Here is a 144,179-nt window from a genome sequence, read left to right on the forward strand (position 1 = left end):
CAAATATTATATAAAATATTACAACTTATGCTACATGTAACAGACTGGTCTCAATTTTTGTCTAATTTCTTGCATTGTATTTGTTATTGTCAGGTAAGTGTGTGTGTTTTTGTTTTTTGTTTACAAGACCCAGTGTTAAAAAGGATGCTGAAAATCTGTGGTGAAACATTAGAACAGATTTCACAAGAAAAAGATTACCAGGCTTGTCTTTTCATGGACATACTTCCATAATATCTTATAGTTGAAATACAAAGGTCTCCGTGTTTCCACTGTCACCATTATAGCGCATGGCATTGTTATTTAATATAATAATTTGAATAATATGTAGTTCAATATGTTAGCATCCGTATATTTCTGTGGATCTCCATGTTGTCTTTTATCAGTGCATAATGTTGTTAATCATCAATAATTTAAGGTTTTATTTTAGCAGACCAAAAGGAAATTACTAATTGTTAATTATGGTTTTCTAACAAATGTGACACACAGGTCTGTGAAGCCTGATAAATTCTTTGAATATCTCTGTCAGTATCAGGTTTTTACATTTTCTGTGGGTTTGTGTGGATTCATTAAGAATAATTAGTAACTCTAAAATGGCCTAGTATGATTGAGTGTGAAAATGTGTGCTGATTGACACATTTGCAAAACAAAGATGCTAATGGAGAGGTGCGAAGGAATTTAAGGTGGCCTGAGATTACATTTTCGTAGGCTTCAGGGATTCTAGTGTTAAAGTGACTGATATAAAATGTTAGTTTTTAAATACACAACAAATGTTGTAACTGTGCTTATCTGAATTACTGTTTCCACTAAAACATTTTGTTGTACCCTTACTGTAAGTGATTATTTATTACAGTCTTGCCAGTAAAGTATAGATACGGTACAGATACAGGTACCGACAATCCCAAGTGTTATATTGGCAGTTTTCATTTGCTACAGTGGGTATAGAAAAGAATCACCCCCTTTGAAATATTCCCATTTTTTTTGCTTTACAGCCTGAAATGAAAACACACAAACCTATATTTTTTCCAGCTTTACTTACGTAATGCAATCTGTGACATCCAAGTGAAAGATATCACAGCTGTAGAGTGATCAAAGTTTAAAAAGAAAATCAAAAGTAGATGATGTTACAGTAAAGAAGTGGGTACAACTGTTCTGGAACCTTGATTCACCTCCTGACCAAGCCAGTGTTGATATTGAATGTATATGCTTTCCCTATGTTAAGATGGATTTTCTGTGTGCATTGAAGATTCCGCCCTCATCCCAAAGATGTATGTATTAGGTTAATTGGTGATTCTAAACAGGCCACATGACTGATTTGTGAGTATGTCCTATGACAGACCGGAGCTCTGTTCCGAGCTGGTGCCTGTCTTATACCTAGTACTGCCATAATAGACTTCAACACTCCAGAGCTTTAAATTGAAAATGGAAGGATGGATTCATTTAAAAACCAGCAACAGTGATACTGATTTTATTACGTCTTGGCTTGATTATGGGATTGCCTCTGTCTGCCCTGTTGTACCTTCAATTGGTACAGAATGCAGCACCTAAAATCCTGTCCAGCACTAGCAGAAGAGAGCATATGTCACCTGTATTGGCCTCCCTACATTGGCTGCCAGGGAGATTTCAGATTGACTTCAAAGTTTTAATGTTTCTTTATAAGACCTTGCCCCTAAATTTATCTACAATCTCCTTCATCCTGTTTTGGGAATGAGAGTATTGAAGTCATCTGCTGAATTACTCCTTGTAGTTTCTAGTTCACAGCTGACGTTTAAGGGCGATAGGGCTTTTTCAGTTATTGGTGCAAGACTCTGGAATGATCTGCCATTCCATATTAGATCTTCTCCTTCGATTGTGTTTTTTTTTTAAGACTTGGTTAAAAACCCACTTTTTGTCCTTCGCCTTCTATAGTGAGTGAGGTCGTTGGGAGGGGGAGGGAGAGGATAGATATTAAATAGTTTTATCTGTTTTATAAAATTGGTTGTTTTATAGTAGCCTTACATGTTTCTTTGTACAGCACTTTGGTACAACTTCTCTTGTTTTTAAATGTGCTTTATAAATAAATTTGATCAATTGATTTTTCTCATGGCCCACTTTTGTGTCACCGAGCTGCCACTGGTTGGTAACAAGTTGCTATTTTTTACTTCCTCATATACAAAGTAGAGGGAAACTATTGTAATCGTCCAAAAATTCAATGTCGAGATTTTGATGAATCTCAACCTTTTAGACTTCCCTGAGTCCAAAAATATCATTTTTGGAATTATGTCTGTGTGTGTATGTCAACACGATAACTTGAGAATGCTTTCACTTAGGTCAACCAAATTTTTATATAGGTAGTGGGTCACAGTGAGTCGCCACTTTGACGATTGTGCCTGATCTCCAACCCCCATTCTATCTATCATCTTTGATTCTCCAACGGGGAACAACTATAAACCAATATTTTGATCTGATAATTGTACTCAGTTTGCCAGAGGGGACACCTTCTCACTCCTTGGTGGGTTGCAAAGACATTTATATGAGGAATACGTGGGTCACAATACCAGAAAGGTTGAGAAACACTGTTCTATTTCCTTTTATATTCCTACATTTCTGATCATTTTAATCTTCATTGATTGATGCAGGTCTTTGTGGAAACCCTTGATAAGTGCTTTGAAAATGTTTGCGAGCTGGACCTAATTTTTCATATGGATAAGGTAATACAAATTATTTTGATTAGAATGTAGTGCTACATAAAAACATATGACACTATTGCTCAAAATTAATTGCAAATTTTCAGTTTCTTTTAATTGTTTTAGGTTTTCAGCTACCTTCTTGTTGTCTGTTTTGTTTTACTTGTATTTTTCATTTACTTAATCATTCCTTTTTCAACTGCAATTTTTTTTCTTAGTTTTGCTGTTTTCAAAGCTTTATTTAACCATGGTTCTCTAACCTGGATTTCTTTAGGTTCATTATATTCTTCAGGAGGTTGTGATGGGGGGAATGGTTCTGGAAACAAATATGAATGAAATTGTGGGTCAAGTAGAAAATCAAAGCCGCCTGGAAAAATCTGAGGTTTGTATTTTTTGTTGAGCTTTTTATATTAAGTTTCAGAGAACTTCATTGGCTTTGAAGTTAGCATGGAGCTGTGACTCAAGTTACTTACTGGTTTGAAGTTACTTTCTGTACACACTTTCAACATCCTGATGCACATGTGATGTTCACATCAGAGATGAAAACCAGAAGTGTGTCTGTACGTAGTAAATACTGATTGATAAAAAGCATTTAAATTGTCTCAACCTTTAAAGAAATATCTCAATAGATATGTGTAGCATTCTGCACTGCACTGTGTGCATATATAAAACTTAAATCACTCAATCTAGAATTGTAATTTTATCCTGATGTAATGAATTCATTGTTTTAGCCACTGATTAACACTTTTCCAAATTTATGGTATATACTACTTCCAGTGGTGCTGTTGACACAACTAATGGATTTTGGGTCAATCAGTTTTGCTTACAGCTTGCATCAATTACAGTGTCTGCCTATATTTAATTAAGCTATTTCTTATACATTTTAATTATAAACACCCATAAGTAGAATTCCCACAGTTTAGTTCTACAGTTTTTAACTAAAGCCTTCTCATGAACGTACCTAAGAATCAACTGCCATTGCTCCATTAAATATCCTTTGTGTTTTGAGGATTCCAACCCGTTTTAAAAACAAAAGTGTTAAAATGAGGAGGTGGTGATGCGGCCAGAAAGTTAAATTCTTGCTACATCAGTAAGTTAAAGGCTAAATGAAAGTTGTTGAAGTGCTTAATGATTTTAAAAACAAATGTAAACAAACTGTACCTAACAATCTTGATAAAAGAAGAAATTTCACCTACAGTCAAGTAAGATGTTAGTTTTAATTGTGTTTTTTCATGAGTGTTATTAACCTCAATCCTCAAGCAAACATTAATATGATGTATTAAATCTGATAATTTATGCAGGACCTTTATGCATCAAATCTTGATATCTTGTGCTTAACAGAAATCTGAATAAAAATAGCTTCTTATGTACATTGGTTTACTATTAGTCAAGGCACTGAAGTGTAAAAAGCAAGGTTGCTTAGGTCTGTCTTCACCAGTGCCTTGCCCATTGACCCTGAGTGAACTGCTTAACCAGCCTGCACTCAAACTATAGAAATAAGTGAGCATTTATAATCTGAATTTATTTGTGAGGTAGTTTGTATCAACAAAATAAATATATATGAAATAATCCACAGTTTATCTATGGAAACCCAACACTGTATTATCAGTCTGTCGTTATGTATTTCATTTTGTTTTAGGGGGGCTTATCGGGAGCTCCAGCCAGGGCTGTCTCTGCTGTAAAGAATATGAACCTTCCAGAAATTCCCAGAAACATCAATATTGGCGACATCAACATCAAAGTTCCTAATCTTTCTCCTTTTGTTTAAAAAGCACCCTGGACACGTAGCAATAGTCCATATCATTTCCCTCAGCAAATAATCATTTACATTGCCCTTGTTATAAGAATGTATGTGTGTGTGTGTAACTTTAATTTACTACTGGTTGTTTATTTCATTTGTGTAAGTTTCTCTTTTGTCTTCCTCATTAAGAAGGAAAGAAAAGATCATAAAATAATATAAGGTATATCATGATGCACTATATGGCCAAAAATGTGTGGGCACCCATCCAAATTGTTGAGTTCAGGTGTTTCAGTCAGCCATTGTTAAAAGACATATATAATCAAGCACATAGCCATGCAATCACCATTGATAAACATGGCCAGTAGAATGGGTCATACTAAAGAGTTCAGTGACTTTAAATGTGGCACTGTTATAGAATGCCACCTTTGCCACAAGTCAGTACATTAAATTTCTGCTCTCCCAGATCTGTCCTAGTCAGCTGTATGTGTTATTATTGTGAAGTGGAAGCATCTAAGCACAACACCAGCTCAGCCATGAAGTTGCAGACCATGCAAACACATATAGCAGGACTGCCAAGTGCTGAAGCGCATTGTGGGTAAAAGTCACCAGTCATCTGCTGCATCACTCACAGTTCCAAAATGCCTGCAGTCTTCTCGTCCAACATTAGTTCCTCACATTACAAATTCTCTTTTGGCTGAATGGGCACGAACTCCCACAGACACATTCCAAAATCTTGTGGAAGCCTTCCCAGAATAGTGGAGACTGTTGTAGCCTCAAAGTGGGGGGAGCAACCCCATATTAATGCCCATGATTTTGGACTGGGATGCCCAACAAGCCCTTATAGGTGTGATAGATAGATATGATGATCAGGTGTCCTCAAGCATTTGGCCATGTAATGTATTTGTGTTGTTAATGGTGTGACCAATCCTGAGCCCACAGTAAAGAAGTGTCTTTTTAATGTTCGATTCTCATTAGAAACTTTACAATGGTTATTAAAAGGAAAAACAGAGTTATAATTAGGGGTCAAAGTGAAAATTGTGCTGTGTGCTAGTTATAATAATTTATGCAAAATATTTGTTTTATTGAAAATTGTATCAACAAATTATTTTAATTTCAGTTAGGATAATGCTAACTTAGTGATGCGCTCCTTTTCACAGGTGAGGCTTCAAATTGTTTTATGACCTATTTTATAAGTAAGGTGTTTTGCTACTGTATTCAGTCATTGAAGAACTCTTATTATTCCCTTTATATTAATGCAGTCACTTAATCGTTCATGTGAAGATAGATACTGTATAGTATGAAAATAACTTGAGGTTAAAATTGCAGTAATTTCCGGCAACTATTTATTCATGCTGACTTTAAAATTTCTTTTGCCATGGCTGCTGTAATTAGCCATTTACAGTGGGATGCAAAAGTTTGGGCAACCTTGTTAATAGTCATTATTTTCCTGTATAAAACGTTGGTTGTTACGATAAAAATTCCTGTATAAAACGTTGGTTGTTACGATAAAAAATGTCAGTTAAATATATCATATAGGAGACACACACAGTGATATTTGAGAAATGAAGTTTATTGGATTTACAGAAAGTGTGCAATAATTGTTCAAACAAAATCAGGCAGGTGCATAAATTTGGGCACCACAAAAAAGAAATGAAATCAATATTTAGTAGATCCGCCTTTTGCAGAAATTACAGCCTCTAAACGCTTCCTGTAGGTTCCAATGAGAGTCTGGATTGTGGTTGAAGGTATTTTGGACCATTCCTCTTTACAAAACATCTCTAGTTCATTCAGGTTTGATGGCTTCCGAGCATGGACAGCTCTCTTTAACTCACACCACAGATTTTCAATTATATTCAGGTCTGGGGACTGAGATGGCCATTCCAGAACGTTGTACTTGTTCTTCTGCATGAATGCCTTAGTGGATTTTGAGCAGTGTTTCGGGTCGTTGTCTTGTTGAAAGGTCCGGCCCCGCAGCTTCAGCTTTGTCACTGATTCCTGGACATTGGTCTCCAGAATCTGCTGATACTGAGTGGAATCCATGTGTCCCTCAACTTTGACAAGATTCCCAGTCCCTGCACTGGCCACACAGCCCCACAGCATGATGGAACCACCACCATATTTTACTGTAGGTAGCAGGTGTTTTCTTGGAATGCTGTGTTCTTTTTCCTCCATGCATAACGCCCTTGTTATGCCCAAATAACTCAATTTTAGTTTCATCAGTCCACAGCACCTTATTCCAAAATGAAGCTGGCTTGTCCAAATGTGCTTGAGCAGACCTCAAGCGGCTCTGTTTGTGCTGTGGGCGGAGAAAAGGCTTCCTCTGCATCACTCTCGCATACAGCATCTCCTTGTGTAAAGTGCTCCGAATGGTTGAACGATGCACAGTGACTCCATCTGCTGCAAGATGATGTTGTAGGTCTTTGGTGCTGGTCTGTGGGTTGACTCTGACTGTTCTCACCATTCGTCGCTTCTGTCTATCCAAATCTTTCTTGGTCTGCCACTTCGAGCCTTAACTTGAACTGAGCCTGTGGTCTTCCATTTCCTCAATATGTTCCTAACTGTGGAAACAGACAGCTTAAATATCTGGGACAGCTTTCTGTATCCTTCCCCTAAACCATGATGGTGAACAATCTTTGTCTTCGGGTCATTTGAGAGTTGTTTTGTGACCCTCATGTTGCTACTCTTCAGAGAAAATTAAAGGAGGAGGGAAACTTACAATTGACCCCCTTAAATACTCTTTCTCATTATAGGATTCACCTGTGTATGTAGGTCAGGGGTCACTGAGCTTCTCAAGCCAATTTGAGTTCCAATAATTAGTTCTAAAAGTTTTGGAATCAATAAAATGACAACGGTGCCCAAATTTATGCACCTGCCTGATTTTGTTTGAACAATTATTGCACACTTTCTGTAAATCCAATAAACTTCATTTCACTTCTCAAATATCACTGTGTGTGTATCCTATATGATATATTTAACTGACGTTTTTTATCATAACAACCAACGATTTATACAGGAAAATAATGACTATTAACAAGGTTGCCTAAACTTTTGCATCCCACTGTATAATGTGAAACATTGTCTTCTAGGTATGTAAATGATATTTATTTATCATATTATAAGAAAGTTTCAAATATATGCCACTCTTCTTTTTTTTTAATTCAATATTACAACAATACCAATATTTTTGTCTGTGGTGAATATAAAATTATAAATACAAATACCTTCTAGGTTTTGTAAAAGACAGCACTTAAAAAGTGCTTTGCACTACCAATATTTTTTGCCAACAGCAGATATTTAGATAGACTGACAAAATCAGTCAGTCTTTAGTTAATTTTAGTATTTTCACAGAGAGAACCATCACAAGGAGCCATATAAAGTACAGACGTGTGGTATGAAGTGACACACGTTAAAGATTTACAGTGGATTATTTAAATACAACACAGATGATGAGGAGATACGAGAGGTTTAGTGATAATGAAAAACTTGTCTGAAAGCTTCATCTTGAATGAAAATACCAAACTTCATGCAGAGATAGTCAAAGTGCGGTATAGCTTTCTCCTATAAGAAAATACACAACATAGTATACTGTAATATGTGACTTCATCATAGCCATAATGTATTTTCTATTTTGTGTTGGAGATTTCATTGTATCTAAAATGTTTTGATATAAAAAACACTAATAATCAAATTTTTGAATTTACTATGACATTATTTTAGCATTTTTGAAGCAATTAAACAATACTTGAATTTATTTTTTATTTTTGTTACCTTAAAAGTACCATGTTTTTTATCCTTTCTTTGTTTTAATATTTTTTTATTATGTTTTTATCTAAACGTTTTCTGTATTGACCAAATATTCTAAATGTGCACTACATTCAGTAGCATTTGTATGATGCCATTGTCTCTCTTTTTTTTTTTTGAACTACTGAATAATATGTAAGTACAGAGTTTCTTTGCTTTCATTTATTTGATTTTTGAAGATTTTCATTAAAGATAGATACAATTAGATTATTTTAGATGTGTTCATTTGTCTTTTTCATGGATTTTTCAACTGAAAATTGATTCAAATGGAAAACTGTAACAACAGATGATATGATATACCCATGATTACCCAAGTTTATGCAAGGTGGAAAATTGCTGCCCCAAATTAATTTGCTGCCGTTTGTGCACTTTTAAGCTTCATCAGGAGTAAGAATGTATTTCAGTGGAACATTTAGGTGAATAGGATTGGTAAGCTTGTTGAGTTGGATAGCCTGTTCTCTTCAAAATTATTCTGATGTTTTCATATCATCCACGACCTCTTCAACTACCTTTATGCCTTCATCCTCTCCACCACCCTCCCATTGCTTCTATTCAAACAGTCATCTGCATTTTGCTTTATTGGCGTCACATTGTATTTGCTTTGTCACATAACAGTATTGGATGTTGGGTTGTTGCTTTTACCAATAATAACAAACTAGAAATTGTGTGGTGTTGTGTTATTATCAAATATTATTTACTAAAAGTCTTGAATTTTAGTTTAGCTAAATCCATTATTTTGATGAAACATTTGACAGTGATTTAACTTTTAGTCATAATGTTTCTCCATGTTATTAAATCTGCTTTCTTTTGCTTTGAAGTTTTGCAAAATGAAGGTGGTTTCTCAATTTTCAGGGTTTTTAAAAAAACATTTATCTCAAGTAGAAGTGGCTACAATAGTGCTTTCACTTTCTGTTGTGTATACTTAATTCAACACACGGCATCAAGGACCATAATTAGAACTTAGAAGTATGACCATATAACTCCAGTTCTTAACTTAATTCACTCGCTTCCAGTTTAGAACCTATTTTGAAATCCTCCTTCTCACAAATTAACTTGTAAGTGGGCTTTGATCTCTGGCCCTTTTTTAACTGAGCTAGTCTTATAAAATCATACCTATGGGCCCTGGTATTCCCTTTTGACAGCATCACATAGATTTGCTTACAGCTCTAGGCCTACCTGGTCACCCAATTATTTGTTTATGCAGGTTTTCATTGTCTCTCTGCTTTTCTTTGGCTTGCTTGGGGTTTCCTTTTGCATGATCATTTGGTTGTAAATGGTCCCAATGAGGGGATGTGCCAAGGATGCCTTATGGTGGACTGGTGCCCTGTATGTATTGTGGTTTCGTTCTTGGTCCTGATGATGCCAAAATATGTACAGGCTCCCTACAGCCTTGAAATGGAATAAACGCTGACTTGATAACGAACTGAGAGATCTTTGGAAATATTAAAACTAAACTGAATTTGGCTACATGATCTGTTTTATTCCTCTCTTCTATGGGTTATAGCTTGGCAGCATTATCGGGTGTGGAGTTATTTTGATGTTTCTTTTCAACTAAGTATTTTCAAGATTTGTTCAGCTAACTTATTAAATTTCAGGGCTAAATCCTATTTTGATACAGTATATTCAAAAAAGGTGAAGTATCTAAACCAATTGTGCTATTTTCACTTTCAGATGAAATTGACTTCTGTAATTAATGGAATAATTACAATTTTTTTTTATACTCGTGGCGTGTGTGTGAATATCTCTTCTCTAGCAGCTCACTCTCGAGCACGTTCCTGTAAATTTGCTTCTAAGACTCTATCGTTATTTTCGAGATGCCCGTCCAGTTTTACCTGTCTTAGCCTACCTTGTATGTCTCACACTCGCACTTCCTCTTTCAATCGCGTCATAGCCACACTGACCAAATTGTTTATAGAACGTCCTGTCTAAATTTAACATTTATGAACAGATGACTAACATTTGATGAACAGATGACTAACTGCAGATCAAAAAAAGAGTATGGAAACCAAAGTAATGTTTGTGGTGACCGACAACATTCGATCTGACATGTTAGCAGAAGAATGTGAGGCCGTAGACAAGTTGAGCATTGTGATATTCGATCTTTCTGCACAGTAGCAGTCCCCTCTTCAAGGCACATTTTTAAAACAAATAAGCCAACATTAATGTCAGGGTTGGTTGTTCCCTTCTTCCCCTTTACTTCGGGTTTGGACAGGCGGTGAAGTGGAGACATATTGCAGCAGCCTGATTCAAGCGGATGATATACAAATCTGTCTAGTAGAAATGCAGCTGAACACTGAGAGAATAAGATATCTTGGCCCACTGGTAAACTATCAGCCACACTGCCCGTTTGGTGTTGCCAGAACTAAATTATATATTTGCTTTGCTTATATTTTCTTTCAGTAAGAAACATTTAGTATTTAATCGGATTGTGTTTAGTAAAGGCTGTGTCATGGCATTCTGTGAAATGTACTGTGGGCAATACTTCAAAATTTAGCAAAGGGATACATCTCCTAAGAAGATGATGGGGTGCATCGATTTAAGGTAGCTTGCTCTTGTGAGAGCCATTCCTTTACAACGTGCTGTTGTGCTGAAAGCCACTCTTGGTGTCAGTTTAATGTCTTTAAACAATTGGCTCCATCCACTCAGGCTTCATAACCCAAGCCTTCTGTTCTTTGTGGTGCTGAGGTGTCACCCGTTGCACGGCTGAACTTGGATCTCTGTCAGGGTGGTTTGCCGTGTGGTGGATGCGGCAACGCGCTGTAATCAGTGCATGCTGCCAACCTCCTCCTCCACCTGCTATCTTTTAAGCTTTGGATTATTAAGTGGACTCTTTGTGGCCTTAAGAGCAGTGCCCATCTCTGCACTAGCGTCATCCATCTTCTGCAGGTATACTTGAAGCACTGCGTCTCTTGTCCAGCCCTCAGGTTCAACTTTTCCATTTAATGCAATGACCTGCTAGCTTTTGTGGGATCCCTTTATTTCATCTGGGCTTAAACCCTACTATGGTGTTCATTTTAAAGGGAGCCCCCCTGTGTATGGTGATATGTAAAATGAAGGCCAATCTAATAGCCTTTTAAAGTTTTTCTTTTTGCAGTTTTTTGCAACAGTACATTAGAACATAAAAGGTTTTGAGAAGAGGCTGTTGAGCACAACCTATCTTGTCTACCATTATTCACCATCTTTGTAGTAAGGTGGAGCGCTGCAGTTATTTTGGTGGTGATTAGTAATTTCTTCTTCAGGTAGCACTGTAACTAGTCAAATTAATAAGTCTCAGAGAGGCCTAAAGCCGTGGTTGATTATTTTATGCCCAAGACTTCCAGTGCTTTTTTCAATTGTAGCCTTTTTTTCATTTTAATTTCAGCTGTCACTCTACTGTACAGTACATTGAAAATTGTGACAGTACATGTGTGTTTCTTGTCAAATATTATATACTAAATATTCAACCACATGGCAAACACACATTGCTAAACTAAGCATTGACAATTAAAAATCCCTAAATAACAGTTTTTAAAATCTGACATATACAGTACATGAAATGTGTGCCGGGCAATACAAGTAAGTCAGTAGCCCTGAAATGTGACATGCTTAGAAAACTGGGGTCATGTTTATTTTGCCAGGCTTTTTAACAAAAGGGTTTGTTTTCTCCTGACTTTCGTGCACCCATTCATCTTGTGACCCTTTGGTCCATCTGGGGAACCGGAATCTCAGCTGGCACAGCGACTGCATGGCAGGACCCCACCCTGGCGGGTCTCTAGTGTACTATGGGGGAAGGTAAAGCACTTGCGTGTGGCCAATTTATAGTTGAAGAGAGACGCACTGGAATGACGTGACATGGCCAGCCATTGAGCTGTGAGGCAGAACATATAATCACTGCACCATAAAAATTCACTGACCTAAAACTAGACTGTTCTTTTAAAAGCTAATCTGAATTCCGCAGTGAGAAGTTGTTAATTAACCTTTTAATAAAGCATTCACCACAAACAGTGACCGTAGAGCACATTTTAAACAGCACTGGTTATGTTTTCCCAAAGGGCCCTCTCTGACCTTAATACATTATCATTTATATATAAATAGAGCAAAGAACATAAAACATCAATATGTACAAGGTATAAAGGTGACAGCTCAGCATGAGGAGCTAGTCGGTCCTGTTCATCTCCTGCAGGGACTTCAGGATGAAGCAAGGTTTTTACATTAGCAAGGCTTTGACAGTCGCATGTGTCTTCTTGGCAGTCATTGGTATAGTTATCATAATCTCATTGGTAGTTGTCTACTCCGAGGAGAGAGCGAAGAATGAGGACAATACTGTCACCCCTATTCAGAGCAGCAGACCCAGCACATCCACTACCTTGTGGACTACAACTTCCACTGCCATGAGCACCTCTCAACCAAAAAAACCATGGAATTACATCAGACTCCCCAAGACTTTGATTCCGGAATTTTACAATGTGACACTTTGGCCAAGGCTTACCCAGCCCATCAATGGCATGTACATCTTCACTGGAAATTCTACTGTCAAGTTCACTTGTAAAGAAACAACCAACGTGATCCTGATTCATTGCAACATGTTGAATTTGACTGTGTTTAATGGCCACCGTGCAGTCCTCACCGCTGGAGATGGAGCAAACCCTCCAGCCATCATAAACAGCTGGTGGGAGAAAGATACTCAGTATCTGGTGCTGCAGCTACAGGGAGAACTGCAAGCTGGGAAGTCCTACAGCCTCTTCACAGAGTTTACTGGGGAGCTGGCGGATGACCTGACCGGCTTCTACCGCAGTGAATACACGGAAGATGGAGAAAAGAGGTAAACTAATATAAATGATCAGAAAGGGAGGGAGAGGATGATTTATGATAACTTAACACAATCCATCCCTCTTGCTTCTGTCTTCATTCACTCATCAGGAAATCCATTTATGGACCTTCTAAGGTGTGAATCATTGGATTTGGAGCCTCTCCCAACAGCATTGGGCACAAGTCAGGGACCAACCTTACAGAGGACACCAGTCTGTTAGAGAGTAAACTCGCTTACACATCCATACTGACTCAAAAGAGCATTAAGTAACGTTATAAAGCAACGTCGTTTATCCATTTTATGAAATCAAAATTTCATACATGTTGGGCACAACTTGCAATGGAAGTTCTATGTGGCTTTCTATTATAGTACCTTTCATATCTATCTATCTATCTATTATGTTGTGCTCTTCAGTTCTATCTATCTATCAGATAGTGTCTTTCCTATCTATCTATGTAATCTTTTCATTTCTATGAATTGTCATGCTAATTCCATTCCAATTCATGGCATTGTGTCAGAAAATGATTTTGGATAAAGTGAAACCGATCATTAGAATTGGGCAGATTACTGTGCTGTATGTCACAGCAACTAGGCTCTGCTTCTAAATTTCCTTCTCTTGAAGTTATTAATAATATATTTATATATGTATTTTACTAGCTATCCTACCTGTTTAAGTTGGGCTGAAATTGAACTAATCAACATAGCCCTCAGTGTTAAACATTTGCAGTGCAGGGTCTATTGGAATATATTTCGTAATGCATGTTGTAATAAAATGCATTACATTTGTCATTCCAACAGAAGACGCTTCACAAATGCATTACTACAGCTGTCTGTGATGTGCCATTTGTTGGCATTTTATTTCTACAAATCTTTGTGATATGTCTTCTGTTGGAATCATAGAGACATAGCAACAGATGGATATAAAGACACTTGGACACTCATCCAAATGTTATCATTATTGCACAGATTTTTTTTTTTACTTGAAGAACATTGGGAACATTGACATAACACCCCAAAGTACTTTTTTGTCATCAGGTCTGTGTTTTCGTCTGTCAGTGGGCTGATTTAATTGAAATTTAGCACACTCAAGTTCAGTTTTTGGTTGAGATATTTTGAATAAAATGCACTATGCAATTATTTTTACATTTCAAAAATACCCATTTTAAAAGCACCGGCGTTGTGAGCTGATCATTTTACTCTTCAAATTGTGTTCAGAATAATTACTGATAAATGGTTTGATATCACTTCAGTTTATTAATAATAATAATAATACATTTTATTTAGTTTTTATTGGTCTAGTACCTCCTTACTCACCTGCCTGAGAAAACCCTCACATATAACATACCATTCAACTCAGCTTGACGTTTAGTTATGCAAGACATCAAATTTTTTATTATTCCCCCAATTTTTGTCCCTCTAGACTCCATAAACTCATTTTCAGGTGATTTGTGAACCATGCTTTGTTTAGGAAATGACAACCTTATGATAAAATGTACCCAATAGGTGTCTTCAGCAAAAATGAGCAGAAGGCCACATCAACTGACCCCAGAGGTTCATCCCCTAATGGGATATGAGGGGTCAAAGTTACACCTTTTCACAAAACGTAAAAAAAAATATCTAGGGATTGGTAATCTAGGCATGCGAAGTGTCATTTTATGCTATTTTAAGGTTACTAATCATGAATATGATCGTATTTTTGATATTTGATTATTTATTGGTGGTCCTAACCCTATAAGAGCCAATCTGAGAAGGCTAAAAATTTCAAATATAAGCACGCAGAGTATCATTTCAGATTATTTCAAGGTCAGTGATTTTAGTTTTAATTTCTGATCCTTTCCTAGGGCTCTGGCCCTATATAGACCACTATCAGAGGGAGAAAAATGTCAAATTTCTATTAAAATTGAGAATACAAGGGGGGCCCCAAAAATAATGAGAATTTTTTTCTGGAAGCTGGAGGGGTGTCAGTTCCAACGTTAGCCGCTAAGTGCATGTACTAGATTGCCAAGGGGTGTCCTTGAAGTGCTCAAGCGATTGTGTGCTGCAGTGCGGAGAAAATGAGCCGAATTGTGCCAATCAGGCGAGTGGTTTCTGCATCACGACAACAATCCCGCTCTCACAGCATTGAGTGTGCGGCAGTTTCTCACAAAAAACGGGATGATAACGGTTTAAAGCCCCGACCACTCCCTGGATTTTTTTCTTATTTCCAAGAATGAGGAGGGACCTTAGAGGAAAGCATTTTCAGGATGGAGAAGTGGTCAAGAAGCAAACGCTGTCGCTTTGCAAGAGTTCCAGAACAGTTTTGAACAATTGAAAAAGTGGTGGGACAACTGTATTACGTCTCAGGGAGAGAAATTTGAGGGCGATTACATTTTGGAAAGTATACGACTTTAAAAAAAAAATTCTCATTATTTTTGGTTCCTCCCTCATATTTAGACTCATTAAATTTAAGACCACATTTCAATATTTCAGATATTTGATACAACTATTCTTCTTTACTATTGTAACGTGGACAAGACACAGTCATAGGCAGGTCAGGGCGCCAGCAGAAGCAGGAGGAGGTTAGGAACACTCCCTGGTACAGCGCATTGGCGCACCCACCACATGTTAAACCATCTCAGGATCCCAAATTAGAACTCAAGTGCAGCCATGTGATGGGTGACGCCTCCGCACCACACTAGTTCAGATGAAATGAAACAGTGTGAGGTTTTTTATGGTGGCTGGAGTGCCAAATCTGCCACCAACCGCCAGCGTTTTCCTGCAGGTTGGAGGGCCTACATGCAGATTAATGTTATACCTAGGACGGAGCAATTGCAGGTTAAGGGCCCTGCTCAGGGTCCCCCATTTCATATCAACAGCCACAGGAAAATGAAGAAAAAAGAAAAAAAGTTGCTCTGGTTAGCCTCTTTCTCCTACGAGATCTTGTGGCTTGGGATTCAGATGCTCTGTCCTCCTCTTTCACCGGTCAAGGCCTGATGCCTGGCTCCCTTGTTATCTGGTTTTTATAGCACTGGTGCAGGAAGGGGTGGGGTGTTCCTGGGGGCATGGGGCGGAGCTACACATCTTCCTTCAACAACATTTAGATGGTACTGAGAAAAGAGATGATACTGTTAGCGCCAGCACCCCCTCTCATCCTGGGGTGGAATTGCTTACCTCACCAGAGCCAGGAAGGTGATCCCCAGGCACACATGCATGACACTATGTGCCTCTACCTCAGTAAATGAATTGGACTATTATGAACACCTTGAGGGCGACCTTTGCTAATTCAGACTTTGTCTGCCTTTAAAGAGGTTATTTCAACTTGCATATTATCTTCATTTACATGTCTGCTTCTGTCACCAAAATTCATCCCAATTACAAATTGTTGGAATTGTGAACACAGCCAGCAACTTACCGTCATGTCAGCTGCTTACTTCACATACGTTTTAACTCTGGATCGGGTATGTCTTTCAGATTATTATGTTTAAAAAACATGAATTAAATTAGCCATGGACGAGGAGTTGGCGTCTGCTGGATGTCAAAGCTGCTTCAGCTACTCCAAACCTATATGGGCTCAGTATTTACTTGCATCCTTATATATAATATATAATTTGATACTATCCGTATGTATGGTGTTCACGTCAATACCTTGACTCAATACAAGTTAGAACCATGCAATGGGACTCTGCCTCTATAGTCAGAACATAACGTGGCAAACGCGGACGCAGTATTGCATGATTGGTTAAGAATGTTCGTATGCTTAGTGACGCCGCTGGACGGCCGAGTACAGTAAGTCGGTGTTGGTTCGAGCAGATAACAGTAAGTTCGGTTGGTTTTTGGAACGTTGTTTTGGTGGGACGTACTTTCCAGGACTAACATTGTCAACTGACTTAATCTCTTCGACAGCTCCGGAACCGTAAGTAATTTAGAACGTATCACCATTTGCTTGGTACGTCGAAATTTATCTTTGGGCAGTTCGGTTTTGGCATTCGTCCTCCTGACATCAATTGGCAAACTGAGTAATGGCGGCTGGGTATTAACAACGGTCATTGTTTAAATTTTAGCCGATCTCAGATCTAAAATGACCACACCAACATAATTATTACTCCGACTCTGATTAGAGTCGTAAAATACGGTTTGTTTTGAAAATTTGTTTGCCGGAAAAAATCAAATGAAGTGCGCTGAAGAGCTGAGTTCACGTCTCGCAGCCCCATTTAAACAGGAAGTTCTTCATTACATCGGCCGAAAAGGTCTATTTTAAGCAGAAATCAGTGCCATGATAACAAAATCATTTCAAGGACTTAAAAAAGTATGAGTAAGAGAAAGTATGGATTTCACAAACGTAGAATTTGTAGCCCAATTCGATCGGGCTCCCAGTCACTAGTGATATTATAAAATAATGTTAAAAACATGCATTTTATTTACTCTAAAATATGCAATTACATTTAATTTTCATTGTTATTTCTTAAAATGACTTATTGTTGCAAAACAAGTTTTAATATATATGTTGACATAAATAAAAAATTTAAATACGCTTACCTGAGAGCCAATTGAATATTACACCATTCTTACGTTTTCTGTCATGCTCTTGTTGCGCATTTCCCAGGAGACGAACTGGAGTTGGCTCAGTGATTTCTCTATGGCTTCTGCATGTTCTCTTCATGTTCATGTTGGATTTGTTCTGCTGGTCACAGATATGCTGCTAGGTGGATTGACAACTGTGAATAAGAGCATCTGTCAGTGGGCTCTACAATGACCTGGCATGCTGTTTCTCGCTGCTGGACCCAAATATGGTGCTGTTTGGCCCACTACTGGTGAAGTGAATTCAGAAAAATTTTAAGAATAAATGAATGAATGGGATTATCGCAAGATTCTTCATCCAGGAAGCAATTTAAGAAATTAACGTACCACAATAAGAGGTGTCCAAAGTAAAGTCAGAAGTTTTGTTTAAAGCTGAAGCCTTCAGACATTTTTTTAAAAAAACATTTGGGTGGGTTATTGGAATAATTTAGCTAACCAAACAAGCTCTATGGACTGGATGGCCCATCATCTTCTGTTCTTCGGTAGGTAACCATTGACTAATGATAAGTAGTAGTAAAAAAAAGTAGACATGGGACTGACAAGACTGAGCAGCTACAGTACTGATTGTTCATAAACAATTACAGCTCCTTCAATAGTGAAAGTTTCAAATTTTAGAGATAAAATGGCCAGAGCCTTGAAAAAGGTTAACATGGCAACATGCAGTCATGATACCACCTCAGAACAAAGTGCGTCTCCATCTGGCTTGGGCTCTTGACGTTTTCCTTCTTTTCTTTGTGTGATGCCAAAGAGGCCCAAAATGTTTTATCACAGAGAATGTCAACACAGAAGACATGATGTGGAAAGTCCATCCATCCATTCATTATCCAACCCACTATATCCTAACTACAGGGTCACGATGGTCTGCTGGAGCCAATACCAGCCAACACAGGCAGGAATCAAACCCCAGGCCGGGTGCCAGCCCACCGCAGGCCACACACACCAGAGACAATTTAAAATCGCCAATGCACCTAACCTGCATGTCTTTGGATCGTGGGAGGAAACCGGAGTACCCGGAGGAAACCCATGCAGACACGGGAAGAACATGCAAACTCCAGGCAGGGAGGACCTGGGAAGCAAACCCGGGTATCCTAACTGCGAGGCAGCAGTACTACCCACTTGCGCCACCGTGACTTTCCATGTGGAAAGTCACTTTAAGAAATTAGTGAATGAATAATGGCCTGAAGGAGGTCCACACTAGGCTAATGCACAGTGTGTTCTTTGCACTGAATTACAAGTCCATGACAGTCTAATCAACAGGTAACTCTAACAGAACTCCAGTCTCATTAGTGAATGAGACCTTTGACTCTTGTGGGATTGTGGTTCAATGTTCACAACATCACAGTCCTTTTGTATTCAGCATTTATTTCAATGCATGTCCAGAACTTTGATACACACAAATTACCGATATTGTGCATGGACTGCACAATAAATGTTTCTTTATGTTGTGAATGCCATGGAGCACAAACGAGCATCCCAGCTGGACGATGACATGCCTCCTACCAAGATGGAAGGTGCCAGGAATGAATGAGTAGAAGCCGGAGGCCAAGAGCAGTTCCATCCCCCATACGTTAGAGGGCAGTAGTCCTTTGGAGGCGTCCCAGCTTGGACGCCCACAGGGGTTCAATGGAAGTGGAGTCCAGAAGTGCAACCCTGTTGGGGTCCCTGGGTGCAACAAAAGGGTGCCATTGGGGGAGGACTGCCCTAGTTCACAAACAACGGGGAAGTGATCCCCGTAAATAATGGCAGGTCACTGGAAGCCATTCCAGGTCTAGCATAAAGGAGCCTGACGCTCAACTGGAAGAGGATGGAGAGGCAAAAGTTTAATTGTTTTGTGTGATCATTTGTTGTGTACATTTTAGAAAGTCCACAGCTAAGGCACAATATTACACTGAATTAATCAATAAAAATGTTCACAGACCTAAAATGGTATTCAGCACAATTATCTCCATCTTAAATCCTCCTGCTGCTACTGCTGCTGTTGCCTTTTTGTTCTACTACTGAAACCTGTGAGAAGTTTTGAATTTCTTCATTGATAAAGTTAACAACATAAAATCTAGCATTTCACCCCCAGACGCAGACCCCTTAGAGACGCGTCATCCAATCAGCTACCTCCAGTAATGTCTACCCAGCTCTCTGAGGTGGCCTCACAAATGAATGCCACTTACTGCCCCTTAGACATCATACCTTCACATCTTTTTAAAGAAGTTTGTATTACCATCTGCCCCCTTATTTTGGCTATAATTAATAGCTCATTAACCAGTGGAGTCGTACCTTCCAGTTTTAAACATGCAATCGTGCAACTTCTATTAAAGAAACCTAGTCTAGACCCCAATGACCATAAAGGCTACAGGCCAATCTCCAAGCTACCATTTATTTCCAAGATATTGAAAAAAATTGTATTCTCCCAGATCTCCTCCTCCTTGAACAAGTTTAAATAACATCTTTGACAAATTCCAGTCTGGCTTTTGAGCCCTGCATAGCCCAGAATCTGCCTTGCTGAAGGTACAGAGTGACGTTCTTCTCACTGTTGATTCTGCTTCATGTGCAGTTTTAGCACTGCTTGATCTTAGCGCTGCTTTTGATATCATGATATTCTTTTAAAATGCTTGGAGATGGAAGTTGGTTTGCAGGGCCAAGTGTTAAAATGGTTTATCTCATACAGTATCTTCTCTGTCAGAACAGGTAAACTGTTTCTCATCCTCCACTCCCATTAAATGAGGCATTTCCCAAGGTTCAATTTTAGAGCCTATTTTATTCTCACTATACACACTACCCCTTGGCTCTTTTTTTGAAAAATACAATGTTTTATATCATTGTTACGCAGGTGACACTCAGTTACAGCTGATAGCACCAACTCTCTGAAGAACCTTTTTAATTGCTTAGATTATTATTAAATGCTGGATGGCAAGGAACTTCCTTCAACTAAATGAAAACAAAACTGAAGTAATTATATTTGCTCTCCCCCCGAACTCAGTCACTGGCCTGTGCAGCACACTTGGTCCACTATCTGTAAATCTGCATAATGAGGTTAAAAACCTTGGTGTGTTTTTAAAAATAATAATACATTTTATTCATTTGTAGGTGCGTTTCTAAACACTCAAGGACACCGAACAATAGACAAAACACAGATTATAAGCAAAAGTTAAAATCAGACAGAGCAATTGTAATCATAGAGAAATTTGAAATGTGAAAATGATTCAATATTTCTAAGCTCAGGTGGTAGTAACTAATTAAATTTAACTTTAATTAATAAAGTATCTATCTATCTATCATATAGTGCCTTTCATATCTATCTATCTATGTATCATATAGTGCCTTTCATATCTATCTATCTATCTATCATATAGTATAATCTATCTATCTATCTATCTATCTATCTATCTATCTATCTAGTGAGTTCCAAGGCTGGGGAGCAGAGCAACTGAATGCTCTGCTCCCCGTAGTGGTCAGACGGACGAAGGGGACAGTCAAGTGGATGGAGGAAGAGGATCTGAGGGTGCGGGAGGGAATGGCAACATGGAGGAGGTCAGACAGATATGGAGGGGCAAGGCTGTGGATAGCCTTAAAAGTTAGTAGTGAATTGAATTAGGAACTGAACTGGAAGCCAATGAAGCTGCTGCCAAACGGGAGTGATATGGTGAATAGAGAGGGTTCTAGTAATGATGCGGGCAGCTGAATTCTGGACCAATTGAAACTTATAAAGAGATTTGCGAGAAAGACCAAAGAAAAGGGAATTGCAATAATCCAGACGAGAAGTGACAAGGCTATGAAGAAGGATAGCAGTGGTGTGGGCAGTGAGGGAGGGGCGAATACGATTAATGTGGAAATATGCAGACCGGGAGATGTTATTGATGTGGGACTGAAAGGATAAAGTACTGTCAAGGATGTCACCCAGACTCTTAATCTGTGGGGAAGGGGAGACAGAGGAATTATCAATAAAAAATGAAAAACGATCAGTTTTGGATAATGTTGATTTTGTGCCAATGAGGAGAACCTCAGTTTTGTCACTAATTTAAGAAAATTTGAAGAAAACCACGATTTGATTTCTGCTATGCAATCAGTAAGGGAGGAGAGTGGAAAGGAAGCAGTAGGTTTGCTAGTGAGATAGAGCTGGGTGTCATCAGCATAACAGTGGAAGCTAATGTTATATTTACGAAAGATATTGCCAAGGGTAAGGAGGTAAATAATGAAAAGGAGGGGCCCCAGGACAGAGCCTGAAGTAACAGCAGTGGGTTGGGATGTGAAAGTTTCAAGCTGAACAAACAGAGTGCTGCCTGAGACGCAGGATCTGAACCAATCAAGTGGATTGTGGGTAATGCCAGTCGAAGATAACCTATTGAGATGAGTAGTGTGATAAATAGTGTCAAAGGCTGCACTCAGATCAAGGAGGATGAGAATAGTGATTAAACCAGAATCATCTGCCATAAGGAGGTCGTTAGTAATTTTTATAAGTGCCGTTTCTGTACTGTGGAGGGGACGAAAACCAGGCAGGAACTGTTCATACAGATTATTTTGAGATAAATAAGAATGAGGTTGAATAGCCGCTATTTTTTCAAGAATTTTGGAAATGAAGGGTAGATTAGAAATAGGACGAAAATTACTGAAATTAGTCAGATTGGCACCAGGTTTTTTCAGTATTGGGGTTATTGCAGCAGTTTCAGAAGATGAAGGAACAGTACCAGTAATGGATGCTTCATTGAATTTTAATAAACAAGTCGGCAATGTTGTAAAGGGCAGCTTTTATTATCTTAGAACTATAGCTAAGTTAAAGGCGATTTTATATCATAAGGACTTAGAAATAGTTATCTATGCTTTTATTACCTCTCGCCTTGACTACTGTAATTCCCTTTATATACTGTAGGGCTGTGCCGTTCCACACTTTCTAGACTTCAGGTGATTCAGAATGCAGCTGCTGGACTTTTAACTGGAATAAAGACAAGACAGCATGTCACTCCTGTTCTAGCACATTTGCACTGGTTAGCTGTGAAATACAGAGTTCGTTTTAAATTTTTGCTATTTGTTTTTAAAGCACTTAATGGATTAGCCCTTCATTACACTTCAGATCTGCTATTTCTGCATTCAGCCCCCCGATCACTTAGGTCATCCTCACAGCAGCTCCTCTCAGTATCTCATTCACGTCTCGAAACCAAAAGCGACCAGGCTTTCTCTGTTGCTGCTCCCACACTTTGAAATAGTCTTCCACTCAACATTAAGTTCGACGTACTATTGATGAGTTTAAATCTAAATTAAAGACCCACCTTTTTCCTCTTGCTTTCATTTCAGTTTGAGGTTCTTCTAGGACTTTTTTTAGTCCACTAATATGTTACATTTATCCATCCATCCATTTTCTAACCCACTGAATCCGAATACAGGGTCACAGGGGTCTGCTGGAGCCAATCCCAGCCAACACAGGGCACAAGGCAGGAACCAATCCTGGGCAGGGTGCCAACCCACCGCAGGACACACACAAACACACCCACACACCAAGCACACACTAGGGCCAATTTAGAATCGCCAATCCACCTAACCTGCATGTCTTTGGATTGTGGGAGGAAACCGGAGCGCCTGGAGGAAACCCACGCAGACACGGGGAGAACATGCAAACTCCACGCAGGGAGGACCCGGGTCTCCTAACTGCGAGGCAGCAGCGCTACCACTGCGTCACCGTGCCGCCCCATGTTACATTTAATCTCATTTTAATAACTCTTACCATCTTCTTCTTAATCCGTGGTTTATTGTATTACCTTTAATTTAATTTTAATTTAATTTTTATTTTCTTACATTTTTATGTATGTTTTCAGGTTATTTTATTTATATATCTCATATTATACTATGTGATTTGATTTATAAAGTTTTGCTATGTATGTAGTATTTATTTAATTCTTTTAAACTGGAAAGCACTTTGGGTCAGGTCCTGTTGTTTTAAAATGTGCTATATAAATAAATGACTTGACTTGACTATTTAAACCAATGACTGTGCTGGGAAATATTGTGTCTAGCATTTTTGTGCTTGGTGGTGCCCCCTACTGGTTACAGTATGTATTTTCTGATATTTTTGTTTGCAACTTTACATTTGAATTATGTGTTTTTGCTGCATGTTTTTTGTACTTTTTAAACTAAGTGTACTTTCCTTTCTGTGGGATTTGCAGATGGAAGTGTTGCCTGAGCATTCACGACTCTGATATTTTTCAGAATTATTGCAACCACCCAGATGCAACCTACAGATGCAAGGAAAGCGTTTCCCTGTTTTGATGAACCAGCCTTGAAAGCCCGGTTCTCATTCACAGTCATCCATGAGCCTCAGTTCCTTGCCTTGTCTAACAGTCCTTTGGCAGGTAAAAGTCCGAGGTTTGACGAGTGTATTTGAACACCTTAATGGCTAACTTACATTTATAGTAACAAACTGATTAAATACTAATGTTGTTAACATATTGTGACTCAGCAGATCAATGCTATTTTTTTGCATTTCATAAGTGCATCATAAAAACAAACCTTATCTGTCTTTTGTTTCACACCTCCTCTACCATCAACACTGGGTGTTTCTTTTTGTCACTCCACATCAGTGAGTGACATGGTCACGCCCATCACCATGCCCTTGGCCACGCCTTCTACATGCTGATAAGCTCTGGCCACACCCCTCATTGCTAGGCCACTACAGTACACTACAGGCCTGTTCATCTTAACTGTTGGGATTTAAAAGCAGACGTCTCACCTTTCTCACCTTCATCAGTCTTTTGTATTTCTTTCTTGATTTTTCTCTAGTCTTTATGTACATCATTTTTCCCCTTTTGGCTAAAGGTTTTCTTAATAAATTTGACATAAATTCGCTTTTTTCAATCTTGAATATTTTTCACTACATTCTTAAACCAAATAAGTTTCATGACCACATCAACTTGTCCTTATCAGTTTCATATTGTAAAGTAAGTCTGTAACAGTACTGTCTCTCATTACTTATCGAAGTTCCCAGTCTTATGCTTAAATGGCAGTTAACTGTGACTTCACAAGAGTGGATTGAAATCTGTTATGGTCTGGGTCCCTTGGGAAGCCTTTAAGCTCCCCCATGTAGGCACTGCTCCCTTAAATCCCATCCATTTTGAGGTTATATAGTACATTAGAGCGTTTTTCGGCAGATTTGGGTACAAGGCATGGATGATCCATGGATCGGTTGTCACTCCACAACAGGACACATGAACTCTTTGAATTTAGAGTTACTAACTTGGGTTTCCTCCCACATCCCAAAGATGTGTGTGTGTGTGTTTGTGTATAGCATAAAGAAACAAGTTATGTATCATCCACACTCCTAACAAGCAGTGCCAAACACAATTGTGTAAACTCTCAAATTTAACACATCTGACGCATGAAGTCACCATTTTGTCCTGTGATGATGCTGGGAGCATTCAAGATTTCTGCATTTTGGCAGGAGCAGCTCTGAGAATAAGCTCTTTAGCTGCATGCTTTGACTTTTCTTTGTAGCCTCTAATCATAAGTTTTGTAGGAGATGCAGAGTATTCTTCATGGTTTTCAGATAGATAGATAGATAGATAGAAAGTAGTCACTTGTTAAGTTTTTGAACTTACTGTACCTCATTCTTTCCAACAGAAACAAAGCAGCTCATCATAGAAGGCATTACATGGAACGTCAGTAAATTTGAAGAAACAGAAATCATGTCCACCTACCTCACGGCATTCATAGTCTGTGACTTTGCTAACGTAGAAGTTGTGGAGGAGAATATTTTGGTAATTTGCATTCATTTGATTCCCCCGTCTGGTTCCTTGTTTGCTGAAATGTTTCATGTTGTAGATGGCACTGGCCTAACTGATGTACCCAGTCCAGGACACCCAGTCTCCCCATTTGTGTTCTTTGAAAGCTTTGACCTTGTTAAAATTGAAATATTCACCACCCCACCACTACTCACTCACACAAAGTAAGTGGTGCAGTAGACAAGGCATTCACTTTGCTGTTTTGTTAATGCAGATTTCAAATTCCTAACAAAAATAACTGAAGAAAGCCCATGAAGCGTGAAACTTTTGTGATGGCTTCACCATCTTTTCCTTCAATAGAATATGTGGACGTTGTGGCAGTGGCAAAGAGTGGCACTCTTTGTAGTACTTCAGCAATCCACACTGTCCCTTTGTGTGTCTTCTTTTACAGTGTTGTCTTTCATAAACCCACTAGTCAGGCAAAAATACATTTTTCATAAATCGTATAGTAATCCAACTAAACATCAATTTACATTTTCTCTATTGGTTATCAGTAGAAAGATAGTCATCTTCTCCTCTCTTATAACAAATGACACCTTCCAACATACGTATAAACGTTGCAGCTGTGGTAATGTGCCTTACTGGCATTACCAATAATTAAATAAAATTAGTTAAGTGTCCTCTGCCATGTTAAGATAGAGGCATTTGTTTAGGACAAAAAGGTTTAAAGAAAGGAAACTTGCCTTTTTCTGTTATATAGTGCAGACAGACGTCTTCGCTGACGATATTAGCGCCTTTTGGGGAGTGTCGCGGTGGGTCTCATGTAGACTGGAGAGACAGCCTTGCCATTGAACGGCCGGGATGGCATTGTCGGTCCTCCACACCAGCACGCGTCTCCCGCGACGTCATAACTCAATATTAGTTAACCCGGGTTAGCATAGGGATCCCGTGTTCGTAGTTGTCTGAGCTGTAGCTCAGGGGAAGGAGGAAAAGAATGGAAAGTGCTTAAGTTCACTAAAAGCAAAAGCACAGTCCGCGTCTGAAAAGCCGGTGTTCTGACGATTTGTCCTACTTTGTCGAAGTATCCTACCGTAGTTTATTGTAAGTCGTAACATTAAACTTATAACGTTATACCATGTCATCATTTAACATGTTGTATTTAGAAGTCGTCTATCAAATTTATGGAAATGTTAACATTTCACAATTTATTCAATATGCATCATTTAATGCCCGAAAGAGACACAGCCTGATGCAAAGATTTCACAAGACGGTCATTACTCGCGCATGGATACAATGGCCTGTACAAGATTAAAAGTCACACATGCAAAATATATAACTTATAAAACGTTGACAGTAAATACCTATGCAGTAAACTGTAATAAATGCATTAATGTAGTAAGGCTAAGTTGCGTAATTTTGGTCTGCGCATGCGTAGTATCAGTGAGTAGATCATTTCGATGGGTAGGATGTTTCGTTAGAACACCGGCACAGCTATGTGCGCGCGCGCGACGGCTACTTGAATTTTTATAGTAATTATGTGGGATAGGAGACGCCACTTTTCGGAAATGCGTTCACGTCATCACGTGCCCCGGGAGGGATGACGTACGGCGGTTTAATTGGTCAGCGTAGAGGCGCCGAATACAAAATAGTGATGGGAAGTTCGGATCATTTTACCGACTCGGACCTTTGAGTCTCGTTCAGCAAAATGAACGAATCATTTTTCGAGTCATTTCGTTCAATTCTGTTTCCGGCTCAGACTGCATACTAGGTTAAGCTTATGGGGCTGTCACGTGATGAACGAACGACTCGAACCCGAAGACTCGAGATGAACTAGTCAATTCTGTTTCCGGCTCAGACTGAGTTGGTTAAGCGTATGGGGCTGCCACGTGATGAACGAACGACTCGAAAAACCCGAAAACTCGAAACAGGTGAATCATTTCCAATACAGAAACTATAGAAAGTTGCGCAAATGCGCAGGCGCGACTGAACGAATCACTCCCACGAGACGACTCGTTCTTCCCGAGTCACATTAAAGATTCTGAATCGTTCAAGAACGACCCATCACTAAACAAAAGGGAATCATGGCCTCTAGAGGGGGTTCTTTCTGACTAGTTCGTCTTGGAGAAAGGTACCCGGCAGAACAACGTTCTTGCCTTACGGCTTGTGCTTCATCCATCTTCCAACCCGCTGAATCCGAACACAGGGGTCTGCTAGAGCCAATCCCAGCCAACAAGGCAGGAACCAATCCCAGGCAGGGTGCCAACCCTCGGCAGGACACACACAAACACGGGCCAATTTAGAATCACCAATCCACCGGGAGGAAACCCACGCTGACACGGGGAGAACATGCAAACTCCACGCAGGGAGGACCTGGGAAGCGAACCTGGGTCTCCTAACTGCGAGGCAGCAGCACTACCACTGTGCCGCCTGGCTTGTGCTTTGTTTTTGTAAATATTTTTTCATATAAATCTCTCGATTAACTTTGGTGGAGGTATTTATTGGGCTGTGGTTAGTGGTGCACTGTTTATTTTTGTATATACACTTTTTTTTTCTGTATTTTGAATATTTTTGGGTGAATCATGTATACACTGTTTGGAGGAGCAGCTTCCTGACTTGGATCACTGTGGAGGAATACAGCTTTACATTTTGCTTTTGTGCATATATTTGGATTTCACTAGTTTGTGAGTGGTATATTTTTTTCATTTGGGACTTTCAGGAAGCACTGTAAATATTGTATATAGTCATTTCTGGGCTCCATTTGATTACTGTTTTTGTGTGTCCTTTGTGGTATTGGACTGTGTTTTAATATATAAATTCCGCAGGACGTTATTTTTGATTTTTCTTTAAGTGCACCTGTAAATAAAACATCACTTTATTTTTCAAAAAAAAAACAACCCTCTTTGTGTCTGTGTCTCCCTGTCTTACACCATCATCCTGGTCACACTCTGTCCCACATACTAGACACCTAGAGTGTAGGCTGGTGATTCCAATTCCCACTACACGGGGTGTCACAGCAGCCTTCTACATTATCTAGAAAGGTTTTCTTACCTCTACAACAATCTCTCCTTCTGTCTTTGAGTCTCTGTATGTACACACATTTTGCTCCCAAGCCAAAATCATAAGCTCTTTTTTACTGACTCTTATTACTAGACTCAGAAGTGTAGCTACCCAAGTTGGTAAAAAGTTTGTTTAGAATTGCTATTGTGACCGTTGGTATAGGACCAGAGCAAAACAGCAAGAGTTGTCAGGGAATCAACCTGGTAGCCCCATTTAATTATTTGTAAGCAAAAAGCAAAATGGTACATAATAGCACAACCAAAAGGATGCTGACCATAAAAATAGCCCACACCGAGTTCTCTGTCCTGAGTTTTAGCTGTCAGATCTTGTACAGGAGCTTGTTTGGTAGCGACTCCTGGTCATAAATGAGACACCACTTTCTGGGGCCGTCCCTTTTATGCTGCCCCAACCAGAAAAAGGCGGAGCCTGGTCTACGAGTCACAGCCTGGCATGGTTGCCCTCAACAGGTGTCTCCTCTGAGCTGGGGAGGAAAGAAAAGCTAACCATGCAATAACTATCTATAATTATGTGTTCTGTAAGTCTTTAATTTAGAGTATTGTAAACTTTTAATCTACTGCAAGGAGACCTACATCTCATTTTCATTACTTTAATGTACAGTGGCATTTTTCTCTGTTTAAATATCTAATTGTTTACCATTTAGTGAATGTTTGGACTTTTTTTAAGTCTCACTACCAGTTGCTCACACACTTTGACCACTCCCGCATCCATTGTTTTTTTTACATCTGCATCCTTGAAGTACTAAACAAGAACCACAAAACATATGCCAGGTACAAAATCTTAGAGGTGAATGTCTTGTACTTTTAAGGTTTCACCACAATTGTCACAGCTCAGACAGTTCAGTTCTTTTCCATCTTAAGTCTAAAAACCAATGAACACCTGGTCTAAATTTCTGACTTCCTCCTCTTCTTTATTGTGCTATACTGGCTTATTTTGATAGTTCTCTGTGCATTTTTTTCAATACACCCTAAATATCTGACACTTGGAAATAACACCATATTCATAGCAACAAGATTTTTACTGCCGGTTTTATTGAACCTTATGGGCAATTTTTCAACTTGCATTTAGCCTGCAATCTTAGTTGTTCAAATGAGAGTAAAAAGGAACTGTTCTACTGCATCAACAGGTCCCAAGGATCCCCAATGTTAGTGTACACCATTAATTAGCGTACTTAGAGTAGAGGGTTAAACAGCATGGCGTCAACAGCCTCAGCGATGAATCCCTGACATTCAGTGCTCATATCAATGCTATGCTTCATCATTTTTGATCACATCTTGCTTTTGCAAAACTTGTCACAATACAATACAATACAATACAATACAATACAAATCACACAAGAAGTGCAACAATGGGCTTTAACAGGCCATGCCCTTTGACAGCCCCCCCAGCCTTGACTCTCTAAGAATACAAGGAAAAACTCCCAAAAAAACCTTGTAGGGAAAAAATGGAAGAAAACTTGGGAAAAGCAGTTCAAAGAGAGACCCCTTTTCAGGTAGGTTGTGCGTGCAGTGGGTGTCAAAAAAGGGGGTCAATACAATACAATACACAGAACAGAACACAAGTAATCCTCAATACAATATAATAGTGCAATTGAAACAGAGCAGAATTCAACAATAGATGATATTACATAATACGATTTGGATTTGTTAAGAGTGCTGGAGACGTCGGCCATCAAGCTGCCTCCCCCCATTGGCCATTCCACAGTTGAGTCAGTGCTGGGCCAGCCAGTCCGAAGAAAGGACCCCTCTACCTGATGATTCCTGCGATCCTCCATTAGAAACAACATGGCAGGTGGGCAGTGGCACCAAGTGCCACATTTGAGTACCAAGAAGACAATATGTTTCCCATAGAAAATGATCAGCCTTTGGATAACATTTACCTGTAAGCAGTAAATATGCATTTTAACAAATAAAAATGAACAAAGCAGGTCTTAGCAGTAAAGATTTTAGGTTTGTTCCAGCTTTACATCAAAGAGATGGGGGCTTTTCTTTCTGGGTCACTAGCCTACCCAGCCTGTTTAAGCAGATATTTGATTTTAGGTACTCAACTGATGTTGGCTCCATGACATTGCTTTATATTGTATGATAGTTTTTAACACACCAGACAGTGAGGTTAACAAAAGTGCCCAACTTTACCTTTTCAGGTTCGCATTTGGGCTCGCAAGGAAGCAATTTATAAAGGACATGGAAACTACTCTTTAAAGGCTGCAGCATCAATCCTGAACTACCTCGAAACTTACTATAACATCTCATACCCACTACCAAAGTCAGGTGAGTGCTATCAAACAATGAGGGATACTTGTGAACTTAAACATAATGTCCATTTTAGCCTCATATTAAGTTTGATTCAGTTAATGTTTGTGTAGCACTCTTCACTCAGTGCAGGATCAAAGTTCACAGGTAAAACACAATTTCAAACTTTACAAATTACTTATTACATAATACATACAGTGCATTCGGAAAGAATTCACAGCGCATCACTTTTTCCAAATTTTGTTATGTTACAGCCTTATTCCAAAATGGATTAAATTCATTTTTTTCCTCAGAATTCTACACACAACACCCCATAATGACAACGTGAAAAAAGTTTATTTGAGGTTTTTGCAAATTTATTAAAAATAAAAAAACTGAGAAATCACATGTACATAAGTATTCACAGCCTTTGCTAAATACTTTGTCGATGCACCTTTGGCAGCAATTACAGCCTCAAGTCTTTTTGAATATGATGCCACAAGCTTGGCACACCTATCCTTGGCCAGTTTCGCCCATTCCTCTTTGCAGCACCTCTCAAGCTCCATCAGGTTAGATGGGAAGCGTCGGTGCACAGCCATTTTAAGATCTCTCCAGATCTGTCTGGGCTCTGGCAGGGCCACTCAAGGACATTCACAGAGTTGTCCTGAAGCCACTCCTTTGATATCTTGGCTGTGTGCTTAGGGTCGTTGTCCTGCTGAAAGATGAACCGTCGCCCCAGTCTGAGGTCAAGAGCGCTCTGGAGCAGGTTTTCATCCAGGATGTCTCTGTACATTGCTGCAGTCATCTTTCCCTTTATCCTGACTAGTCTCCCAGTTCCTGCCGCTGAAAAACATCCCCACAACATGATGCTGCCACCACCATGCTTCACTGTAGGGATGGTATTGGCCTGGTGATGAGCGGTGCCTGGTTTCCTCTAAAGTGACGCCTGGCATTCACACCAAAGAGTTCAATCTTTGTCTCATCAGACCAGAGAATTGTGTTTCTCATGGTCTGAGAGTCCTTCAGGTGCCTTTTGGCAAACTCCAGGTGGGCTGCCATGTGCCTTTTACTAAGGAGTGGCTTCCGTCTGGCCACTCTACCATACAGGCCTGATTGGTGGATTGCTGCAGAGATGGTTGTCCTTCTGGAAGGTTCTCCTCTCTCCACAGGGGACCTCTGGAGCTCTGACAGAGTGACCATCGGGTTCTTGGTCACCTCCCTGACTAAGGCCCTTCTCCCCCGATCACTCAGTTTAGATGGCCGGCCAGCTCTAGGAAGAGTCCTGGTGGTTTCGAACTTCCTCCACTTACGGATGATGGAGGCCACTGTGCTCATTAGGATCTTCAAAGCAGCAGAAATTTTTCTGTAACCTTCCCCAGATTTGTGCCTCGAGACAATCCTGTCTCGGAGGTCTACAGAAATTCCTTTGACTTCATACTTGGTTTGTGCTCTGACATGAACTGTCAACTGTGGGACCTTATATAGGCAGGTGTGTGCCTTTCCAAATCATGTCCAATCAACTGAATTTACCACAGGTGGACTCCAATTAAGCTGCAGAAACATCTCAAGGATGATCAGGGGAAACAGGATGCACCTGAGCTCAATTTTGAGCTTCATGGCAAAGGCTGTGAATACATGTGCTTTCTCAGTTTTTTATTTTTAATAAATTTGCAAAAACCTCAAGTAAACTTTTTTCACGTTGTCATTATGGGGTGTTGTGTGTAGAATTCTGAGGAAAAAAATGAATTTAATCCATTTTGGAATAAGGCTGTAACATAACAAAATGTGGAAAAAGTGATGCGCTGTGAATTCTTTCCAGATGCACTGTAAATACAGATACGGATTTATTTAAACACACAGTAAAACAAAGCAGTTCCAAACTGGCATCTTGAAATGTTAATGTGCACTCTGGTTTGGAGGCAATGCTGTTGCATGTTCAAGAAAGTAAGCATGGCCTTGGCCATTTAAGGCTTTTTAAGTGAGAAGGAAGGATATTGATAACATCTCTAAGCTGATCTGGAAGCCTTTGTCAAGAAGTAAGAGCAGTAGTGATGTAGTCGTACTTCTAGTTCTTGTAATGATTCTTGTAACATTTGAACTTTTGAACTGACCAAATCCAGCATTAGCAATGATTTCAAGAAAGCATTACAGTACATTAGAATATTAGAACAATCTAGACAAGAACAGGCCATTCAGCCCATCAAAGCTTGCCTGTTCTATCCACTTAATTGTTCTAAAAAACATCAAGTCGCGTTTTGAAAGTCCCTAAAATCCTACTATCAACCACACTACTTGGTAGCTTATTCTATGTGTCTAAACTTCCTAATGTTTGTGCAAAATTTACCCTTAACAAGTTTCCAACTGTGTCCTTATGTTTTTGATGAACTCATTTTAAGATAACAGTCTCGATTCACTGGACTAATTCCCTTCATAATTGTAAACACCTCAATCATATCAACTTCTTAATCTTCTTTTGCTTAAAATAGTCAATCTTACTAGAAATATCAAACATAAATTATAGTGAATTTAGTTGTTCGTAATCTTAAAATAAGCTAAAGAGGACAAAGCTCTAAAAACAGATTTATTGACAAAAATAAGAAAGGTGGGGCAGGGGAAATATAAAGAGTAGCAAAATACAAAATAAATAAAACAATATTCTGGCTTATGGTTTGGGTTGCAGTCAAAGGCCTTGGGAGACTGATCTCCAGATGCTGAAACTTTCTCTAATGACATGGAATGGGACTCCTCTGGCAGGGACAGGAACTCGTTCTAGTGCATGAGGTGGAGAGGTACCGTCTAGATATAGTCAGGCTCACCTCAGTACATAGCAAAAGTTCTGGAACTCCTGAGGAGGAGCAGTACATTATTCTGCCTAAGAGTTGCCCAGGATGAAAGATGTTCAATGAATGTGGACTTACTCACAGCCCCCAGCCCAGCATGTGTACATTGGCATTTTCCTCTGTAGGCAAGAGGGTTGCCTTCTTGCAACTTCAAGTAAGAAGAAGGGCTCTGACTATTATCTGTGCTTATGCACCACCAATTGAGTCAGAGTATTTGGCCTCCTTAGAGACCTTGGGGGGAATCTTGAAAGGTAGTCCCTTTGGGGACTGTATTGTTCTTCTGGGGAACTTTAATGCTCACGTTGGCAAATAGAGTGAAACCTGGAAAGGTGTGATTAGGAGGACTGGCCTACCCAATCTGAACGTGAGTGGTGTTTTGTTGTTGGAATTCTGTGCTAGTCACAGTTTGTCCATAATAAACACTGGAGAAAGAAGTTGGACAAATCAGGTAGACCCAAACATGTAGTGAAGATGTGCTGGGAATGCTTGGTAGTGGTCCCTGTGCAGGAAATCTTCATCTCGCAGCTCTTGATGAACTTTTCTTGCATTTCAAGGAAAGATGGGGTCGTTGAACCCAAGAAGTCCGTTTTCCATGCCTTCATTGCTAAGGCATCTGCATAGAATTGCTGCTGTAAGGTCATTGCTGCCTGTCACTGGGGCAATCCTAGAACCCAGAAAGAACTGTTTGTTAAATGCCATGAAAACGAATTACAGGTGCTTTTTTTTCCAATCTCAGTCATGCAGGAAAATAGGGAAGATAAGTCACATTTGTTATGCCTCTATTAAAAATTAGGTGATTTGCCATTCTGAAAGATGAACTCACAAGGGATTCTGTACATAACGATGTTTGCAAAGCACCTGCTTCCTGATCTTAACAGCTTATGTATACACACATATTAATCTCCTGAGCAAGTAAAGTTATTCTGGGCTATCACTGCAAAGAACCTGTGTGCAGATCTCTAGTGTGTTGCATGCATACTGGCCAATTCATGCTAGAGAGCAGGAGCACCTAAACGTTAAAGACCTTGACCTATGGCACTATGTGCTGTTATGCTTATCCTGAAATTTGAAACCATAAACCCTACTGGATGTTCCTGTCATCTCCTGTAATGTTTTTTTTTTTTAATGAGCTGTCTATTTTATGAGATATTCATGTGAACAGTTTCAACACATATGTGACATGGAGAACATAATTTTGTAGAACACCCACCCAGAGGATTCAACCCTCCATGACTACTATTCTATTGCAGGGCACACTCATCCACAAAGTCACAATTACTCATATTAATCCAATTTAAAGTCACAAATGAAAGGAAAACTCATCCAGACATTGACTAGGTTTAGATTCCATGACCATCTCCTCAGAACTGTGAGGCAGCAGAGCTACACACTGCACAGTATTGAACATTAAAGCAATTCAGTTTGCATTTGTAAATGCTATAAAATATTTTTTGTATTGTTTTTGTAATTTTCAGACCAGATTGCTGTCCCAGATTTCAATTTTTTTGCCATGGAAAACTGGGGCTTGCTTGTTTATCATGAGAATGGCCTTCTGCTTGATCCAAATGATTCCTCGACTCAGAACAAGGAGGCAATTGTGCTCATTCTTGGTCACGAATTGGCTCATCAGGTAACATGCACAAAATAAGTTTAACATTATGAAGTAAGTCTGTTTTAACATAACATCAGAGCAATTGCAAGTAGAACTTTCCAACAAGAAGTCATTTTGGTGTTAGTGCTTAGATCTGAAAAACAAGCTAGAATTTTGGGAATCATCTGTATGCCCCTTGCTTTCTCTATTTAGTCTTTTGCCAGAGATAATGAAACAGTAAGCATTGTTGAGACAACCGTGATTACAAATGTTAAGTCCTCATTGCAGTGCAGTATCATTTGAATGTCATCCGAAAGGGATATTGATTATTAAGTGAAAAGAAAAAAATGGAGCTTCAATCAATCTTACATTAGTTTCTGGGGCCATTATCAAGGCAAAGACTGCAGGGCAGGGTGTCTGAAGTTCTGATGGGGCAACAATATTGCATTTGTAATACAGCCTTTTAATAACTTCTACATTCACCTTCCTAAAAAGTTTGTAGCTGTTCAAAATAATGTATTTATAACTTTTATTGCAAGATAAGTACTCAATCTATATGTGGAATGTCTATGTACTATTGTAATAGTACTTTTACTATTGCAATTGAGAAGCTCAATTCACTTACTAATCAAAAAAGCAGAGACTCGAAACAGAAATAAAGTCAACAGTAGTGCATTTTATCCCATAACTGATTGACAAATTCTAAGAAATTACAACTAAAGATGGTTAGAAAATGTGGGGTTTGGGGAAGTTATGGGGCATTCAAATCTTGAAGGTTGATTATAACGGTTAATTAATGCAGCCTTAATTGATATTTACTGTACCTTATCTGAAATTTATTTTATTTTTACCCATACTTACAGCAGACATGCTGTTCAAAAGCTGCTGCTCTTGTTCCTGCTTGTGGTGTTTAAATATGGAGTATGGGTCAGTGTGAACTGGGTGGAGGAGCTGTTACTCTGCACTCTCATGAGTCAGTTTTGATGTGAATTATGATTTAGTGGTTAGTGTCGTTAGCTGATTACTGACAAAATACAACAAATTCTAGGACACAAGCTAAGTTAGCAAAAATGCTTAAAAGTCATGTTGTTCAAAACTGTGGGGATTGCTGCAGCTCAGATGAGGGGCGACGTCTCTTTTTACCTCAGTGTGGCACCAGCCTGGTTACCTTTCCACACTACATGATGTGATACAATTTTGACTGTAATGTTAAAGTAACTGAATGATTGAAAATATCATGATATAGTTCTATGACAAATATAACTTATTTGTTAAAACATTGTAGTGTGTATAAAATGTTTGTAAAACTAGCAGAGGTGCCTAGCACTGCCAGGAGTTGACTAAAGTGCAGGTATAGTCACTAAATTAATTCCTCAAGAGAAAATGTTTGGTCTAAAATCAAAATTTCATTTAATAAAACTACTGTATGATTTATAAATACATACCAGTGCTAGGTCACAAAAATGCCTCCTAGGGACACTTCCATGTCAGATAGATAGATAGTGTCAAATGTGTGTGAAAAAGGAACAGTTTAAGAGCTCTGGTGATGGTCTGCCACTCCAAAGGTCGGCGCTGTGTGATAGCTCCTCCATCTACAGACCAGAACATTTCTGCCACTGACATCATTTTCTGTGTCAATCTGCCTGGACCTGCCTCTTCCTGGAGGAAATACATATAACCAGAAGCTCTGCCATCTTCGAATCAGTCAGAAAAGATGTTTCGTTAATGCTCTTAATCTTGTTTTCTTTATTTTTTATTTATTTCAGTTATACAGGGTTCGACCACAGGTGCCCCAACCCTTCTTATTGCATCCTCCTGTTCTTATAATAGATATTAAGGAAAGACACTAAGATAGATATTACAACATGCATTACAAAATACATTCCAATAGACCCTGGACTGCAAATGTTTAACACTGAGGGCTATGTTGATTAATTCAATTTCAACCTAACTTAAACAGGTAGGATAGCTAGTAAAATACATATATAAATATATTATAAATAACTTCAAGAGAAGGAAATTTAGAAGCAGAGCCTAGTTGCTGTGACATACAGCACAGTAATCAGCCCAATTCTAATGATCGGTTACGCTTTATCCAAAATCATTTTCTGACACGACGCCATGAATTGGAATGGAATTAGCATGACAATTCATAAAAATGAAAAGATTACATAGATAGATAGATAGGAAATATAGATTTTACTTTATTTGTCCCCAAGGGTAAGCTCTAGAAAAATATACATATTATATGGCTTGGATAATAATAAGAGATCTGTTGCCATCCAATAAAAGGCTTGTAGGTGGGAGTTTGATAAATCAACTGTGATCGGATCTGCCCAGTGGTGCTACAAGGTTACATTTGAAGTCATTTAACATTGACATAAAGCAGGTCCAACCTGTCCACAAGTGCACTATGAGACATATTGATCCAAGTTTTTCATTGCTTTTTCCAAAGTCTTGTGGATGAAGTAATCATATATTCAAAATAATTCAACATTAGAGCATTGGTAACATTTCTGTTAGTGAGTCCCAATTTGCAATATTCATCTAAAAATTAATCAGGATTATGTAATTTATCTCTACAGTCTGCCTCTTGCCCTTTTTCTTCTCCTTCTGATTGTATTAGGAGAAATCCACACTGTAGAGAATAGTACATTTAAACGAGTTTTCTGCACTACCTAAAATGCCACAGTACCGAACACACCATAATTTGCCATAAGAGGTTTATCCATCTTGTTCAAAAGCAACTGAACATTCATCTTTATTGATGAGAGACCAGATTCTGAGTTCTGTCCACCTTTCTTTTAGGGCTGTTCTGGCTCTTCTTCGGACAAGCCGCTCCTCTGCTAAGGTGTAACAGAGCTCCTCAGGTGCTAGTGATCACAGTGCTACCAGCTGACTAAGGCAATATTTAATGTATCCCACTTTACAGACTCACTTACATTTTTGGGTGCTGCAGAATGTAAGATAGTCATCAGATCCTTCCTTCCTCATCCTCTGACTTCTCTCAAGTTTATATCATGTTCAAAATGCAATAGAGACAAGCCAACTGTTTAGTTTGTGATGACAGCAGCATATCATAAATTTAAAATCCATTTATATATTTATAATGACAAATCTGATGCAAGATCACATTTGATCTTAACATCAATAGTTTAAAAAAAGTTTATCTAGTAACTGCAAAAGAAGGTGCAGGCAAATTTTGGAATGAAACCTGGGGAGTCTGTATATAATTTGGTGTATTAGGTTACTGGACAAACAAACACACATTCAGCTTTATATATAAAAGTAGATAAAAAAGAGGGAATGTTGCCCTTCCAGGCTTATTGTTCAGGTGATGCTTATGACTTTGAGTTGTGTTAACCCCTTTAAGTTGTCTTTCAAATGTGTCATTTCCTCAGTATCGTTGACACTGCTTAAGCTCCCCAACTTACAGAACCGGAAGAAGGAAGGACCTGTCATCCCTTGAGTTTCTTCTTCTTCTTCTTCTTCGTCTTCTTCAGTTTTAGTCATTACTTTCTAATTTATTTCTATGTGTGTAAATTGGGCGATTAGGTTCCAGTAATCCAACTTGAGTGGTAGGTGTTGATCTTCCAGAATCCTCCAAGTATTGTAAAAGAAACATATGTATTTTTTATTACAGAAAACAATGAGGTCCTGGCCATGCACATGGTGATTATGCTTTGAACCTTGTTCAAGACTTACTGTTCAAGCAAATGCGGCATTAATATTGTCCTTTTTCATTTTAATAACCTTTTTCAAACGTTGTTGTTTTTCAAGTGGTTTGGCAATCTGGTTACTTTGAAATGGTGGAATGACCTGTGGCTCAATGAAGGCTTTGCATCCTATGTGAAGTATCTTGGAGCTGACTTTGTTGAACCATCCTGGAGCATTGTGAGTTTTGTAATGAGACTTGATCTCAATTAAATTTTATTGTAAATGTTTATTTAGTTTTGAAATAAACTCAGAATTAAATGATCTAACTAGAAAAACATGAAGGAACAGAAAGGCAAGGTCTGCCATGCGGACCGTCCTCATTACTACCCCGTGGTATTTGTGCAAAACACTGAATCTGAATTGGGATCTACCAAATCTAAACTATCTCACCAGGAGTAAAATGTGTGTTAATATTCATATTAATATTCACTAACCTAGAGAGTTCAATAGAGAACATACTGTATTGGTGAAAATAAATGACAGACATAACAGGATATTTGCTTATTGGTCAGATACCAACCATCTTAAATTTCTGTTTTTGTGTTTTCTATGTTTTGTTTCATTAGATATGACTTAATAAATGTGTCTGACCAGCCATCTTTATTAGAGAACAGCAGGGAATAACCAAACCTATTTAACTCTCTCTCAGATTGGCCAAGTTAGCTAAAGTTCAGTATAAGGGGTAACAAGAGAGCCCCATTTAAAACATGACATTTGGTCAGCTCAGTTGTAGAGGCAAACAAGAACTTAACATCTCCATATTACAATTCATTAGAGTCAACAACTCAGGTATTGTGAGAAAACATTGTCTTATTATTTTACATATCTATTGCTAGTTAGTTTAGCTAAAAAGGAAATGGTGTAAGAAATAATTCCTGCTTAGATGCTTCACTCTAATCAGTCAGCTTAGCTACACTCATATAAATAAATAAATACTGCAAAGTTAAACCTCATCCATTGTTGATGGGAAGAAACAACACAGCCCTCCTTGGATAAACATTGAACACACTGAGCAACTCCATTACCACACAGAGAGACACAGGAGAGGCAGTCTTTCCCATTTTGGGTCTCAGCAAAACTTTACCAACAAGTAATTTATTTCAGAACACCATCATGACGCTGAGTATTCTTTAGTTTTGGTCTTTTTGTTTGGTAGGCAGTATGGTGTAGTGGTTAAAGTGCTGGACTTCAAACCCTGAGGTTGGGGGTTCAGATCCCACTACTGACACAATGTGACCATGAGCAAGTCATTTGCCCTGCCTGTGCTCCAATTGGACAACCAAAAGAAATGTAACCAATTGTATCATAAATTCTGCCGGTTGCTTTGAATAATGGTGTCAGCCAAATAAGTATTATGTCTAAAAAGCAAAAAACATTTATTTTACTGTTCTTACAGAAAGACCTGTTTGTTGTCTATGAGGTCCATTATGTCTTTGGAGTTGATGCCCTTCCATATTCTCGTCCACTAAGTGCCAAAGAAGAAGAGATCAACACGCTTGAAGACATTAATGGGGTTTTTGATGCCATCACCTACAGTAAGGTACAAAGCTTTGCCAGTTTAAACAATAAGAATAAAATATTTCAATGCTGGGTGGGATGGTACCTCACTAATGTAAGATCTATAGCAGTTTCTGTATTATCTTGTAACCCTACCATCATTACTGTATACTAGATGATACATGTCTAAATACTCTTCTACTATCAAGTTCCCTTACAACCCCACAGTGGACAATGTGCATTAAAATCTCCACACCACACAGCCCTAAGGGTGTTTGGGTCGCATATAGTATCTAAACAATCAATAGACAACTTTTCACAAGGTTTATAAAAGATTACTACCTTAACTCCCCCTTTCTTATCAAAGACTTCAACAAGTAGTGTGTCAGCTTTTTTATCCACATTCACAACTCTATACTCTATGCCAGGGGTGGGCAAAGTCATTCCTGGAGGGCCGCAGTGGCTGCAGGTTTTTGTTTCAACTCAATTGCTTAATAAGAAGTACTTATTGCTCAAGTAACGCTTCTGCTTCATTGTCGTTGTCTCACTGGTTAAGATTTTGAACCCTTATTGCTTATTTTAGTCTTAAACAGCTGTATGCTTGGTTTTTATTACCCCTTATTAGCAATCAGATCTGTGGTGGGCTGGCACCCTGTTTCCTGCCTTGGACCCTTTGTTGACTGGGGTTGGCTCCAGCAGACCCCCATGACCCTGTAGTTAGGATATAGCAGGTTGGATAATGAATGGATGGATGGATAGATAGCAATCAGATACAAATAACAAAAGAAACCAGCATTTCTTTATTTAGCTAGTTTCTATTTACACCTGTGTCTATTTATTGTGCACTATTTGGTTTAATTAAATAGAAAAAAGTGAAGAACTAAGAATTACTCATCTGTTTTAGTCTTCAAATCATTTGGATGATATCCTTAGAAAGGAAAAAAAATCTAGGATATGAGAATGACCTGACATGGCAGAGTTAAAGCACTAGCAAGCCATGAAATTAAATTATTGACAAGGATTGTTTTTTTAATTAAGAAACTGGGTTGGAACAAAAACCTGCAGCCACTGCGGCCCTCCAGGACTGACTTTGCCCACCCCTGCTTTATGCCTTTTCTAACAAAACTGGCAATGCCACCCCTTTCCCAGTTAATCTATCCCACTTTATAGTAACATAACCAGCAGTCTGAAAATGTAAATGTGACAATGGCCATGTTTCCTGTATCTGATACATACTTCTTAAAATCTTGGCCATTTGCAATCAAATATCTTGCGTTCCATTGCAAAAGTCTAATCAAATTAGGTAACTTATCAATTTTGGACTGTTGATGCTCCTCCCATTGAGGTTTCATTTACTGTTTCCCATGTGATACATAGTAATCCCAGGTATTTTTCTGCTGCTTTCACTATTATTTTAATTTTTTCAGTACAACTTGGTGTTTGAGCCATAAAGTTAACTACATCTATTGTAAACATCACAAAGCTCATTTTATCCACTCTTAGAATATCCTTTTTTGGAGAACAATGACATTAACACCCTTTCACTAATTCAGCATTCTGTTCTTTATTCATTTCTCCTCTCTCAACAGTATTATTGTATTTAACTTTTTGTAATGTCTCTGAATACGATACACCTAATTTTATTTTAACTACTTCAACTTCTTGCGCTTTCCTAAATGCTTCACATCCTCTACATGCTGCACTATGTTCTCTACCACAATTACATTTAAATGTCTTACCTTCCTTACACTCTTCACATTTCCTATGTTTTTCTTTTCCTCAACGTTTTGCTGCCATAAGTCTGAATTTTTGGTATTTATAACACCTTATTGGAGGAGGTAGATACTATAACACTGGGTAGCTAGCACATCCAACTCTATCAGGGAGTTTTACTTCATCAAAATAAATCAATATTGATAAACTATTTACTCTTACCCCATCCCTAAAGACTTGTAGCCTCTTAACCTCCTTTAATTTAATTCCTACAAAATAAGATTTATTTTGTTCAACTGAAATGTCCACTAGAACACCATTAATTGAACTCGTAATTCCTCTGTTTTCATGTAGCAATAATGGCTCCATTTTTTACCCAACAGTGTTTTCATATCCAATGCTTTCTCACATTGTTTCATAACCTTATTCCTCCTCTTAAAGTTCTGGCATTACTACATCACCCATTGCTGACTTCAGTTCTCTAGTCATTTTAATTAGATTTATAGCAGGGGGTTGCTCCAAATCAATTTAAGAAATACCTTCAATACTTCTTTTCTTTTTTTAAGAAAATCATAATCTTCTTCTCCATTACTAGAAGTTATGCCAATATTTTGTTACTTTTTATGCGTCATAGCTCTGGATTCAGCTTTACTCCATCCTTCTTCTGATGACCCCCTTTCTCCACCTATCTTCCAGGTCTTCCTCTGCTCTTCTACCCAACATCCCTGCACCATGCCAGTTCTCTCTCTGAGCTAATGCAGGCATGCGCACTCATGCAGGAACGTGGAAAGTTGAGCACAAGGGGGTGTGAAGTTACTTTTGTTTTTTTTTTCGCCACAAGGTTGGCAGTAGTGTAGTTTGCTTTTGGTTTCGTTTGTATACATTTATTTATAGTTTTTATAGACTAGTTGATTTAAATGTTTCTATTCCATTAATGTTATGTCTTGTTTTAGATGAAGTAGTCATTGGTGTCGCCCTATTGGGGAGACTTTGACAGCTGGGAAGCTTAAGGCAGTCAATTGACTGCACTTTCATGTGGTGGACGAGTGTTTGGCAAGAGACTGAGAGCACAGAGAAAAGAGTAGCTGTGTGGCTCAGTGATTGGCTGCTAACAGGATATAAGCCTCCTATAAGCCAGGGTGGGCTCCTGATTTTTTTCTATGTTGATAGAAGAGCTTTGTTTTTTGTTTGTAGGCTGTACCAGAGCCTGGACTATTTTTCATTTTTGTCAATATTAGTACCCTTGGGGCTTACAAGAGAGGTAGCCTTGTTGCTTTACCAGATTTGTGCACCTGGATTTTTGTTTGCATTTTGGATTAATTTTTATTCTGAGACGCAGGTTTAGTGTTTTTGGGTCTCTTCTTTAATTTTTGTTCATTATATATTTTTTTGCACCTTGACCAAGAACTATCAAGGATTGTTACAAATAAAATCATCTTTTTTTAACAACACCTTGACATCTCATTTAGATTTCTGTGGTCATCTTCAATCTCGGTTGGTCACTACTACTAATAGCAGCACACTTGCTCCTGCAGGTGGATGGTGACACAAATCTGTATTCTTATATGTGATTTTTCTGTATTCAGTGATTGGTGTAATCTGTTCTTGCATTTTGCCACGAGAGTTGTTGCAGCACTCTGCGCTTGCACTTGGCAAGTAGCGATTTACAAAAAGAAAGTATTTTGCATTGTTTTCTTATTACTTTAATTCTTTTTTGTGTGCTGTATATACTGTACCCTATTTTTTGATATCCATTGCGTGCTCAACCTACATGGAAGGGGATCTCTCCCTGAATTGCCATTCCCAAGATTTCTTCCATTTTTTGGGGAGTTTTTCCTTGTCTTTGTAGAGAGTCGTGGCTGGGGGCATCAAACAACAGGGTCTGTTAATGCCCATTGAATCATTCTCAGTGTGATTTTTGGTGATACGAAAATAAATTGTTGTTGTTATATTCTTTGCAAAAAACTGAGTTTGGTTTAGTGCTTTGGCTTTGCAAACAGAATTTTTGATTTCTTAGTTCCAACTTTAATACATTTAAAGACTCATGTTCATTTCCTAATCCTTCTTTACAAAAAAAGGGTTCAGTCTGCTAGTAGTGGCATGAAACCATCTGTCTGATCACCTCATGCTCCTCCTCCTCTATGTGTGCATCATCATATGATGGAGCTGGCAAAACCAGCTGCTCCCTCATCACTTGTATGTCTCTCTTTAAAATTACCACAATATCGTTGTGTTCACATGAGATGCTGACCACCCTCTGAACACTCACCATTCACGTATGCCATGTGATGTCTCATATCCCCTTTAAGCCGACTATACTTCCTTAGAAGGCTGGCGTCCTTCAACTTCTGCAATAAGATGCTGCAGATGTTCTACCAGACGGTTGTGGTGAGTGCCCTCTTCTACGCGGTGGTGTGCTGGGGAGGCAGCATAAAGAAGGAGGACACCTCACGCCTGGACAAACTGACGAGAAAGGCAGGCTCTATTGTAGACACAGAGGTGAACAGTTTGACATCTGTGGCAGAGCGACGGGCGCTGAGCAGGCTCCTGTAAGTCATGGAGAATCCACTGCATCCACTGAACAGGATCATCTCCAGACAGAGGAGCAGCTTCAGCGACAGACTGCTGTCACCATCCTGCTCCACTGACAGACTGAGGAGATCGTTCCTCCCACACACTATGCGGCTCTTCAGTTCCACCCAGCGGGGTGGGATTGGGGGTAAACGTTAATATTATACAAACTTATTGTCTGTTATACCTGCATTTTTATCACTCTTTAATTTAATATTGTTCTTTATCAGTATGCTGCTGCTGGAGTATGTGAATTTCCCCTTGGGATTAATAAAGTATCTATCTATCTATCTATCTATCTATCTATCTATCTATCTATCTATCTATCTATCTATCTATCTATCTATCTATCTATCTATCTATCTATCTAAGCTCCAAAATAGATGATCTAATCTCATTTGTCAGCTGTACTTAATAAAAGCTGAAAAAGAATAAAAACAAACATTAATGAAGTCCTGCTTTATGTGGAATTACAGGGAAATGCCTGACAATGCTGAAATGTGAGTAATCAGAACTTGTGGTTCCATCTATTGTTTCTCACCTAACTGTCTCATTCGAGTGTTCATAATTCAGCATAAAAATGAAGAAAAATGACAAAGAAGTCACTGTGCCCTGATTATATTTCATTTGAAAGTGGAAATTCCCCATTGTTGTACTACACGTGGTGAGCCATCCTGGGCACTAACAGTGTCGGTCAATGGGTTAAGTGCTTCAGGAAAACATTTCTGATAAGCCAGGTCCAGAAACTGCTTTGGCTTTGAGAAATGACTAAAATGTGGCACACTGGTTACAAATAATGAAATGTGAAAATCAGACGGCTGTCAATAAGGTTCTAAACATACACTGAGTGGCCACATGGGTTTGTTTAGTGCAGATTGTCAAAAAAAACATGAGCCATCTTCTCACTTTAACCTGTAATCTTTTCTTCTGTGTTTATGAGACAAAAATTGTAGTTACGATATGATACATTTTCAGGCATTTCCTAGTAATTCTAATACAGTATGCCATTACATTTGGTATGATATCAGCATTTAAATATGTCCTTTTTATATTCTAAGTGACTTTATACAGTAATGCAGAGGCAAGGAGTAAACTAGCAACACTGATGATAGCACAACTCTCTGAGCTACTAGTCCATTATGCTTGTCAATGGCTTACTTTATATTACCAGTGCATTCTCTGAGGAGCAGCGTTTCTGTTTCTACTCTAGCAGCACTCTTTTCACAGCCTGTTAGGTGGTGCCTGACTAGTATGAGGCTGCTATGGAAATGGTCACCACCAGTTTTTCACAGGGCTGGAGAGCTTTCAGCACACAGCCTCCAGGAACACAAGAGAACCTGACTGGCAAAAGACAAGGTCCTAAGAATAATTAGGACTAGGTCTGCTGGGGAACTGTAAGCCGTGCAAGTGTGTGGAGTACCTCAAATGTGCAGCAGGCAGGGATGATAGCCTAAACAAGAGAGAGAAGAAGACTGGAAGGAAACAATCGTAGAGAGCAGAGGAGTTGCCAAGATTGCCCAACTCTCTTCCAAGAAAGAGTGCAAAGCCAAGGAAGGAACATCAGAGGTGGGCACACAGTCCCAGATCAGAACCTAAGGAGTGGTGTTGTCCCTCATACAGTCTAGGCAGCAGGGCAATTACCTTGGTGGCTTAGCCTTGAAAAGATAACTGAAGGTTCAGGGGGTCTGTTACACCGGGAGCATCTACATTGTGTTCTGCCCTAGTGCTTTTGGCTGAAATGGAGGGCCACTCTGATCCCAGAGGTAATTCTAAGGCTTTTCTGAAACGGATTGGTTTTAAAGCCACCTCATGGCCTGACATTCTGTGAATTCAGGGTTGCAAGGAGAATGGAACAAACACACTCATCTTGCACAATAAAGAGAGACCATGTTTGGAAGAGAGAAAAGAGAAGTAAAGTGGTTGCTTGGTCTGATACCGTCGTGTGATATATGATATAATGGACAGCAAGCAGGGGTTAGTATCTCTGCCGTTATGGCTTAAGGCTACTTACCTGGCTGGGACGCCACCGTAGTGAATAAGCAAGAAGAAAGGCAGGGTGCTCCTTGCCTCAGCCAGGAGACTGGCAGAAGATGCCAACACAGAAATGGATAAGCTGGTGTCCCACAAAGCCTGACTAAAGATCCTTACCTGGCCGGGAAGCCAGTATAATGGAGGGACAGGGGGAGACAACCTGCCTAGACGGTTTGCTCCCTCAACACACTAGATGGCAGCATCCCTGGGCTACGCAAATGTACGGATCACTGTAGGGCTTGCTTGGAACTTTAGTCTTGTTGGGCAGCTTGTTGGGTTCTATGGGCGCCACCAGAGAGTGCTGCAGAGATTAGTGATCCCTACTTTGTGGGGCTTCCACCAGACCTGGAGGTGCTTGCTGCAGGCGATGTCCTGGCACCAGAAGTACTGCTGGGCCTTATGTTAAAGGAGCCACTCTGCTTCACCCAGGCAGGTTGATGTTGGGTGGAAGAGAGTAAAGCCCACCTGGGAAGATTCAAGAAAGAAAGAGAAGAAAATAGAAATGTAATTGTTTTATGAAAGTGACAGGAAGCCTGTTTAATTATATTTATTTTAACCAGGAACTTGAGACTGTGATGTTGTGTCTGGTGTGCTATTAGGCCCCTAACATGTCAAAGTGGATAAGCTAAACCAAAGGATAAGTGGGGAAAAACCAACTTAGTTAGGCCCAGTGGCAGCAGGTTTGCTGTTTGGTTTATTATTTATTTGTGCTTTCAGTTCTCCTTATTGGTAGTCTACCCTGTAGTTTATTTTGGTAATACGTATGCCATTTGTAGTTTATTTGTGTCTTTTTTGTGTTTTTCTGAGTGAGGAGGCTTTACATGAGGGTTTCCATCTATCATGTCTTGGAAACTGATGTTTAAGGAGCTTTAAATAACTTTCATTTTGGCCAGTATCATGGTGTGAATTTGTCTTCTGAACAGGGAGCTGCGGTGCTGAGAATGCTCTCCAGTTTTTTAACAGAAGACCTCTTCAGGAAAGGACTCAGCGTGAGTTTGTGCTCTTTTCTTTTAAGCATAAAGGACTGAGATCATTATACAAATTTGATAAAAAAGACATATTAAATGTTCAGTAGGGTGGATCAGGGATAGGTTTCTGTATTGGGTTATAAACATTTTAAGTCTGCATTTTTAGAAAATACTTTCATAAATATTTCTATGTTTCTATATGACAAAATCACTAGATACTGTACATTCCTAGATACATAACTTGATTTTTATGCATGTTAGAAGACAAATACTTGAACCTTTTACAGGAAAGCTGCATATAAAAGAATATTTCTAAATAAAATGAATGGAGATTCAGGAAAAGTCTTTACATGTAGAGAGAATCAGGAACTGTAGAGGCACAGAGGGCTGCATGATTTATGAGGAAAAGAGACGTGTCACCAGAAACCGTGTTTATGTGGGAGTTTAACCTGGTGTGTGTGTATGTGTGTGTGTGTGTGAATGTGTGAGAAGATCGAGGCTTTGATGACTTACGAGAAGAGACACTGAGGTTGACAGATGAGCCACCTTATAGTGTGGGCAGAAAATGAGAAGTGAGCTGAAGTGAGAGGTGCTTGTGCAGCCAGACGGGCACTTGGAGGAGATCATTAAATAGTGAAGATATCTGTTCAGTTTTTAAAGGTTTGTTTTGAACACCCATAATTATTGTTTATGTATGCTTATGAAAAGCTGTAAGATAATTGTTTATAATTCTTGTCCTTTTAGTTGAGTGTAGTGATGAGTAACATGATGTGTGAAAAATTGAATGTTAACTGGAAAAATTTGTAAAATAAATAATGTTTCACTTCCAGCAAACTTTGTGCCATTGACACAGCAGAAAAAGTGTTTAATTCCCATCTTGAAAGCATTTTCATGCATTCATTTTGCATGGTCTGCCAGCCATTTAGTATTTAAATAGGAATCTCTAATGAAAAAAAAAAATCTGTCACACAAAGACATTTTGTTGAACCGTCAGCCATGTGCTGTAGTTGTTCTGGTACTACGATGCCCTCTTTGGCAATTATGGAGGCAATTTTGGCCATCACAATCCTAAAGATACATTGTAAACAGAAAAGAATACTCAAAGCTGAATGTTGCATGAAGTATTCATATTCTCAACCAGGATAAAGCAGTTGAAAAGTAATGGGTGGATGTACAGTTTTAATAAGGAAAAAACACAGTAATATGCAGGTGATGCATTCATAGTGTGCCTTGGTGTGGAAAATATGCAGGATAACACATTTTTAAAAACACACTGCACTCCTCTGCAGTTACGTGAACAAGAGACAAAAATAGAATTGACTTTGCTGCCATGCGACAAATTACATGTATTACATTCACAGTTCTAGGAAAAGACATAGGTAAACAGAGAAGTGAAACTAACGTGAAAATAATTTTGTTCTCAATGTTGAAAAAGTGTATGAGGTTTTGACATAACTAGTTGTGAGCAAATTTACCCAAAGATTTTGAAATCTCACATCAAGCTCTTCAGTAAGGTTTGTGTTTTTCCTTTGCAGTCTTACTTGAAGGCCTTCCAATTTAGAAATACTGTCTACCTGGACCTTTGGAATCATCTGCAACAGGTAATACATACTAAATCAAGAGAAGATAATCAAAGCCCTCGGTAGAATGAAGGGCAAACAGTTGGCACAAGGTGCACCAGAACCCTGAAGTTCCATAATATATCTAGACTGCACCGTTCTATGTATGAATTGGAGTTATTAATCAATATGGATATCATGCATTTGTGCTGTAGATTATGATTAGAATGCCTTCAGACAATACATAATCCTTCCCACACATCAATCTAGAGGATCGGAAAACTGTTTCTTCTCAATTTATTGAAGGCTAAAGAATTCATAGGCAATCTGCTGGCTAGCATCTGTCATGAATGTGATGCTGAATGAGATTTCTTCTCACTCCAGGCAGTAAACGAACAGCAGAACATCCAGCTCCCCACATCAATTAGCGACATCATGAACCACTGGACAAGGCAGATGGGCTTTCCCCTGGTTACATTCAACACAACAAGTGGGGAAATCTCCCAGAAACATTTTCTCCTGGATCCAAAGGCCATTGTCAAAAGGACATCTGAATATAAGTAGGTAACAAAGCTGGTGGGTTTGGTGTCATGCAGGATTTCATTTAATAAAACATGTTCCACCTCATCAGTATTGAGGTATGTTTTGGAACACCATGATTTAGAATAAAAGTAAAGGGGTCTAAAAATGATTACATAAACTTGCAGTTTAGCGGAAGTGTACCAAAGGAACATAAAGGCTGGTAAAACAGTATTCTCTTCTTTAGACAAATTGTAGTTAAGTGTTATGGGTAGCATGGTGAAAGTGCTGCTGCCTTACAAGTCCTGAATTTTTTGTTCAAACACCTGTCATGGGCCTTTTGGAACTGCACATTCTGAGTGAGTTTTCTCCATATGCACATATCTGCATCCCCAAACCCGAGACACAATTAGATGGCATAGTTCTGGGTTCAAATACAAGATTGCTTATTGAAAACAATACCTATTACAGACTTCCAAATTTCATCCCAATTAAAACAATATAATAACAGGCTTTCTGCTTCCTCCTTTGACACCTCCCACATAATCTCATCTACCTCCTCCTGGCTCTGATCATATAGGAGAACACTACCGTTTATGGTGGACCTGGGAGTACTTCCAGTGCCACAGCATTACACCTTGGAAGCACTTCCAGTTCATGTGGAATCCCTCTAATAAGGGACAAAGCTCCCCAGTAGACCCCATCTGGTGGCCCCAGGAATCCTGACAGAGCTGTCCCATGGGACAATTCCCAACTTTCGTATCGTAAAATTCGTATAGTAGTTCCAGTAGGATGCCATCACCATGTGTACTTGGGGGAATACACAATTCCAGTCTGAACACACCTTCTGTTCTTCTGAGCAGGTGCTCCATCCTCGTAAAGAACTAGCACCTATCTCAGCTAGTACATCATTCCATCCTCAACCTCCATCATGGCCTCCCTCCTTGGCAAGGAACCATCACTCATCCAGTTTGGTATGTCAATACATACCATATGGTACACACACCACACATTGTGATTTGATGCCACACCCACAAGACGTTCATTTTAGGTTAACTGGTGACTCCTGATTTTGCCCAGTGTTTAAGCGAGTTTATGTGGGTTTGTGCATGAGTGAGCCCTTTGATATTAACAAAAAGACTCTGAGCCCTGTGACCTGGATAGACAGATTAGCAGATACAGTACATGGGTAGATGAATTTTTTACGTTTACACAATTGCCTTTCATGACTGATTACATTCAGCACTCATTGGTTTAGGAAAATAAACATTTGCAGGCCAAATGTGCTCTGAATATAACTTTTGTTGATTATTAGCTATACATAGCAATTGCATAAGGCATTCATCAAATGCAATTCAAATGCAGATATGGAGAGTGATTAAGAGCAATAAATGTATATATACACGTAAGGAATACTTTGCTCAGTGAGGGTATCTTAACCTTTTTCCTTGATAATACATACTTTATATGTTTAATACAGACTTTATTTTACTTTTTGGTACACATCTAACATTCGGGAGCAGTTTTTTTTTTTTTTGGTTTTTTTTGCATTTTATTGATTTTATTAAAATCAAATAACATTCCATACAAACAAGTCAAGTTTTACAAAACTAAGGTTTGAAGCAAATCAAACTCCACCCATGAGAAAGAGAGCTAGGCCAGGAGAGTAAAACTTTATACTAGTAAAAATAAGTAAATAGATAATTAATGAATACAAAATAAATTGAATAAAAAAGAGGGGAGAGAATCCGCTTCCTCAATTTAAATGCTTATTCTAATATGTCATTGATTAGATCCTGCCAGGTTTTGAAAGCGTTTTATACAGATCCTCTAAGTGAGGATTTGATGTTTTCCAATTTCAAATAGAATATAACATCAGTTACCCATGACTTAAAATAGGTGGGCTAGGATTCTTCCAGTTGAGCAAGATAAGTCTACGTGCCAATAATAAAGTAAAGGCAATCACAATTTGTTTGTCTTTCTCCACTTTAAGACCATCTGGAAGCACTCCAAACACAGATGTTAGTGGATTAGGAGGGATAGTGACAGCAAGGCTGTCTGAAAGGCATTTAAAAAAATTTGGTCCAGAATGATGTTAATTTAGTGCAGGCCCAAACCATGCGGCCCAGTGAGGCCAGAGCTTGATTGCAATGTTTGCAGGTTGGATCTTGCCCTAGAAACATTTTAAACAATTTTAAATGAGACTGATGTGCCTGATATATAATTTTAAGTTGAATAATTGGATGCTTTGCGCATATGGTGCTCGAGTGAATTCTGTGCATTGCTAGAGATGCTTTTCTGAGATGTCAAGTGAGAAATCCTTTTCCCGCTATACTCTCAAATCTTTGAAAGGGAGGGACTGTAAAATGTTTTATATATTACGGATATGCTGTCTGAGTCCTCAAGAATGATCAATATTTTTTCCAGCATAGAGGTAGGTGGGAGGTGAGGAAAATTGGGCAGGTTTTGTTTAACAAAGTTTCTAATTTAGAGGTAGTGAAAGAAATGTGTTGCTGGAAAGTTAAATTTGGAGTGTAATTGTTCGTAGGATGCAAAAACGTTGTCTATGTACAGATCTCTAAATGATTTAATCCCGAATGTTTTCCAGACATTAAAAACTGTGTACGTTTGAGAGGGTGGAAAAAGGTGGTTCTTGTGCAGAGGTGCCACAGATTAAAGCTTCTCTATCTTAAAATACTTCCTACATTGGTTCCATATTCTGTGTGAGTGAAGCACAATTGGGTTGTTAGTATATTGGCGATGACTTGTACTTATTGGGGTACAAAACAAGGAATATAAAGAAGTACTGCAGGATTTTATTTCTATTGCGGAACAAGCCTGTGTATGTTCTATTTGTGTCCATGTCCAGGTTCTTATAGCTTGTATATTTCCTGCCCAGTAATAAAATTGAAAGTTATGTAGAGCCATGCCACCTTCAGCCTTAGGTCTTTGTAGGGTCACCCTTTGGATATGTGGATGTTTTTAATTCCAAATAAATGTGGTTATGGTTGAATCTAATTTCTTAAAAAAATATTTATTGATGTATATTGGGATATGTTGAAATAAAAAGAGAAGCTTAGGATGGATATTCATTTTGACAATGTTAATTCTTCCAGCTAGAGTGAGATGGAGGGTTGACCATCTATGCAAGTCTTGCTTAATATTTTCCATACAGACGGCAAAATTTTGTTGATAAGGAGCTTTATGTTTACTTATGATGTTTACCCCTAGATATTTCAACTGATCTGCAATGATAAAAGGGAAGGCGTCCAATCTAATATTGTGTGCTTGAGAATTCACTGGAAAGAGCACACTTTTAGTCAAATTAATTCTGAGACCAGAAATCTTTTGAAATTCTCTTAGTGCTGTTAAGACTGCAGGCGCAGTATTTTGTGGATCTGATATATACAGTTTTCTATTCAAGTTGTCCTCCGATAATCCCCTTTATCTCATAAGCATTTTGACAGTGAGCTGACAGTGGCTCAATGGCGATTGCAAAAAGCAGTGGTTACAAGGGGAATCCTTGTCTAGTACCGTGTTCTAGTTTGAAGTAGTCATTTGTTAATACAAACTGAAGCTTCTGGACTGGTATACAGTAGTTTGATCCATGTACAAATGTTTGGGCCAAACCCAAGTTTCTCCAGTGTAGTGAAAAGATATTTCCAATCAATCATGTCGAATGCTTTTTCTTCATCCAATTATAATAATATTTCCAGGGTGAATACATTACATTAAACAGACGATTGGAAGCTAAGTGTCTGCCTTTAATAAATCCAGTTCGGTCATTTGATATTACCGAAGGAAGCAGTTTCTAACAGAATCCCACTTGATAAGAAAATGGTGACCCTGACAATATTACAAAATGTGCTAACAAGAAACACATTGTACTTTTCCCAATTTGCAACACAAAGTCTGTTTAATAGCATGCTGGTAATGGAATTGATTCCTTTAAAGGTATTAATAAATAATAATTCATTTGGCCTCCTCACTGGTATCCTTTGTTCCAGCTACACGTGGCATATTCCAATTAGCTGGATGAAGAGTGGCAATCTGCAGCCTCTAGGATGGCTCCTAAATAAGTCAGGTAGGTTTAAACTTGACTGTCCTGAGAATAAGTTGACTTTCTTCTTTGTAATTTGGTATTATGTGACTAGCCAAACTGAAATTCTACTGGTTCATCCTCCCTTTTCCAAATGTTATGTTAGTCTAAATTGTATGAAAAGTGAAATTCTCAGTATAAAGGAGGGCAGCAAAGTGATGATGTGATTTCTGGTAACACTTTACATGACTCTCACTACTCTCACTACAATATAACTGCTGCCATAATGGGCACCACCTCGAAACAAATCTTTAAATTTGACAAATAAAGTGCTGTGCATCTATCTAAAGCCTGCTCTGCTGGTGCCATGTAGCCCACTTTCAGCCTCAGGCCTAAATCAATGAACATTCATGTCTTAAATCATAAAGGTGTGATATCTGGCAGTCATCAACTAATGGCCGTATTCCGAGAGTGCTTAGAGCTGCCTGTGTGGGATGTAGGAGGAACAACACACTACCCAGAAAAAGACACAGACACATACTAGCAAATAGATATTAGCAGTATAATTGTGTCCAGTATAGAGTGTTAGCTCCACAAGTGAACCAGGTTCAATGCTGGGAATCACCCTATGGAAAGATCATTCCATTTACATTGCTTCTTCGAACCTACATCAGCAACAAAATAACCACAACAATAACTCAAATCAATCTCAACACAAATAATACATTTATACTTTTGTATATTAAAGAATCCTTCAGCATTCAAATCCACAATGAGACTCTGTTGGAGAACCAAGATACTTTTTGTAACTTTAGGATAATATTGTTTTGGTACAATAAATCAGTGTCTACCTTGGGGCATTGCCATTCCTTTTCTATAAGTCTTTTTCCATATCGAGCCCAAGAAGATTTAGATAGCGCAAAAATGAAAACAAAGAATAAATAATAATAATAATAATAAATTAAACATGTATATGAAAGAATAATATTTAATAATCTAGCTATTTATAGGAGTGTATAAGAATTTCAAACACAAGAAAAAGGATTAAGTGTAACTCAAGTCTTAACCAAATGTAGTTTAAAGCTAAAAAAGCACCTGAGGTCACTGCCTAGTCTTAGAGAAGCCACCAGCAACATTTTCCAAGGTTAGAATGTCATAAACAAGTAACAAACACCCCTCCAGAAAGCAGGGATAAGATGATGGGAAAGCTAATACGTCCCTCTTATGAAGAGGAGCTAAGAGAATTAGGAAAATCCTTCAAACACCTCTCTTAATGAAGCGGTGTTCAGAATGATAAGAGAGCCGACAAGAGTCAGAAATTACTGGCAGCATTAGTTGGTAATAAAGTCCTGCAAGTTGCGAGTCAGATGACATGATGTATTAGATAAGGTGATGTACAGTAATCCCTCGCTATATCGCGCTTCGACTTCCGCGGCTTCACTCCATCGCGGATTTTAAATGTAAGCATATCTAAATATATGTCACGTATTTTTCACTGGTTCGCGGATTTCTGCAGACAATGGGTCTTTTAATTTATGGTACATGCTTCCTCAATTTGTTTGCCCAGTTGATTTCATACAAGGAACGCTATTTGAGAATGGCTGAGAAGCTACCCAATCAGAGCACGTATTAAATAAAACTCAATGATATACAATATGCTTTCCGCGCGGTGCTTCACACACTTCAAAGCTCTAACAGCTTGTATTGATTTTTGATTGTTTGCTTTTCTCTGTCTCTCTCACTCTCTGACATTCTCTGCTCCTGACGGAGGGGGTGTGAGCAGAGGGGCTGTCTGCACAGAGGCTGTTTGCTTAGAAGATACGGACGCTCCTCTAAAAAATGCTGAAAGACTACCTTCACATTGATCCCTTCATTGCGGCCGCTTTATCGTGGGTGCTTCGTATACTTAAAAGCCCAACAGCCCTATTGATTTTTGCTTGTTTACTTTTCTCTCTCTCTCTGACATTCTCTGCTCCTGACGGCACTCCTTTGAAGAGGAAGATATGTTTGCATTCTTTTAATTATGAAAAAGAACTGTCATCTCTGTCATGGAGCACAGCTGAAACTTTTGACTAAAGGGTGTTATTTCATGTCTAGAGGTCTCTAATAATGTTAAAAAACGTATTTAGAAGGTCGTAAACAGGTTTTCTATGCTCTAACTGCGAAAATATTAGATTTATAAATAAAGAATCCTATTTCATGGAAATTCATTTATCTGTCTGGAACGGATAAACCGCGATAAATGAGGGTTTACTGTATAACTGTGCGGAGAATATTTATAAACAGTGTGGGAGAGTTTCTAAGGGCTTAAAATATATCAAAATAACCATACAAACATATGGTTTCTACTTCACGGATTTTCACCTATCGCGGGGTTCTGGAACGCAACCCCAGCGATCGAGGAGGGATTACTGTCATTAGAAAAAGAACTATAAAAACAGATGAATTGTTTAATTAACTGCTCATTCCATGTACTGAGACATTTTTGCATAATTACATGCAAATAAAGAAATGTTCTGTATACTCATTTGATGTCCATTGATGCCTTCTTTGAAGATGGAGAAAAGTTTTTTTCCCACAGCAGGTGCAAAGTTTTTAAGTACTTAGACCATACTTACAAACTGTGCTGAATATCATTAATCTTCACTTCTTACTACAGGGATTTAAACGCAAACTTTTGGAGATGTGACAGAGCAGAGCTGACTACAGTGTCTTTATGCCACCCTGTAAATATAAAATGAAATGCAAAGTTTTTTTTAATAATCATTTTCTTCTTTAATGAAATTAATAACACTATCTTGCGGTTGGGTTCAGTTTCATCAACTAATTATTTTTCTTTTCTTGGTAATATAGAAACAAAGCTTGAACTTAAGGTGACTGGAGCCGAGTGGGTGCTGGCAAACATCAACGTCACTGGATACTACAGAGTTAACTATGACATGCAGAACTGGGAGAGACTTCTTTCACAGTTACAAAGGGACCATTCAGTAAGTGCTAAAGTCCAAGTCATTTCTGGTATAGACCCAACCTGAGCAATTAACATCACAAATTTCTGAGGCTTGATGCACGTAAGGAAGCTCTCAGCTGACCTTCACGGGGAGCCACTGAGTGTCTTATCATAAGGTGTCTTATTTTGGAAGGAAATGTTTATGATTTGAGTGCACTACCATAGCAAAAAGGGTGTGAAGTCTCCTATAGATTTCACAAGCTAGGCTAAATCTTTCCAGTCAGCCTGGAATGGGAGGCTTCGACTTTCTTAGACCAAAGGGGTCCCAGACATTCACAGTTCAAAATATCTCTTTAAATGTCTCAAAACAAACTGAAATATACATAAATGCCCTTCTAGGTAAAGGAAACATCAAAACTTTAGCTAATAAGAACAAATCCACAAGTAATCTTTACAAGTGCAAGATATAACAAAAAGAACAAAAATGATAAAAGGGCAAAAGGGTTTGCCTGAAAGACAATCTACAGCTAACAAGTCCCAATATACGATCCAAATGACAGTATCCACAAAACAGAATAAGCAATACTAAGAAACAACAATGGACTACTGAAGGATCCACTCTCAGTCGTCAAAGGCTAAGGGCAGCCCTTCAATCATGAAAACAGGGTGGGACAGTACAAAATTATTGAATAACAAACAAAATCAACAGAAATCACAAAGGAACAAGGAAAATAATGATTCATAACTAACAAAAACAACAGAAATAGAGAAAATAAATACAAGCCAAAGAATAGACCCTTGTTGTAATATAACAAAAATATAGTGCTCACAAAAATATGTATAAGTGTGTACAATTATTTTAAACATCCTCCATTTTTAAAAAGACAGATAGACAGACAGGCAGGCAGACAGGCAGATAGACAGACAGATAGATAGATGGTCAGTACCACAAGTTTGCATTTAAAGGATTTAATATTTGAATACTGCAGGTCCATCTTGTTGTGTCCCCAACAGGAATATGTCATTAGAGTTTTAGTTCAACCAAAATTTTCCTGGTTGAAGCCACTAGCAATCAGAATGCTGGAGTCTGCTTGGCGGCAGACTTCAACATATATTATAACTCTCCTGCTGGTACTTACTTCAAAAATTATATAGAAATATGAACTACAATTAGGCTTAGTTTCTCCGTAACCAACAAATAGGGCAGGTGTGTTGAATAATGTCGCCTGAGGCAAGGCACACTTCTGTCACCTGTCCCATATACAGTATATCCTTATCAGCCATGAGTTGATAAACTCATTCCACATACAATGCAATACAACATATCCTTGGACCAATGGTAAAAATAATGCATAAATAACATAATAGCTGGAAACAATGTGAAAAAATTAAAAGGATTAGTTTAAAATCAATAAATCACACAAAACAGGCACTAACAACACTAATTCTGCTAAACTGAAATATATATTTTTATTGAGTTTTGCAGTTGCGAAACTAAATGCAAAACAAAAGTCAGCCTCCTCCTGTGCACTTCTCTAAATACCTTGGTAGTTTCAAATTGTCCTACAAGGTAACGGCAGCAGCCATTTTTAACTAAACATGGCCGATGTAAACTTGAGAGACATGTAATAGACATTGTACCTGTGACTGACACCTCAATGACATTCCAGAACTTAACACAGTTTCAAGAAAAATTACCTAATTAATGCATACACATTACAATACGTGCAAATCGGGAAAATGAATGCCAGCATGATGCACTGACATGCAGCTTTGAAATGCACCTGCGCTGTTTTGAGACACGGAAGCTCCCTGTGCATCAAAGCGGTGACAAACTGCACTTATGACAAATTTTCAAACCTTTAAAGTGAAAATATTTTTTAAGGCATGTAACTCTCAAGGTTCATATGTAACTCATACTTTACTGTCAAGTCAGAATTTTTTTCTATTTAATTTTCTTTCTTTTTCAGCATTCTGGTGTGCGTTCACACTATCTATCTATCTATCTATCTATCTATCTATCTATCTATCTATCTATCTATCTATCTATCTGTTTGTCTGTCTGTCTGTCTGTCTGTCTGTCTATCTATCTATCTATTTAAAGATCTTATGTAAAAAGTCACATTTCCCCCTGGGGACTAATAAAGTCTTATCTATATTCTCATTTATTGTATTATTTCATAAAAGTAAAAACAAAACTGCATAAAAATGCTACCCAGACCAAGGGTGCCACCCGAGTTGATCACCTTGTCGCCTCTCCACACACGATGGCCCCGCTAACAATAGCGCATCAATCGATGCAGTTTTTACATCACTTGAGCTGGAATGCCAAAAGTTGGTTTTCAACTATATTACTGTAAAATACTATTAGAATCACTCTGTGAAAAGAAGTCTTTATTACTGTTATTTTTTAATATGAAACATTATAATAGAAATAATTGCTAAACAAAAATGTGGTATCTCAGTCTATGATAAAGTATGTAAACAAAAATTAAAACACTCCAACTTTCTAAATGGTTAACCAAGTCCCTACATTGACCTGTGTGCATGGTGTACAGAGCCCTCTTGGTGCCATTACAATGAAATTATTGGTCAAGGGAAGTGCATGAATCACAATTAGAGTTGCTTTCCTTTCCAAGCACTATTGTGAGGCTTTTCTGCTTGTTTGTTCATTACCTGGTGGTGAGGCTTTATGGATCATAAAAGGTCACTGTGACCCGTGAACAACCCTGAAGGTGATGGTTGTGACAGTTTTTAAGTATTAGCACATTTTTCACATGAAGCTCTTCTCTTTCTATTTTCAGATCATTCCCATAATTAATAGAGCTCAGATCATCAGCGATGCCTTCAGTCTTGCACAGTAAGCCTTTTAAATGTTTTTGTCTAATCTCACTCAGATCTTCAATGTACTTTTCCAGTGCTGCTTGCAGAGACGAGAGTGAGTGTCATTAGATTCAACATTCTTTTCTATGCGGAGAGATTATTTATTTTTTTAACTTGCAACTTCTTATTTATCTTTTCTTGGAAATGTAGCCAAACGTGAGATGCTGTTAACATGACAGTCTGAGAGTACTATTTACTGTTTGCGTAACTGTATAAAGAATGATTAAAAAAGATCAGGTTCCATCTCAGTATTTCTTCAAGTTTCCACTATTCAGAAGGTGTGAAAATGATGCTATATAGCGCCCGACCTGGCACAGACTTACACAGAGGCACGTGTAAAAACACACCAAGACTTTTATTTTCCTCACCAGTGGGGCACATCTTCCCCGTGAACCCCACAGGCAATACAAAGTCCCAAAAGAACTTAGACCACAACACACAACCCTTCTTCTGGTACTACCACTCCTCCCAGGTAACCTCATCCTCTTCCTCCTGATTCTGGCCCTGAGTGGTGGTTGCCGGCCCTTTTTATAGCCCACCTGGAAGTGCACCAGGTGCTTGATCACCTGCTTCTGATTGCACTTCCGGGCGGGCCTGTAGAGTGTTCCAGGCTTGCTCAGTCACCCATGCAGCACCCCCTGGTGGCCACCCCAGGTCCCAACAGGGCGGAGGAGAACTCCATCTCCCATGGAGCCCTGTGGGAAGCTGAGGCACCATCCTCAGCCAGGGAGGCTGACACCAAGAGGATCAGTGGTAGCCCAAGATGGAAAACTAGATGCAGAGATAACTCATAGAGTGCAGTGTGGATAGAACAATCTGAAGAAGGCATCAGGAGTATTGTGTGAGCAAAGAATTAATCCCCTTGGGATTAATAAAGTATCTATCTATCTATCTATCTATCTATCTATCTATCTATCTATCTATCTATCTATCTATCTATCTATCTATCTATCTATCTATCTATCAAAGGTTAAAGGTCATGTTTTTAACACAGTGGTAAGACCAGCAATGATTTATGGAGCTGAGACATAGTCAGCAAAGGGAGCACAGGAGTAGATGTTAGTTGTGGTAGAAATGAGAATGTTGAGATGAAATTGTTGAGAGTAACAAAAAAAAAAACAGCATAAGAAATGAGACCATCAGGGGTACGACAAAAGTGGGAGAGATATCTAAGAAAGTACAGGAAAGTAGGCTAAAACGATATAAACATGTGATGAGGAGAGACAATGAGTATGTGGGCAAAAGAGTTATGGGAATGGATGTACAGGGAAAAAAAGCAGAGGTGGATGGATAAAATAAAAGCAGATCTGAAGAGAAAGTGTAGGACCTCGGAGGAGGAGACGGACCGAGCTGTACGATGAAGGTTGATCAAGCACATTGACCCAACATAGAAGTGGGAAAATATGAAGAAGAAGACGAAGAAGAAGCTACATTTATGTTGATGAGCTGAAGGTACAGTGCTAAGCTCAGCAGCACAATCTTAGGAGACACAGACTCCATACTTGTTTTTTGGATTCATGGCTTTGTTGATGGTGTTTAATCATTTTTTTAAATATTTTTATAACATCAGAGTGTTTTTTGCCAAACTTGAGCTCCATAAGTAGGATTCAACACATAAACAGGGGTATTTAAGAAACCAGGTTTCTGCCTTACATGGGTGACTTACCTCATCCTGGTTTTGTGTGTGCATGTAAATGCAACCAGTGTAACAGTGTTCCACCCAGGTCAGAAATAAGTTTCCTCCGGGGACTCTTGGTTTTTGCCCACATCCCAAAGTGCTGCAAGGTGCTGTGAATTGGCCTCATATGAGTGAGTTTGGCTATGTGCCCCATGACAGGCTTCATCCAATCTTGATAAAGTGTGCAAGAATGGAAATGAATGTTAAAATGAAAAGCTTGAAAGAAATTTTATTACACCAGTATTTGTGTATATAGTCAAAGGTACAGTACATGACCAAAAACAATGAGGACAGGTTTGTGATTAGACATTACATTAATTCCTTGTAGCCTCTCTCCCTCTTTCTGTGCTGTTGGGCAATATGATGGCTTACTGGTTAGTGCTACTGTCAGCCTAGTCATTCTAAGTCTAATTTCAATTTACTTTTATTAGGTGCTCCTTTTCTTAAAGCATAAGTTCAATGATTTTCAAGTCAAAATTATTTCTTCACAAACATTGTATACATGTTTTTGTGTTTCAAAGTCCAAGATATTCTATACAGTTTTAAAAATATCTTGGCTCCAATGTTGGTTTACGTTGGAAATAATGGGAGAAGAAGCAGCACTGGAAAATAAAAGCGTAAAACCTCCTGAATATGTCCTTGTTGACTTTCATAAAAGAAAACATGCCAACCATGTTTCTGATGCGTGTTTGTGACAATAAAAGGATTCTTGAAATAATCATTTTATGCTATAATTTTATGTTACTATAAACAACATGGTTGCACCAGTGACTAAACCTTGAAAAATAGTGTTACCCAAAAAAAATAAAATGGTGGCATAATATGCAATCAATTTTTTTTAAGCCAATAACTAAAAATAACTGAAAAATAATTCTAAACCCGGGTGTCAAAACTCTTTTGTGTAGCCCTCCAGTTCAGTCCTTGGCTGCTGGACTTCCTCCCTTCCCTGTCTTTTTTTTACATTAAATATATTAAAAGCAAGTAACATTCCATACAAACAAGTCAAACTTAACTAAAGCTAAATGCAATTCAACCCTCACCCAATAGAAAAAGAAGACGGCCAACAGTCAGAGTAAAACTTTAAGATCAGAAAAAGAGGGAGGAAAGTCATTTTTCCCAATATTAAAGCTTATTCTTTTTTTTTTTTTACATTTTATTGATTTTATTAAAATCAAATAACATTCCATACAAGCAAGTCAAGTTTAACAATAACAAATCATCCTCCGCTCATAAGAAAAAGAGCAAGGCCAGCAGAGTAAAATTTTAAACTAGTAGAAATAAATAAATAGATAAATTAATAAATGAATAAAAATAAGTACAATAAGAAAAAGTGGAGAAAATCTGCTTTCTCAATTTAAATGCTTATTCTAAAATGTTATTGATTAGATCCTGCCTGGTTTTGAAAGAGTTTTGTACAGATCCTCTAAGTGAGAATTTGATTTTTTCCAATTTCAAATAGTATATAACAGTTACCCACTGACTTAAAAGAGGTGAAATAAGATTCTCCCAGTTAAGCAAGATAAGTCTATGTGCCAATAGTGTAAATTGTAAAAGTAAAGACAATTACAGGTTGTCCTTCTCCACTTTAAGCCCGTCTGGAAGTACACCAAACACCGCTGTTAATGGGTTAGGAGGGATTGTGACATCAAGGCTGTCTGATAGGCATTTAAAGATTTTTGTCCAGAATGATGTTAATTTGCTACACGCCCAAGACAAATGACTCAATGAGGCTGGAACTTGATTGCAATGTTTGCAGGTTGGATCTTGCCCTGGAAACATTTTGGACAATTTTAAATGAGACAGATGTGCTCAATAAATCATTTTAAGTTGAATAATTATATGCTTTGTGTATATGGGGCTCAAGTTAATTCTGGGCATAGCTACCTTCCACTCCTTTTTTGAGATGTTAAGTGAAAGGTCCTTTTCCCACAGTCCTCTTGGATCTTTGAAAGGGAGGGACTGTAAAATGTTTTTATATATAGTAGACCCCCGCGAAGATGCGGTTCAGGGTTCGTGGCGTCAGTCGTTCGCAGATTTTTCCTTAGAACCTAACTAATAATTGTTAGCGGAAACCACAAATATCCTCCTCAATTTTTTATGGCTTTTTTCGTGGCAATACTGCACTGTAGAGAGAACAGGAAGCAACCGTAGAGGAAAAGTAGCCAATCTAAGAGCGTACTCTACTAGAATTTAAAACTATAACTCTCAGCAGTCCCTGCAGTTGCTCCGATTCGTCTTCTGCTAAAGAAGGATGTCAGCGCGGCTTCACTGTCTCTGGGATTGAGCTGCTGCACTAGACTAGCCTGTCAGCACCAGCGTTTACCTCTGTGTGCCTATGTGCAGCTAGTTCAAGTGCAGACGGCTCGGTTAATTACTGAATTTCATCAATGGCATCAGTTGCACCTTGTACATATTGTTCCATAGTTTTTAAAATAGTTTTTACAGTTCATTGGCAGTGTGTAAAATGATCAGTGTTGCAGTAATTGTGATGCTATATGCATAAAAATAAATGTGTTCCATTATAATTTCATTTTATCTTTGTGAATTGTCACATTTACTTAAAAAGTGCAGAAAAAAGCATTTGGCGTCCAGGGATGCATTAACCCCCAAGTATGTGGCAGTTTAAGGGTTAAAGCCCCAAGATGCTGTTGAAACGCCCTGCACCTTCTAAAGCTTCTGGCAATGAAAATGCGCTTGCATGAATTACAGTACATATAGCAGTAACATCGGTATTTTATATTCTAGCACTGCGAGAGACATAGCAGTACAGTATACAGGTTTACCTTTACATTCTTTTTTTAGGTAATGTATTAAACTGAGGTTGAAACTAAATTAAAATGTTTTGGGTGCGTATTTAGAGCATAAACTATAAAAGTAGGCATTTTTTTAACCACATCCATAATGCGTGGTTTTTCACAATTCGTCGGTGCTCTAGGAATATAACCTCTGTGAATTTCGAGGGCGTACTGTATTAAGGAGATGCTGTCCGAGTCCTCAAGACTGATCAATATTTTTTCCGGCATAGAGGTACGAGGGAGGTGAGGAAAATTGGACAGGTTTTGTTTAACAAAGTTTCTAATTTGAAGGCAGTGAAAGAAATGTGTTACTGGAAAGTTAAATTTGGAGTGTAATTGTTCATAGGATGCAAAGACCATTGTCTATGTACAGATCTCTCAGTGATTTAATCCCAAATGTTTTCCAGACATTAAAAACTGTGTACGTTTGAGAGGGTGGAAAAAGGTGGTTCTTGTGCAGAGGTGCCACAGATAAAAGCTTCTCTATCTTAAAATACTTCCTACATTTGTTCCATATTCTGAGTAAGTGAAGCAAAATTGGGTGGTTAGTATATTGGCAATGACTTGTATTTGGGGTACAAAGCAAGGAAAATAAAGAAGTACTTCAGGATTTTATTTCTATTGCAGATCAAGCCTGTGTATGTTCATCTATTTATCTCAATGTCCAGGTTTTATATCTTGTACATTTGCTGCCCAGTAATTAAATTGAAAGTTATTTAGAGCCATGCCGCCTTCCGCCTTAGGTCTTTGTAGGGTCGCCCTTTGGATACGTGGATGCTTTGAATTATGAGGTTATGGTTGAATCTAATTTCTTAAAAAATGATTTACTGATGTATATTGGAATGTTTTGAAATAGAAAAAGAAGCTTAGGAAGGATATTCATCTTGACAATGTTAATTCTTCCAGCTAAAGTGAGATGAAGGGTTGACAATCTATGCAAGTCTTGCGTAATTTTGTCCATACAGATGTCAAAATTGTGTTGATAAAGAGCATTATGTTTACTTGTGATGTCTACCCCTAGGTATTTAAACTGATCTGTGATGATTAAAGGGAAGGTGTCCAATCTAGTATTGTGTGCTTGAGAATTCACTGAAAAGAGCACACTTTTATTCAAATTAATTCTGAGACCGCAACTCTTTTGAATATCTGCTAGTGCTGTTAGGACTGCAGGCACAGTATTTTGTGGATCTAATATATACAGTACCATATAATCTGCATATAGTGATATTTTCTGTTCAAGTACTTCTTTGATAATCCCCTTTATCTCAAAGGCATTTAGCAAATACTGTAGCAGTGGTGACAAGGGGCATCCTTGTCTAGTACCACGTTCTAGTTTGAAATAAGTAGTCAGAAATAATGTTGTTAATACAAATGGACTGGTATACAGTAGTTTGATGCACAAATGTTTGGGCCAAACCCAAATTTCTCCAATGTAGTGAAAAGGTAGCCCCATTCAACCATATCAAATGCTTTTTCTGCTTCCAATGATAATAATACCTCCAGGGTGTTAGACTTTGTGGGTGATTATATTTCATTAAACAGGCAACACAAACTGGAAGCTAAGTGTCTGCCTTTAGTAAATCTGGTTTGGTCTTGTGATATTGCCAAAGGAAGCACCTTCTCAATCCTTCTGGCTAGAACTTTGGAGAGTATTTTAACATCATTATTCAGAAGTGAGATGAGTTTGCATGATGCACATTGTAATAAGTCCTTATTTTTCTTATGTAAAACAGTAATCAATGCTTAGCAAAATGTTACTGCAGAAATACTGCAGATTTTATTCTATCTGGCTTCTTTAAATGTTGCTAATAAAAGGGAAGCTAATTGAATTGATTTTTATTATATAAAATTTGATAGGGTAGCTATCAGGGCCGCTGCTTTCCCACTCTGAAGTGAGTTTATAGCATCTAATAATTTTGAGAGTTTGCATGTTCTCCCCGTGTCTGCGTGGGTTTCCTCCAGGTGCTCCGGTTTCCTCCCACAGTCCAAAGAAATTCAGGTTAGGTGCATTGGCGATCCTAAATTGTCCATAGTGTGCGTTTAGTGTGTGTGTGCCCTGCGGTAGGCTGGGGCACTGCCCAGGGTTTGTTTCTGCCTTGTGCCCTGTGTTGGCTGGGATTGGCTCCAGCAGACCCCCGTGACCCTGTGTCAGGATATAGCGGGTTGGAAAATGACTGATTGACTGACTGACCTGGACACAGCAGCAGCTTCATTCATAGGCAGGAAAGTGCTTGTGGGAGATCAATTTGCGTCAATCACTTTGGCACTTTCTCTCCTCATCTATTAACTGATAGACCTTTCAGCACCCCTAGGTGGGTTTTTAAGATTAGTTTGTCAAGGGAACACATATAGAGTACTGTAAGTATTAAACATATATAACACTATCAGATGTAAAGCAACAATAAATAATCATGACACAATAAATATGATAAAAGACAAACTTGGATTTTGGAGTCCATGTATCATCCAAAGCTGTAAAGTCAGTAGAGGTTTGACATTTACAGGGTCAGAGAAGACCTACACACTGTTTTTATAAGTTTCATTAACCAGAGGTTTCAGAATGCAGACTTTTAAAGCAGATTTTTGAACTTAGATTTATTATTGGATTTGGTATTAAAATAACTTCCACATGAGGTGAGGTCTGCGGTGGGTTGGCACCCTGCCCGTGATTGGTTCATGCCTTGTGCCCTGTGTTAGCTGGGACTGGCTCCAGCAGACCCCCGTGACCCTGTGTTCGGATTCAGCGGGTTGGAACATGGATGGATGGATGGATGAGGTGAAGTGCAGCTTATAGCTATAAAGTGTAAAAGTGCAACAAGGCAAACTGATCTCCTGTTTGATTGGCTTGTGAAAACCCTACTAATGACATCTTATGGACTAACTTCATCAACTTGGGGCCATTAGTGACTGCAAATTCTCTTCCATTTCATTCACTTGATTTATATTGCAGTTTGGTTTCCCCTGAAAGCAAATTTAAAATGATCTTCTTTTGCCTGTACGGCATTCTATTTCTTTCTCATTTATTTCTTCTTTTCATGCTTGAGTAGCATTACATCATTGCTATCTGCAATATTGTTGACTCCTGGATTTTGGCGAGATTAAAGTATGGTCTGTGTCACATGGCAGGGTCACAATTGTCACAGTTAATATTGTGTAACAGAGACAGCCTTGACCCTCTTCCATCAGGAGACACATAGAAGGAAGATTTATGAGAAATGAAGGGGCAGACAAAAGGAAAATAAGAAGTTTAATCATGAAATCAAAAGGCTGAAGTGATGGATCAGATCAGGTTAGGAAGCATGCACTGGTACAGCACGTTGCTGCACCCACCACACGATGAAACAACTCGGGATTCTTGTTGACAACCCCCCAGGCAGACACATTGTCCAGTACTGGAAATGACCCTCTATCTGCTGCAGCCAGGTGTTACGTTGGAATCCCCTTGGCCTGGTCCAGTCGCTTGGGTACTCAACAATGAGGATCCTGCGAGATAGATCACCCTCGAGGAATCATACCACATGGCTGTAGTGCCGTAACTGAAACTTTCTTACAAAGTCAAACCAGTGGTACCAAAGGAGTCCAGTCTAAGTCTTAGGCCACTGGATAGCGTCCATGTCTTGAAACCATATAACAATTCAGGAAGCACTAGGACTCTAAAAACTTGGACCTTCGTCCTTTTGAATAGATATTGGGAGTGCCGCACACCCCTTTCCAGCAATCTCATGACCCTCCATGCTCTCTCAATCCGTCTACTGACTTCATAGAAGTCACCAGAGACATGAATGTCACTGTCGAGGTATTTCTAAAGGCCTGGATGTTGGTTTTTATCCAGGACACTCGTAAGTCTGGACACTTAGACTCCTCGCTCAGTCTCTCAAGAGCCCTGATCAGAGCCTCCATTGACTATGTGAGGTTTAAAAATCATCAATAAAGTCAAGATCAGTGAATCCCACTTCACCAACAGACGCCCCAAAGCCGCTAGTCCCCACGACCTTGCCCAACAACCAGTCTGTGCAAGCACTGAACACAGTAGGAGCAAAAACACCTTCCTGATGAACTTCAGAATCAACTGGGAAAAACACAGAGGTCCCTGCCTCCACTCTGCACAGCAGTCACAGTACCAGTGTGCAGGCCAGCTATGATATCCAGCAACCTTGAGGGGATCCCACAAAGTCTCAGGATTTCCCACAGGGCAGCTCGATCAACTTAGTTGAACACTTTATGAAAATCGACAAAGGCTGCAAAGAAACTCTGCCAATATTCACATCTGCACTCGATGAAAACCCTCAGTTCCAGGATGCGGTCGATGCTAGACTTCTTAGGCATAAAACCAGACTGCTCCGGTCACTGGTAGATGAACAAGTGATCACAGATCCTATTGAGGATGACCCTAACAAAGACCTTACCAGGCACTGAGAGCAGTATAACTCCCCTGTAGTTGTCGCAATCTAGGTGATCACCCTTCCCTTTCCAGATAGGGACAAAAAGTCCCATTTTCCATTCAGTTGGGATGACGCCCGTCTCTCAAATGAAAGCAAAGATTGCTTACAATGCCAGGAGGACAGCCTTACCACCAGCCTGGAGAAGTTCATTCTGGATACCACAGATCCCTGCAGTGTTCCCTACCTTCAGCTGGTTCTCCACCTGTGCAATCTCAATGAGAATAGATGGTTCACATCTGAAAGGTTTCCTTTCTCCTCATGCCCTTCTCTATAGCACTGAGAAAAAAAATCTCTTCAGGTATTTGGGCTGGTAATTGTACAAATGAAGCTTATTGGAAATTTAGAATGGATCCCGTGTAAATGAAAATGGATGTATCCATATGTGTGACCTGCAGTGGATTGTCATCCTTTCTAGGTTTGGATTCTTTGTGAGAGCTAATCGTGCTTTTTGTGACTCTCCAATGAACACTGCAGACTGGTAAAGTGGATGGATCGCAAAATTAACCTTTTAACCTCGTGCTGACATTTTTATAGATATATTTCGTGCAATCCAAGTTGTTCTCCCCCTTGTGATGGGTGGCATAGTGCAGTGGACTAGGAGACCACAGAAGAGAATAACATGGAGTCTTTTCATGTGCAGCATCACTACTGCAAATGTAGTGCAAATGTAATACGTGCTCTACATGGTCTAGGCAGATGAATCGGACATGATGGCAGTAAAAAAGTAAAATGCAATCTTTTGTGAAGAACCAAGTTGTTCCCCCATGATTCTAGAGGGCATGTGACCCAGCAAACACTAGGGGAATTGCTCTTCTCTGTTCCTAGTGTGCCAGGAAGGACTTAGATGAAGATAGAAGACCTCCAGATCAAATGAGAGCAGCACAAAATCCTGGGCTAGGAGAACAGAACAGGTTCCTCCATTATTTGGTCCATCAATGCAGTGGTTCACCTAGAAAACTGGTCTTTCTAAAGTAGGTGGTACCCAAAGTTTTTAGTTTAGTGAGTCAAAATGTATTTCCCAAGGAGATCCGTGTGACAAATTGGTTTGGGGGAATGGAGAAATGCCATTCCTATTTTAGGAACCACTTAAGCAAGCTGAATCAATATTAATTCAATTGAAATATGTAAAGCTCTTTCTTTCAATCTCCAACTTACAGTTCTGAATGTATTCTACATTTTCTGCTCTGTGTTGTTCAATGACAAACAACTTCCAAGAATTAGTGTTTCACAGTAGATAAAGTTGTTTGAATATGTAAAGATCCCCTTCACTTTATATGATTTTTACGAGGATTTTCAGTCACTGAATTCCCTTACACAATCTTAGCAAGTTGGGAGCAGTTGCATTGCACTCCTGTGACTGTCGTTCATGTAGTTGGAAATTTCCAGTGACTCAGTCAAACTAGTTTGTAACTTACCTGGACTAAATCAGACAGATTTTGTGTTAAATTTTAGAGACGGACTCGTGTATATGCTGACAACCAATGTGTGCTCGCCCAGTACAATGCAGCTATGAGGAATAACAAATGAGGGTGTTTTGAATCTTCAAATAAAAGAAATTCTTGTGTTCCATCAGAAAACGGGCAGAAAAACATGAATAAAAACCAGGAGATGCGCATAAAAAAATTAAACAAAAGAAAAGATATAAAGCAAAATGAAACCAAAGCCCAATACAATTGGCAATAATCGTGGACGAAAGAACAAGAGCATGAAAACCAAAAGTACACATGAGAAAAGAGCACAAAGATAAACTTTAAACACTTCAGAGATATATACACCGTGTTTTGCAATAGTTAACAGGTAGACCCTTTTTAATGTCTCTTCTTCTTTGTGTTTATTTTCAAAGGGCAGACTATATCCCAATCATGCTGGCCCTCAACACCACCAGGTATCTCTCTAAAGACACCGAATACATACCATGGACTTCAGCCCTGGAAAATCTGAAGCATTACTTTCTTATGTTTGATCGCTCAGAGGTTTATGGACCAATACAGGTGTGTACATATCCACCTTAATAAAAGTCTTTCCAGTTGCTGTGTCTCTGTCATTTCAACAAATGGCGCATCACAAACATTAACACTGCTTTTACAAATCTCATTACAAACAGCATATTACAGAGAGATATACATTGCATGGTGCACTGCATACATTAACACTGAGGTCTACGTTGATTACTTAGATTTCAACTTGTCTTAGTCAGGTAGTGCATCTCATTTTTAACGATTTCAACATTTACATGTGATATGCATACATTTTCAGACCCACTTGCTCCTTTTTAGGGTCCTGGAGAGGGGAGAGTACACTCATGCATGTGGCCACACTGGACACATTTAAAGTGACTTTTCAATTGAAAGTGCATTTCTTTGAGAGGTGGGAGGAAAATTGGAAAAGTAGGAGAAAAAAAAAAACAACAACAGAGACACAGACTTTCCACTCCATCCAGGCAGCAACAGGGCCAGGGCTTGAAACCTGCTGCTCTGGGGCAACAAAACTAACTACAGCACTACCATGGCACCTACTGAAAGAGCTAATTCAAGAATCTAATTGAGCGTGAAAGAGGAGAGACACATAGTCACAGCTACGTTGGCACTGTAACATTAAGGAGGGGAACAGAGTACGACTGGCAGCAAGTCTTCTTTCACCAGGCATTTCCTGTGGACTGTAACATTGTAAACAATGAGGTCTTTAGGATTTGATTGTTCATTTTATTATTGTTTGATAAATGCCCCCATTGCTTAACAGTTACAATATGTTAAATCAGCGCCATATATTTTGTTCACAAAACTAGCTACCACAAATAATGCTGCCTTGATGTTTTTCCAGTTTGTGAGAAAAGTACACGTAGCCCTAAAAGATCTTTGCTAGCCTACCACCTATACCATACAAAGGAATCAACATCAAATGATCATTTTCATATTGGAAAAAGCTCTGCCCATTATCCTTGATTGACAAGCGATGTAACCATTGTGAGAGACACCAACAGACTACAGCTGCAGACCTCCAGAGCTCCAGTCTGTTGAGGAGGTTCTTGAGGAGGTTGTCTCCTATTATATGTCAATGACATGCCTGGTTACACTATGGTTACGATTAGGGTTGGGGAGGGTAATCTGACTCAAGTTGAGTAAATAACACTAACATTAAAAGAGCCAGTCTTTAAAAAGAGGTCCTTATTAAATAAAACCTGTAAATATAGTGAAATGATGGCATTGTATTTCATAATAATTAGATTACTTTTTTTTACACATTTTTTTCTGAATTTATTGACTCATCAATGTGTATTGCTATAGTTTTTCATGGCAATATATTTTTCATAACTGTCATTTTATTATTTCATTTCAGTTCATAAACACAAATAAGGTTTTCAGGCATATACAATTTTTTGAAAAAAAAAAGCTAAAGAAATAATTAATGCTCCAAAAACTGAGTAAGCAAATTAATAAAAGGCAGTCTTTTTCAAAACCTAAATGTAACTATGACTCCAGACTGCATTCAGCAAGTTCAGTGAAGGCAGTAGATGGATGACAATGTGAATGTAAACCATCTGTTTCAGGCTTACCTCCGGAAGCAAGTTCACCAGTTGTATGAGCATTTTGAAAACATCACAGAAAACTTCAAGGAAATCCCATCTGCTCTCACAGCTCAGTAAGTGTTTTTCTTTTCTGCCTCTCTGCTAGTCGTTACTTGATAATAAATAGAATAAGTTTATTTTCTGTCACGTACCAAATTTTATTCAGTGACTTAAGTATAATGTAATACATTATTGTACTTTCATTCTTTTTTTATTTCCTTGTACAGCTCATCAGTCATCTCAGAGCCTACCATAATAAATTGACCAATGTGTCTACCTCTCTAACTTTTAATTGTGGAAAAAAGAATTTGAAACAGACACAACCACACTGGAATGCCCCTATTTAAGCAATAAAACACAGGCAATTTAAGCAATAGAAAGCGTCAATCGTTATTCTTTATCTAAATCTCGCAAGAGGCAACAAGTGCATATATACTCAGCAAAAAAAGAAACGTCCTCTGACTTTCAACTGTTTATACTTTCAGTAAACTTAATGTGTAAATATTTGTATGAACACTAAAAGAGTCAACACCATAAGACATAAACTAAAAATGTTTCACAATGTGTCCCTGAATGAAGGGAGGCTCAAAATCAAAAGTACCAGTCAGTATCTGGTGTGGCCATCAGCTGCTTGAAGTACTGCAGTGCATCTCCTCCTCATGGACTGGACCAGATTTGTCAGTTCTTGCTGTGAGATGTTACCCCACTCTTCCACCAAGGCACCTGCAAGTTCCTGGACACTTCTGGGGGGAATGGCCCTAGCCCTCACCCTGCGATCCAACAGGTCCCAGATGTGCTCAATGGGATTGAGATCCGGGCTCTTCCACTGCGAGGATGATCAGCTGTCCTTCCTGTCTCCCTGTAGCGCTGTCTTAGGCGTCTCACAGTGCGGACATGGCAATTTATTGCCCTAGCCACATCAGCAGTCCTCATGCCTCCCTGCAGCATGCCTAATGCACGTTCACGCAGATGAGCAGGGACCCTGGGCATCTTTCTTTGGGTGTTTTTCACAGTCGGTAGACAAGTCTCTTTAGTGTCCTGCGTTTTTACAACTGTGACCTTAAATGCCTACTTTCTGTAAGCTGTTAAGGTCTTAACGACCATTCCGCAAATGCATGTTAATTAATTGATTATGGTTAATTGAACATGCATGGAAAACATTGTTTAAACCCTTTACAATGAAGATCTGTAAAGTTATTTGGATTTTTAAAACATTATTGTTGAAATACACAGTCCTGGAAAAAGGGACGTTTCTTTTTTTGCTGAGTATATTATTAGTAACATGTTACAAAGAAAAAAGTGTCCTCTGCGCTATATTTATACAATTCATTGATTAGGTCACTACTCAAAAAAGGAATTCATTACATAATTTGAAAACTGTTAACATGATTGGTTACACCTAGTTGTTAACTGGACATGGCAAACGTTGATACCTTTAATCAGGGGTTCTTAAACCCTGTCCTGGTGACCCCCTGTGGCTGCAGGTTTTTGTTCCAATCAGATTTCTAATCAGTGACGACACCTGATAACACTGATCTCATTTAATTAGCTGGTATTCATTTTCTGTTATTCTACATTCAGAAAAGCACAGCAGCATGATTTTTACATTTATAAGAAACTTAGAAATATTCCTGTTTTTGCTATGGATTTAAATGCTTAACTCTCTTTTATTATGTTTTGTCCTTTCTCTGTGCAGTTTGCTCCCTTCATAACGTCAATTAAAAACGAGCAGAGCAGACACCCAGGCAAACAGCACGGAATCATTAAAGGCTGCAACTACTTTAGTGTCAGACCCACAAATTAGTAAATAATGGATTCATTAAACTATTAGAACACTTAGAAAAACAGAATGAAAATTAAAATGAAAATATTGTTAAAAAGAAAAAAAAAACATTATTCCCATATAACTACTTAGTGCATTTTAATATTTTTTACTTACTTTTCTAATTTCTATATTGTTCCCAAAACAGGAAATCTGGGAAATAACAGTTCACTTAATTAGCTCAGCAGTCCAATTAAAAACAGAGGCTGGTTGGAACAAAAATCTGCAGTCACAGGGGGTCCCCAGGACCGACATTGAGAACCCCTGCCTTAAATGACCATAAATGATTGATAGTCCTGTTAGCTTAGGGTGTACCTGACTTTTTAAATGTATTATTTTTTATTTTTATTTTTAGGAGACGTATGAGTTCCTGTCCAGATTTATCCTGTTTTGAACAAAAAGGACCAACATTTAATTTTTTTTTTATGATCCAGCTGGGTACAAAACAAGAAACTTAGTATTATAGAAGAATGGTTATGGCATAAATATAACATTTTATCTTAAGGGGTTATATAAAATAACAAGAAATATATTTATTATAGTGAATAATAAAATAACAGCATCAGCTTTTAAGCATAAGCTCAGAAAGATATGAGACTCAGACACATGCTACAGTGGTGCTTGAAAGTTTGTGAACCGTTTAGAATTTTCTATATTTCTGCATAAATATGACCTAAAACATCATCAGATTTTCACTCAAGTCCTAAAAGTAGATAAAGAGAAACCAGTTAAACAAATGAGACAAAAATATTATACTTGGTCATTTATTTATTGAGGAAAATGATCGAATATTACATATTTGTGAGTGGCAAAAGTATGTGAACATTTACATTTATAAGAAACTTAGAAACTTTGCTTTCAGTATCTGGTGTGACCCCCCTTTGCAGCAATAACTGCAACTAAACGTTTCTGGTAACTTTTGATCATTCCTGCACACCGACTTGGAGGAATTTGAGCCCATTCCTCCGTACAGAACAGCTTCAACTCTGGGATGTTGGTGGGTTTCCTCACATGAACTGCTCACTTCAGGTCCTTCCACAACATTTCGATTGGATTAAGGTCAGGACTTTGACTTGGCCATTCCAAAACATTCACTTTATTCTTCTTGAACCATTCTTTGCTAGAACGACTTGTGTGCTTAGGGTCGTTGTCTTGCTGCATGACCCACCTTCTCTTGAGATTCAGTTCATGGACAGATGTCCTGACATTTTCCTTTAGAATTCTCTGATATAATTCAGAATTCATTGTTGCATGAATGAAGGCAAGCCATCCTGGCCCAGATGCAGCAAAACAGGCCCAAACCATGTTATTACCACCACCATGTTTCACAGATGCGATAAGTTTCTTATGCTGCAATGCAGTGTTTTCCTTTCTCCAAACATAACGCTTTTCATTTAAACCAAAAATTTCTATTTTGGTCTCATCCGTCCACAAAACACTCTTCCAATAGCCTTCTGGTTTGTCCACGTGATCTTTAGCAAACTGCAGACGAGGAGCAATGTTTTTTTTGGATAGTAGTGGCTTTCTCTTTTTCTGTGCAACCCTGCCATGCACACCATTGTTGTTCAGTGTTCTCCTGATGGTGGACTCATGAACATGAACATGAGCCAATGTGAGAGAGGCCTTCAGTTGCTTAGAAGTTACCCTGGGGTCCTTTGTGACCTCACCGACTATTACATACCTTGCTCTTGGAGTGATCTTTGTTGGTCGACCACTCCTGGGGAGGGTAACAATGGTCTTGAATTTCCTCCATTTGTACACAATCTGTCTGACTGTGGATTGGTGGAGTCCAAACTCTTTAGAGATGGTTTTGTAACCTTTTCCAGCCTGATGAGCATTCACAACTCTTTTTCTGAAGTCCTCAGAAATCTCCTTTGTTCGTGCCATGATACACTTCCACAAACATGTGTTGTGAAGAGCAGACTTTGATAGATCCCTGTTCTTTAAATGTCACAGGGTGCCCACTCACACCTGATTGTCATCCCATTGATTGCAAACACCCGACTCGAATTTCACCTTCAAACTAACTGATCATCCTAGAGGTTCACGTACTTTTGCCACTCACAAATATGTAATATTCGATGATTTTCCTCAATAAATAAATGACCAAGTATAATATATTTGTCTCATTTGTTTAACTGGTTTCCTTTACCTTCTTTTAGGACTTGAGTGAAAATCTGATGATGTTTTAGGTCATATTTATGCAGAAATATAGAAAATTCTAAACGGTTCACAAACTTTCAAGCACAACTGTAGGTGCACATTGGAACAGGATTCAAATTCCACTCTTACATAGTAAACATGGCTGAAAAAGCATGAAACACAGAGACCTTAAAGCAGGGGCGCCCATCTCCAGTCCTGGAGGGCCGCAGTGGCTGCAGGTTTTCATTCTAACCCTTTTCTTAATTAGTGATCTGTTTTAGCTGCTAATTAACTTCCAAGACTTCCAGTGGCCAAGACTGTAAAAAACACAAAGAAGCCACTAAAATCAACTATTTGCACTTATGAATGATTTCCGTTGTTGTTTGCCGATGCCTGCCTGTTTTGACATTATCTCATATGCTATGATTCATCTGATTGCTCTTCTGGATCCTGAAAACACCATTACTGGCTCTCATGCTCCACACTAATTGATTATGACCTACCGTTCACACACAGCATCCTTATGTTAAGTGACACTCAAAGCCCAGCGCAAACAATGTGAGGAGAATTCTGTAGGAAATGATGAGCCTCATACAAAGTTTTCTTTTGTGGAAATGAACAAAACAATGCAAAGACTGTTCTCTTGATGAAAAACTTTTAATATGTTTTAAGCAGAGCATTGAGCAGTTTGGAATCTCTTAACACAGGAATGGCAATGTATCCAGATCTCATAAATCACTTTGCCTGCCTAATAAAAATAATAAGATTAATTCTTATTATTAGCTTTTACTTTCCACATTAACAGCCAAGAAGACCTATATTTTGTGGCTCAATAAAATACAGTAGATTTGTGGCTTCTTGAAAAGACAGTAAAAAAAGTTCTTAAGTATAAATATGTGTAACTGTAGTAATTTGCTACTTCTGTGATCACTGTAAAAATTGGAATTGAATATGGCTTCATCACTCTTTGTGTTCTTGCATTTAGATACAGCCAGAGGGTTGCTGTGTGGATTGCCTGTGAGCATGGACTGAAGAAGTGCCGCGACTTGGCTTCTAGACTGTACAAACGATGGATGGATAAACCCTCCGCCAACCCGTAAGTTTGTCTGTGCCACTTAGGAGAAGCAGATGGCCAGGGGAAATAGAGGGTGAAAAGGCCAAGATGGCCAGTACGTCCAGTGGCTCAGGAGTTCAAAGGCTCAGCCCCAAGTTTTTGTTTCAGTCATGTTGTCACACAGATGGCAAATCGTGATTTATCTGAATTTTTGCTAACAAATTACATTATGAAGACCTAGACATTATCAAGTGTTTTTCTTCTCACTAGACATTTAAAAAATTGTATATTTGCTGATTAAACCTTTAGTACAGACATGTCTGCACATTATTCTCTTAACTCACTTGTTTATTTTAACTCATAAAAAGTCTACAGTTCTGGAGAACATACCAGTGATCACAGAGTTCTCTAAGAACCCAGTTTGAAAGCTGCTATCTCACATCATACAGCTTACAAAATCAATGGAAAGGAAATACTCAATCTCTTGCTACGTCAGCTAAGGCTCAGTGGCTAACTAATGCAGCTGCTATGAAAGTGCTCGAATGTGAGTAAAACAGTGATTGTCAAAAAAATATATGGATTTGTATTTTCAGGAATGCCTTATAATGGAGCCATTTGCGGTTCAAAAGGAGTTTAAATATGGTGTCACACTTACAGATGATCATAATGGCATGCCTTTACTGTTTTTCTGTTACTAAACAGCATTCATCCAAACCTGAGGTCGCTCATCTACTGCAGTGCGATTGCTTCAGGAGGAGTGGAGGAGTGGGATTTTGGATGGAAAATGTTCAGGAATACAACATTCACTGCTGAATCTGACAGGCTGAGATATGCCCTTTCTTGTGCAAAGGAGCCTTGGCTATTGAATAGGTGAGGGTCAAAAAACTTTGAGTTAATAATGTTTTTACTAACTTGAGTAACACTGTAGTGCTATAAGTGGTCTAGCCATATCTCATTTGGTATGGCTGTGCATACATTCTCAAAGATACGTGATCCAAGTCAGGACTCTTGGGCAGGTAGGGTGGAGAAATCTATTTTAGCAGCATTCGACATAAGACAAGGGAGCCTGTCCATTTCCAGACCAGGGTCCACTAAAAACACACACACACACACCTTCATGCTCACATGTGGTCGATAGAATCAACAGTCAACCCAACATAAATGCCTTTGGGGATGTGACAGGAAAACAGGTTATCTGGAAGAAAACCCACCCAGACCCATGGGGAATCTGGAGACTCCACAATGACAATAGCCAGACACAGGATTCAAACATAGGATGCTTAATCTGTAATGCAACAGCATTAACCACCATGCCACCCATATATTATATTATATTATATTATATTATACTGTATTGTTTCTCAACCACCAAGTTGTAAGCCACTTGGGTTGTGGGCTGCCTCTGGTGGTTTCTGAGTTGCCATTGTTTACAATGGTAGTGTGTCGTGGTGGGTCACTCCGCTCTGACAATCGTGCTTAAATTACCAGGCGGTAAAGACTTTGACAATCACTCTCTATTCACTAAGAGGGACACCCCACTTCCTTCACTGCGTTGCAAAGACACATTCATGGCATAAAATGGGCCACGACACCAAAAAGGTTGAGAAAAACATATATTATAACACTTTTGGTACTGCAAAAATGCATCCATTACACTGTTATGCAACAAGACCTTAATAAAGGCTTCTTTTGATCTTCATTAAACTTATAAAACATTAGTAAATCAGTTATTCATCTCTGTGCTGAAATGATGGTAAAATTAATATAAGGAATTCACAGGTCTTATACTAAATATGTAATATCAAGAGAAATGTGTCTCAGTTAAGCCACCTCAGACCACCCTAAAGTGAAGTTTTGTTAGAACTGTCACTTTGAAGAGGTGAATAACTATCTACTGATGTCTAATAAGTTTAATGAAGTCTCAAAGAAGCCTATGTTTAGGCATTGTTGCATAAGAGTCAATGAGAAATAGATGCATTTTTGCAGTACCTAAACTAAAAGTGTTACATATTATATTATCCATCCATCCAATTTCCAACCCGTTGAATCCGAACACAGGGTCACGGGGGTCTGCTGGAGCCAATCCCAGCCAACACAGAGCGCAAGGCAGGAACCAATCCCGGGCAGGGCGCCAACCCACCACAGGCAGTATATTATATTATATTATATTATATTATATTATATTATATTATATTATATTATATTATATTATATTATATTATATTATGAGGGAGGTTCAAAAAGTTTCTGCACTTTCATATTTTTTTTGGAAACGTTGAAGGTGGGAGGAGAAGTAATTGGGCATTAAAAAGTTGGTATGATACTGGGAATATTGCCTCACAAATTAAGGTGACTATGTAGAAAAATTATGTCATTTGTTTTTGAAATTCTTAATAAATAGAGTTAAAAAAAGCGTGGAAACTATTGGAACATCCCTTGTATATTATATTATATTATCCATCCATCCATTTTCCAACCCATTGAATCCGAACACAGGGTCATGGGGGTCTGCTGGAGCCAATCCCAGCCAACACAGGGCGCAAGGCAGGAACCAATCCTGGGCAGGGCACCAACCCACCGCAGATATTATATTATATTATATTATATTATATTATATTATATTATATTATATTATATTATATTATATTATATTATATTGTGACTACATGGTGATGAAGATGTTAGTACTGGTGTCTCAAACGTTCAGAAGAACAAAATCAAATTCTTTTATAGTGAATGTCTGTGGAATTTTCACAAATGTGAGCTTTTCTATGGGTACTTCATTTTTCCTTTCACATTGTGTTTGGAGGATTGGCCATTCTAACCTGGGCTGGTGTACATTAGTGCATTTGTAGACAATTGTGCTGTACAACGGACTGACAGAATATCCAATGTTGGTTCTTGGTAAAGCACTTTTAGTAAACAGATATTGCGGACCTACTATATTCTATGACTTTTCATGTGTTTATTAGTTTTCCTTCACATAAAGCTGCCTTGAATGATTTTTAGAGAGCATTGCTATTGCTGCCTCACTTACAATATCTGCTGCTTTATGAGAGTTTTCAGACTTACTCTTTGTGATATGAGATGCTTCTACTGTGTTGGGTTCATGTGCATTTCTGATTAGAATTTTGGAAGTCACTGTTGATTTGCTGCATGCTATGTTCCAAAGATAATTCAAGATTTGTTCTCATTACCTTGAATGTCAAAGCCAAATGAGAAAGTCAGTTTCTGAATAGGAAGAATACAGTTATTTTACCATTATGTGCCGAGTCACCACAGTGCCACAAAAGAGATGACTGAATTACAGCTGCTGACTGTACTTCTTAAATACACAGTTAAGTACACAAGGACATGATTAGTTTCATTTCCCATGTCCTTGCAAGTTACTGATAAAGAACCATTGGAGTCAGGATTCCGCAGCAGGAGCAGGACTAGCTCACAGATCAACAGGCTTTATTTAATTAATATACCTTTCATGAGTGCTAAAGGCAAATAGTTAACAGCTACAGCTGCAAAGACTTAATGTATTCAATATATTCAATATGCTGTATAATCAAATGGTGAAAATCATATTTATCCATTGAAATGAACTCTCATGCTAAATACAAAAAAATGTAGAATGTGGGAGGATGTCCCACACAAACATGAGGTTCTGGAGCTGTGAGGCAGCAAGCAGCCCTTTTCACTGTACTGCTAGGTTTCACTTTGTACTGGAGAAATAAACCCCAAAAAATGAAAGATGAATTATATCCATCAATTCAGTTATAAAATTTGTATCTTCTGTATACGTCCGTCCTAAAAAAATGTATATTTTACATGACAAAATTGTGTTATTTTCACAAATCTACTTTGTTGAAAATTGTATCTTATTTTCCAGTATTAAGTTAATATTATTGGTAAAGTATTCTGTAAACAATCAGGATTCTGATTTGAAATGTTTCTGTATTTACCAGATATTTAGAATATTCCTTGAATCAAGAATACATTCGAAAGCAAGATTCCATATCTACCATAAGTTACATTGCAAGAAACGTGGTGGGACAGTCTTTGGTTTGGGACTTCATTCAATCCCGTTGGGAAACTCTGTTCAATAAGTGAGTCTTCTTTTTATTGATTTCAATATGACTTCATATTCCACTGTTAAACATACATGGGAGACACATGAAGGTACAGTAGGTCCAACAGGATAATTGCCACATTGGATTTCTCTACTTTTATTTCAAATGATTAATCATCATGTCTTTATCTTCAGGGCCAGGACTATAAAAATTTATCTGTAAAGAAAATTACCCCTCAGGGATTAATACAGTGTACCAAAATATATATATATAAATATATATATATATATATATATATATATATATATATATATATATATATATATATATATATATTGTGGCGAGTGGTTGGGGGTGGTACCCAGCTGGGATGCCCAGAAGTACTGGAGGAGGGCTTACGCCTCCTCCAGAACTCGAGGGGGCGACCGCCCTGGTGGCTTTGGGGACCAGAACTTAGAAGCTCAACCCTATATGGGACCGTGGTCCACACCCGAAAGTGCTGGGGGGAAGAGGACCAGGGACACCCAGAGTGCTTCGAGGTGCACAGCCGGCACTTCCGCCACACCTGGGAGGGCCGGCGGAAGGTTATCAGGAGGTACCTGGAGCTCATCCGGGTAAGCATAAAAGGGGCCGTTTCCCTGCATTTGATGGCTGGAGTCAGGTGAAAGAGGATGGAGCTCGGAGGAGAGGAGGCAGTCAGGAGAAGAGAACGCAATTGTGTAAGGGCTTGGACTTGAGGGTGCGGCACTGGGTTGTGTGTGTTTAATGGTATTGTAAATACTGTAAATAAATGTGTGTGGGTTTAAATGAATGTCTACTTGTCTGTGTCCGGGCTGTATCCCACTATATATATATATATATATAGTGTGACCAAGTGCAGGAAGGACAGCTCCATTAAATGACAAACTTTTGGGTACCAACTGTGTCATGCTATGTATTGTCCAAAATAATAAGCAAAACAATGCTCTTTTCTAAGCGTGAGTGTCCCCCAAAGCAGGGCTAAAATTCAAATCAAAATAATTTAGCTAGTTAGCTAGGTCACATCCGTAGTAAAGCTCCATCCAGTTGGTAGCTCTTGCTTAAAATGACACCTCCTGGGAAGCTTCGGCTTTTACGGTAACTGAACCAGAATTGGCAGAGTCTGTTGCCTCACTGGGAGGTTTCTCGACTCCGTGGCAAAAGAAGGAGATAACACTGTTAGCGATTACCCGCTCTCATCCCAGTTGCTTATTACATACCTCAAAAGAGCCTGTAAGGAGATTTTCCACATGCATGTGTGACAATATATATTATATATCTCTATTATAATAAAAAATCTGGGACGAGACAAAACTTTTTTGCCTGGGACGAGACGTGACTTTCTCAGAGAGATATTTTCATGTCCTGTGAGACGAGACTTTGTGCCAAGATATTTAACCATGCCTGGGGCCGGAAATAAAAGACAAAGAGTAGATGACAAGGTAGAACGTTGTAAAGAATACAAAAACGTTGGTGCGATACACATGCATAGCAGGTTAGAAATAATGAAAGTACTAAAATTCGAAAGTCTCAAAAAAATGATAGTAAATATCGCATTAGTACAAACAAACAGAAATTATTACTTGGTGAAATAACGGAACAGCGAAAAGAGATCGAATATATTGTTCAGATTTAAACTGTAAGTCGGAGACTTGTATATTGTCTAATTCGTGTTGCTATCAGGGAAAAGTAGCGTTTCTTCCCAGTGAAGAGGTGTATCCGCGAGAAATAAAAGATTTGTTGTCTGGTGAAAGTGAAATCCACATACACAAGCAGTAGAGGCGCGAAGTGGCAGGCGCATGGCACAGGGTGGGGGGTCGGCAAGCGAGCAGGGGGTGAAGCCAACTAGTAAATATAAATATATTGTAAAAGGATAGGAACTGACACACTTAAAAAGGTTTGGGGCAGCCACTCATATTATCCCTGGCTGCAATGGGTTAGGATTTCTAGAGAAGTGATTAGTTTGGAGTCTAGACAAGAACTGACGAATGTTTGGAAAGATGGCAGTTTTAAGTGATTAACACAGAAGTGACGTAGGGGAACCGGAAGTGACCGTCTTCTGACGTCATCTTAGGTGCCGGAACCGGAAGTGACATCTTCAGTCCTCATTGTTGGGGACCTGAGTGGCTGGACCAGACCAAAGGGTCGCCCATGTAACACCTGGCTGTGGCAGATAGATGGTCATTTCCGGAGGGTGGGACTGGACTGTGTGTCTACCTGGGAGGTTGCCAACCGGGATCCCAAGTTGTTTCGTCATGCAGTGGGTGCGGTAACGCACTGTACCAGTGCATGCTCCCCAACTTGACTTGACTTGGTCCATACAATGTCCTCCTACTCGCAATATATATATATATTGTCAGGGATACCAGGGGCAACGACCCGGCCGGGAGGTCTTGAGGGACCGGAAGAGGGTCAATACCCACCCTGGATTACGTGGGGGCTGCCTTCCTGGTTGCTTTGGGGGCCACGGGTAGAGGGCTTAGAAGCCCAACCCTGTAGGGACCCGTGGTCACCACCAGGGGGCGCCCCAATGCCTTGGGGACTCTGGACCTCAGCACTTCCTCCACACCAGGAAGTGCTGGGGGGAAGAAAAGAAGGGACACCCGGAGAGCTTCCAGGAGAACAGCCGGCATTTCCGCCACACTGGGGCGTGTCCAGGGAGGCATGCTGGGACACACCTAGAGCTAATCCGGGATGATATAAAAGGGGCCGTCTCCCTTCATTCGAGGCTGGAGTCGGGTGGAGGCAGGACAAAGCAGGAGAAGAGAGAGTGGAGGCGGCCTGAAGAGGAGGCATTGTGTGGCCAGGACTGTGTTGCGGTTTGTGTGCACTGGAAACTTGTATATAATAGTTGTAAATAAACATGTGGTGGTGGATTACAACATGTCTGCCTGTCTGTGTCCGGGCCGTGTTCACTATATATATATATGTGTATACGTATGCACACTGTGGTCTGAACACACACTAGAATGACTAAAAACGAAATAAAAATGAAAAAGAAAGATACTTCTGACTTGGCAGTTACAGTTGCTGAATGATGAATTTATGTGGAGGACTTCATTCAGTTATGCTCATAATAACATGAACTGTAGCTTGACTATCATTTAAAAGGCTGTCCAATCTAGGATGTGCAATTCTACTTAGACATTTATTCATCTTCTATAGAATTATTTCTTTTTTGCACAGAAAATGTTTTTGTTGAGTCTGTTACATTCCGTTTCTGTCCCTCATTCATGAAATCCTTCCTCTCTCTAAAATAACAAACATGCCATTCCTTAGCCTTGTGATCCTTTGAGTATGTTGGCTTTTTTATGATGTTTCTACTAGGGTTTTTATATGCCTTCTCTTTGTGTATATTGGCTATTTTTTCATTTCATTTGTAAAGATACAGATCTGTTTCAAACATGAGAAATCTCAACAAAAGTTTATGAAATGGGCAGACATCGACAAGACAGGCAGAGAAAGACAAAGCTGCTATTTACAGTCATTTTGGCTGCATGACCGGACACATGAAATTCTCAGACTAACATTTTTTTTCAGAGTGTTGATTTCTTGGATTTACTTTCTGTATACATGTTGGTCTAATCGCTTATTCCACGCAGGCACCCTCCACAAGTTACAGGACCCCTTTCTTTACTTAAATTACAATGGTAGCTGATAGGTCATGACCCACAATTCTCCTTACTGGGGAAGTACAGCACTGTAGAAGCTGTTGTCCATTCTTGTGCAGTTTCTGCTTTATCAGACAGTCGGTCTGGTTTTGGATATGATGCAATATGCCAGAGAAGCTTAATAACCTATTTGTATCTAGACAGAGTGTAAATATTTGTTCATTTTCAATTCTGTCATAGAATCATATGAGTGTTCCATGGGGATGTGGGATCATGGATCAGTTAGGTGTGTGGACTTGAGTGGACTGGCATTGATTCCTGACTAGTAACTGTAGCAGACTCTGTGGACCTGTGACCCTTGTAAGTGCCATAAAGGACAGACTGGTATGCAGGCTGGACGGGAAAATGACTTCTTACCAGGCTGGAGGTTTTTAAAGGATGGACCTGCAGAAGTAAGGGACTAACTGTCAGCCACTGCTAAGTTGTTATCCTGAGTCTTGCATATACTTCTTATTCAAGCAGACATTTGGTGGTCAGTCTAGTAGTAAGCAGCAGATGCCACTGGATTTTTAAATTGCTATTGAACCAAAAGATTACAACATTCTAATTTTCAAAAACATTGAATTACTTTTGCCATTTAATTTTATTTTCTTTCCCAGTGATTTTCTCAGCGGATTTGACAAATCTTACCCTTTTTATTCTCAGCATCCCTTTTTCTCATCCACGATTTTAATTAAATTTACATTTTATAGTACAAATCTGATAGCAGAAAGTTAAAGGACCCACAAGCCATGTTGAGCTTTGAGCTACTTGTGCCTGTGCAAAGACATCAATGCGACAGTGGGACTGGCTATACAGTAAATGCCATTTTCTTGTGCTGAGTGTGCAGTGTCGACACATCAGACTATAACATGTTTGCTTTTGGCAGGTTTGGCTCCAGCTTTTTCCTGTTTTCACACATCATAGATAATGTATCTGAGAGATTTGCATCGGAATCAGAGCTCAGACAGGTAAGTATCCTCCCATTTGGACAAGGTGCACTGATGTTTCCTTGACTTTAAGTGCACTGGGAACTATGCAGAGGTCTTTATCTTGGTTCTTGTCTCCTACAGGTTGCATTTGCTTCCATGTTTTAAAATTAACAATTTCCTTTGATAATAGAAGGGCCATGAAATAACTCACATCGATCCAAGTGGAAGAGACTGTTGTTATTTATCTTGTTCATTTTTAAATAAAACCCCAACAGCATAGAACAAATGTCTTTTGATAATGTGCTCTCCATGCAACCTGCATAATGAACATTGTTTCTAAACTTTCTTTATAATCAGTAACTCACCTCTTGAGATAATCAAATCATTCCTTTTCATTCCCAATTGAATCCACAAGCTCATTTCTGCCATTTTAGAGAATAAATTATGAAATAAATTATTTATAACAATGTTTACAGTTAAACCTGTTAAGGACAAACTGAGGAGAACAGTTTATGGCATGTTGTACCACATTTGTCATGTCATGTCATTTTATAAGCCACTTTATCTAGGCCAGGATTGCAGTGGGTGCAGGAGCCTATCACAGCTAGCATTGGACACAAGGCAGGAAGAAACCCTGGACAGGGTGCCAGTCTATCATAGGGTGACCTCACTGCACACACCCAAGGGCAATTGAGTGTCACCAATTCACCTAACCTGCATGTCCCAAATAGAGCAGGACTGGGTGGTATCTAAGAAGTACTAAAACAAGGTCCATTCCAGCAAAAATGACAGTCAAGCTCAGAAGCCCTCCAGGAAATGCACCTGAGCCAAAGCTGATCTCTCTGTGATACAGATGAAAACTGCACTCCTGGTTATACTAGTCCAAGTGATAGAGCGGGAAGTAGATGCAGTCGTGGACACCAGGAGCCTTTATAAGTTGATGAAGAACAAATTGTGGGAAAGGATGGCCCGTACAGTAGAATATTTGATTTCTTCTTCATCTTTCAAGTTTGTAGGGGATGTGACCGAACATCTCATTTTAGGCAGGGTTCCTACTGCATATCAACTACACTTCATGACCTGAAAGACGAACACTTATATCTTAGATGATCAACACTTGACTCTGCCACTGCTTCTTGGGCTGGATTCAGTTACCACCATGAAATTGAATATACATTTCACCCACGGAAGTATTCTCTGGTAGGGGGTGTAATGCACAACTTTATATCGAAAGCCCAGGAAGATCTCCATTGGGTCCACCTAGGCTTCTATGCTGCTGAAGTTTTAACATCTAATGGCTCTGTTATGGCCAGCATTTGGAACCAGCCTCCTGAGGTGAGACCTCTGTTGCAATGGTGGCCAGAGGTGTGGACAGAAAGATTTGGAATAACCAACATAGTCACTTATAACATTCATACCCTTGACGAGGTCCCTATCCGTGGCTGGGCATATAGTGTTTACCCACAGAAGAGAGCTATCATTAAAGAACATGTGAACAAGATGCTAGCTGAGGGGATCATAGAATCTTTGACCTCACCCAGCGCTGCTCCAGTGGTGCTTACAAAGAAGCCAGATGGTACATACCATTTTTGAGTGGATTTTTGGAAACAATGCACTCACCTGGGGCCTCATGTATAACGCCATGCGTAGAACTCGCACTATAACATGGCGTAAGCACAAAAGCCGAAATGTGCTTACGCACAGAAAAATCCAGATGCAGGAATCTGTGTGTACTCCAACTTCCATGTTCTTCCGCTACATTAATCCCGATCAGCGTGAAAACTAACGCTTGTGCACGCGCTTTATGTAATGCCCAAACTCCTCCCAGAATTACGCCTCTTTGAATATGCAAATGAATATAAATCGCCCTTAAGCTTAGCCTTCTGTGTAAAGACAATGGGAAAAGCACGGGGAAAATATAAGAATTTCAGCAAATACCAAGTGGAGGCAAAGGAAAAACATACTATTTGTTCAAATAAACCGTAGTATAATCAACAAAATGAAGTTGATCGAGTGACATAGCGTGTTGGAGAAACTTGAAAGCTCACGTTCACAAAATCGCACAGTGCCGGAAATAAAAAAGAAGTCACATATCAAAGTCAAAGTGAAAAGCCGAGTTGTAAGCCCACTGTCTGAGTGTCATATGAAAGCTTATTAGGGTACAGAGAAAAAAAAGGCACACGGTGGGGAAAAAGCACGAAATGTCATTAAAGTAGAACATCATAAACTTCATCTTAAAATCGTTTAATTAACCAGTTTCTCAAATCACATCGTAATTAAAGTAGCACGTTAAATGCTTTGTTTTGTACGTGATCTTCTATGTGCTCTGTGTGTGTGAATCACTACTTGCTTCTTAAACCGGCTCTCTTCCTCCAACTGGACACAGAATCCATTACATTCGTGATATTACAGCTCTCTGAATAACTAAAATACTGAGATGTATACGTGATATTATTTTCATGATGATAGGAGTTAAAGCATGTTATTAAACATAGGAACATGGCGGTGCAGTGATAGTGATGAGTTGGCGCCCTGTCCAGAGATTGTTTCTGCCTCCCGCAAGATGCTTACTGCGCCATGCGAGACCTTCGATGAATTAATTTATTGCATCAGTACTGTCTTTTTCGAATGTACTAACCTCTTTCTCCAAGTAACTAATCACCAGACAATCAGCTCTGTAATAGATGTTAAGCCATCTGTAAGCTTAGAACGCAGATTCTTCAAAACTTTTAAGGAACATTGAAATCTTCGTAGTACATGTTTAATTATTCTATCCATCTATCCTTCCAGTGTCGCGCCAGTCCCAGCAAGAATACAGTGCGAGGCAGGAACAATCTGTGAACATGACGCCAGCTTGTCGCTAGCACTGCGACACCGTGTCCTCACATGTTTAATTATTAACAATATAGATTATTTAAATGATGTTAACATTTTATCTGTATAATGTAATAAACATATTTTGCTGCATTTCATCTTAAAAATGATATCATCATCATTTGTAAACACGTGCTTTATAAAGTGGCACAGGTTGTGCAATATTATAACTGTATCATAAGTTTACAGTGAGGTGATTGTACTTATAAGTGCAAACTGTTCTACCAGGAGCACTTGATGGACTGATTGAGTGCGTTTAGAGTTCTTGGGATGAAACTGTTTCTGAACCGTGATGTCCGTACAGTTAAGGCTCTGAAGCGTTTGTCATTTGAGGCTAGTTCAATAAACAGCATGGCTGAGGCAGCATGTGCTTGATGCTGTACAGTAATCCCTCCTCGATCGCGGGGGTTACGTTCCAGAACCCCCGCAATAGGTGAAAATCCGCGAAGTAGATATTTTAAGCCCTTATAAACTCTCCCACACTGTTAACATTATTAGAGCCCTCTAGACATGAAATAACACCCTTTAGTCAAAAGTTTAAACTGTGTTCCATGACAAGACAGAGATGATAGTTCTTTCTCACAATTAAAAGAATGCAAATATATCTTCTTCTTCAAAGGAATGCGTGTCAGGAGCAGAGAATGTCAGAGAGAGAGAGAGAGAGAAAAGCAAACAATCAAAACATCAATACGTGCTTTTGGGCTTTTAAGTATGCGCACCGCGATAAAGCGGCGCAAAGAAAGGAGCAATGTGAAGGTAGTCTTTCAGCATTTTTTATAGGAGCGTCCATATCCTCTAGGCAAACAGCCTCTGTGCAAACAGCCCCTCTGCTCACAGAATGTCAGAGAGAGTGAGAGAGACAGAGACAAGCAAACAATCAAGCACCGAGTGGGAAGCATATTGTATATCATTGAGGTGTTTTATTTAATACGTAATACACGCTCTGATTGGGTAGCTTCTAAGCCATCCGCCAATAGCGTCCCTTGTATGAAATCAACTGGGCAAACAAACTGAGGAAGCATGTACCATAAATTAAAAGACCCATTGTCCACAGAAATCCGCGAACCAGCGAAAAATCCGTGATATATATTTAGATATGCTTACATTTAAAATCCGCGATGGAGTGAGGCCGCGAAAGTCGAAGCGCGATATAGCTGTATCACTGTATATTGATAATTCTGTTTACGATCAGATTGCACACACAGATACAATGGGATAAATAGTCTGAGTGGTGCAGTAAGAGTAACAATGCTAAAGCAGCTATGGAATTTGGAATAGTTTGGCCATTTTGTGGACCATTATATTGTTACAGGTTAATTACAATCAGATGCCTTAAACTAATAAACAATATGCGGTTAATTTCAGTGTATATGATAAAGCCGCTGTGGTGAGCTGGCGCCGTGCCTGGGGTTTGTTTCCTGCCTTGTGCCCTGTGCTGGCTGGAATTGGCTCCAGCAGACCCCCGTGACCCTGTAGTTAGGATATAGCGGGCTGTATAATGGATGGATGGATGATAAAGCTGCGTCAGGGATGTAGATCTAAAAAAGATAGGCAAACCACACTGGAACAAAATCACTGCTTTGATGCTGGGTGTCGCTAGTTTGCAAAACCGAGTGGAGAACTTGCATACACTAATCATTTAGCTAGCGTGAAAATGTGCGTGGCTTTATGCCTAGTTTAGGTTTTATACATCACAATGTGAGCGTGGAAACAGGCTTACGCAACGTTTTTGTGCATATGCACCGTTTATACATGAGGCCCCTGGCCTGGGTGAGAGCCCACCATGTCTCTGATGCTACATCCAACTTCTCTGCCAAACTTGCACCTAAGTGGATAGGACCAGTGAAAATTGTAAAGAAACTCAGACCAGTAAACTACCAGATAGAGAAGGGATTAGAAACAGACTCCAAATTAGGTCAGCGTTTGTCAACCTTTAAGTATTTGCAATCCGAGTTTTCATAACAGTTTTAATTGCGCCCCCTAAGGTTTTTTTGAAAGGAGCCCACTAATACCAATTTGTTCTTTTTTAATTAATGATATATCATAGATGCATATTTTATTATACCTACTTAACTTTTTTCCACATTTATCTAACTCTATATTTATTTTTCTAGTATCAGAATGTAGTTTAAGTTAATTTGTTTTGGTTTCAATAGATGTATTTTTCCTATTTTCGATTCTTTTTTTCTTTTTTTCACATCTTCGCGCCCCCCTTTTTGTTACTTCACGCCCCCCTAGGTGAGTCCGCCCCACAGTTTGAGAACCACTGAATTAGGTGCAATACATGCAGCTAACATTAAACCCTATTTTGGGCCACCCATAACTATGAGTAGGGGTGGGGGCGGGGGGATTATGTAGCACTGCCACATAGGTAAAATATTATTATCATATTCTTCTTATGGGCTCTGTATTGTACCTTGTCTGTTTGTTTTGTGCTGCTTGTCGTTGCCGGGGCTTCCACATAGTTTCCGGTGGGGTAAATTTCCATAGTTTCAGGACTGTCAGCCCTGACGTGGTGATGTACGGCATTACCCTTCTTAGGCAGGATCTGGAGAGATCCATCAGAAACTGTTCTGATTGGTAGCCAATGAAGGGTCAAACTGCCAAAAAGAAACCAGCATGGAGGAAGTAGTCAGGAGGAATAGCCGATCTGCAAGGCAGTTGCAACTAAGCCAAAAAAAGGAGTGACGCATATTATCAGTGCTGAGAGAAAAGGTAGAAATGACACACATACTGTCACTTGGACAAGGTTAGTGAGGTGGCCACCTGCACGCCTGTTTTTAAGACTGTCCATATGCCTTATCCTTTTACTTTTGGGATAGCGCTGTGTTCAGTTTTCCTCTGGTCCTTTCAAATCTGCCTCCCATCTTCTGACATTTCCCCTCCTCTAACGGACAATAACACATTGGAATTTTGGGTCGTGACACATTTGGAGATATGTCTGTCTCAAGTGTTCTGTTTATATTTATGCATATATATGTGCCTTACTTGTTCCGCGGCATCTCTTGTTCTATAAGATCGTATTGACAATTTTGTGTATGTGTATGTATATATTATCTGTAGAGGGTAGTTGGTACGGGTATTCCTTTATAGTTACTGTAAAGGTGGGGATTTGGTGTGTTTTGGGTTTTTGTTTTTATGTATATGGGGGCAGGAAATTTCCCAAGGGGCAGCTAAAGGTAGCTTTATTTAGTTGATGTTTTTGTGTGAACCAAACATGTGTAATTGCTCTGTTACAATATATCTATACGTATATGTAACATTTTCTTTTATGTTTTTCCATAATTGTTTCCTTTTGTTTTCTGTCTTTGCTTAACAACAAGCTTTGGGAGCAGAAGTGGTAGAACAATCAGGTCTGCTGTGCTAAGAATAAATTAATGAGTTAATTGTCTGTGTAGTATTTCTCTCTTTGAGTTTAGGGGAATTGTTACACACCCATCTATCATTACAATGCAGGACTTGTGTCCAGTGCTGCTGGATGGGGTTGTGATATTATTATTATAATTACTATAAATATAAGTGCTGGGAGTAGTAGAGTAGAATTATTGTTATATTCTTAGATTCTTCTGTTAGAAAGATCAGAAGAGTCTATATACTATAAATCCCTTAACAGCAAAATTTTAAATTCGAAGAAACTGAATTAATGCAAAAACGGAATATTCACAGACTGTAAATAACAATGGCGGTTACGTGCAATGTTCTGACACCCAGCAGAAATTCAAGGAGTGTCATTTTTCAGGACAAACAGTACAATGACTCCGCATATGTTCTTTAGACGATTAAAGCCCATGTAACCCATCCATCCATCCACTTTTTTGCTAAACTGTTCCGGTTTAGGGCAAAAGTTTAAGATTAAATACAAGTATCTTAAACCAGATTATTTTATATTTTAAACTCAGAACATAAGCTTCTCTTTCTTTCTTTCTTTCTTTCTTTCTATACACAAACAGGTAAGACACATGCAGATAATTTCGTACATTCACCAATATATAATAATTATGTAATTCCCTGCACCTTAGAGCTGGCTTAGTGCAGACAGTGAAATAGCGAATGCTCTAAACTCACATTTTTCTGAGGTCTTGACATTTGAAGAAATGGTTAACCTCCAAGCAACTTCTAAGGAGAGTGAGTGATTTGGAAATTGTAGAGGGAGAAGTACTGCTCAGATTAAATAGGCAGAAATTAAACAAATCACTAGGACCAGATAATATTTGTCCTCAAGTTCTAAAGGAGGTTAGCAAGTACATATAAAAACCCTTGACGCATATTTTAGGAAGTCACTGCACTCTGTGGAAAATGGCAAATATTATTTTGTGATAAAGAAAGGGTGATCTGGCAGATCTAAGCAACTATAGACCAGTAAGCTTAACGTGCATCACAGGAAAAATAATGGAAGGAATTATTAAAGAAAAGCTTGAGGAACACATGGCAGGAGCAGGAGTTTTACTAAACAGTCAGCATGGGTTTTAGAAGAGGGAGTTCTTGTTTTACCAGCACGGTGGAATTCTACCAGGAAGCAATAAAAGGATATGATCAAAGTGGTGCATATGATTTTACTCATCTTGTTTCATAAAGCATTTGAAAAGATGCCATCTGAGAGGACATCAAACTAAAAGGAAGTGGGAGTTCAAGATGAGTGTGTAAAAACTTGTTAAGGGTAAATTTCGCATAAACATTCTGAAGTTTTTCTTCACACAGAGAACCATGGACACATGAAATAAGTTACCAATCAGGGTTGTTTCACAGTAGGACTTTATGTTATTTTAGAAGAATTAAGTGGTTAGAAATTGTGAGCTTTGTTGGACAGAATGGAATTTTCTCATTTAGATTGTTCTAATGTTCTAAAGGATTTTGTTTAACTCATGCCAGTTCCAGATGAGCTAAAAATCAGAGAGTGAGTTCAGAAGATCAAGTAATGATCTGGCACACCAGCTAGCTGCAAAGACAGTTGATACCAGTAACTCCAATCATTCAGATGAGCTCCCTGCCCATATTTGCCTGTTTCATGGTCTTCAGCAAAGCAATGACAGGTAGAACACTTCTACCTTGGGCAAAAATGTCAGAACAACTTCTTAAAAGATTACACACCGGTCTGCTTACTGTGTTCTTCTACTGCTGGCCTTCTTGTTGTCATATCAGTTCATGTGTCTTCAATTGGAGGTCCGGCTTTTAGTTACACCGTGCCTCTGCTTTGGAGCTCTCTCCCTCTTGATGTTGGGTGTTTTCATTTTGTTTCTTTATTTAAAAAATGTTAAAATTCACCTTTCTAGAATTTCCTTCTTAGTGCCATGAGTTATATCCTTATTAGTTGTATAATTGTACTGTATTTTTATAGGTGTTTTATTTGATTTAATTATGTATTTATACTGTTTAAAGGCTTTATCTTGTAATGAATAGTTGAAAGTCCAGAGAGGTGTAATGACATGTAGAGTAAATAAAATTGATTATTATTATTATTATTATTATTATTATTATTATTATTATTACAGTTCAGTTCCCAGTTCTGTGAATGAGCTGTTTTTTGTGATGGAAGGAATCCATCATTGTGAGGCCAGTTCTGCTTATTTCTCTTTTTGCTTTTCCAAACCAGCTTGAGCAGTTCAGGAAGGACAATGAACACATTGGCTTTGGTATGGCAGCACCGACTATTTCCCTGGCTTTGGAGAGAACCAGATCAAATATCAAGTGGGTGAACAAAAACAAGCAGGAGGTGCTAAAGTGGTTCCAGCGGGCCTCAGAGTAGCACAGAAATGTCATGGCCATTATCTTGGATGGGTCACATCTGACATTGACATGCTGAGCAGGAAGACATTGAAGGCCTTGAGGCAGTGGCATAACTAGAACTTGATGGGCCCAATTTCTAAAAAATAAATTAGTAACCCCCCCATGTTAAAATATGTTTGAAAATGACCACCGTCAAAGAGATATGTCAAGCATAAAAGCTATATAAAATCATAATTAACCTTTATGGAGTTGTGGAAATGCTGTCATCATTAATCTTTTCTTTCCAGTGTTAACTAGGCAAATGTGTTAATAATAAGACTTTTAAAACAACAACCATGCGGTCAATATGGGTCCCCTGGTCCCATGGACCCTGGTTCAAATGCAGGCTACACTACCTAGTGTTATCCCACTGCCCTGAGGTCTTGAGAGCCTCTCTGTTTTATGCTATGTCTTGTCTTTATAGCAGCACATTAATGTCACCTGGTTTGGCAGATGTGTGCTGTGTAGGGTGTCATATAAAATAAAAATAGAGGATTAAAACCTAGAGAAAGTGGCATGATTTACTTTGAGACACCAATTTGAAATTAGGAGTTCATCTGGAGTTCCATTCAGCCAACAGTAAACAAATGCCTTTAAGAAATTGGAAGCAATAAAAATTCACAGCAGTGGACATTTTCAAATTTTATTACTTTATGTATAGGATCATTATTGTACAGTGAAATTATGTTAGAATATTGAACCTTAAAGAATGTGGTGGAAATATTTTTCCTTTGATTAAAACAAAAAGTTGTCCAATTTAAAATAAACTTTTACGTATTAATTTTTATCAATAATAAAGTAAAACAAATTTTTATACAGGCATTTTTCAAGTTTATTGATTCAATATTTGGCGATTCTCTTAGCTATGTGTCATTTATTTATATTTATTTTTTGCCATCAATTTTTTTTATTGAAGTTAAATAAGAAAACAGCAATGAAAATCAATCTTATTCAAAAATTAAAAATGAAGATAAGTAATAGAAACAATGCCCCATGACACCTGTGCCTCATCTATCCCAACCTAAACACCCTTTAAAGAGTTCCTTAGTGGATCATTGATGCCCGTGTAGACTGAAGAAGAAGACATGACAGACACTACGATCCCAAAAGCAGAGAAGAGACTTGGCAAAAAGGAGAAATTAGAAATTAAGACTGAGAACGCAACACTGACTGGCAGCCAACCGGCTCCCAACCATGTGCACAGCAAACCGCCACTTGTCAGGATTGATGCAAGATGATCTGTTGATATGTGCAAAGGTTCTGTAAAAGACCATCAAGACTAGGTTAACACTAGAATCCCTGTTGCCTATGAAAAAACTCGTAATTCCAGGCCACCTTAAATTCCTTTGCACCTCTCCATTAGCGTCTTTTGTTTTGCAGATATGTCAATCAGCACTAGCAGCCTGCTATCCCATCCTCCTGATCAATCAAACACTTTCACAAAGGTTACAGGTATAACAAAACAAGTGTGCTTTTATTCAAGAATATAACCAAAGAAAAAGAAGTCAGGTTAGGGTACAATGCTGACATGACTGCTTGGGTGGTGCGGTGGTAAGAGCTGCTGACTCGTAATCAAGACGTTGCTGGTTCGATTCTGGGCGCGGTCCAGAATTGCCATTTTGAGTAGTGAGCTGCTCTTATTGTTACTATTATACAATAAAAACATGCATTCGATTTATTTGAGTCTGTAACAACTGGTGTAAATGTATGGTACTTGTAAAGGTTAGAGTTTTTTTTTTATTCAGTTTTATTCTCTCCGTCACGTTCACACTCCCCCTGATCTGACACTGTCAGTTTTCAAAAAAAGACATGCTATAGCAGAGGTGAACTCAGATGAGGATGAGGATTCTACATCAGAGAAAGAGAACAGAAGCCTCCCTGCAAGAAATATCCACTCACACATAAGAACAGCACAGCTGCACCAGGTGTAAAGGTGAAAGATGGCACCGTTTGGATGCAGCAAAAGGGCGGCCGTTGTTCTACCAGTCAATCTGCCACATGCATGCCCTTCAATGAAACAGCAGGGTTTGCCAACCTTGCCAAAGTATTGTGCACAATTCCTAGTCTCTTAGAGATGGCATTGAGGCTAAGGATCTGAGCTGGTATCTGGAAGGTTGCCAGTTCAAATCACCATTATTGGATTGGATAATTGGATGCAGCTCTTACAATTTCTTCCTCATCTCTTTTTTTTTTGTTTCTCATTTCAAACTACTGTGATGGATTTTTAGCCTGGTTGCTGTTTTCTTCCAACAGGTGTCCCCAACCTGGAAAAGTCCCAGGTGCAAGAAACAACTTATTCTGAGTCACTGCCCAGGCCAGCTGCAACTAAGCAACATTTCATCTTGATGCTTGTTTGCTTATGATCAAGTGTGTGATCACAGTCCTGTCTGGGCTTTATGTTGAACAGGTTTTTGTGAACAGTGGCCAGGGCAGGTGGGGGTTGCTCAACCTGACCAAGGCATTACAATGGAATTGCAGAGTGCCCTGGAGTAGTTCTAACAAAAGATGTCTTGCAACCCCATTAACTAGGGAAAGGACAGTGAGCTGGTTAGATACTGACCAATCACAGATCACCTCCTTTGGCCTAGGCAAATGAGGTTCTGCTTCTTGTGAATGTTTAACTCCAATTTCTTACCAATTGATTTTTTTTTTCTTGTTTAAAAATATTCTGCTGGATTTTTAGCCTTGTTCCTGCTTTTTCCCCTAACAGGTGCCCCCAACCTGGAGAAGTCTCATTCATGTGAAGCGACTTTCTACGAGTGACCTTAGACAGATCCAACTAGTATTTTGTATACAGACCTATTCCTGCCAGTCTGATATCTTAGATTGTCTGTTGAGTATTAAACAGATGTTTGAGAATATAGTAGCTGTAAAATATGGGGTTTGCTCAACAGCGCCAATGCCTTATACTGCTATTGCAAAGCTTCCAGGAGTAGTTCTAAATGAAGATGTCCCCACTCTCCATTAACTAAGAAAAAGGTAGCTAGGTAATTAGATAAGTAAATCAAAGCCAGTGCTGGCCAGTTACAGACCACATTAGATCACTCCCAGTGCAGGCCAATCATAGAGAACTTTAACCTAGAGCCAGCCAATCATAGATCACTTTGAAATAGCTTATGCAAATGATGTGTTGTCTCTGGTGAATTTTTAAGACCCATTTCTTTCTTCTTTCTTTTTTTTTTCTTCTTTCAATCACCTTTGCTGGCTTTCCAGCCTGCCTGCTGTTTTTTTCCCTTATGAGTGCCACCAACCTGGAGAAGCGACTTTGAACAAGTAACCCCTCTGCCCCCCCATCTTGGTGCTTACTGGGTTGCAATTTTGTATGCGTGCTTATTCCTATCAGTTTGATATCTGATAGACTTCCTCGTCTGAGGTGGTCTGCTGATTATTACACAGATGTTTGGGAATAACAGCCCTGATAAGTGGGGTTCGTTCCACTGGGCCAAGGCCTGATCCTGGAATTGCAGAGTTTCTGGGAGTAGTTCTAAATAAAGATGCTCCTACCCTCCATTAACTAAGGAAAATGTAGTTAGATAGGTAAGTCAATGCTAGAGCTGGCCAATTACAGACCACTTTAGATCAGTCCCAGTGCAGGCCAATCATATAGTAGTTCAAAGCAGAACCAGCCAATCACAGATCACTTTGAATAGCTTATGAATATAAGGTGTTGTCTCATTTATTCCTGTCAATTTGATATCTGAAAGCTTTTATGGAAAAACTGGGATAGAAAAAACTAATCTGTGATAATTGAAAAAAAGATTAGCACAAATAAATAAATAAATAAATAAAACTCCATCTGGGGTTGTCTGCTGTATATTGAATGGGTTTGGGAACACTGGCTAAGAAAGGTGGTGTTTGCACTACTTGCCCCAGGCATGATACTGGTATTGTAGAGCTTCTGAAAATACAGTAGTTCTAGCAAAAGATGGCCTACTGCCCTATTAGCTATGGTAAGGGTAGTTAGCAATATAGATTGGTTAAATAGTCCAACGTCTGGCCAATCACAGATCATTTCCTTTGGCCTATATAAATAAGGTTCTGCTTTTGGTGAATATTTAACACCAATTTCTTCTTCATCTCTTTTTCTTTTTTGTTTTTCACTCCAAAATATTCTGCTGGATTTGTAGCCTGCTTGCTACTTTCTCCTAACAGGTTCTTCCAACATGGGAAAATCCCAGGTGTGAGAAGCAACTTTCTTTGAGTCACCCCCCCAGACTCACTTCAACTATGTTTTAGTTTAGATCATGTGTGTGCTCACGTTTCTGTTCCTATAGGAGCAAGGTGGTGGAAGCATTGCCATCTAGCAGCCCAGTGGTTAGACCAGTTGATGGAGCCACGGATGTGGAGTTAGAAAGAGAAGACAGACAACAAAGAACATGGAGTTTTTTGGAGACCTGCATCACGGATACCTGTTAATGGACGAGAGAGGAAAAATGAGGTCCGCTTCAAACTAAAAGAAGAGCAAATGGAATGAGGGGAATTCAGCAAGGTGGTGTTGCAGAGTACTCTAAAATTTGTTCTAGGTGAGATTGATTTTCTTTTTGCTTTTCCTGGTAAAATTACTTTTGAAGTGGTATTTAAAAACAGAGATTTATATGATAAATTTAAGAGAATAGTAGAGAAAGAAGAATGTTAGCTCAATGTTGAAAAAATTTCTGATCTAACTTTTGAGTGACACAATAGAAATGAAGGTAAATGTCATTATGTATATAGAGAAACTAAAAATTAAAGATATCTCTACTTGTCTGTTACAATTCTGTGAAGCAAAAACTAGTATGCAGATGACAGATGAAGATGGGATAAATAATAGATAAAACAAATTTGGTGTAGTGTTGAAAAAAGATAATGACATGGAAAAGGTGATACTTCCGGTCATACCAATTGGTACAGTAAAAGGACATGTTTTTTACCCTGGCCAACCCCTAGCATGTAGAAGGTAAGGACATAAAGCTATAGAGTGTGGAATGATAAAATATAGAAATTGTAAAGAGGAAGGCAATAGTACAAGGGAGTGTTGGAGGCCAATAAGATGCAATCTATGTGGACAGGAGGCACATGTCTTCAGAGACTGTCCGGTCTCCTATGCCAACATTGTCAAAGTGAATAATATGAGAGAGAAGGTGATAGCACTCTTAGATGACGTGTCTGAGGAAGAAAGGGAAAAGGAAGAAATGGAAAGGGAAAGAATCCAAGGAGGTAAGCTCAGGAAATATAGTGAAACAGAGCCCTTAAATACTAAAGTAAGTGGTGAAAGAAGGGATGAAGAAGAAGAAGAAGAGAGAAAGAGTAGTGGAGAAAATGACTTTTATGAAAAAGAAGACAGGCAACCAAAATGTAAAAAGAGACTAGAGCAGTGCTCTCAAAATATTCTCTTCCATACTGAAGAAATAATGGAGATTCTAAGCAGAACGGCTATCCTTTGTCAATCTCCTCACCAGGAACATTGGAGAGTATAGGGCAGGAGGAAATAAAGGTAAATATGGGGATAATGCAAGCCAACCCAGAGTTATAAAGTAAATGTGGACCAGATCTATTATCATCATCTAGAATTAGTTGAAGGAAAGGCGCAGGAATGGGGGACAACTCTCTCCTATTTAGAGTCTAAAGACATGGAACGGTTTGTCCCAATGACTGGATGAATAGAGTAGAGGAATAGAAAACAGAGAGGAAAGCTGCCAAAAAGCCAAATAATTGTTGTGGGTGACTTTAATTGCTCAAGTGAACTAGAGCAGAGAGGCCAACAATTAGATAGAACATCAAAAAAAATAAAAGAAATTATAAAGGACTGCCAAATGACAGATTTTTTTTTTTTAATTAAAAGGAGAGGTAAAGGTTTTACCTGGAGAGGGGTAAGGGGAAAATTTTCCAGGAAAGATTATATTTTTATAGACAAAAGTTACGGCCAGTATTTTTTTCTGACCATAGCATGTTAGAGGTGGAAGTGAAAAAAGGAAATGAAGATGAGACAAAAGATTTTCTATGAAAGTTCAAACAATACTATAAGGGGTCGGCAACTTCGAAAGAATGGTGCTGGAGTCAGAAAGAGTGGTGGGAATTAATGAAGGGGAACACTAGAGAATGTTTCCAAAAAAAAAGAGGCAAAGAAAGGAGTAGGAAGGAGAAAAAAAAAGTAAAAACACTGCAGGATGAATTTGAAAAATTGTACATGAATGAGGATCAGGACAAAAAAATAGAAAGAGAAATAAGAACAGTAAAAGAAGCTTTGGAGGAACTGTATATGATGAAAGAAGAAAAGGTAAAGTTCCAAAGTAGAGTTAGAAAATCAGAAGGAAAGAAATGCTCCCGATCTTTTTTAAGAAAGTAAAGGAGAGGTAGAAAAAAGCCAAAATAGAAGAATTGAAGGATAAAGATGGAAATGTTATAAAAAAGAACAAAGAAATAATGGAAATAGTAACAACATATTACAAAGAAATGCATGAGAAGAAAGAAATAACCAATGGGTGCATCAATGAACTACAGAGAACAATAGACCAATTCTTCACAGGTGATCAAAAGGAAACTTTACATTGAGAGACAGAAATGCAGGAGATGGATGAAAATGTGCAGCAGGGGAAAAACACCAGGAATCGATGGATTACCAATTGAGTTTTATTTGACCTTTTGAGATGTATTAAAATATGATATCCTTAGTCTGTTTTTAGAAATAGTGAGGGATGGAGAAATGATAGAGTCAATGAAGAGGGGAATAATAACACTTATTCCCAAACAGGAGGAGAGTGGCAATATTAAAATGTGGAGACCAATAACACTACTGTGCCAGGATTATGAAATTTTAACAAGAGCTTTGGCAAACAGATTGAAAGACAGGATCACAGATGTGATTAAGGAAGAGCAAGCATACATAGTGCTGGGTAGGAGTGCCACAGATAACCTGTGTGTGGTAAGGGATTGTGTACATCTAATGAAAGAAAGAAATATGGATGTTGGGTTAATTATTCCAAATTTAGAGAAGGCCTTTGAGTCAACCATGAATATATATGTGGAGGATTCTCCAAAACATTGCGGTGCTGGAGGAGTTGTTAGGATGGATACAAATAGTTTATAAAGGTATTTTAAGGAAAATTAAGGTAAACAACAAATTGTCAGAGCGAAGAAAGGTAGAAAGGGGCATAAGGCAAGGGTGTCTTCTGTCTGCGGTTATATTAATTTTGAGTATTGAACTATTGATAAATAAAATTAGAAATAATAAAACCATATGGGGAGTTGAAGTCCTGGGAAGTGGAGGGCAAGAAATTAAAGTGTTTGCTTACATGATGTAAGCATAATAATAAGAGACATTAGTAGTATACTGTAAATCAAGTACTTGAACACACAGAAATGTTTTTCATGGCCTCAGGATCAACACTGAACCTAAAAAAATGTGGTTGTGTTCTGTGGGAGAAATGGAAGGAAAAACCAGAAGGAAAGATAAGGCTTTCCAATACAGGTAGTCCCCAGGTTATGGACATCATCTTCGGCCTGGGGATACTGCAAGCGGTGGCTGGAGGGGGGCGATTTTGCAGCTCCCAGAGGCAGCAGTGACCCGTGGTCCATAGTCACCGGGGCCACAGCTATCGCTCGTGTGCAGGACGATGGTTCGCTTCCCGCCCACTACGCCGCTGCAGCTACTGCTCCTGACTGGACACAGGCTGGATGAAGCGGAAGGTGGCATTTCACTGCCTGCCCAGCAATGCTGCAAGCGGTGACCCGGGTGTGGCTGAACGGAGGCCATTGAGGGTGAACGGGGTGGCGGGGGTAGCATTTTAGTGTGCCTCGGATGGCTGCCTCTTGAATTGGGGTTGGGTGGTTCAATATCCGCCTTTGGCCACACCGTGTTTGTTGTCGGTGGGCAGATGCTGTAGGCAGCATACTGTAGTGGAGATGACTGTGTGGTGGGCAAGTGATGAGCCCCCCCTCGATGCCCCCAGTCATTCTTAATAGCAAGCCTGCTTGTACTATTACAAACATAGCAGGAAGTTGTTTCTTGTCAGTACATCAGACGTCCTGAGGACGGGTGCCTTCCTGCTGTGCTGTGCAGAAGAGCTCATCTTAACCTTTTGTCTTCACCCTTCAAGAATGTCTCTGAAACACAAATCTGATGCAAGTGCTGGTGATACAGTAAAGAAGAGAAACACCATCACCATTGAAAATAAAGTAGAAATAATAAAAAGGTCAGAGAGAGGTGAAATTCCATCATTCATTAGCAGAGCACTTGGTTACAGTCGGTCAACAATAGCATTTATTAAAATAATGTACCTGTTCCGACTTACATACAAATTCAACTTAAGTACAAACCTACAGTCCCTATCTCATACGTAACCCACGGACTGCCTGTACTGTTAAAATATTGGGGATGACATTCGGAGCAAGCAGTATAGAAAGGAGGGCAATGGAAGAAATGCAAACAAAGATAAATGAGAAAACATGGTTTTGGAGATTACAAAACCTGACAATGGAAGGGAAAGTATTGCTTGTGAAAGCGATAATAATACCAAAGTGGTCGTACTTAGCTACTGTCTTCTTCCCAACAAAGAAAATATAAAAAAAAATATGATAAGAACTTGTTTTGTTTTCCTATGGGGATCAAAATGCGAGAAAGTGGCCAGGAAAAGAGTAATGAAAAATAAGGAAAAAATGAGGAAAGGCTTTCCAAATATAGAACAGGAGTTGGTATTGAAACATACTGCAACAGCAGTAAACATGGCTTTGAACAAGAGAGGAAAAATTGCTGACATAGGAAGATATTTACAGTACTGGGTACAGTGTTGAGAAAAACAAAACTGTTAAACATCACAAATAACAGACCAATTGCTTTTAATATGCCCAGACGCTAATAATAATAAAATGTTCAAGTAGATATACATGGGAGGAAGGAGAAGCCACAAGATGGGGAAAGAAAAGAGACCTAAGAAAATATATAGAAAAAGAATAGTTAAAATTCAACCACTGGCAGAATATCAAGCCACAAATATGTGGCAACAAAATGCAGATATGGAGCTAACAAATAGACACTAGGACCTGAGGTGGTTAACAGTGCATGAAATCCTACCAACACAAGCAGCCATGCACAAAAGACGAGTAGTTAAAACTCCAGCATGTCAAAGAGAGAACTGTGTAGAGCTGGAAACAGCAGCTCCTGTTTTCTGGCATTGCACAAGACATGTGAAACAGTGTATTACAGAAAAGGAAAGGGTTCTTGGGAAAGAAGAAATCACCAAGGAAGGTGTATTTTATGGGTTAGTGGGAAAGGAGTTGAAAGAAAAAAATGCCAAAAGATCAATGGAAAATAATTAACATAATAAAGGAAAATATGTGGTGGGAGAGACATAAACTTGTAATACATAAGAAGAATATAACAATTCAAAGATTATTGCAGAAATGAGAGAAAGACGTATTGGAAGAATGGAGAATAAAAGAAGACCTTTAAAATTAATTTTATTTTTGGGGAGAAAAAAAAATTGTCACATGTGCTGATGGTTTGCAGTGAATTAGCATATGGGCCAGACTTTGTGTGTGTGGTCAGAGCTGAAACACTGAAAAGAAAAAGTAAATGTAAGTGAAAGTGGACAAGCAAAACAGTGTTTGTTCAAAGTAATGGATTTTAGACAATAAAAAAAAAAAAATCATGTTCCTGTCTGGTTAATGTCTGATAGGCGTCTCCATCTGTGGTTGTCTGCTGTATGTTAAACAGATGTTTGGGAACAGTAGCCAATACAGTTGATGTTTGCTCCACCTGATCAAGGCATTGCAGTGGTACTGCAGAGTGTTCTGGAGTAGTTCCAATAAAGGACATCTTACCAGCCCATTAACTATGGAAAGGACAGTGATATTTACCTGGCAGGGGACATACAATTTTCTCCTCTTTTGGTGTAGGCAACGCCTCATGGTCCTTGGATTGTGGAGTAGGTTGGCAGGTCCACCACTTTTTTAAGGCCCTTGGCTATGTGACGGTTTATGCTTTGCAGGTTGCATTTTCTGAGCTCATTGGTAGAGAAGGAAGAAGAAGATGACCAAATTTGATTAGAGGACACCCAGTGTTTGAGGATGGAGCTCAAAGAAGACTGGGAAGACACATTTCATTTCCAGCTGCTCCCTAAGAAAAAGATGGATCGGAAAACATTTACCACCTCCATTCTCCTTGGTTTCCTTCCCAGGCAAGTTAATTTCATTTTTGTACTTCAGGATAGACAAATCTTTGAGCTGGTTTTTATAAATAGCTTGTTGGTGGAAAGATGTTTTAAGGTGTAGAACGAGAAAAGGAGGGTGGAATTGGGTTTGGCAGATATGGTTATGCAGCCTTTAGCACAGAGAGAGACAAAATCAATTACAATCGCTATGCTATCCAAAAAGGTAAGGATAAAAGAAATTCAGCAGTGGTTGGAAAGGTTTTGTAAAGTCAAGACAGGTACGGCAGGAAGATACGTACATGGCATAAAGACAGGGTATTACAATTTCTAAGTGAAATTGAAAATTTTTCAGGTGGCAGATTTAAAGCACTTGCTGGCAACTATACAAATTGGTGCTATGCAGGGTATATTGTTTTATAGTGGAAAACCAAAAAATGTGCAGGAAGTGCGAACAAGAAGGGCACGCAGCAGCAGATTGTAAACAGGAGAAATGTAAAAACTGTGGAGAGTTGGGTCACCTGACGAGAAATTGTCGGGAGAGGATAATTAGTCACTTGTGTGGTAAAAACACCCATAGATTCAAGACTTGCCCATTACTGTATGCAAGTAAATGCAAAAAAAAAATCGATACAGTAAACATACAGTTAAGAAGAGATGAAGAGGAAGAAGAAGAAAAGGAAATAAGCGATGAAGAAGGGGGAAATGGTGTAGTGCTTTTTCAAACTCCCATAGAGAGTACTGGAAAAATAAAAGAAATAATAGAGAGTAGCAAGGTTCCAAACAGGACTCAAGTAGATGAAGAGAAGAAAAGGAATGAAGATGAAGGGAAAGTCACCTTCCTGAGCAGCAGATAACAGAGAGTAGAAGACAGTTTAGGGAACATCCAAATGGAACTGGAGCAGATGACCAACATGTTACAAGGTTCACCATTGATAATAGCATTAGACAATGAAGTAGGAAAAAAAGGAAATAAAGGAATGGTACCAAATATTAAAAAAAAGTAACATGCAGATGGAAAGAAAAGAAAGCGAGGGGGCAATGGCCAACCAAACCACTGTGTCCCTGAGGAAAGAATCCATAGAAGCCTTCTCAAAAATCATCATAATAAAAGAACAGAGTAGGAAGAGACCACACACTCAAGAGAGGGAAAAAAAATCAAAAGAAGAAGCCAGAAGAAGATAAGAGAAAGAAGGTAACTAAATAAATGAAAAGTCTCATGAGGATCGCTTCAATAAAAGTAAGAAGCATTAAAAGGGAAAATTGTTTTTAGAGCCCTCCAAGAAATACAAGCAGACATTGTAGGCATCCAAGAATGTGGCCTACTGTTTCAGAGGTCATACTCTAAAACAGAAGAAAGATGGGAAGGATGGAAAGCGTTCTATTCTGGCTCCAACAAAAGCAAAAGTGCGGGGATAAGGTTTCTAATTAAAAATAATAATATTGAAGTAATAAATTTTGATATTATTCTCCAGGGAAGACTAGCCACCCTAAGATGTGAACTAAATGGAGGAAGGCATAATATCGTAAATATATATGTTCCAAAAGTTAAAGGTAGAGAGATTCATGCCAAAAAAGAAGTGATCATAACTGGAGTCTTCAACTGCCAAATTGAGGTAAAGAAGAAAAGAAAATTGGATAAAACCTCTAGCTTCTTAAAAAATTCAATGAAAGATTACCAAATAAAAGTTAATTATAGAAAAATCAAAAAGGAAAAGGAAGGGTTTAAATGGAGAGTGGAAGGAGGAAACTGGAAGTTGAGAATTGATTTAATTCTAAGTAGCGCAAGATATGCAGTTAACAGTTTTCAAATTAAGCCAACCTGCTTCTTCAACCACAGTATTATTATAACAGATTGTGAGGGAGAAAGCAAAGATAATAGAGGGAAAGGAATTTGGAAATTAAGATAAAGAAATCAGAACACAGTTTGAAAAGAAATACAAGCTATGGGAAACCCTAAAAGAAAGGGATAGAACAATAGGAGAATGGTGGGAGATAATGAAATTTAGGGCTAAACAATTCTTCCATAGGAAAGGAATTGAAAAAAGAAATAAGGGAGAAAAGGAGCAGTTAGAAAGATTACAGGAAAGACTAGAAGGAATGTACAGACTGGAAAATGGAGGGACATGTACAGAAAGACACGTGGAACAGATAAAAACAGAAATGATGGACATCTGTAGAAGAAGGGAGGAGAAACTGAAATTTCAAAGTGCAGTACAGTACTTGGAGGAGAATGAGAAATGTACATGCTTCTTCTTCTTCAAAAAAAAAATAAACCAAAGGAACTAAAGGAGTGGCATCGAGGAGCTGAAGGATAAGGAAGGAAGTCTACAAACAGATGAAACAAGAAAACAAGAGATAGTAGAAACCTTCTTAACTGTACAGCTTCAAATTGGAGATGTTCAGAAAGAAAAAGAAGTGTTAAGAGAGATTGATGGAAGGATACAAGAAAATCAACGGAAAGAAATGGTAAGGAAGTTTGAAAGCGGCGAACTAGAGCAAGACTTGTAAGAAAAACAAGACACCAGGTATTGATGGCCTTAAAGTGGAATGTTACGTCACCTTTTGGCATTTAATAAAAGAAGATCTGTTAGAAATATTTCAAAAAGTATTAAAAAGAGAAGAGGCTCCTAAATCATGGAAAAAAGGAGTCATTACCCTAATTTCAAAAGAAGGGGAACAAATCTGATATTACAAATTGGAGACCAATAACCCTGGTATGCCAGGATTACAAACTACTAACAAAAGTCATAGCAAACTGCCTTACAGAAGTTCTGAGTGACATTATACAAGAAGAACAGGTGTGTGCAGTCCCCGGATGGTCCATATATGACAATCTGATGTTGGCATACTGGAATACACAAAAGAACAAAACAACCACATTGACATTGAAAAGGCATTCAACTCCATCAACCATGACTTTCTGTAAAAAAAACTCTGAAAAAGATCCAAATACCCAAACAGATTATAAAAGTAATTCATACCATAACGAGTAAACTTCTGATGAATGGGAACCATCAATTGAGGTGTACAACAAGGATGTCCTCTGTCCACAGTTTTGCTTGCCATTGATATTGAAGCCTTGGCAAGCATGGTTAGAAAGAGCAAGGACATCAAAGGGATAGAAATTCCCGGAAGTGAAAGAAAGGAAGCAAAGTGCATCTTGTTCATGGATGATATAACTATCCTCACTAGGGAGGTATTCTCCGTAAATTAAGCACTAGATATACTGTAACACATTTGTTTTGTGAGCCCATCGGAACAAAAATAAATCTAAAGAAAACAGAGAACAGGGTCCAAGGAAAATGGACAGAGGACTGTAACTGAAAAATATGAATGCACAGGAAAACAGTAAAAATATTAGGAAGATGGTTTGGAAGCAAAAAGGAAGGGGAGAGAGACTGGAAAAGAATGTGCAGATGTGTGAAACAAGTGACAGGGACATAGAAACTAAGGATTCTTAGTTATGAGCGGAAAATCCTCCTCCTTAAGATGATTATACTTCCTAAGTTATTTTTTGGCATTAATTTATCTACCAAGGAAAGACATTTTTAAGAAAATTAAAAGAGAATGTTTTTATTTCTTCTGGAGCTCAAAATGCAAAAGGGTCAAAAGGGAACATTTTACAAAAATAGGAAAGAAAGGAGGGAAAGATTTCTCTGACCTGAAATGCATCCTGAAGCTGAGGTACACAGATATATACTGTATACTGTATTAAAATGATTCAAGAAAGGAGTGGCAAGACAGGAGACATGGCAAGGTATATGATGGGAGGGAGTTTGTATTTAAATTTAAACTACAGTATACAAAACTACAAATAGAAGACCATACGCCTTTAATATGCCAAAAATATATAAATCCATGATAAACTATATAGGACCAAACAACTTTGGAGAAGAGGGAGGGAAAGTATGGAACAACTGGAAATTAATTATACTAACAGTAAAAGAAAAGAAGCTGGCCATTTGGAAATTGGAATCAGCAAAAATATGGGAAATGATATCCAGTAAATATATGCCCAACAATTTAAAAGACATAGCATGGTATTCCGTACATGATGCCCTTCACACAAATAATAACCTGTGCAAAAGAAACTCTGTAAAAAATCCAAAATGCCCATATTCTCGATGCAACGAAATTGAAACTGAGAAACATGCCTTGTTTGAGAGTAAGAATGCACAAGTAGTTTAGAGACTGGCAAAGGCAAAAAAAACACTGTAGAAGGTGCAGTAAACAAAGAAATGGTCATATTTGGCAGGTCAAAGCAAGAAAATGTTTGAAGGAAGCATTGGGTAAGAATAAACTACATTAAAGAAGCAATATGGGTAAGGAAGTGTTTATATATAGAGAAAGAGAAACTTCTCCCCTATATGAGTGTCTTACAGATGGCCATGGATAAAATAGAACAATTTGAATCAAGAACCTAGTACTAGGGTGTTGTACCGTGTTAGCCATTATGAATGTAGAGAAAAGCCAAGCAAAATGACACCTTTTATTGGCTAACTAAAAAGATTACAATATGCAAGCTTTCAAGGCAACTCAGGCCCCTTCTTCAGGCAAGATGTAATCAAGAAGGACCACCCCATGGTAAAGTAAGTTTATGCATCCTTTTAAACTGTATTTGTTAAATTGTTTTAAATTATGGTTTGATTATGTTTTTATGATGGAACCATAAAACCGGTGTTTCTAACCGGAAACTTTGATAAAGTAATGGAATTCATGGGAAGACTGGGATAGAAACAACTGATCTGTTTTAACCGAATAAAGAGATTAGTACAACAAACAAAATCTCAGTCAGGGGTTGTCTGCTGTATGTTAAATGGATATTTGGGAACACTGGCCAAGAAAGGTGGCATTCTCTCTACCTGGCCTGGGCATGAAACTGCTATTGTAGAGCTTCTGGAAGTAGTTCTACCAAAAAATGGCCTACCACCCTATTAGCTATGGTAGGGGTAGTGAGCTGGTTAGATAGGACAAGTGCTGGCCAATCACAGATCTCTTCCTTTGGCCTATGCAAATGAGGTTCTGCTTTTGGTTAATGTTTAACACCAATTTCTTCCTCATCTCTTTTTTTTTTCTCATTTCAAAATACTCTGCTGGACTTCTAGCCTGCTTGCTGCTTTCTCCCAACAGGGAAAATCCCAGATGTGAGAAGCACCCCCCCAGGCCCACTACAAGTAAGCAGCATACCATCTTGATGCTTTCTTGCTTATGGTAGTGTGTGCAGTTATGTTACTGAATATTTAACAGCATGCATTTAAGCTTGAGGTACTTAGTTGTTCTCTTTGTCTTCTTTTTCTTTTCAAATTTCTGTGTGGTATGGATGTGCTTGATCAACCTTCTTCATACAGCTCAGTCTTGAACATCCTTGATGAAATCCTAAATGATTAATATTTATACAAAACCAAATAGAAAGTATCATTAACAGCCATGGCGGCCTTGAGTCTGTGTGCACAGGTTTCTTCATCTGGACACTTTTCATTTTTTGTCAATTCTTCTTTGTAAAACTGCTCAAGCTCTGTCAGGTTGCATGGAGATGTCAAGTGAAGCTTTTTTCAAGTCACACTTTTTCTCTTAAAGATACATGTTCATAAAAGAGGAGAATATAAGTGCTGTTTATTAAAGGTTGTAAACCGCTGGTTTATTTAAAGTGTGTTAGAGTTCTGACTTACTATTCCATCATCTAAGAAGATTTCCCAGCAACATCATATTAGTTGTTCTTCATCTTTGTTACCAGTAGATGGAGACATACACTAGAATGTTGAGGGAGGAAAGAGACTTCGCTCTGAGAGCTGTTATGCTGTTTCTCTGAGGGGCTGCACAATTAGCATATTATTTTTAGTATTTGTATTCTAGTATATTGAGTAAGTAGACAATCAATAGCCAGTACTTATAACTGACATAATACAAAATTTAATCCATAGTGGCACACTGCCACATTACAGCTATAGACTCCTGGATTCAAGCTTTTGATGCTTCCTGTGTGGAGTTTTTATGTTCTCCCTGTGTCTGCCATATTTTTCCCAGCTGCTTTGGTTTTCCTCCTACAGTATATCCAAACAGTCATGCAAGTTAGGTTGACTCTAAACTGACCCCGATGTAGGTGTGTGCACAGGTGCACCCCTGGGATGCACTGGCATCTGCTGCCTTGTGCTCTGTGCAATGGCTATGCTCACTCCCCCAACAATGAACTGAATTAAGTGTGTTTGAAAATATTAAATATTCATCCATTATCCAACCCACTATATCCTAACTACAGGGTCACGGGGGTCTGCTGGAGCCAATCCCAGCCAACACAGGGCGCAAGGCAGGAAACAAACCCCGGGCAGGGCGCCAGCCCACTGCAGTTAAATATTGATATTTTATTTATTTTTGCCACTGCCTGAAAGCTACAGGGCATGAGTGTGCAACTCTGATCCTGGAGGGCCAATGTTGGCTGCAGGTGTTTCTTCCTGCCACTTTCTTAATCAGTCACAAATTTCTGTTGTTATTTCAGTTTTTTCCCTTTCATTTTTTATATGTACCTGCCTTTCTGTACTTTATATATTTAATTTACATTCTCCTCTGTTTTGCCTGCTGCCTACTGTTTCTCCATTAAAAAGGCACACTATCCAGTAATATTGTGAGTACAGCAGTATCCATAATAACTAGAACATATAACATAGCATTGAAGACTTTAGTATATTTTCCATAATAGATATTCATAAGCGTAGCCTTTAAATGCACTGATAAAGACACTCAACAGCACCTGTGACAAAACGTTTATTGAAAATATACAGACGTACAGTAAGAAAATAGTCTAAAAAGCTTGTTCTCATACGTATTCATGTCACATATCTCTCACATCTACTGTAATAGGGTAAAACTGGCTCACAAAAATAGGATTCTACAGTTTAGGAATTCATTTTGAATCTGCTGCTGAGGAAGAACAAAATAAGCAGCATGGCGGCACAACAGGTAGCCTCAGAAAGTGATTAAAACCTCGTTCAGTTCCCAGAAATTCACCTTGGGAGAGTACTGACAGTAAGTTGGCCCAGTGAATGTGAGTGGGTGAGTGTGGGGTTGTAGAAGTGCGTCTTACAGCAGGCTGGCATCTTCTTGAGAAGTGGTGCTTTCCTCGCACCCACTACTGCCAGTATATTCACCAGCTGCACGCAACTCTGCACTTGAAAATCAAATTCAGGAAATGGACGGACGGATGGATGGAAGAAAGTCCAGAAGTCTTCTAGCTATGGTGAAAAGACAAGCCCCAGGCCTTGCTGAATAAATCTTTGGAAGAGGAAGCAGACAGCTGTGTGACTGGATAAGGCTGTAACCAGTAAAGAAAACCAGCAAACAAACCATCTCTACTAAAAAAAAGATGCTAATTGTTATTTTTGCTATTTTTATCATTTTTTTTTTTTTTTACAGAATGGAATGAATACAGCTGGTTATTTGATTCTGTAGAAGTTAGTTCCTTTTGCAGGCATTGGGAAGCTACATTTGAACTTTATAGTTTTTTTTTTTTTCTTTTTTACATGAATAAAAGGAATTTCCTGTCTCATTTAGCAGAGAAACAGAATGCCATCCCTAGACCGCTGCATCCTGTTTTGAATCAGTCGGAATTCTTACGTGTACATTCAGGTAAAAAACTAAGTGTACCCCATGGAAACTGTTGACTTTTTCAACATATTTGAACAGACAAACAGTAGATCTTCATGCATACGGTGCCTACAGATAAAGTGATATATTTGAGCATATGGCACAAAAAAATTGACATGGTGATTTCATTCTCATAATCTAAATGAACAAAAAATGTCTCGTGGAAAAAGTAAGTCCACCCCTACGTTTCCCGGTTCATAGACAAAACACGCGACGGACAAATGAGCGCCGACAAAATCGCGAGAGAGGCCAAGAGAGTGGGACGCGTACGTGCGCATTATGTACACATTATGTGCGGTTATAACTGTTATAACTGCTGATGGCATGCCGCGAACAAATAACTCAGTCGAGGGTTGGCATAACGTGTCGTATACAAAGCGGAATTACCAGCAGTCAGGCAGCCAGCAAGTCTAAATACGCTCAACTATCAAGACGTCTTGCTGCAATTCTTCATACATACGCAGGGCGTGATCTTAAGGACTATCTGCGTGCCGTGCTGATGGCATGCCGCGTCTCATAATATTGACTTCTAAAATAAACATTATTACATATGCTTTAAACTAGTAATTCATATTTAATGAAACTTTCGCGATTTTGATGGCGCGTTTTAATCGGCGTTATTTTGTCAGCGCGCATATGTCTATCTCGCAAATGTCGGGTCACACATTCCCCACTACTTCAAATCCGTAAACTGAGAATGAGGTGTTCCAGATGAGGAAGCCAGTGATTAGAACCTCCTTAGAGAGTATTTAGGTAGAACCTGCGTGATTTAAACTGCAAACATTGAGGGTCTGATGTTGCTATTGACGTGAGTGGTGTCACCATGCCATGATCAACATAATCCTATAAAAGAAGGTTCAAGATGCCTATGCAGGAGACATAAAGAGATCACCAAATCATTAGAAATGAATCATTCCATTGTAATTAACACCATCTACAAGTGGTGTACATTTCAAACGACTTCTAATTTGTTCAGGACAGGCTGGCCCAGGAAATTCAGCCCAAAATGTGACTATTTGATGCTAAAAGTAGTCCCCAAGAGCCCCAAAACTTTATCCTGGAAGCCTTCAAAAACTCTTGCAACAATTGGTGTCAAAGTGCATACCTCTACAATCAAAAAGAGGTTGCACAAATTTAACCTACACGTGTGGTGTGCATGGAAAAAGCCTTCTGCTATCCAAAAAGAACATTAGAGCAACACTACAGTTTGACATTGAACATCTAGGCAAAGACCAGGCCTTCTGGAACAATCATCAAAGATTGAATTGTTTGGCCTCAGTAACAGTAGACATGTTTGGTGCAAACCGAAGACAGCATTTCAGGAGAACAACCTCATACCCGCTGTGAAGCATTTATGGTTTGGGGTTGCATTGCTGCCTCAGGGCCTGTCAAGTCAACTATGAATTCTGCATCAAATCAAAATGTGCCTCAGGAGAATACAAATCCATCTGTCTGAATGTTGAAGCTGAACCTGAAATGGACCTTTCAACACAATAATGACCTGAAGCACATTAGCAAATCCACCAAGTAATGGCTCAAAAAGAAAAAATGGAAGGTTATGGACTGGCCTAGACAAAACCCTGATTTGAATCCCATTAAAATGTTAATGGGGGGGATTTGAAAAGGGCAAGAAAACCCACAAACATCATGCAGCTGATGGAGTTTTGCATGGAGGGGTTCCCAGAGTCGATGTCAGAGAATGGTAGGCAGTTATGGAAAACACCTTCAAAAAAGTCAGTTTTGTTAAAGGGAACAATACCAGCTACTGAGGCCAAGAGTGGACTTACTTTTTTCCACAGTAGCCAATACATTTACTTGCATTATTGTTGAATAAATGATTAAAAAGGTCAATTTTCCTTTGCATTTTTATTCCAGTATATCAGCTTTACCTGTAGGCACGATTTGCACGAAGATTTAAAGTGTGCCTCTTCAAATACGCTGAAAATGTCAACCACTTCTTCACATGACTACAGCTGACAAGGAAGCAGGGACATCCCCTGTAGCCTTGCACTTCTCCCCCGTGACCTGCTCTCCCCAGGAGGTAATCGGTCAAGGTGTTCGAGCGGCCATTGAGGGTATGCTACTTTGCCGCTCTGTTTTGTAAAATGCTGAGTTCTAGAGGCTGAACACTGTTAATAGCACAAATGGTTTAAGGCGCTTTTTTTTTTTTTTCTATGAAAGACAGACGCAACTTGGAATTCATCATTTTTTAGAAACTCAAAACCGTTGGTCCCAATTAACATTTGGTAACCGTAGTATGATAATACACTGAATATTCCGAGAGCTTTACAACCTCGGGTTTATAATAGCAATTTAGTAGAATGTCATTCAAGAAGATGGCGTGATGAAGCACAGCACTTCACTGTGGTGTGTGAAGTATTAGAGACTCAAATGTTTTCCAAAGTATACATATCTACTTTGCTTTTAGGTGCCTAGTTAAACCTTTAGAAGCATTTTAATGGTAAAAGTTTTTCACTAACTAATAAGTCATGGGAAGGCACCAAATAATATCCGCTAACACCAGCTTACACAGAGAAATGACTTCCTTAAGCACAATAATAGCACAGATGCATCCTTTAAATAAATTATTGCAAATTTGAGTGCTTAAAAGTATTTTTTGTTAACTTTAACATCATTTTTCTGACCTTGTATTCTACAGGGCAGTAAGGTATAGAAATAATGAGTCAATCACTTAAAGATGAGCGCATCTCCCTTTTTAACTACTGTATGTAAGCTTTGCTTTTGGACATTCTAAATGCTGGTCTTAATTACATTGAAATACTCCGTTAAGCACGGTGGAAAAGACTTCAACTTTGAATGTATCAGGAATCCCACCCTAGAGAGATTCCCAAAAGCTTTAAACTATTAAAACTCTAACAGAACCCAACATTTCATAGTGATGATCCTATCGATACCCAATACCTAGTGGCTTCTGCCCACACTTGGCCTCTAGGATTTAACAGATTGGACTGGCCACCCGTCCCAAAGCTCCAGTTATTCAAAATCAGAAAGCTGTTTCATCTGTTCCACTTGCATAGAATGCCTTCTTATAAGTTTCTTTTTTGACCGGAGGTCGGTTTTCTTTGGTGAGCTTGGCACTGCGGGCACCACAGATCTACAGCACGAGGTGAGAGGTGAGGAGGCTTTGCTGCTTGCCCCGATATCGGGGATAGGCGGGTTGGGGTTAATGTTTAATGGTGGAAGGAAGCCTGGACGAGTGTGTGAGATGTGGTCCAGCAACAGTGTCCCAGAGCCCCGTCTCTCTAGTAGCCCAGGTGTCCTCCGTCGTGCAGTCACTGGAGAGGTGCATGGGATGCTGTCCAGAGATTCTCGTGAGCCAGTCGCAAGAGTTAAAGGTGAGGTATTTTGTTTCCTCTTCTCTAGGGGTGTTTTGCCTGAATCCAAAGACAATGAATCCGAATACAGTTGAGAATCCGAGTCGTAGTGCTCATTGCCAAGTCGTCTCCTGTAGACAGTTTCACGTAGGTTGATTGGGCCTGTGTTTGAAGTCCCAGCATCCTGATCAGCAGGCACTGTGCTTCTCCGGGCCAAAGGCTGGTGGTGAGAGTGGAGCTTTTCATAAGAAGTCTTTCTGGAAGCCGGGGCTGACGATACAGAAGAAAAGTGACCGGTAAGCTCACTTACCATGGGGAGGCAGGATGTGCTGTCTTTACTATCAATGCTATTATGTCTAGATAGAGGAGGTCTTTTAGACAGAGACAGGCCGTTAATACTGGAAACTATTTCATCGTCCGAAGTAGCTCTTTTCGAATCATCCGCGTAGCCTGAAGCAGCCGCCAAGACAGACGGTGCAATCAAACCCCATGGCTCTGACTGAAGTCTCTTCAGTTGTGGCAGACGTGCCCTTTTGTGACTGGAAGGCTTTCTTGGAGGTGACCCCGGTTCTGTGGCCACTTTTGTAGGAAAGGAAGTGGTCGTTGGAGTGACTGAAGTGCAAGAAGTCAACCTTTTGGTTTGGAAGCTAAAGATCGTTTCTTGCTCTTTATCATTGTTTGGCGAAGGGGACGTTTTCAGTTCAATATCAGATGGAGACATGCAGGGCATTGGTGTAAACCTGTCCTCCAGTTCTGGGGATGGCGGCACATTAAGGTACTGTTTAGTAGTCTTTGTGCCAGAGGGAGACTTGTCTGTCCTTATAATGATGACCTCTTTACCTTTGGCTTTACACGCATCTAGGAGATGCTTCAGGGTTTCTTTGTCATCTGCATTGATGGCATAAACAAGAGCTGAGGCGCCCGAGTGGTCTTCCAAGCTGGGGTCAGCACCGTTCTCCAGCAGCATCGCCACCACCTCATGTCCTGCTCTCTCACTGCAGGCGTGCATCAGGGCAGTTCTTCCTGTTTTATCCTGAATATTTGGATCTGCTTTGTTTTCCAGCAGGTACTTGACCATTTTGTACCTGCTGACGCATTGCTGGTCTTCATGTTTGGACATGCATGCCATCATTAGCGGTGTCTCCCCTCTGTCATTGCTTTCGTTGATGTAGGCCCCCCCTTCTATGAGGAGTCTGGTGAGCCTTAGACGTCTCAGCCACACTGCCTTCAGGAGCGAATTTCCATCAGTTCTTACTTCAGGAGATTCGTCCATGATTTGGCTCGACGTCTTGTGATCCTCGATAACACCGCTAATTAACTGACCTGTTTAAATTAAATACACGTATGTATTAAATAATGCATCCAACAATTAGAAATAAACACGATATTTGAAATAACACCGTTCCCGTAAACATTTTTAGTATTATTGAACATTGTATAAAGTATAATGCAACTTTAACGATCTCACTCCACTAACGCTACCAATTATAAAATAAAATAAACCAAATGAAATACTATTTTGCTGAGAGCGGGAGAGTTCCGTCGATTGCTGCCATAGCAGACATAAATGTCACTCCAGTCGTGTTGGAATGGAAGTAAAGTGCCTGAGCTCAGAGTTACACGTGAAACGATGCCTGCCCGAGAAAGAAACGCCAGATCCCTGCTTCCTGAACTATTAGGAATCTTTAAAGGAGTGAAAAAGCACACTCGCACGGGGGTTGGTGCTAGGTGGGCTTCTTGATGTCAGACACTTCTAGCGAAGGATCGAGCGAGGGGGATTTCAGGTGATGTAACTCAAAGGCTCGTACGGGATTTGATATCAGAAACAACAGATTTTTAACTCTTTTATTTAATTTGCAGGATAGTAATTTTGTCATTAACGTTCTGGGAAAAAAAAGTTTTTAGAACCCGTTATATCCCATTGTGTTTTCTAGATGGCGCTCGAAATCATTCAGTAGCTCTCAAGACATCAAGAACATAAAGTAAGTGTTTGAACTTTCTTCACTAATTTACCATGAGTAGATTTAAGAAGCGACTGTGATACTACATTTCAGTCATTTCACTAGTGTCACTGCCAGCTCAAATATACAGTCTTTCGAAAAATTCTTAGTTTTTCCGTAATAAAGAAAAGGCGTAAATTAATTGTAATAAATGTATTCTCAAAATTAATCTGGATTACAGTAAATAGCTTCATTTATGGACAGTTCTACTAGAATTCATGAAGTAAACATACAGTTTTCCAGGAGTTTCTCTCGCGGAGAATATGACATGGGTCGACTGACCGGAAACAACGCGTATGCTGTCCGGGGTCCTGAAGTGGAGCGCTGCCTTCAGGAGCTCGTGGTGAAAAGCTGAGAATTTTGAAAATACTATCGTTTTCTCACCTGTTATCACACAGAAGTGTAATTTTAATGCACTGTCTAAAGGTGCATAAACTACGCATAAGCACTTTAAAACCGATCAGCATTTAAGTTTTCATTTACGTAGTCTCTCTGTCAAGATGACGAGTGTGTGTGTGTGTGTGTATATATATATATATATATATATATATATATATATATATATATATATATATATATAGTTATAATTGACCTTAGTACAGCTTAAAATAAAGAATATAGTTATTAAGCGATAGTGTAAAAATAGTGCTAGAACCAACGTCCTGACCTAACGTATCAACGTATCAAGCTTATTGTCTGATCTTGAAACCCTGTGTTCGAGTACATTTATATATATATAGAGCCAATTAGATTGTATACATTCAATTGCGTTACGTGTATTCTTCAAAAGCTGATCCTAAGAAGTGTATGAATACGCATTACTGACACTAGCTATTCACGCTAAAAATTGAGTGAAATCTCATTGAATGACTTACCTTTCACAATCAAATCTTTAGTAACTTGCAGCAGGCAGTGTGCATAATTGGTTGCATAAAGTGCAAGAATAATCCATTTACCAACAATGATTCAAAAGCCACTTGTAGACGTAAGTCTGCAGTTTCCAAAGTTGAAATCCTTTTATTGCTCACCCCAGAATATAAAGCTTTGCAGCCTGCAAAGTCGTATTGTGCCTGCAATTCCAGCACTTTGCTTCTGGAGCAGAGCGCTGAAGACCATCTGCATAGCTTTTGTTATGGCAACGCAGCGGAACAGTCCAATAGCTGAATTCCTCCCTTTCCCTTTTTTGCACACTGTAAAAAAATGTTGGGTTTATAAATAACATCTTTTTTTTTAGACAGTGAATGAAACGTGCATCTCATTGACGTCATTCCTACAAAAATAACCCGTCTGGTGATAACTTTCTCCCTTCCACCTGTAACAATCAAGGAATATACAAACCCGTTACTTTCGTCTTCTGATTTCTAAATTAGGAAGGGCTTTTTATAGAATTTATAGCTTCAACCCCTTGCGCAAGAAATCCAGACTTATGCACATCTTGGTAAAAATTAATGAGAGCTACAAAGACGTAACATATATTAAACAAGAATAGACTAAAACCAGTCGATAGTACAGTACATGTTAAGGAAATAAACGATACGTATATCTATTAATATCCGCTAGACATATCGAGGTTTATACGCTACGCAAGGGAACGGTAACTATGGTTTGTTAACCGAACATGAGATACTAAAAGAGGTGATGACATTTGTCTGTGCTTTTTGACAATAAAAATATTTTCGTTTGTATACGTTTTGCTGTGTCGTATTAGTACGGTTTTCAGATAGATAGATAGATAGATAGATAGATAGATAGATAGATAGATAGATAGATAGATAGATAGATAGATAGATAGATGGCACTCCTGTAGTTTCCTTTCATGGTTTTATTTTAAAGGTCTAGATATATAGATAGACGCACATTAGTCGATTATTTAAAAAATGTAGGTGTGTCGATCAATGATGATTGCATGTGTATTTGTTCTGACAGTTATGTAAAAGACTGTCTTTTGCTCATAACCCTCATTTAAATTAGTTCTGCACTCGTGTCCTCTCATTTCCCACCCTTTCTTGCTTCCTAATGATCAAGTTCCTTGTGACACAACTTCGGCAAACGACTTGTGTTTGTTCCCTAGCGTTATTCACTTCTCTGTTTTGTTGTGTAGTTGGCACCGTTTTCTAACGTTAATAAAGAAGACAATATAGCTAATTATATTTCACTTGCTTACGGTTTTAGGTGCAAAACACGTCTAATGCTAAAGAAACGATTCCTTCACTGAAGGTCGGCCGCAGTTTAATTGTGAGAGTAGCAGGGCACAAACACCCACTCACACTTTGTGCACTCACGCGTTGTAAATTGGCACACGCGCACACACACGCAGATTACATATACGGCACATAGAGATTCGCACGATTTCATACCAACACAGCGAGCGTGCACGTTCATCGCGTAACCGGCACTTTGATTATTAATATTCAGGACTTCTCATCGATACCCACAGTTACGCTCATTCGTCTCTTGTGCGCACATTCGTTCCCCTAACATACAATGTGTGGTAGGCAATGACAAAGTTTTCGCTTTGCACAAGCGTGTGTTTATGCGGTGTATTCTATTATTATAGAGGTTGGCAGTGCTGCAAGGTAAGACCATTTCAAGTTGATAACAGAATCCATATTCTGACAATGTAGTCATTTTAATTGCTTAAAATGTATTTCTATCTCGCTCTTTCATTTATAAGCAGAATGTATATGGTCAATTCTTGTGGTTCTTATATATTCTAATAAGTATTTTCGCAAACGCAGGAATAAATTATTACTTTGCCCCCTACCCACTCACCCCCAATTCCCCTAATTTCTGTTTCCAGACATGCACTGAACTCGGAGAATCCGTTGGCAGAAAAAAAAAGAAAACGAGATCTCATTGAATTGAGCAGGCAACATATATTTTTTAAAATGCCAATTTGAAGTACACAATACTGTTATTACTAACGTCATGAAATATATCGAGGTCTTCTTCTGTGCTGTTAATAGATGGTTTGTGTAAAAAGATTTTGCTGTGACGAGGTATCCGTGGCAACAGTGAGAGTTGCTAAAAGCGTTGATCGATCCGAGTTAGATATTGTTAAAAATGCAATTATGAGACGCAACCCTGACCCATGTTTCTTAATTACTGACGTTTGCCGAAGACACAGATTCGTTATCAACTTGTTTCAGTGCAATGAAAGACTGGCTGACATGGAGAAAATGAAGCCCACGACAGACACGTACGAAGAGAGAGGAGCGCAGGGCACCGCACACCTCGAGTGAGTCAGGCTTTATGCTATTCAAACAACCTGAAATATCAGAGGGCCGCCTTTCTTTGGAGACAAGGAGGTCGCAGATTTAGAGCAAGTGAAAAGAAGTCAAGCTCAAGCCTCATATGATTGAAAGGTTTTTAAAATACAACTTGAATCCACCTGTCCAAAGGGACTTACCGCCTGCTTTTCACAATGATTGACATTCGTTTGTTTAGCGGGTGCTTCCAATTAAGGCAACTTACAAAGAGGTGAGTCAAAGTGAAATATCAGAGACACGTTTCTGCAACAGAAAAATAAAATCTAGGCAGGTGAAATGTTTATTTTCTTGTATAGTATTGAAAAGCATTTCTCTTACATACATTTTTGTTAGTTGTTGGCACATGTGCTTTAGTACATACTTTTTAATACCATTGTCCCATTTGGTTTGGAATGTAACTTTCAATAAGAATTAATAAACGTTCATCTATTACTCATTTTTCAATTCTTGTAGTTTGCATAAATAAATAAAGGATTATTATCAACATGTAGGCATATCATACAAAAGCAGTCTGAGCTTTCACACTATTACCAAACTTGTTAAAGTCCCAAACCCAAACCACCAGCTACCAAAATACAGCCTCATGTTTTGAAACTACTGTATTAACACTCTTCCCCTATTCTGACACACGATTTAGATTCGTTTCACTTTTTGTGCAAAACTCCACACACAAAGCCCTTTGTGTGTCATTGGCTTCACTCTGTGCCCATTTAGAAATGGCAGCTTCAATATCACAAACTCAAGTCAGCACAGCTTGAACACATTTAGCACACAACTCCTCAGGTGCAAACACTACGAGTCAGACTTGTTCACACACCAGTCATTACCTGCTTAGACAGATAGATTAAAGGGCTGTGGGTCAGGTCACTTGAGTTGGAACTAAGGATCAACCACCACAGGAAGGAAGAGGAAGAGGACGCAAGAGGGGAGGTGGAAAAGGCTGAGGAAGAACAAGAGCAAGTAGACAAATGGTCTCAAATGAGATTTGTGCCACTCTTGTTGACCATGTCCTTGTGCATGAGATGTCGATGGCAGAAGCTGGTCAAATAGTGTAACCAAACGTGAGCCGCTTCACAGCAGCTTCTAGCAAGGGACTGTACTTTTTCCGGTCCTGTTCAGCCTACAGTGGGTACGGAAAGTATTCAGACCCCCTTCAATTTTTCACTCTTTGTTATATTGCAGCCATTTGCTAAAATCGTTTAAATTGATTTTTTTCCTCATTGATGTACACACAGCACCCCATATTGACAGACAAAAAAAAAGAATTTTAGAAATTGTTGCAGATTTATTAAAAAAGAAAAACTGAAATATCACAAGGTCCTAAGTATTCAGACCCTTTGCTCAGTATTTAGTAGAAGCACCCTTTTGAGCTAATACAACCATGAGTCCTCTTGGGAAAGATGCAACAAGTTTTTCATACCTGGATTTGGGGATCCTCTGCCATTCCTCCTTGCAGATCCTCTCCTGTTCTGTCAGGTTGGATGGTAAACGTTGGTGGACAGCCATTTTTAGGTCTCTCCAGAGATGCTCAATTGAGTTTAAGTCAGGGCTGTGCCTGGGCCATTCAAAAACAGTCACAGAGTTGTTGTGAAGCCACTCCTTCGTTATTTTAGCTGTGTGCTTAGGGTCATTGTCTTGTTGGAAGGTAAACCTTCGGCCCAGTCTGAGGTCCTTAGCACTTTGGAGAAGGTTTTTGTCCAGGATATCCCTGTACTTGGCCATATTCATCTTTCCCTTGATTGCAACCAGTCGTCCTGTCCTTGCAGCTGAAAAACACCCCCACAGCATGATGCTGCCACCGCCATGCTTCACTGTTGGGACTGTAGTGGACAAGTGATGAGCAGTGCCTGGTTGTCTCCACACATACCACTTAGAATTAAGGCCAAAAAGTTCTATCTTGGTCTCATCAGACAAGAGAATCTATTTCTCACCATCTCAGAGTCCTTCAGGTGTCTTTTAGCAAACTCCATGCGGGCTGTCATGTGTCTTGCACTGAGGAGAGGCTTCAGACAGGCCATTCTGCCATAAAGCCCTGACTGGTGGAGGGCTGCAGTGATGGTTGACTTTCTACAACTTTCTCCCATCTCCTGACTGCATCTCTGAAGCTCAGCCAAAGTGATCTTTGGGTTCTTCTTTACCTCTCTCACCAAGGCTCTTCTCCCCCGGTAGATCAGCTTGTCCGGACGGACAGCTCTAGGAAGGGTTCTGGTCGTCCCAAACGTCTTCCATTTTAGGAGTAAGGAGGCCACTGTGCTCTTGGGAACCTTAAGTGCAGCAGAAATTTTTTTGTAACCTTGGCCAGATCTGTGTCTTGCCACAATTCTGTCTCTGAGCTCTTCAGGCAGTTCCTTTGACCTCATGATTCTCATTTGCTCTGACATGCATTGTGAGGTGTAAGGTCTTATATTAACAGGTGTGTGGCTTTCCTAATCAAGTCCAATCAGTATAATCAAACACAGCTGGACTCAAATGAAGGTGATCTCAAGGATGATCAGAAGAAATGGAAAGCACCTGAGTTAAATATATGAGTGTCACAGCAAAGGGTCTGAATACTTAGGACCATGTGATATTTCAGTTTTTCTTTTTTAATAAATCTGCAACAATTTCAAAAATTCTTTTTTTGTCTGTCAATATGGGGTGCTGTGTGTACATTAATGAGGAAAAAAAATATTTTAAATGATTTTAGCAAATGGCTGCAATATAACAAAGAGTGAAAAATTGAAGGGGGCCTGAATACTTTCCATACCCACTGTATATACATCAGACTTCCAATACGACTCAGAGTCCTGCCAAGTACAAAAGTTCGCTGATGACACTGCTATCGTGGGCTGCATCAGGAGTGGGCAGGAGGAGGAGTATAGGAAGCTAATCAAGGACTTTGCTAAAACCACTTACACCTGAAGACCAAGGAACTGGTGGTGGATTTTAAGAGGCCCAGGCCACTCATGGACCCCGTGATCATCAGAGGTGATTGTGCGCAGAGGGTGCAAACCTATAAATACTTGGGAGTGCAGCAAGGATGATAAATTAGACTGGACTGCCAATACTGATGCACTGTGTAAGAAAGGACCGAGCCGACTATACTTCCTTAGAAGGTTGGCGTCCTTCAACATCTGCAATAAGATGCTGCAGATGTTCTACCAGATGGTTGTGATGAGTGCCCTCTTCTACGCGGTGGTGTGCTGGGGAGGCAGCATAAAGATGAAGGACAGCTCACACCTGGATAAACTTGTTATGAAGGTAGGCTCTATTGTAGGAATGAAGCTGGACAGTTTAACATCTGTGGCAGAGCGACGGGCGCTGAGCAGGCTCCTGTCAATCATGGAGAATCCACTACATCCACTGAACAGGAACATCTCCAGACAGAGGAGCAGATTCAGCAACAGACTGCTGTCACCATACTGCTCCACTGACAGACTGAGGAGACCCCACACTATGCGACTGTTCAGTTCCACTCGGGGGAGTAAATGCTAACATTATTCAAAGTTATTGTCTGTTTTTACATGCATTTTTATTAGTCTTTAATTTAATATTGTTTTTTTGTATCAGTATACTGCTGCTGGATTATGTGAATTTCCCCTTGGGATGAATAAAGTATCTACAGTATCTATCTATCTATCTATCTATCTATCTATCTATCTATCTATCTATCTATCTATCTATCTATCTATCTATTTGTCATACGAACCTTCAGTGAGTGAATGGGTAGGCCATTTCCATATTGCTCTCTACTGTAACTGTGAAATACTGTACAGTGTTACGTACAACACCTACACATACAGCTTTCTCTGCTGGACTGTACTCTGCCTGAAATGCATTGAATTACAGCACCATTTCACAGAGTTACTGTATGTTCCTATTGTAAAATGGATAGTTTTACAGTTAGTACTTGTAGGATTTTGTTTTCTAGAACTGAGAGACAACCTCCTGGTAGAGGTGGAGGAAGTCTGTTTTCTGAAGAGCAGAAGAGGGCGATGATCAGTGTGGTAACAGCAAACAACACAATTCACTTGTGGGAGATACAACTGAGGGTTATTGAGGACCAAGAAATCTTCTGAGGGACTGATGAAGTCAGCATTTCCACAATTGACCTCATTCTTCGAAAGAACAGGATGATGATAAAACAGGCCTATTGTGCTCCATTCGAAAGCCAATGCTTGGAATACATGCAGGGATGTTTTTTCTTATACCAGTATAAGTGAAGTATATAAGTGTAGTTACAGTGCCGTGCAGCCCTATATATTGTAGAACAAACTTTATTTTTGGACACCTTTTTTGTGTACTCTAGTAATGTGTTTCAGAGTAGTCATTTACTGCAATATGTGTCATCTTCTATAGAGAATCTTTGAAAGAGAAGCAAGACTCACTCCTCATGAGCTCTTCTTTTTTGAATAGGCAGACTTGAACGTCACAAAAAGGAGGAGGAAGTGGAGGAACATAACTGGCCAATGGGATATTGTGAATGTCACTGGCCAGCGAAGGGTGATGATGGCACTGTGTGCCACCATCAGCCACCAACATGCCATCCTCGGTCCATACGACACCATGCCTCATCTGGCTTTCCTGAATGGTCTCCAAGATCATGTATACTAACTCAATCAGAGGGAGCCAGCACAACCAGAGTAGACATTGGGACAATGTCAGTTTCCACCGGGCTGCTCTGTTTCATAACCGGATTCACCAAAAACCACAGATTCAGCACATCTTTCTGCCTCCATATTCTCCTTTCCTAAACCTTATAGAGGAATTTGATCAGCATGATGGTTTACAGTCTACGACGAGACCACTATATTTGTGTTCACCTTCTCCAGTACATGGAGGATGCTTGTTTGGACATCACAGTTGAGGCTTACCAGGAATAGATAAGGCAAGACAGGGGGGTTTCCCCAGACTGCCTGGCCAGGGCTCATATTGCATGTGATGTCAATGAGATTTGCTGGCCTGACCCTGGCCAGTGAAGGGATGTTGCGGCTGGAGAGAATTTTCTTTTTCTTTCCAATTTTTTATGTATTGTGTTGTACATTAAACACTTTTTAGAAAATTTCTACATTTGTTGTTTCTATAGTCTTCATTATGTAAAGAGGTAGTTCTTAAGTAACATGACTCAATTCAGTAACCAGTTTGTACAGCAGTGCTTTGAATTATCTTGCCATGGTACGTGTACAGCCAGGTTGTAGTGTATTTGTTTTTGATGGATTTTGTGTGATGTCTGAAGGCAAAGTTTGGTTTTGATATATGACTACATGGTTACTAGTAGAACATTTGAAGTGTGCAGTTATGAAATTGTGTTTGGAGTTTTGGGAAATGAAGCTTTTTTTCAAGAAATGTGTCTAAGCAATCGAGAAAAACTGTGGAATCAATGGAAATTGATTTGTAGAAGGGAATTTTTTCCTCCATGGTTTCAGGGGGTGCTTTGTGACGTTCAGGTTTCACCAATTAATTGCAACAGTGACATTTGTATGCAACATTAAAGGGTGGTCTTCAGCTTGGTTTTAAATGTTAGGGCCAACCCCAGACAGATTTTCAGAGAGCAGGTGGCACAGCACAGAAGTCTTCAGTAACATGGCTTTGGAATAAAAATACAGCTTATAGTTGGAAATACCTCAGGTGTTTCAATGCTTTGTCCAAGTGAGAAGATCAAATGTGAATCTGTGTTTTGAAAGGTGCACAGTAAGCAGATCCTTGAAGGGAAAGCTGGTGTAGTCAAGCCAGCTGAGAGGGGAATATAGCCATCTGCAAGTCACAACCCTATCAGTAAAGGTACGTAAGCGGTTGTAGCTGATTAAAGTGTCATGTCGAAGGATAATTCAAAGAGGCAAAATAGTCCAGAAAGCAAGCATCAAAAACATGACTTTGGTTTTTGATATGAAGAAGTGGAAGTCTGCTGATGTTTAGTCAATCACAGAAGTTAGGTTTGACTTTACCAAAGATCTCTGGCTCAAAGTTCAGACCTCTGTTTACACACAGACTCAAATTTTGATCTTCTCACTTGGACAAAGCAGTGAAACACCTGAGGTATTTCCAACTATAAGCTGTCTTTTTATTCCAAAGCTTTGTTAATGAAGACTTCTGTGTTTCAGATATTTTTGGAGATATCATTCCTAACAATCCTATTTTGGGTAGTTTTAACTGTTTAGATGTTAGATGTGCAGATATTTGCACTTACTGAGGCACTGAAGTGTTGAGTTTGTTCATTAGCCAGCTAGCATCCCACAATATTCTTCACGTAGGCTGGGTGTTCATCAGCTTGCTAAGAAAAAGAAAGTTATAGTCCAATTAGTAATCATGCATATATGTTGGAAGACATGGAAAATTGATAATAATATAAAAATCTATCCATCCATCCATTTTCAAAACTTGGTATATCCTGAGAAGCAAAGATGGAGCAAGCATAGGGCACATGGTGTTAACGATCCTCAGACAAGGCATCATTGAACATCGCAGGATGAACACATATGTGCCAGTTTCACATTGGCCACCCTGGTAGTGCACACATCTCTGGACAAATATGAGGAAAGAAACTAAGTGTGACACCGGCAGCCACTAATTTTTGTACAATCTGTCTCCTTAGACTGGAGGAAAAGAAAACCTGTGAGGACCACTGATGCCATTTTCCCTGCTGGCTGAAACCAGACCCCTCTGAGCAGGGTAGTATATAATCAAGAGTTGCACTAGAAGTCGGCATTCATTCAAGGACCACCTTTGGAGGAAAACGGAGCACCGAGACTCCCAAGTTCATTTTTTCTCTTTACAAAATCCACAGTGAAACACTGATCCTGTTTTTAACACGGTCATGCTTTCTTTTTTGTCCATTGGTCATTACAATGCTCCCAATATTTCACCATCATTTGTTTCTTCTTACAATATATTTTATATACTGTAGATATGTTGGATATGTGTGTAAATATAATGTTAAATCATAAGACTCAACTCACCAGAGTCTCATTAAGATCAGGCATTCTTCCTCATTTAGTTATTAAAAAAATAGCTGGATCTGTGAGAACTCTTGTTTTCAATTCCAATTTTTTTTAATTCCATTGTCTTGGTCTTTTCATTTCTACAGTGCTGCCAGAAGTTACTTTACTTCTTATCCTCATAAAAAGGGGAAACAAACTGCTGTCTCTGTTGGCCTGTCACCTTTTATATCTCTTATTATCATTTAAATCCTTTTAAGAGACATTAACAGATGTTGTGATCTCTCAAACCTCTCTACCACCTTCATGGGCCATGCTGGAGTCACTGGGCTTCTGATTAGCCTTCTTATGCATGTCTTGGTGTTCATATTTCAAGGGTCTTCCTGAATTGACAAGAAACCAGATACTAGAACATCTACAGTTCTCATCCCTTTTTTTGTGGTCTTCCCTGTGTCTCACAACTGATTGGTGGAAGGAGACAGAGTGGTGACTATATGTACACTCAACGGCCACTATATTAGGTACACTTGTTCAACTGCTTGTTAATGCAAATATCCAGTCAGACAGTCACAGTGAATCCACTCAATGCATTTAGGCATGTCGACATTGTCAAGATGACCTGCTGAAGTTCAAACCGAGCATCGGAATGGGGAAGACAAATGATTTAAGTGACTTTGAATGTGGCATGGATGTTGGCACCAAATGGGCTGGTGTGAGTATTTCAGAAACTGATGATCTACTTGGATTTTAACACACAAACGTTTCTAGGGTTTATAGAGATAATGGTTTGAAAAAGGGAAAATATTGGCAGTTCTATGGGCGAAAATTCCTTGTTGATGCCAGAGATCTGAGGAGAATGGCCAGACTGGTTAGACCTGGTAGAAAGACAACAGTAGCTCAAATAACCACTTTGTTACAACCAAGGTATGCAGAAGAGCGTCTCTGAATGCAAAGCACGTCAAATCATGAAGCAGATGGGGTACAGCAGCAGGAAACCACACAGCATGCCACTACTAAGAGCAGGCGACTCAGGCTACAATTCATACAGGCTCACCAAAACTGGACAATAGAAAATTGGAAAAAAGTTGCCTGGACTGACTAGTTTTGGTTTCTGCAGTGACATTCGGATGCTAGCGTCAGAATTTGGCATCCACAACATAAAAGAGTGGATCCATCTTGCCTTATACCAACAATTCAGGCTGCTGGTGGTGGTTAATGGTATGGGGGAAATTTTTGTGGCACACTTAAGGTCCCTTTGTACCAAATGAGCATCGTTTAAATGCCACAGCCTACCTGAGTATCATTTATTACCACAGTGTACCCACCTTCTGATGGCGAGCAAGATAATGCACCATTTCACAAATCTCAAATCATCCCAAACTGGTTTCTTAAACATAAGATTGAGTTCACTGTACTCAGATGGCTGTCACAGTCACCAGATCTCAATCCAAAACAGCACCTTCGAGATGTGGTAGAATGGGAGATTTGCATTACTGACGTGCAGCTGACAAATCTGCAGCAACTGCAAGATGCTATCATGTCAATTTGGACCCAGATCACTGAGGAATGTTTCCAGCACCTTGCTGAATCTGTGCCACAAAGGATTATGGCTGTTCTGAAGGCCAAAGGGGGTCCAACACAGTACTAGTAAGGTGTACCTAATAAAGAGGTCTGTATATATATATACAGACAGAGCAGTTCATGTGAGGAAACCCACCAACATCCCAGAGTTGAAGCTCTTCTGTACGAAGGAATGGGCTAAAGCCGGTGTGCAGGAATGATCAAAAGTTACCGGAAATGTTTAGTTGCAGTTATTGCTGCAAACGAGGGGGTCACACCAGATAATGAAAGCAAAGATTCACATACTTTTGCCACTCACAAATATGTAATATTCGATCATTTTCCTCAATAAATAAATGACCAAGTATAATATTTTTGTCTCATTTGTTTAACTGGTTTCCCTTTATCTACTTTTAGGACTTGAGTGAAAATCTGATGATGTTTTAGGTCATATTTATGCAGAAATATAGAAAATTCTAAAGGGGTCACAGACTTTCAAGCACCACTGTACAGTATGTGCTCTCTAGAATCACGTCATCCAGCACAAAAATGATTAACAATGGCCAATGCAGATTTTGCCGCAGAACAGCTTAGGAGTGTTTTAAAAGTACTTTTCAAGCTGATTTTAGAATGTACCTAGAATTTTTCTGTTATCCATAGTTTTTGAGCTAGCTTGTATATTTAGTGAATACATCGCTATTACGATGTATGTGGTTTTCAGAGTTAAACTCAGGATTAAAATGTTTTTGTTGCTGTTTGAAAACATTTTTTTATAACTTTCCAGACTGTAAATCAGCGATGAACATAGTGCATGCTTTCACAAGGATAATTTTGAAATGAGAAAGGCAAGTGGAGTCCCAGTATGCTTGCTTACAACTACTGGACCCTTAAGCAGGACATTACTGAGGGCTTGTACTACAGACTATTGTACACTTCTACCTTTTAGGTGAGAACCCTCCCAACATTTATATACAGTTGAAAGAAAAAAGACAAAGACAATCAAAGCGTTGGGACAACCTTAGGCAAGCACCATATAATTGGGTGTTAAATATTTTCAAAATAAACATGTGAAGTATGCAAAAAGTCTTCTTCAGATGTAAGTCCTAAGAACCGACTGCCCAAGATGGCGGTTCTTCCAGTCATGTGGCAATAGGGCAGGATGAGGCGGGTCTTGGTGGACAGACACCTGAAGTGACATTGGTAGAGGAGCGCTGTCAGTCTTCCGAGCTGCAGAGGGAGGAAAAGAAAGAATGTTATCACACAGCGCCATCACCTGGAGCGGCAGAGAGTTAACTTCACTAAACCCTTTAAACTGTCTTCTTTCAGTATAGTGTAAATGTGCTTTTATTTTAAATTTGAATTGTGTATCATTTAACATCCTTTCATGATAAGATATCTGAATTCAGCATGAAAAAGACTGTAAGATCTTTCCTTACTTATTCATGTAATAAAAAAAAGGGTAAAATTTTGTTACCCGGTCTCACTTGATACTTCATTGACTTTTTCCAAAAAGATATGGTATGGCTGTGAGTCAACATTTCAGTTAGTTTAAGATCAGCAAAACAGAATTTCAGATGTCTTCCCTTGAGCTTTCAATGTGTGCATTGCAAACAAAGAGCAGAGTAGCAGAGATGATTGGGGTCCCTGTTGCGAAAGCTCCATTCATTGTATGAGAATGAGTAACCTGAAATACAAGCAGACTGCTGACAACAACTGTTAGCTATTAAAGTAGTGATGGTCTCCATCAATGTGTTGCCTCAAAGAGATGCTATAGCCCTGTTCGGATGGGATTAGTTTTACATCAGGAGGTGTGATAAAGGAATCATTACTGGAGGACCGCTATAATTTTAGTCCCCTCTGAGTCACTCAAATGACAGAATTTTACTGACGTGTTAATACGCTTGGGAATAGTTTATCCTGGGGTTATTTTTATTAACTTTTTATGGAAGGTAAAAGACTATATAATCTTTTTTGAGACCTGAATGCACAGTCCGTAAAAAGTTACTGAAAAGAGTGATTTGGACCGAACTGAAATTTCAGAGATCCTTGAATAATAATTACATTCATATATTTATTCAGATGCCTTTAACAAAGGCGATTTACAACATTTCAAATGCAATTGGTTACATTTCTTTAGTTTTTCCAATTGGAGCACAGGCAGGTGAAGTGACCTGTTCATTGTCACAGAGTGTCAGTAGTGGGATTTGAATCCATAAGTGAAATCCTTTTATGATGGCCCTGGGAGTGTTCCAAGTGGGTCATTAATCGGACCTGGAGTCACTCCCAGTAATGGCTCCCCCTGGCAGCTTCCATGGAACCCAACAGGGCTGTGCCAAACTCCAACTCCCAGCATAACCCTGCGAGAATCCATAGTGACCCAGCCACTAGCACCATGGGGAAGGTATTGCCTTGCTGATTCTGTCTACCCTGGTCCTTCCACACAGTTGGTGTCCCGGCCATGTAATGACCATGGCTGCCCGTCACAACTGCATATTACTTGGGCAGTGATTATGTTTTGAAGATGAATTTCATTGGCAGGGACTAAGGGAAACACATCAAAAATGATAGAAGAACCTGACTGAGATATCTAAGAAACCTCAAAAATCAGTTATCACTTCTATTTCGGAGGTTAATAAGTAAAATCCTGCAGTACTTCTTTATATCCCCTGCTTTGTGCCCCAATAAATGCAAGTTATCGCCAATATACTGATAACCCAATTGTGCTTCACTCACTAAGAATATGGAACCAAAGCAGAAAGCATTTTAAGTTGGAGAATCTTTTATCTGTGACACCTCTGCAAGAGAACCACCTCTTTCAACCCTCGCAAAAATATGCAGTTTTTAATATCTGGAAAAGATTTGGGATTAAATTGCTTAGAGATCTTTATATAGATAACATCTTTGCATCCTTTTGACAATTACATTCCAAATTTAACTTTCCAGCTACACGTTTCTTTCACTATCTTCAAATTAGAATCTTTGTCAAATAGAACCTGTGCGATTTCCCTCATCTCGCACCTACCTCTAAGCTGGAAAAAATATTGCTCAATTTCAAGGACTTAGACACCATTTCTGCAATATATAATATTATTTTACAGTCCCTCCTTTTCAAAGATCCAAGAGGACAATGGGAAAAAGATCTATCACTCAACATATCAGAAGAGGAGCGGAAGGGAGCAATGCAGAGAATTCACTCGAGCTCCATATGCGCAAAGCATACAATTAATTAACTTAAAATTATATATTGCGCACATCTGTCTCACTTAAATCTCTCCAAAATGTTTCCAGGGCAAAATCCAACCTGCGAACGCTGCAATCAAGTCCCAGCCTCACTGGGCCACATGTTCTGGGCCTGCACCAAATTAACATCACTCTGGACCAAAATTTTTAATTACCTTTCAGACAAGCCTTGGTGTCACAGTCCCTCCTAACCCATTAACAGCTGTGTTTGGGGTTCTTCCAGATGGGCTTAAAGTGGAGCAGAACAAACAAACTGTAATTGCATTCACTACACTTTTGGCACGCAGACTTATTTTGCTAAACTGGAAGAATCCTAACTCTCCTCTTTTAAGTCAGTGGTAACCGATGTTTTATATTATTTGAAATTGGAAAAAATCAAATACTCAGTTAGAGGATCCGTACAGAACTTTTTCAGAACCTGGCAGGATCTAATCAATAATATTTTAAAATAAGCTCTTAAAGCACCAAGGAAGTAATTCTCTCTGCATTTCTTTTTCTTCTCCATTCATCTCTATTAACCTATTAAACTCATCAATTTAGGTATGTTTGCAAGCTTTAAGTTTTACTTTGTTGGCCATGCTCTCTTTCTCAGGGGTGGGGGTTGATTTCTTTTCAATCCTATGTTTTGTAAAAATGCATCTATTTATATGGAATGATTACAATAAAATTAATAAAAAAAAAAGAAATCAGTTATCACTAAGACTGGTGCCAGAAGCACAAGGTCATATATCTTTAAATAAATAAAATCCAATGTCTGTCTGTCTACCTGTCTACAGATTTAGATCAAGTTTTTTTCTATAATTTGCTTGAACATTCCGGTTCATTTTGCAATCTCTCTCATCACGCTAAGTATCATAGTTCGCTTGAGGTACCCATTTATTTGCGCGAATCCGAGAGAGATGCTGCGGGCTGATGCTCCTCACTTACTCACCAGCCTTGGGGCGTATCTTGCATCTACTTTGCTAGCGAAATTAAGAGAAATACTTAACGGATTTAGATCTTTTTTTTCAAGAATTTGCTTCAACATTCCAGTTAATGTTGCAATTTCTCTCATCATGCTAAGAATCATAGTTTCCCATATTCCCACTAATCCAAGGCTGCAGACCGAGGGGAGGGGAAGCGTGACATCAGGAGTGGGTAGTCGGTCTGCCTCTGTGTTTTGGAGCGTAACTTGGCTCTGCTTAGCTAGGAATATCTTTTTGTTTATTGATTTTTAAAGTTTATCCTGTTTCACTACTACACGGGCAGAGCCGCGGGGAACGGCTAGTACAGTATATTGTGACTGAAAAGCCATAACAAGTCAAAGATTAATGCTAAAAAAATGATAAAAAATACAGTTCATTGACAGATACCTCCAAAGTGATAAGAACTGAAGTCACTGTAGCAGAAAGAAGTACACACATGAGCTCTGAGATTTTATGATAAAAGGTTCTATACAAATAAAATAATACATGGGTGTGTGGATATTTTAATTGAAATGGGCCTCTGTCACATTATAATGCTGGTAGAGGCATTTCCTTATTAATATCTCTAATTTACTCACTGAGATATCCATTGTTCGAATTATCCATTTATCCATCTGTATCTGTCCATTCATTTCTTTACTGCATGGTGGCACAAGGAGCCAACAGCAAAGAAATCTTTGTCCAGCACCAGTCGATGGTGTTGTACTCTGTTGTACTAGTCATGTTAAGAATTGGCTGTCAAGGGTTAGAATATTGGGCGGCACGGTGGCGCAGTGGGTAACAACAACAACATTTATTTATATAGCACATTTTCATACAAACAGTAGCTCAAAGTGCTTTACATAATAAAGAATAGAAAAATAAAAGACACAATAAGAAAACAAAATAAATCAACATTAATTAACATCGAATAAGAGTAAGGTTCAATGGCCAGGGGACAGAAAAACAAAAAAAACTCCAGACGGCTGGAGAAAAAATAAAATCTGTAGGGATTCCAGACCATGAGACCGCCCAGTCCCCTCTGGGCATTCCACCTAACATAAATGAAACAGTCCTCTTTGGATTTAGGGTTCTCATGGAAAGTCTTGATGAAGATGATGGTCACGTACAGTTCTGCCTTTAAATCCATCCATCTTTGTTGGAGCATCATGAAGCTTTGAGTAGGTGGAGGTGGCCTGCCACCTCCACAAAGAAACCAGAAAAAGAAACAGAAAAGACAGTAGGGGTCAGTACGGAGTACGGTAGCGCTGTTGCCTTGCAGTTAGGAGACCCGGGTTCACTTCACGGGTCCTTCCTGCATGGAGTTTGCATGTTCTCCCCGTGTCTGTGTGGGTTTCCTCCGGGTGGTACGGTTTCCTCCCACAGTCCAAAGACATGCAGGTTAGGTGCTTTGGCAATTCTAAATTGTCCCTAGTGTGCGCTTGCCCTGCAGTGGACTGGCGCCCTGCCCGGGGTTTGTTTCCTGCCTTGCACCCTGCGATTGGCTCCAGCAAACCCCCGTGACCCTGTGGTTGGGATATAGCGGCTTGGATAATGGATGGATGGGTTAGAATATCTTGGGATATTGGGAATTACCTGGAATCCCTGGAAGAAACTCAGATTAACACTAGGAGATCACCCACCTTAATAAAAGGATGAGTGTCTGTGTATCTGTCAGGTTGCCATGTTTCTTTCATTCTAATAGATGGCGCATCACATTTTACTACTACAAATGTTTGTGATGTGCCACAAACATTACAAAATTCACTTCAGTTGATGGTGCACTGCAAATGTTAATAGTGAGTTCTGCATTGATTACTTACATTTCTCTTAGATTGGGTAGCACAGTTAGTACAAATTATATTCAGAAGGCCTCCCAAGATGGAATCCATCTTCTACAGAATTACTGCATTTTAAACTAAAAGCTTCTTTGAAGGGTTTATGAACACTCACAAAATTATTAATTTTCATGACTGCATTTAGAACATTAAAATTATTGAGACAAGAACAGGCCATTCAGCCTAACAAGCTCATCCATCCTCTTCATCCAAATTGTCCAAAATAACATCAAGTCGAGATTTGAATGTCCCTAAAGACCTGCGCTCTACCACAATACTTGGTACTTTATTCCATCTGTCTATGGTTCTTTGCATTAAGAAAAACTTTGTAACATTGTTGTGAAATCTGTCCTTAACAAGTTTCCATCTGTGTCTCCAGGTCCTTGTTGAAGAATTTATTTTAAAGTAACAGCTGGGAGCCACTGTTCTAATTCCTTTTATAATTTGAAAACCTTCAGTCATGTCACCTCTTAATTTCAGCCTCTTCTCATAGCTCCCAGAACCAATCTGGTCGCTCTTCTCTGGACTTTCTCTAGCGCTGCTGTGTCTTTTTTCTAATATCATGATCAAAACTTCACACAGTACTCCAGGTGAGGCTTCACTAGCGTATTAGCGCAGTTCTAATAAGTATGTTAGTATGTTAGCTTCATAATTACATAACTTAAGTATACATCCCTTTTTTATTTTATTGAATTTATTAAAAGCAAGTAACATTCCATACAAACAAGTCAAACTTGACAAAACTAAATTTAATTTAACCCCAACCCATGAGAAAGAGAGGAAGGGCAACAGCCAGAGTAAAACTTTAATAGTAGAAAATGCTTATTTTAAAATGTTCTTGATTAGATCCTGTCAGTGAGAATTAGATTATTTCCAATCTCAAACAACATATAACCTCAGTTACCCACTGACTTAACAGAAGTGGGTTAGGATTCTTCCAGTTGAGAAAGATAAGTCTACGTGCCAATAGTGAAGTAAAGGCAATTACAGTTTGTTTGTCCTTCTCCACTTTAAGCCCATCTGGAAGTACCCCAAACGCAGCTGTTAATGGGTTAGGAGGGATTGGGACACCAAGGCTGTCTGAAAGGCATTTTGAGATTTTGGTCCAGAATGACGTTAATTTGGTAGCGCATCCCTTGACTTGAACTATAAACATTCTGCTATATAACCTAACATTCTATTAGCCATCTTGATCACTTTTTTACTCACAGATCCTTCTAGGATTTATAAAACTCCAGGACAAAAAGAGCCTCACTGGCAGTAGGAGAGGTCCTTCAGAGACTGGCGTGGAGACACTGCAGCCACTAGAGGGTGGTTCACCCTGTGCATGTGTCAGATGTTGCAGATGGACAATAGACAGAGGCACCATTACAGGAATATGTGATACACATGTGTAATAGATGGAAGTGTGTAATATTCCCTTATAATATGAGCGGGCAGGACACTTGGTAAATGCCAGCAGTACTAAATCATTTTTTATTGGTGACAGAGAGTAAGGGAGGAATGCTGCAAAGTTGCAAGACTTCCTGGCTAACAGGTAGCACCACATGCGCTACTGTCCAAGGTAGTCTGTGGTCAGATTGTGCCTTCATTGTTTGCCTTTGAGAAGTCTAGCAAGGAGGCACTATTTAGTAGATGAAATGCCTATGAAAGGGAATTAGAGAGAGGCTGCGCTGGAGACCCAACACATCAACTGAAGCAAAAGGCCAAGGTGGCAGGGACATCAGGGGGAATTTACAGCTTACTGGACCGTGTGTCTGCCTAGGGGGTGCTGATCCCGAGCTGTTTTGTCATGTGATGGATGCAGCAACACTCTGTACCAGTGCTTGTCTCCTGACCTGGCCTGATTCTATACATAGGGCCACTGCTGACTCCAGATGTGGTCTTAGGACAGAATTTAAAGCCATTTCATGGTCAAGATTCTCTTATACTGGAAAAGGCAGGAGTGTTTAGTTGGAGTCTCCATAAGCGAGATACATTGAGAAGGAGGGGCAGTGTGCTTGTTTGTACTCAGTGGGTAAGTGGACAAGCTGCCCAAGCTGATAATGCTCTTGTTTTGATTCTTTTCAATTTCCGCTTTATTCTTCTCTCTGCTTGTTACTGCATTGTGTTATTTTGCTAATAAAGGTGCCACTTGTGTCTGCATTGCAGTCTCCATGGTGTTCTTCAGGGTATGAAAAGCTATCATGAGGAAGACCCCTCCTGCCACAATACAGTATATGTATGAATGTGGTGGAATGTTCTCGCTACAGTATTATATATCAACTGAGCCCCGAAGTCTCAGCCTCATATTGTCAATTTTGTTTTCTTTAAGTTTCTTTGCTAAATTAAGATGAAGAGACCCCTTGCCGATTTATTTCAGATGAATTCAATGACTGACACCCTTTTCATTTCATCTGTTACTATAGAATGAGTGTGCCAGGCGTTTGAAGCACAACTCAAAGATGGAAAGAGAAAGAGAAAGGGAAAGAGAGAGAGTGCGAGAGAGAAGGAAAGAGAGAGACAAGGGAAAGAGAGAGAGAGAGAGAGAGAGAGAGAGTGAGAGAGGGAGAGTGAGGGAGAGGGAGAGCGAGCGACTTCTCAGGAGCAGCGACGAAGGCTCTGGCTATATTTAGGTTGCTATGAAACAGCAGGGAAGAAAACGCTGACATGAAGGGCCGGGTTCTTGGTTTTTTTGAAAGTGCTGGGAACAAGGACTGCAGTGCTTTGCATTTAACTGCTTCTTGTTTGATGATTTGCATCTCCTTGCTTAAGTTCAGAGCTCCTTGATTTTATACCTTGAATTTCCAGAGGTGAACAGCCACCTACCTACATAATGCGGCTTGAAGAGCTTCCTTCCCGGTGGCCGTAGACAAATTGATTTCCCCATCTCAAAGCCTCCTTCATGCCATTCTTATTTAAAAACAGTGGATATAGTGACTTGCAGACATGTGACTCCTCACGACCTGGACAAAGTAAAAAGTTCACATAGGCTGCGATACAAAACTTCCATCACAACTTCCCACAAGCTTATTAGGCCTACTACTGCATTCTAAATGGAGCACAACAATCAAAATGGATGCTGTCCTACTAGCTTTACAAAACTAACACCCTTTTTTATGCTTCTCAGCTTTGACACAGTGTTCTGGTGTGGTGTAAAAGGGGACAGATGGCCCTCTCTTTTCTTGGGCAATGTTTCTTTTAAGAGCTTTGATGACTATTTTCCAAAGTCTGTTCAAAAATTCAGTGTGGATGTTCACAAATGGCTCATATTGAGACGTCTGTGGTTACAGAAATTAGCAGTTCCTCTTACAAACATTTTTTTGTAAAAGAGCAAAATCAATGACTGTGTAGCACAATTCTGGGGGCTGCAAGGTATCTGATTGACAGAAGACCCCAACAATTTCAGTGTCATGAACTGTCAGCTCTCACAGTCTCCGGTGATTGCCAGAAGGAGGTCGAGGGACTCGTCCCCAGGGCTTTCAGTTGTGTTTTACAAAGCAAGTTTGTAATTCTGCCAAAAAGAAAAACTACATCCTTGGCTGAGCCTCCAACTCTCTGGATTTGTTTCAGAAGGTACTGTGGTGGTGGGCGATACAACACTAAGTCATGCTTTCTTGAAAATGAGGACAAAATCTTCATCAGGAGAGCAATGTTTGATCATCTTAGAGGAGAGGATGACTATCATAAATTTAGAGTTGAGGAGCAAGGTAAACTTCTAAGAACTGAATAAATCAAATAAACTTTACCTGCCTAAAATGAGGAGACCGATGTATAAACCTGAAGTAAAAGCCACAGCCCAGCTGATAATACAACACTGATAAACTGGAGAGCATGTGGCCGAGAAGCCAGAGCATGACATATATGGCAGGTTCATGTCTGAGCTTATATCCAGATTGGGACAACTGCTTGTGCTCTTCTGAAGTACGCATGGCAGTGAGATTTGGATTGTGCATGGCATCAGTGGTTGAGCTGTGATTCCCTATGAAGGGTACTTCATTCATTGAGCTATGCACCTTTGTGCAAAGCAAATTAAAGAAGTGATCTGACTCTGCTAGGGTTCAATCAAGAAACAAAATGATGCAGGCATGTGCTTGGTGCTTTGTTACACAGTAGTTTCCCTGGCTTGTATTTACTTGTTGTTTTATTGTCATTTTTGAATTATTGGTTTGGCATGTTTTTATGTGATTTCTGTTATGTTTGTCTATGACTTAGAAATTATGTCCTGTAACCTTAAATATGCAACCATTCTGTGTACTTTGTGGGTGGCGCCTCAGGAGGCGAGGCCTCCCAGATCTCACTGCTGCTGGTCCTCCTTCTGGCTTTACATTCAATCAGGAAAGAGAGGCTCAGCAGTGGAACATTAAACTCGATTTGGAGTTGTGTGTGAGTTTCGCATTTCTTCTAATTTTCCATCCGATTCCTTACATAATTTTAAACACTTCAGTCATGTCACCTCTTAATCTCCATTTATTTAAACTGAAAAGGCTCATGTCCTTCTGTAACAATTCCCCCAATCTACACTGTCAATCTGAGCTTGAATTCAGTTCTTACTATAATCATGAAGCTGGTTGTTCTGCAGTTCTCCTTCCAAAGCTATTGGTTAAGTAAAGACAGAAAACAAGAGAAAATAACTTCACTATGACAGTTGAAAAAATAAGACATAGATAGATTTTACATGAATATCCACATCCACGTACCTTTTTCTTTAACCCAAGCACCGACTAAATAAAATCACATTAAATTGCCCCTCAATCAGTTCTCCACACATAAATATCAATATACACACTCAATCCCACTTTTAACTGTAAAGGATGCCCCATACAGATAGTCGCACACACATACACACATATATATATATATATATATATATATATATATATATATATATATATATATATATATATATATATATATATATATATATATATATATATATATATATTGTCACAGATGTACGGGGACACTGCCCAGCCGGGACGCCTGGACAGTCCCCAACTAGGACAATACTTCTCATTGGCCACGAGAGGGCAGCCGCCCAGGTCTGTTTGGGAGCCACAAAGACGGAGCTGGGATGCCCGTGAGAGGACGTGGCCACCGCCAGGGGGCGCCCGGACAGTTGGAGAATCCTGGATGGCAGCACTTACGCCACACCAGGAAGTACTGCCGGAAATAATTCCAAGAAGGCCCGGAGTGTTTCCAGGTGCTTTCCTGACACTTCCGCCACACCAGGAAGGGGCCGCCTCCTTCCAGACATTGAGCAAGAGTTGGGAGGAAGGAGACGAAGCTTGTGAGGAGGAGGAAGGAGGTCGAGAGAGAGAGAAAAAGAAAAAGAAAGAAGAAGAAGAAGAAAGGAAAGAGAGTTGGTGAGAGAAGGCATTGTGGTGCATTGAAAAAATAAAATAAAGGAGTGTGCTTTGGACATCCTGGTGTCAGTCTGTCTGTTTGGGGGTGCGTTCTCCACAATATATATATATATATATATAGTGGCAGGCCCAGCCGGGACGCCCCTGCACATATTCAGGGGGAGCAGCCATGGACAGTAAAATATCTCCCCCTGGACGCTAGATGGCCACTCCCCTGGGCTGGAGTAGTGCCTCGGTGTCCCACAGGACTCCCTGGGAATTAGAGTTGGGTGCAGCCCTGTTGGGTACCGCAGGTACCGCCAGGGGGTGCTGTGTTTGGGACTCCTGAGCCCGCATGGGCAACTGATTCATCATACCTGGAAGTGCTGCCGGAACTCGGTGATCAAACACCTGGAGCACTTCCGGGTGAACATTAAAGGATCCAGCAGCCACCACTCATCGGCCAGAGTCGGGTGGTGGGGGACAAGGTTGCTAGGGAGGAGTGGTGGTGCTAAGGAGGAGAAAGTACTTGTGCTTTACTGGTGGTTACTAGTGCTTGGGACTGTGTTGTGGCTGGGTGGATTACAGGGAAGATGTGCCTCCCAGCTGAAGATAAATAAAAGTCTTTTTATTTCACAAGTGTCTCCCGTGTCCAATCTGTGTCGGGTCAGGCCCTATATAGCGTCCTCTTACAATTATATATATATATATATATATATATATATATATATATATATATATATATACATATATATATATATATATATATATATATATATATATATACAGTATATATATATATATATATATATATATATATGTATATATATTGTGGACTCTGGCCCGGACACAGGCAGACGGACATCATATTTTCACCACACACCGTTTATTTACAATAATATTTACAATGTAACGTGCACTCACAACCCCAGTGCCTCCAGCACCGATTCCCCCAGTGCCCAGGCCACACAGTCCTGTGCCTTTCTTTCTCCTGGCCGCCTCCAGTCCTCACTCCAACTCCGTCCTCTTCCACCCGACTTCCGCCCATGACTGGAGGGAGGCGGCCCCTTTTATAGGAACCCGGATGGGCTCCAGCTGCTTCCCGGCAATCAGTCCTAGCCACACCCCAGTGCCGGAAGTCCCCTGTCGTCTTCCCCCCAGCACTTCCTGGTGTGGCGGAAGTGCTGGGCTCCAGGGATCCTCAGGCACCTGGGCGTCGCCTGGCGGTGGCCACGGGCCCCTACAGGGTTGGGCTTCCAAGCCCTCTACCCGTGGCCCCCAACATAACCAGGACGGACGCCCCCTCGCGGTCTGGAGGAGGCACAAGCCCTCTTCTGGTCCTCCTGGGCGTCCCTGGCCGGGGACCACACGGGATATTCCGGCATCGGGCGGTGGCCACGGGTCCCTACAGGGCTGGGCTTCCAAGTCCTGTACCCGAGGCCCCCAACATAACCAGGACGGATGCCCACTCGCGGTCTAGAGGAGGCACAAGCCCCATATATTTATATATATAAACTGCTCAAAAAAATTAAAGGAACACTTTGAAAACACATCAGATCTCAATGGGAAAAAGAAATCCTCCTGGATATCTATACTGATATAGACTGGGTAATGTGTTAGGAACGAAAGGATGCCACATCGTTTGATGGAAATGAAAATGATCAACCTACAGAGCCCTGAATTCAAAGACACCCCAAAAATCAGAGTGAAAAAATTATGCGGCAGTCTAGTCCATTTTGCCAAAATTTAATTGCAGCAACTCAAAATTGTACGCAGCACTTTGTATGGCCTCTGTGTTCTTGTATACATGCCTGACAACATCGGTGCATGCTTCTAATGAGATGACAGATGGTGTTGTGGGGGATCTCCTCCCAGATCTGGACCAGGGCATCACTGACCTCCTGGACAGTCTGAGGTGCAACCTGGTGGCATTGGATGGACCAAAACATAATGTCCCAGAGGTGTTCTATTGGATTTAGGTCAGGAAAGTGTGGTGGCCAGTCAATGGTATCAATTCCTTCATCCTCCAGGAACTGCCTGCATACTCTCATCACATGAGGCCAGGAATTGTCGTGCACCAGGAGCCACTGTACCAGCATAGGGTCTGACAATGGGTCCAAGGATTTCATCCTGATACCTAATGGCAGCCAAGGTGCCTTTGTCAAGCCTGTAGCGGTCTGTGTGACCCTCCATGGATATGCCTCCCCAGACAATCATTAACCCACCACCAAACTGCTCATGCTGAATGATGTTACAGGCAGCATAATGTTCTCCATGGCTTCTCCACACCCTTTCACTTCTGTCACGTGCTCAGGGTGAACCTGCTCTCATCTGTAAAAAGCACAGGGCACCAGTGGTGCATCTGCCAATTCTGGTATTCTATGGCGAATGCCAATCGAGCTGCATGCTGCTGGGCAGTGAGCTCAGGGCCCATTAGAGGACATGGGGCCCTTGGGTCACCCTCATGAAGTCTTTCTGGTTGTTTGGTCAGAGACATTCACACCAGTGGCCTGCTGGAGGTCATTTTGTAGGCCTCTGGCAGTGCTCATCCTGTTCCTCCTTGCCCAAAGGAGCAGATACTGGTCCTGCTGATGGGTTATGGACCTTCTATGGCCCTCTCCAGCTCTCCTAGAGTAACTGCTTGTCTCCTAGAATCTCCTCCATGCCCTTGAGACTGTGCAGGGAGACACAGCAAACCTTCTGGCAATGACACATATTGATGTGCCATCCTGGAGAAGTTGGACTACCTGTGTAACCTCTGTAGGGTCCAGGTATCGCCTCATGCTACCAGTAGTGACACTGACTGTAGCCAAATGCAAAACTAGTGAAGAAACAGTCAGAAAAGATGAGGAGGGAAAAATGTCAGTGGCCTCCACCTGTTAAACCATTCCTGTTTTTGGGGTCATCTCATTGTTGCCCCTCTAGTGCATCTGTTGTTAATTTCATTAACACCACAGCAGCTGAAACTGATTAACAACCCCCTCTGCTACTAAACTGACCAGATTAATATCCCATAAGTTTCATTGACTTTATGCTATACTCTGATTAAAAAGTGTTCCTTTAATTCTTTTGAGCAGTATATATATATACATACATACACACGAAAAACTCCTGATACAAACTTACAACACAAAAGACTCTCCTGATCTGCAGTTAGAGGATCCGTACAGACTTTTTTCAAAACATGGCAGGATCTAATCAGTAATATTTTAGTTCTTAAATAAGTTCTTATATAAGTTCTTAAAGCACGGAGGAAGCAATTATTTCTGTATTTCTTTGTCTTCTGCATTCATCTCTATTGGCTTATCAAACTTATTAATTTAGGTATGTTTTAAATTTTACGCTGTTTGCCTTGCTCTCTCTCTCAGGGGTGAGGGTTGACATGTTCTTAACTCAATTTTAATTTTTGTAAAAATTGATTAATTGACTTGTATGGAATGATTGCAATATAATTAATAAAACTTAAAAAAAAATAAAAAAAGACTCTCCTGATCAAATAGGCCACGTATATACAGTATACAGTATATATATATATATATATATATATATATATATATATATATATATATATATATATATACATATACAAAAACATATACAAAACACTCGAGACAGACTTTATCTTTTCAAAAAATTCCGACACCAGAGTTCAAGATTCTAATGTCCATTAGCAGTGGGGAACACATTGGAAGATGGAAGGCAGATTATTTTATGAATGAAGTACGTTGGTGCTATCCTGAAAGCAAAAAAAAAAAAAATTGA

General features: G+C 39.4%; 3 protein-coding genes across 6 annotated transcripts in view; 2 read left to right on the plus strand and 1 right to left on the minus strand.

The window, feature by feature from the left end:
• ap3s2 (adaptor related protein complex 3 subunit sigma 2) overlaps positions 1-5,866 on the plus strand; it is a 16,638-nt gene extending 10,772 nt beyond the window's left edge. For all 3 annotated transcript variants that reach the window (XM_039773094.1, XM_039773092.1, XM_039773091.1), the window contains exons 4-6: positions 2,616-2,687; positions 2,938-3,045; positions 4,303-5,866. In XM_039773094.1, coding sequence (XP_039629028.1) covers positions 2,616-2,687; positions 2,938-3,045; positions 4,303-4,431 — 309 coding nt within the window. In that variant the 3' untranslated portion in view covers positions 4,432-5,866. The remainder of the gene's footprint in view (positions 1-2,615; positions 2,688-2,937; positions 3,046-4,302) is intronic.
• A 6,492-nt stretch (positions 5,867-12,358) lies between these two features.
• LOC120541449 (aminopeptidase N-like) lies at positions 12,359-94,936 on the plus strand. Of its 2 annotated transcripts, XM_039773087.1 has the most exons (20): positions 12,359-13,006; positions 23,744-23,886; positions 25,151-25,287; positions 30,470-30,596; positions 34,873-35,027; positions 38,769-38,882; positions 40,102-40,245; positions 47,441-47,506; positions 49,021-49,086; positions 49,429-49,604; positions 53,571-53,647; positions 56,456-56,589; positions 59,354-59,409; positions 70,191-70,338; positions 71,895-71,986; positions 76,862-76,972; positions 77,633-77,800; positions 80,887-81,027; positions 85,549-85,630; positions 94,056-94,936. In XM_039773087.1, exons 1-20 carry the CDS (start codon positions 12,378-12,380, stop codon positions 94,206-94,208), a joined length of 2,919 nt encoding a protein of 972 aa, XP_039629021.1. In that variant the 5' UTR covers positions 12,359-12,377; the 3' UTR covers positions 94,209-94,936. The 2 variants fall into 2 exon arrangements, with proteins under 2 accessions (XP_039629021.1, XP_039629022.1); XM_039773088.1 differs by lacking the exon at positions 85,549-85,630.
• Positions 94,937-112,583: 17,647 nt separating this feature from the next.
• Positions 112,584-118,427, minus strand: ankrd34c (ankyrin repeat domain 34C). The gene is made up of 2 exons (XM_039773095.1): positions 118,204-118,427; positions 112,584-116,651 (listed from the first exon to the last, which is right to left on the minus strand). The coding sequence occupies exon 2, from the start codon at positions 116,599-116,601 to the stop codon at positions 114,988-114,990; it is 1,614 nt and encodes a 537-aa protein (XP_039629029.1). The 5' UTR covers positions 116,602-116,651; positions 118,204-118,427; the 3' UTR covers positions 112,584-114,987.
• Positions 118,428-144,179: the final 25,752 nt, after the last annotated feature.

The sequence above is a fragment of the Polypterus senegalus genome, chromosome 12 (genome assembly GCF_016835505.1).
Source record: "Polypterus senegalus isolate Bchr_013 chromosome 12, ASM1683550v1, whole genome shotgun sequence".
Classification (NCBI taxonomy): domain Eukaryota; kingdom Metazoa; phylum Chordata; class Cladistia; order Polypteriformes; family Polypteridae; genus Polypterus; species Polypterus senegalus.

Coding starts and splice junctions, on each gene's coding strand:
- LOC120541449 (XM_039773087.1), top strand. CDS start 12,378: ATGAAGCAAGGTTTTTACATTAGCAAGGCTTTGACAGTCGCATGTGTC. Junction 35,028..38,768: donor GTCACGAATTGGCTCATCAG/GTAACATGCACA, acceptor TTGTTTTTCAAG/TGGTTTGGCAATCTGGTTAC. Junction 38,883..40,101: donor TTGAACCATCCTGGAGCATT/GTGAGTTTTGTA, acceptor CTGTTCTTACAG/AAAGACCTGTTTGTTGTCTA.
- ankrd34c (XM_039773095.1), bottom strand. CDS start 116,601: ATGGACGAATCTCCTGAAGTAAGAACTGATGGAAATTCGCTCCTGAAG.